The sequence below is a fragment of the Podarcis pityusensis genome (assembly GCF_964106645.2).
Source record: "Podarcis pityusensis genome assembly, chromosome: 2".
NCBI classification, from domain to species: domain Eukaryota; kingdom Metazoa; phylum Chordata; class Lepidosauria; order Squamata; family Lacertidae; genus Podarcis; species Podarcis pityusensis.
Genome location: NC_138029.1, coordinates 45810132 through 45951632, shown reverse-complemented (window position 1 = coordinate 45951632; position 141501 = coordinate 45810132). Strand labels below are relative to the sequence as shown.

At 42.1% G+C, this 141501-nt stretch overlaps 1 protein-coding gene and 1 long non-coding RNA gene across 3 annotated transcripts; both read right to left on the bottom strand.

Annotated features, from left to right (window-relative positions):
• Positions 1 to 10747: 10747 nt before the first annotated feature.
• Positions 10748 to 20202, bottom strand: LOC308470758. The gene is made up of 3 exons (XR_013982633.1): positions 19924 to 20202; positions 13456 to 13582; positions 10748 to 12213 (listed from the first exon to the last, which is right to left on the bottom strand). It is a non-coding gene; the product is annotated as an uncharacterized lncRNA (long non-coding RNA).
• A 35252-nt stretch (positions 20203 to 55454) lies between these two features.
• On the bottom strand, positions 55455 to 119411 carry GABRG2 (gamma-aminobutyric acid type A receptor subunit gamma2). 2 transcript variants are annotated; one of them, XM_080995266.1, is made up of 10 exons: positions 119037 to 119411; positions 95057 to 95205; positions 93384 to 93451; positions 91992 to 92212; positions 89422 to 89504; positions 88074 to 88211; positions 62015 to 62167; positions 60841 to 61046; positions 59164 to 59187; positions 55455 to 57715 (listed from the first exon to the last, which is right to left on the bottom strand). In XM_080995266.1, the coding sequence occupies exons 1-10, from the start codon at positions 119141 to 119143 to the stop codon at positions 57440 to 57442; spliced, it is 1425 nt and encodes a 474-aa protein (XP_080851392.1). In that variant the 5' UTR covers positions 119144 to 119411; the 3' UTR covers positions 55455 to 57439. The 2 variants fall into 2 exon arrangements, with proteins under 2 accessions (XP_080851392.1, XP_080851393.1); XM_080995267.1 differs by lacking the exon at positions 59164 to 59187.
• Between the last annotated feature and the right edge of the window lie 22090 nt (positions 119412 to 141501).

Below are 141501 nucleotides of genomic sequence, written 5' to 3'. Positions count from 1 at the left end.
CGTCATTCCTTTGGCAAAAGTAGTGTCAAGTATAAAGAATAGTGTCGCACCCTTTGAAAGTCTGCAAGCCTATATCCATTTTCCTGGGAATAAGTCCCACTGAATATAGTGGGGCTTACTTCTGAGTTGACATGCACAGAATTGTGCTATAAATTGCACAAAATGCCTCCATGCAGGAGGCATTAAAAATAACCAAGGCCATGGTACCAAAATTAAGGGGAATAGTCATTAATTATAGAGAAATTTGAAGCCTTCTATTTAGTTAGAGAGATTGTTTTTTCTTCAGGGCATTATGCTATCATTGTTTTTGAGCCGAAGTCTCCAAAGCCGAAGTCTGTGACTGCTGCTAGGGAGAGTAGCAGTCATAGTCATCAATATTCTACAGACTAGTATTCTACAGAACATCAATATTCTACAGACTAGTATTTTCACATGAAAGCACTTTTGTGCCATTCTGATGATTGGACTTTGATGCAAGAAGCTACTACCATAATAAATTTGTTAGTCCTTAAGGTGCTGCAAAACTGTTTCTGCCATGAAAGCTGGGGACACTCTACAGCAATCTGCAATGTGTTGAGTAAACAAACACATGGGGAGAAGCAGCAGTGAACATGCTAGGTCTGTCCCCCATTGTTGTTGCTTCCAACTTGTGAAGTGGGAGACTTCTGGCCCCATAGACGCTCCCCATGTGTTTTAAAACCCTGATTGTTGCCAACTTCTAAAATTTGTGGAGACCATACACAATTCAGAAGGCTCCCTATTTCAGAAGTTCACCTTCCATAATTTGGAGGGTGATGGGAACTGCAATGGGTAGCCAAGGAGATCCTACTGTCTTCTACTATTTGAACTTCTGACCAAAACCATTCTCTGCTGGTTGAGCTTAGTGTTGTAAGCAGTCTCCCGACTTGGGTCTCCAGGTCTTAAAGCTCCAGCTGGTTGATATTGTGGAAGCTGCTCCTCTCAGTACTTGGATTCTGAGCCATTGATATCCATCACACAAGTACCAAACTCTCACCTGGGCCCAGTAGCAGATGGGCAGCCAGTGGACAATGGATATGGCAAGGATACACCTGTGTTACGATTGGATTGTTGTTGCAAATGGCCAAGCTGTTCTGCTTTAACTGGAACAGCCATTATTTCTTCCCTCAATAGCCTGGTTTAATCCCAGCAGATGAAAGAAAAGCCTGGTTTTGTTCATAGTGAAGGTCAAACAGAGACTGAAGAGCTGGTGATAGATTTCTAGATTCTAGTCTAGTTTGATTTTGAAAATAAAAAATGGCTCATTTTACTCTCAGGGCCAAATTAGACCAGAAGCTAGTAATTCATGGTCAGAACTCCCAAGTCTCATCCCACTGGACTTTCATTCTGAAGCAGACTCTGTATTTATCCTCATTACCACATTAGAGCCATTTAGTGTGCTTGCGTGAGAAGCTCAATAGATCTATAGGGGAATTCCCCCGCCACACATACACATGTGGTAACATCCTTGGCATAAAACAGAGCCAATGAAAAACTGCTACCTTCCTCCATTGCTTCCACAGCAAAAATGGCCCCCTATTTACCATATCCCCCTCAACTCTCAAACTCAGTGGGTGGAGGCAGATAAAGATCCGACTCACTGATTAGATTCATTTCCCCACCTTTATTTCATTTGGAGGGCTGGTTCAAATACAATTAAAATATAAAAGCTGAGAGCACAAGCAGGCTGAGCAGGTCATTGTCTCTTCCCCCACTATATCATAGAATCATAGAATTGGAAGGGGCCATGTGGGCCATGTAGTCCAACCCCCTGCAATGCAGGAAGAAGAAGAAGAGTTTGGATTTGATATCGCGCTTTAGCACTGCCCGAAGGAGTCTCAAAGTGGCTAACATTCTCCTTTCCCTTCCTCCCCCACAACAAACACTCTGTGAGGTGAGTGGGGCTGAGAGACTTCAAAGAAGTGTGACTGGCCCAAGGTCACCCAGCAGCTGCATGTGGAGGAGCGGGGAAGCGAACCTGGTTCACCAGATTACGAGTCCACTGCTCTTAACCACTACACCACACTGGCTCTCAGGAATCTTTTGATAAACATGGGGCTCGAACCCATGACCCTGATATTAAGAGTCTCATGCTCCACCAACTGAGTTATCTTGGGAGTATGTGTTAGTGTATGCAAATCAGTGCCCTCTTTCTTGGGTGATGTGTTTCCTCTATCTCGGTAATGCCTAAGTAGCCACCCTGAGCACCTGAGGAGAAACTAAATAAATAAACATCAAACAAACTAACTAACAAATAAAACCCTCCCTCCTCCTGTGATCCCAAATGTATGGAAGTTGGTTGTAGTCAGCCAGAGATGAATGTGAAGGGGAAGCACTCTCTACATATTCAGACACTAGAGCAACAAATCGCAGAACCAACTGGCACCTGAGAATTTCATATGTCATTTTTTCAAGAAATCAGCTCTTTCTGGTGATAAGGGAATCAGCCCCTCCCAATGGTTCAGTTTAGTTATTCTGACAGCTCTCAGCAGAAATCACCTCTTCCAGCAGACACTTAAGGAGGTTCCCTGCAGAAAATGGCAATGTTGCTGGCACCCTGTATTTGCTGCTAGTTTTTCTTTTGTTTTTGAGGCATACACTGCTCAACTCACTGCTTTAATTCCCCCACATTTCTTTTTTTGAAAAAATATTTTTCTTTTCTTTTCTTTTTGATATTCTTGCCTCTCCTGGGCTGGTGTCTCTTTTCTTGTCTTGCTAACAGTATAAAGTGTGCTTTGTTTTTGCAGATCAATATGTTTTTGCTTTGGATGATAAAAGCGCCATCTCATTTGATTACATTTCCTTTGTAAAATCTTCCTCCAGTCTGGGAATAATGCCCATATGCTATTTGCAAAGCAGAGCTGTGCCACAATGCTCATTTTAGGGAAAAGGCAGCAGAAATGGTGCCAGAAGAAAGCCACACTGATATGCTCAGAGTAGCCAAATGGTTGCCCATTCATCCTTGGTCTACTGTGCCTTTTCCCATGACACACAAATGGAGGACCACTCATTGTAGTCACAATTTGTTCAGCACTTTGAGACAAGGGATGCTGAAGCTATCCAGTGCCAGATGTGGAAAAGAGCTTCAGGAACTCATAACAGCCTGCCTTAAAGGAAAAGTGAGCATTTAATCCCCCATATTCTTCTACTCCATGGATTGAGGTTCACGTGGGAGAGAAATTGCTGGTTTCCCTGGCTGACAAATGGTTTCCATGGCCTGAGCAAAACTTTTGTCAGCCCAGGATCATGGGGCTTTGACAGCTAAAGCCACATCATTTGGGCTGCCAAAGTCCCCCAAAGCCTCTCAAAATTGGCCCTGTGGAATAGAATAGGCCTAGGTAACTCCATTACATTATACACGGCCTATTTCAAAGGATGCACGGGTGAAATTCCTTTCGATCTACTTGATAATGAAGAATCCCATCCTACCTATGTTCCTACTGTTCTCTTGCTTTTCCCCTGAGGACTATTTTCTCCATAGGAAAAAGATACTGTAGATGTTCAGTTGGAGGATAAGGCCAAAGGCTGACCCCTTGGGTTCATCCATGTCAGGGGTGGCCTTTGACATCTACCTCCTGATTTGGTCCCTGCAGCATATTTTTCTCACATCTGTGGACACTAATGACTCAATCAGTTGCTATCTGGGATAGCATTATTTTTCTGAAACCTCTTACTAGCTTAGAAATATTCCCTAAATTCTTTCAGTTTTTCAAAGAAGAGCTTAGGTAATTGCAAAGTAAGTCCAAGGAGAACTTTTGGATGCTGACCCATCTCTGTTTAAGGTTATTCATAATGATGACTCCTGCCAATATTTATCTCTCATCTACTGATGCTTTCATACTCACAGTGTCACAGTGAACACCTTTCTTTGTGTGATTCTGTTACTTATTAATGCTCTAACCTCTCGCTTTTTGTTTGCATGAAAACGATAAAAAAGAAGAAGAACCACACTCTATTGTATGTTCACATCTAGGGTGGGTGTCAAGTTCCACCCCTACCAGAATCAGCTTCAGTTTTCGGATAGCATGTTTTGTGGGGCTTAGCAGAAGCTGCAGCAGCGTCTTGAGCATGTCTTGGAATGTGCAACAGTTCTGGTTGGGACCAAATTATAAGGTGAATTTGCATGATTTTACACCTCCCTGATTTGAACCACACTGCCAGCAGAGCCCAACTAGTTAGATCAGGACCCTCAGAAAAATCTCAGATCACCCTTTTTCTGTACTCTTACTTTTCCATACACTATAGATCGATACATTTTTAGTGTTTCTCAAAGGCTGTTCACACATTACACTGGACATGGGTACAACTTGTGTGAACGAGTGCACACTTGTTCATCTGTGTACACAGGTACACTGACTGTACACTTCTTGACTATTACATGTGAATTTCAGGATGGATATACAGCTTGTCTATTTGTGTACACAAGTACAGGGAATGTACACCCACTGAATGTAATGTATGGATACCCCTTTCTAGTCCATGGTATCTGCAAGAAGGACTACGCACATTGGTTTTGCTGTTGCTGTTCAAATGCAGCATGCCTTCAGAGCGGTGGAGAATAGCACCCAGGTGATCCAATCCTTGCTATATGAGCCATATTCTTAGCCAAGATCCACACACTGAATGAAGAAGCCTTTTCCAGAGCAGAGTTGCTGAGTTTCACCAATTTCTAAATGATGCAGTTTGCACCATAATTCTGTATCAGAGAGACTGGACTTAATTATACGTTATGCTCTCAGCAGGCAAGCAAGTTCCATGGGATCAGTGCCACCACTTTATGAGCTGGGGTTCACATTCTTGGATGACGCTTCACACAGCTGAGCCTAGCAAATGGTGTGTTTTCAACAAATAACTCTTTCACAAGGAATGACACACTGCTGTTTTTCTCTGCACATCAAGCCTTCACAACTTATGACCCACCCAGATCAACACAACACATCGGGCTATTGTTTTGAAGAAGAAAACGTTTTGCAAATGGCTTCTCTTCACTCTCACATGCTACTAACCAAGGTTTCTTGGCCTAGAAAATTTATGCTATGGTGGCAAATGGTGGGAGAAGATCAAGGATTCTAGGAATTCAGTTATTGACAGCACTTACTTACCTAGCAACCACAGCATATGTTAGCCTCTAAATCCAGATCCTGTTTTCCTCTGTGATCTTTGTGTGCATATCCTGTCATTTGACAGTTGTAAATCTACTCGATTCCAAGGACATATATCTGTGTAACCTCTGACAGCTTGTCACCTAGAACAATCATGCCACTTTTTATCACAGGGCTTCAGACAAGCGACTTTGCCTGGCTGACCTTGACTTCTGTTTGCACTTAGGAAAGGTTTAGAGAAAGTGCAGTGTTTGGTTATTATATATAAAGTAGCATGAAATGGAAGAAAAACAAGCTTGGTATGAATTTTATGGCAGCATTGTCAAAGCTGTTTAAGCAAGTTATATGGTTGGCCTGTCCTGGAGCATTTTTCCTCCTCAGTTATCATCAGGCTTCTCCCAATAAATATATATTCATAGTATAAGTGTTATTAGTTCCACCAGTTTGAAAAGTAGAAAATATGAAGCTTGTAGGTTATGACAGAAAATAATTCCCTAGTACCGTGATTAGGGTAATAAGAGGAAAATGGCAGAGAGGACATGAGAGAAATACTACCCAATAACCCTCAGTTCAGGGGAATTTGATATCTATATATATATATATATATTCATAAAACTAGGATACCCATTGTGGTCTAACTGGAGTGGGGGAATGGAGTGGGGAGTGAAGCCCAGAAAAAGAAAGGGAAGGGGAAATAGGCTGTAAATTTAAATATGAACACTGCTTATTAAAGTCAGAGAGAGATTATTCATTCATCTCCCCGTTAAATGAGAACTGTAAAATTCTCATTGGCTTTAGTATACTGTACTAGGACTTTTTTTATTTAAAAAAATGGATAGATATTTGTTCTGGAAGAAATACTGACATGCAGTAATTAGGTTCTGTGCCAGGTTGTAATTTGACATCCAAATATTGTGGCATTTCATAGAAAGGAAAAAATCTGAAACTTTGAATTGGCAGAGAAAAACACAATCCCACACTTCCCATTGAAGCAGTTCACTTTTTAAATTAAATTGGATGACTGAGCTGAAAACAATAAGGTGCATTCCAGTGCAAACCATAGCAGCCAACTCCTAGTGGCTGATGTCCCTCCAGCCCCCCCAATAAAATACTTAGGGAGATGCCCTCCCCCCAGGTTGATGGGCATTGCCATTCAAATGGTGTGTGTGTGTTGTGTCTTGGGCTTACCAATATTTTATTCAAGTTGGCACCCCTGATACAAACAAATGTCAAGCATTACACACATAGCAAAGAGAAATGAAATGCACAAGTATAAGAGGAGTGATAACTGGCAAGGCAAAAGGATGAAACTCAACGAGTATGCCTGAGACTTTTTTCTTTCTTTCAAAAGCCCTTAATGCAAAGCTGAATTTGAGCCAGGCTTCAGAAGAGCTTAGCTCCAGGCCCCATTTTCAGTGCTAGTACTCAGCCCCCAAAGACATGGCCTGGGATGTTAAGGCATGTATATTTTCTGATAAGCGGAATAATCTCACAACTCCTTCTAGCATCTTTTCCTTCCAGGCTTCTATTTTTAAAATGTACAAATGCCAGCAAAATTCTCCAGAGCCTGGCTTGGATGCGAACTTTGGGGGCTTGTGAAAGCCCAGCTCAAATGAGAAGTAAGCTTTTAAAGCCTCCTAAATTCTTAGTCAATGAAGATCAAAGCAATTCCTCCCCATCATCATTCATCCCTCCTAGGCTTCATTGTCCCCATCCCAGCTATTCCGACACAACGTATTTGCTCTCTTCCCTTCAGGTAGCTCGCAAGGGAGGTAAGTGGAAGCACAATCAGCATTTGCGTGGGAAAGGGGGAGGATTTCCCCCTATTTCTCTCCATTTCTGGGTAGCAACATGGCACGATAAGGGACCATAGTTATATAATTCTTTTGACGGTTTCTTCACAGTGCAATTTGCACGTGAGGAAAAGGGGGGAAATATATTGGGGCATGGGCTAGGAAGGCTTTGGGGGATGGGAAGGGCTGGTAGAATGCGTTTTTCTCCCAGCCCTAGACTAGCTCAGAAAAACAATACTGGACTTTTCTGATTTTATCAGGGACATATCTGTGCTGATCTGAACACAGCTGTGGAAAACTCACCCATATCTCTCTCTCTCTCTCTCTCTCTCTCTCTCTCTCTCTGGTCTAACCAGTGCTTTTTTTCTAAAAAAATGTTTAGGGGTACTCTCATTTTGACTCAAGAATATCACCATTTTGTAGTTCAAATTGGGAAAAAGAAATACAGTAAATGGACAAAAGTACAAAGATTCACAGAATGTTTTGGAGTATGCGTATCCCTGCATACCCCCAGAAAAAAGCACTGGGTCTAATCTTGTTACAGCTTGTGGTTTGTGAGAAGAGAACTTAATCACAGGCCTTGGCTCAGACAACATGCTAAACCAAACCTTGGCTTAGGTCAACGCAGGTCAACTGGGAAGAAGCAAAGTGGTTAGGAAATCCTCTCTGGCTGCTTGCACATTCTCAGAGTTTTATGAACCAAGCCTGAATGTGGCTTCTAAAAGGCTTCAGCTCCAATACGTTTTTCTTGCCCGCTTTTCCAAAACTGCATACTACATTCAAATATATTTAAGATAGCAACATTCATTTCACATGCTTTCATCTAGCTGCTAACATACCTGTAACTTCCCTACTTCAGTGCCTACTTGTCAGCAGCTTTTATACACAAAATCCAACACTAAATGTCAGTGAGCACACTGAAGATAACTGTTGGGAACAGTCTGGTAAAAGGCTATTGCCCTCCTTGTTTCTGAATCAATTGACCGTAGCAATTCAGCAGCAGTCAAGGACAGTTAGAGGTCACAATGACATAAGGCAGGCAGTTCTTCAATACTCCTAACAAAAGTTTAATTTTAACTTCTTTGAACTCTGATTGCAAAGGTGAAATTGTATTGGCATTTCACACTAAATAAAGAAGTATGACTAATCTCTCAACTACTACCAGTGTGTCTTCCTTAATTTATACTTACTGAAACAGAAAACAGCCTTTTAAACTACAGAAAATTTGGTGACTAGAAACATGAGGTCTGCATCATTGAAAATGGACCTACTTCTTCATCAAAAATAAATCCCATGCCTCTGCTGATGACCCAAATGGGCTCCACAAACAGGTCATTATCCTTACAAAAACAGGTTATGATTACCTTGTATTCTGAAAGCATGCATTCTTTTTCCTGTCAAATAGAGATCCTTTTCAGATCAATTTGCAGAATCATTTAGGTACTAGATATAAATCCATACCAATAAGTAATGTTAGCAAATGTAGTCAACAGTAGATTTCATCCCCCCTTCCCCACCCTTTGTTCCTCTAATGCATTAACACCATATTTTAAAGGAAATGTATAACAATTAAAATGTAATTATCCAATGAAAAGAACAGCATCAACAAATTATCTGAATAAACAAAGCTTGTAACCAACTATGTTCTGCTCAGAGTTGACTCATTGAGGAAGAAGAAGAGGAGGAGGAGGAGGAGGAGGAGGAGGAGTTTGGATTTGATATCCCGCTTTATCACTACCCTGAGGAGTCTCAAAGCAGCTCGCAATCTCCTTTCCCTTCCTCCCCCACAACAAATACTCTGTGAGGTGAGTGCGGCTGAGAGACTTCAGAGAAGTGTGACTAGCCCAAGGTCACCCAGCAGCTGCATGTGGAGGAGCGGGGACGTGAACCTGGTTCACCAGATTACGAGTCTACCGCTCTTAACCACTACACCACGCTGGCTCACTATTGAAGTGAATGGTGCTAAATTAGTCGTGTCCATTCAATACGATGGGTTTGCTCTAACATTGGATACAACCAAAATGCTGGATATAGCCCCAAATCCCCAGAATGGCTACCATCTTGGACATCATAGGTGAAAGAAAAATGTGAAAGAGGAGAGAAAAAGAAAAGGAAGAAAGAAAAGGAGGAGTGGTGGTGGTGGTGGTGGTGAGGAATACGTTGCATATGAGTGAACTGGATGTGGAAATAACATGGTTGCCAAACAGATTTCCACCCTGTATATCCCTTTCTATTACAGCATTTTTTATATTAAAAAAGATGCAACTAGAACAGTTTAAAATTTGCAAAACATCACAATTTGTGTATAAGGGTGACATAGTGAAATGTATCATCACATTTTATCCTTGGTAATGTTATAAAGCACAACCTCCTTTCCCCTTTTCTCTCTCTTCTTTCCTGTGCTCCTTTCCTCCTAATTACATTTCAGCTTATGCCCTTCTAAACTGTCCATAACATTAGATTTATCATTTAAATAAAAACAGTAAAAAAAATGGCAAACAAATACCATCCAATGCATTTCTGTCTTCCAGTAATAAATGGCTGCCATCTTTACACAAAGTGCCATGCAGCATTAACTTTTGCGGAATGAATATCTGCCCAAAGCAGCAATATTGCTCTTCAACATTACCTTCCAAAATTGGAAAGTTATTCCTTTATAGTTGTTATGTTTTTAATTTTTCAATTCCCAACAATAAGCATCTTGCACAGTACCCAATATTTGCTTAGTATCTGTGTATTATTTTTTTTATGCATCTTTTTCTAAGTCAAGTCCATGCTCGTTCTGAGCCACTGTCTATAAAATGAGAGTCTGTGTTCCCCATTCTCTAAAATAGGGAATTTTTCAAAAAGAAACATTCCTCAAATCACCCTGATTCACCTCTTTATTTGCGCTCCATGCAGAGCTAATCCACACCCCTATTAAATGTTTCTACTGGTTCTGTATTATTATTTTCAGCACAGCTCTGAGTTCCATTTAATAATACAAATAGCATTATAAAAGTAAACCCCCCACCCCATGGACAACGGCATCAGCCCTTCATACATTAATTTGAAACTAATAAATGATATCCATCTGAGCCCATCCACTAGCAGAATGGACTTCCACTCATGCAATAGGACTTCTTCCTTACCTCACTCTGTAGCCTCCTACTTGCCCACCAAATCTGTTTTGTTAAGGTTGGGGGACTCTCTGAAAGAGATCTGGAGGGTGGGATAGTGGTCTGCTGGTGGAGGAGAGGAAGTGAAAATTCACTTGCAAAACATTGGCTATCATCCACTGTGTCTATCTAGGTACTCAGAGGTTGCTGGTATCTATCACAAGGATATAAGTATAATTCTCTAGAGCAATAGCTTTTGGGAACTTGCAATCCTCTTCCAACAACAAGAGCTAATGAGCTTAGCACCAAGAACAGGTATATTTTGTCCCAAATATTCTAGCACCAAATTCACTGGCTGAAACTGGGTGTTAATGGTGAGGGTAGTTTCCTGAGGAAAGGTGCTGAAGGCTTTAGAACTTCTCTTTCTTTCATATATTATTTGTTACAAGAGCACAGTTTTCGTCTTTTTTCCCCCCTGAGAGTGAGGCAAAATACAGCTAAGCATATTTGGAGGATAAAGGAGGATGGGCAATTTTATGAGATAAAAGGAAGGCAGAGAGAGAAAGATAGTTAATAAGAGAGGGTGAAGGAGATAAAATACAGAAAGTCACCTTACAGATAAAAGATTTGAATATATTACTCTTCTTGCTCTGAATTCAGCTATGTTTACAAGAAAGGCATCAATCCCCTGCTCCCTATATTATTCATCGCAATTCTTGAATTATATTAGAGACTGTAGGTTTCTCATTACTTTATTTTAGAGGCATACTTATAGCATTAGACGGTAGATGAACACATTAGAATGGAGTCTAATGAAATGAATGAACTCAAACAGGGCAAAGGATAGACCATAGATTTAGGAACTATAATGTGATATAGTAAGGATTGGATCCATATCATAAGGATGGTGTGGTTTACATATGCCATGTTCACATCCCACCCCTCTTTGGTAGCATTAAAACTGCGCTGATCACATGTGGCAGAATGAGGTGAGATGCAAGTGATAAAATTATGGGGTGCCAAATGTACTATACTACTTTAGACTAAAGAAGTGTGGGGTGTCACATTTTAGATGATCTTTGGCATTGACCCAATAACCCACCAGCTAGGTAGATTTTTACACAGGGATAATTAAAAATGGCATTCCTTCCACAAGAAGCGGTACAATGCCTTTTCTGTTCTCAGAATTCTGCAGCCTTATTCTGCAGACCAGGCCACCCTGAGATGACCTAGGAGGCACATGCTTTGTTGTTCTAATGATGAGCAAGAGCTGAATAACAATCTCTAAAAGTGATCTGGTGGGTTCATGGAAGGTTCTGGAGGGGTTGTTGTGGGAGTTAGTGGTACACTAGTTCTCAGTTGCTTGGCAAGAGGAACAGGAGTCGTGGAAGAGTGTCACATCTGAAGGAATGGTCTTGTGAAGGAGGAATTCAACATTTTTCTGTCTCTGCTGTTGAGTGTCCAACCTTTCTCAATCAATGGATTTAATCTGCCTTGTGACTTTAAGTTGTCATTGGTAGGATACCTGTTGTTTTCTAATTATATTTTGAGAAAATCATTATTGATATTCGCAGAGCCTGTGAACTCTGCTCATAGTGCACCGTTATAACTCCTATTCGTGGGGAGCTAATCCTATGAGGCTTGATTAACTCTCACATAGCTTTCCTCATGGAAAGTGTTTTTGCAGCATGCAAGGGCTTAGGTGTAGAAAGCAGATTCACAATATGAAAAAGGAAGGGATTTAAAAAGAAGGGTCTCTGACTTCTTTGGTTTGCTTCGCTTGTACTACTCTGTTACTCAGCATAAATGGGGAAGGGCCATAGCTCAATGGTAGAGCAGTTGCTTTGCATGCAGACTGTCCCAGGCTTAATGCCTGGCATCTTCAGGGAGGTATGGAAGACTTGTCTGAAATCCTGGAGATTCAGTGTCAGTCAGTGTGGACAATATTGAATTAGGTGGACAAGTGATGGGACACAGTCTGAGGCAGCTTCTTATGTTCCCATGTACATGGATGGTAGTGGTAATAAAGCCAAACTATTTGTGTTGTTGTATTTGATCTCTTTCTGAGCCTAGTCTTACAAATTGGGCCTGAGGGTATATTTGTTCTTTCAGCAGCTCTTGTGGAAAACATCATCAAAGTGGTTTTGTGTTTGAAGAACTTTGAAAAGCACCGTAGGGATCTTGGGCAAGGTCTTGGACTCTCTAGGGAAAGCAAAACAAAAGAAGTCGGTTAGTGTCAAGGAGCTGTTAGGCAAGCACAGGTCATCCATGGGGCAGGAAAGACCATGAGGCAATTCGCTTTTATTCACAGAAAGTAACAACACAGCAAGAGGTCCTCTAGGTTGTCCCATCTAGCTGGAGACATTGCTGAAGCTGACCACTGGCTCTGCCTTTCCCCTCTAGCCTCTCACTCCCTTCCAAGCCTATCTGGGCCTGTCTGGCCCATTGCTCAGCAACGTGTAGGATTCACCTGAAGTGGGGTGTCGGGGAAGAGAAGAGCCAGCAGGACTGGGACTGTCCTGCTGCTGGGTAGAGGGGCCACCTCTGACTCCTCTCTATCTTAGTCTGGGCTCACACTGAGACTCTAAGCCTCAAGGCCTGTCATGGGCGGGTCTCCTTCTTCTGACCCCCCCACTGATCACTCAAACCTCCTGCTTCTAGCACCTCCCAGCTCATCCTTTCCTCAGACTGCTGCCCAGTGTCACAGTGCCATCATCCGGGGTCTAAGTCTTCTTCTTCTGTGTCCTCCCTGGAGGACTCTTGGGCAGGTGGTGCCCACCACTCTTCCTCATCTAGCCAGTTCCTGACAGGTGGTGACTTGACTGCTGCCAAAAATAATCCTGCAGCTCTGACTCGTTGCAGCCATAGCATGTGAAAGCAACCACAAGGAACAGCCTATTGATGTGTGGCGCTAGTATGTGAACTAACCATGCAATCCCATGGGTCTACTTGGTTGTGACTTAGGTGCATTATGGTTGTGACGCAAAACCCAGACCAAATGGAATTGGGGTTTGGTGGCAGACATATTGCCAAACTACCATAAACTGAACCTTTGCTGCATCCTCCTTAACACTGATTATGCCAGTTTCCTGCCACTATTCCTTGATTTGTGCCATGAAATCAAGGCTAATAACTCCAGGGGTACTGTTTCACTAAATGCATTCATTCGGGGTGATTTCAGAATCTACACACCCAAAGCAAATCTGTTGAAACGTCCCATATTCTAATCTGTTAAAATCTCAATTAATGGCACCACTGAGGCATGTCTCTGATCCAGAAAGCAAGTGTATAAGCCCCCGCCCCCACCATGGTATCATACTCTGTGCCTCTGTGCAGCAGTGGTTGTTGTTGTTGTTTTTAACCTTATCAGCAAAGGAGCTCAATTGAAGCAGAATGTTTCATTTGGAAGAAAATAAATAAATAAATAAATAAACGTGCGCCTACCTTCTTTACAGTCTAAGCAACACCTCCGTTCAATTTTCAGACTCGTTTTCAAGGTGACTATTCCCTGTATCTTTCTTTCATAGGCTGCTGCTCTTTTTTTACGTCGATGCCAAAGAATTTATTTTGTCTAGAAGACAACACTGGAATTTTAAAGCCGTAATGAGACTGCAGAGGTTTTTCTAATCGGACTCATTAACTACATTTCAAATTGAAAGGAAATTCTTTTGCTTTGGGGGAAGGTCACTTGTACATTTATTTCACACACACACATCAGATATCCAGTGGAAAGTCTTGTGGTGAAATGCAACTGCAATCTACAACTGGGCTATTTGCACTAGGACAGTTAAAGCAGTGTTAATGTTTCATTAACTAGCTCTTACATTCCAGACTGAGGTGGGTTGTAATTTAGCTTAAGCAACATGGGAAGTAGAAACTGGTGCTCAGAGCACCATTTCCAAGGCATGAGTTTTCAGTCATTTCTTCCTTTCTTCCTTGGCTGAAATGCGGTGACTTTCTACAACAGGGGTGGAACTTTATCAAACACATTGTGTATCAGGGATAACTAACGTGGTGCCCTCTAAATGTCAGTGGGACTGCAGTTCCCTTCAGGCCCAGTCAGCATCGCCAGTGGTCCAGGATGATGGCAGTTGTAGTTTGAAAACATCTGAAGGGCACTGTATTGGCTTCTGCTGCTCTACAGCATGATTACACCATGTTTTCTCACATAGGTTCCCTGCTAGACATTTTAGCAGAGCAGCTAAACCTAAAATTGTGTACTTTGGGCTAGAAGTATGATGTATGGCACACATATTGGGCCAAACACACAGATGGAGAACCCAACAAGCAGTGTCTCCTTAGAGCAGGAGAGTGAAAACCGTGTACACCTGTCTTTAAGTTTTGTGCCCATTCCATGGTTCATTGGTTCAAGGGGCCTGCAACGAGCCTCCCAGCCTGCAGAGACCCTGCTATCTTCACACTACAGCCTCCAAGTCACCAAGAGTCATCCCTTTACAGAGCTGGACTGGGGGGTTGGCAGGGACCAGCTGTTTTTTTGTTTGAATCTATAACTTTATTCAAACCACTGCCCCAGGTCTCTGTCTGGGCCTGCCCCCTTGCTTCTTTCAAGATCTTGTGTTCTCCTCAAGTAAAGCTTCTTATTTCACTTCATTACTGATTTCTACTTTTTACATTTTATTTTTATAAGTAGAAAGAAAAGCAATGAGAACAAACACAGCATTAAAAAGCCTCTCTCCCACACACAAAGAGGCATATGAATTCACATTCCCTGTCAAAATGCAGAGTTGGGAACTGGGATTTACTCTAACTGGGCCACTGCATCTTGTTTTCCCTGAAGGAGGCATTTATTGAGCTAATGCATGTTTCCAAACATGCCTTTCCTTGGTTGCTTTCTGTTGGGACTCTTCCCCCCTCCCCCCACTCACTTTTGCATCTTGGCCACCAGTCGAAGTTGCCGAAACAAAATGCATGAAGCTTTGTTTTCCCTTTTGCCTCAGTTAAAGGCGTAGCTGCTTCATAGAGACCTCAGTTATCCATTTTGGGTAAGACATTGCTTGTTCTTGGGCAGAGGGAAGAATCTCAGAAGCAAAGCTAGATACTGCTCGAGCCAATGAGGATTCCAGGTACTTTCTGTATGAGTCTTTTCAGAAGTCAGCTCCACTTCACCATGGGGAGGAGTTGAGGTGGACCGCGTGGCCACCACTCTCCCCTGGGGGGTGGGGGACAAAGTCCCATGTTGCCCGGGGGATTCCAGCCACATCAGTGACCGGCCAGCCAATCCGCTGGCTGGTGGGGTCGTGGCCGGGACCATTTAAGCAGAGGCACGAGCCAGAGGGCTTCCTCTTGGCTTGCTTCCTCAATCTCCTGCCCTCCCTACCTATTTTGCCGGTTTTAGTCATTGGTCTTGCTATGGACCATGGTTGGTCCCCGTTGAGGGGCCTGGTAGGAATTTTTCCACTTGGCAAAATTGGCACAGGCCATTTGGTTTTCGCCTACCTCATAGCAATTGTCACAACTTTGTTAGGTTGGCGGTTAGGCATTGTTTGACCTTATGAGGGAGGAGAGGAGGTGTGGCCATCACCTGCCCCTCTAAGCTTAAGGGTATTCCGTTAAAGGAATCCAGGGGTGTGGATCTTGTCCGAAGCCCGGGGAGGGGCTGGGGCCATGACACGACCCTGAGGGGAACACCTGGGGGAGCTCGAGTTGGTATGCATCGACGGGGCTCCCCCTTCTGGTGGTTTACCCTTACCGGACTCTCTGCACAACGGGCAGGAGTCAGATATAGTCGGGTCCATTCAATGCTTAAGCCAATACCGCTCACATATTGTAATCAATAAAGCTGTGGCCAAAATTTGCCCAATAACATTAATCAAATATCTGTGTCCTTGTGTGTGTTATTTCTTAACGAGGAGCTGGTTTCGGGGTCTCAACAAAAAACTGGTTTTCGCCAGGCTCTTCAAAGAGGCTCCAAGGAAAGAATGAAGTAAAGGTGCACTGGACCTTCCCATTTATTTTTTAGACCTGAGCCAAATGCCAGCAGAAAGCCCATTGCATGATGGAGTGGGGTGGGGTGAGGAGGGGAGGGAGAGGTGCCTTTCACTTCCTGCAACCTATATTGCATAATTTGTGTAATGCTCATTACCATGAGTACCCTAGAAAACATTTCCCATTTGATGGGAACAGTAGGAAGCTTGCTGAAAGCTAGCAATTAATTAGTGAAACACCATATGCTAATAGACATACAGCAGATGTGTGTACATGGGAGACTTCAATATAAAATTCCGCAATTGCAATTCAGGCAAGCAGAGAAACAAATTGTTGTGTCCAGAGAGTCTTTAGAAGGTAACGTGACTGCTTTTGCTCTCAGTACTCAGGTGCGTTAAATCTTGGCGCTACATGCCAAAGTCAAACTAGATACCATGATGGCAGATTGGCAGCTGAGGGTTATATATTTGTATGTTATGACTTGCAGTTCATCCATTAATAAATTGCACTTGTTTTTTTTATCAGTTACACTCACATCCCACAACTCTTTCCTAAGAAGTAACGAAAAGGAAGACGTGAAACTGAAATGGGTCAAAGTACACCTGTGATGGCCTGGGATTCCGATTCTGAGAGTGAACCGGAGGAATCCCAGCCGGCACAGGAGTCCCCGCCTCCAGGGCCGGCTGAACTGGGGCAAGGCCTAGATTCTGAGGAGCCTGCACCTGTGCCAGATCCTCAGGAGCAGGCACCAGGTGAAACCATTCTGGCCCCAGAGGTGCTTGAGGACTCAGTGTCTACAGGTGAGCCTTCCCCGGGGCCCAGTAACCCTTCGGCCTCTCCTGAACTGCAGAGGCTTAGGGCAGAGAGGCGAAGGGAACTGGTTTCTCCCAGGAGGAGTGCTCGCCTTAAGGCCAGGAGAGGCGGGGCTCCTGGGGGCCGGGACCGCCCCTGGCCTTAGAGAAGATAAAGGGCAGTCAGCCCGGTCCCAGGTTGCGGGAGCAACGTCGTCATTGAAGAGCTGTTTTGGCCAGCATCCAGTCCTGTTCCTCCAGTGTTCCTGTTCCCCGCCCGGCTACCTGCTTCTGATCTTCGAGTGTTCCTGTCCCCGCCCGGCTCCCTGTTTCGGACCTCACCTCGCACTTTGTGGACTATCTCCAGGCTAGTGACTTAGGACTGAACTTTGACTACGGTAACAGTAACCTTCCCCCCGGGACCAGCACAACACCAAAGGAGAAGGCCTTTCTCCCCCTCCTTCTGAAGAGAAATAGGAGGGGAGAGCCCAGAGACTATAGGGTCAAGGCAACCCATGGAATGACTCCTCTGCTATGTCAAACTGTTTATGATGAATGCAAACTTACCACATTCACACTTTCCAAAACAATATGGCAGCCTTCAAAAACTGCACTACTTTCAATTTTGCGGTGTAGTTTTTCAGCCATGTGGTGCTTTTCCTTTTCATAGTGGGCCAAGGGGAAGCCCCCCCCCCTTTTTTTTTTTACACAAGAGTTTCCTTACCAGGATGTGGCCAATTGAGTTTCTCTCCTATTAGGTTCATTGGATCTTAAATCCGGGGAAGCTAACACTTTTGTGGACTACAACTTCCATCACCAATGTCTGTGGAATATGGGCAGGGAGCTGGAGCCCACAACATTTGGAAAACAGTATGCTCACAAGGTCCGTATAGTAAAAGCTATGGTTTTCCCAGTAGTGATGTATGGAAGTGAAAGCTGGACCATAAAGAAGGCTGACCGCCGAAGAATTGATGCTTTTGAATTATGGTGCTGGAGGAGACTCTTGAGAGTCCCATGGACTGTAAGAAGATCAAACGTATCCATTCTTAAGGAAATCAGCCCTGAGTGCTCACTGGAAGGACAGATCCTGAAGCTGAGACTCCAATACTTTGGCCACCTCATGAGAAGAGAAGACTCCCTGGAAAAGACCCTGATGTTGGGAAAGATGGAGGGCACAAGGAGAAGGGGACGACAGAGGACAAGATGGTTGGATAGTGTTCTTGAAGCTACCAGCATGAGTTTGACCAAACTGCAGGAGGCAGTGGAAGACAGGAGTGCCTGGCGTGCTCTGGTCCATGGGGTCACAAAGAGTCGGACACGACTAAATGACTAAACAACAACAAATGCTCACTACCTATGCCTTGCACTGATAAGAAATGAAAACCTCTAATCACATTGGATCTTTAAAGCTGTAAATTAACCCAAGAGTTGTATATATTATAATTAGCTGCATGTACATAAGGGGAAAAGAAGTGGAAATGTTATGAAAATGTTCATAATTCTGGATTTGATAGTGTAGTTCTTCAAAATATAATCTGTCTGTCTGTCTGTCTCTCTCTCTCTAGCTCTCTGTTAATCCATAGCACATTTTGCTATAGATTTCGCCGTTGCAAACAGTATTATGCCAGAAATTGCTGGGCAACCCATGTGAATTTTGGTGAATTTCCTTAAAAATAGCTTAACAACTTTTGGCAAAAAAGCTCAACCACTGGATTTTCACTTTTTGAAATATGGCAACCATAATACATTGTGCTGTGTGTTGATGACAAAATTTCCTTACCTGTGCTTTGTCAAGGCATGAATTTCATTCTTCATTTAACACATGAACATTGACTTTATAAAGCTATGTGGGGAGTAGTGGATTTGGCACAGTAATGTAGGACTGAAATTATTTATTTCTAAAATTAATACGCCATCAGTAAAGTCAATAGTATCTTCTTTTAGCAGCTTGCAAATACAGTAGAAAATAAAAAGCACACATGCAACACAAAACAAATCAAGACAACAATAAGAAAACACTAAAAAATTCAAATACTAATAATAGCCTTTTCACCAAGCTGCCTATAAAAAAGTACAAACAGAACTATTTATTAAAACTATGTTTGCTGCATACCTCCTTAATAAATTACCCACATAGATTTTTAATGCACAAATTGACTGAGCATAAACTTTTGCAATTTTAAAACTGTTTATAATCTATAAAAAGAACCAGCCCTCCTGCTGGAGCAATCTGTCATAGAAAGCAATGAGAATGAACCTGTAACTGCTTGTGATATAAGATTCAGAGAAGTGCATAGTAAGTAGTGTAATACCAAGAACAAACCAGCAGAGGTCATCAAATCAGGAATAAATGAATGTAGGCAATGGGAGGAAAGAGAAAGTGGCAGACAGACAGACAGACAGACCAACAGACAGACAGAGGGGGTTAGACAGGGAGACAGAATTAAAAAAAAAATTAGTTGGGCATTCATAAAGATGCTACTGTGGAGTCAGAGTCAAGAGAGCACCAAAGCCAATCAACAATTTGCACGCGGCCAACTCAAGTCTAGCTAAATGGGACTGCAAGTCTCCGAGAGGTCAAAAATAAAAGGCAAACAATACAAAATTACATCAGCTGCAGTGGCCAAAATCATCCATTAATAAGATCTGATTAATTGATTTGCCAGACTGGAGAACAATTCTGCTAGAACCTCCTGAAAATCAAACAACCATACAACATCAAAGCGAGTTTTACAAATAGAGTAATGATATGGGTCAAATAAGCCCTTTGTTTGCATTAAGGAAAAGAATTGCTTACGCCTTCATTATTTAATTGAGCATCTACTGGAAACTGTTCAATTAACTCTGGCTTTTATCCTAAACGGAAACATTAATGAACAAGAGGGTTTGTTTTTGCTTTTGTCTGGTAGCCGATGAAGGTTGTTCTAGGAAGACCCGATCACCCACCATTAGGCAGAGGGAGGTAGCTGCCTCAGGCAGGACATGCTGTGAGGGCAGTGGCAGCTTCCAGTGACACACCCACTCCACGAAAAGTATTTTAATGTTAAGAGGGGGATTCACCTAATGAAGCCTTTCAGCGGAATCCCTGTGTCTTCCACTCTAAATGTTGTTCAAAGAAATTTAGCACTTTCTAAAACAGAAAGATATCCAAGTGAGCAATTAGTACCGCTTTTACCTTACTGGAGCCCTAACATTTCCACTGGCATTCACAGTTCCCATCTGGGCCTTCAGCTGGGTCATAAGGTCGCCTTGTTTTCGGGGGGCATGCTTGCCATTTGCTTTAGTCTCTTTGGTGCACCGAACAATACATTTTGGAGAGGGCAATGTGAGTGGCACTCGGGTAGCTTACTGGTAGAAGCAGAGGAGCAAAGGGACCCATGTCCTCATACTGAAGAAACGAGCTAAGTGAAGTGAAAATGGTACCTTTAGTGGTCAGGAAGTTTGGGGTTTAACTAGTGAGGGTTTTGCCATTACTTTAGATTTGTGTTTTTTAAGTGCCCTGGCATTGCCTATTTTGAACTAAGATTCCACAGGCAGTACACTGAGCCTCCAAACCAGGAAGACAGGGGCAGACAGGAGTGCCATGTTGGCCTTTGCCACAGGCAACAAAATGTCTTGAGCTGGCCCGGTGCCAGGTTTATGTATAAGCTAAACAAGCTATGGGACGTGGATGGTGCTGTGGGTTAAACCACAGAACCTAGGACTTGCCGATCAGAAGGTCGGCGGTTCGAATCCCCGCGACGGGGTGAGCTCCCACTGCTCGGTCCCAGCTCCTGCCAACCTAGCAGTTTGAAAGCACATCAAAGTTCAAGTAGATAAATAGGTACCGCTCCGGCGGGAAGGTAAACGGCGTTTCCGTGCGCTGCTCTGGTTTGCCAGAAGCGGCTTAGTCATGCTGGCCACATGACCCGGAAGCTGTACGCCAGCTCCCTCGGCCAATAAAGCGAGTGAGTGCCGCAACCCCAGAGTCGGTCACGACTGGACCTAATAGTCAGGGGTTCCTTTACCTTTTAAACAAGCTATAGCTTAGGGCCCCACTCTCTTGGCGCCCCCCCCCCATTGAAGGGGGGAAAACTGGATGTACATTTCCAAAATGTAAGATAAAAAACAAATAAAATAAAACCTACATACAGCAACAGTGTTTGTGTAGGCTCCTATGATGTAAATAATGGGCCCCGTCTGCTATCCTGCTTCCTAAAATATCACTGGTTTGCTCATTTGTATATCTAGGGTGCCTACATTCTGCATGGACTGGTTGCATGGCAACATGTGCAAATGGCTTTAAATATCTGTTAGGTCCATATATTACCATATAGCATATATTCAACACAAAAAACAGCGACAATTTGTTGTTGACAAAGGACAGCTGGACATATAAAGGGCTCCATTACCTTCAGTAGCTTAGGGCCTCATCAAACCTAAATCCGGCCCTGAGCTGGCCCTATAAACACCTCTTACTGCCACATGTATGACAAGCAATAGTAAAATACAAAGCAGTTCCTTAGTCCTGAAAGGATGTGCTGTACCATCATGCACCAAAGAGGTCTGTTATTCAGTCATGCTTGGTGGGGCAGTGAAGGCAGGGTGTTTTGGGCTCCCGGCTACCAAAGGGGTAAGCACTGCTGCTACTTACTGGGGGGTGGGAGCACGACACAGGGAGCTCCGTGCAAGCATAGGTGGTGGCATCAGATCAGTGCTCCTGATGTTGTAATGGCGATGCACTGCTTTGTGCTCTCCCGTGCCACCACCCAGGAAGTGGTGCTGCCTGTTCAGAAGCCAGGTGTACAACACCATCCCTCCTTTGCTGACCCCACAACCACTGCTGCTATTAATAATCACCAAAGTGATAATGTTATATTGGAGCTACAGCCACAGCTATTGTTGTGAAACTATCATGAGGTGGCACCCTGTTCTCTGTCAGAGAAGGAGATCTAAAAGAGGCCTTTGATTTGTATATTGGAAGTGCAGCCATGTTAACAAGAACACAAGCTTAAGCTCTTTGTTTGGTGTTGCTCATAAAAGTTTTGACAGTGTTTTACATAAATGTTTTGTCCTACTTTGCCAGAAGGCTGATGACTGAATGAGGCACTTGCCAATTAGAGAGAACCACAAGGCAGGCAGATTTTCTTGTGAAGACTTGTGCTATTCCCTTTCATTAAGGGGGGGGGGGGAACCCCTGACAAGATGTACAAGTGAAACCTTTTTTTAAAAATACCAACAGGCGGATGTGGGAGAAAGTGGTTTACTTATAAGGTTATATGTGGGATGTTTTCATACATGATACAAAGGCTTGATTTTACACATTATTATTTCCCTGAAGAAACAGGAATTACTTCCTCTTTAGCACTTCTGTCGAACCTTGGCCCAGCACTTGGAGCCTAAAAAACCAAACAAACATAATAATAGGAGAAGTCAGGATACTCCTTGTGGAAGAGATGTGGATTCTGCTTTCCTAAGGTCTAGGAAATACAGCCACTCCTGTAAGGTCTGTAAAATTTAAAAGTGATTATATGTAGCTTGTCAAATCTGTTTGATGCTGCATCTCTTTTTCCTTCTATTAAAGGTTATGCTATATTAATCTAATATATTAATAACCTTCTGTTAAAGGTTATTAATATATTAAAAACAACAACACCACCAACTTTGAGTTTGGCTGTGCTGGAGTAAGGATGGAACAAGGTGGTTGTTGTTGTTTTTTGACATTTCTCATTCCCCCCTTTAATCTTCTGTGTTTGTTCCCTGAAAAGCAGTTCCTGGGGATTGAGATGTCACAGAAAAACACACCCACATGTCCACAAATGGAAAAGCCATTGGGGGGGCAGGACAAAGGTCCAAAATGCATCTAATCCTAAATATAACGCATAACACAAGCTGACAGGGAGTTTAAAGATGGAAACGTGGAAACTGTATCATGTCGGTGCAAATACTGGTTTATATGGTCCTCCTTAAGCCATAACCAGTCTGCTCCAGTCTTGATTGAATATGGTGGTTGTAGATGTACCCAGTGCTATTCTTCTAGAGAAAGAGGTGCCAGAACTGAGTTCAGGTGAGTTCTGGCTAAAAAAAGGCCCTGGACTTACCTGTTTGCTTTTCAGGTTCCTTTTTTAATAGAGGGACCTCTTGCTCTGAAGTGGTGCTTAAATTTTGTTTACTTGTTCCCAACAGTGTATTTAACTTTGTGACTATGCTGCTGGTTATGTTCTGCTTATTTAAATTGTGTTTTTAACTAATTATCAGAGATGCCTATAGGGCCAGTTTATCACCCCTTGTGGTTTTATAATTCCAAACAAATAAATAAGAAGAAGCCCTGCTGCTTCCCAGGCTGCACAGCACACATTTCAGTGGGTTGTCCCACAACAGATGCAGCACTGCTTCAGGCCCACGGCTAAGTGCACAATAGCAAACTACTTGGTTAATAGCAAGAAGTGGGAAGGGTACTGCACCTCCTCCCTGTTCTTTCCCTTACTGTTTAATTTCATGCCAGCACTGGTCTCCAAACTAGTGGCAAACTGGTGTGCTGGTTTTGTGCTGTTTTTTGTCGCAAACCCCACTTAATCCAAAAGCACTTCTCTACCTTACTAACCCCTATGCTGAGCATTTATGGACCAGAACTGGCACTGAAAACCAGCCACATTGTAGGTACATGTGCTCTTTAATATTACCCCTTCACTCTTGATGAAACTCTTGATTGCTGTGAACTTTGTGATCAACCCACCTGATCTGTGAGCCTTTGTCTATTTGGCCATTCAATTCTCTTGACTGTTTCTTGCATATACAGTCGTACCTCTGCTTACGTATCCCTCTGGATACATAAACTTCAGGTTGCGAACATGGCAAACCCAGAAGTGTATACTTCTGGGTTTCACTGCGCGCACATGCACAGAAGCGCGCAATCGCGCCGCGTGCGTGTGCAGAAGGGCCCCTCCAGTTATGAAGTTTTCAGGATGCGGCTGGGTCTCCAGAACGGATTCCATTCGTAACTGGATGTACCACTGTATTTTACATGAATATTGTTACCTCTCCAGAACTAAAATATTCTCTTACATATTTATGGAGATTTGAAGTTACAGATAGCTCTGTGCTATACCTAGTGTTTGGGGTTGGTGCAAGGCAATTGGAATACATCCACAGTTCCCAGGGAGCAGTGAATAATGTGCAGGGGTGTGAATCTCTGTGCTTGTGCCAACATTACAAATCTGGGGAGAACTCTCAGAAAGGTGACACAAGTGCTGGTGTTTGTGTGAAAGCTTGATGGGAAAGCTTTCCATCAAATCACTTCCAAACTGAGTCAAGAAAGGTTGGTTCATTACGAGTCTAGACAGGTGGCCTGACATCAAGATGTTATACCATGCTCTCTCTGCATGACTTCATAGACAGCTCCCTCCTGTCTATTAACTGTTGACTGTAGGTTTCGACTCCCCCTGGTGGCAAGCATTCTCCATGATAGCATGATTATTTCTGCAATTTTCATTGCCAACTTGAATCCCTAGAAACATGGGCTAAAGGTTTGTTTGTTTTTAAGAACATTTGAATGGTTTTCACAATTTTAGATTTCGTTCTGAGGTGCATAATGTTGTTTTAAAAAGGGGAAATATGTTTTTCCTTCCTAAGTTGTGTTTCCTTTTTCCAAGTGGAACAGATTTGTTGGATACAGTTTGTTAGGCTAGGCTACTGTCATATTTGCTGGGCAGCGATGTACCCAGTTAATAGGAAGAATCAGCTGTACTAGAGAGTATAGTGAGGTAAATGAGGACCCAGGGAAAGTCATATTCCCCTTGGTGTGTGAAGCAGCATTGATGCAGTCTGTTTGTGCAGCTGGCAAAGGAGATGACTGGATGTAGACAAACATTATGTAGGCTGAGGTTGACATGGTTCAAGATGACAAGTGCAACAATGAACTTGGTCCTTGGGTTGAAAAAATTATCCACCACCCCTGGCTTAAATGGAGCTTCCAGAGCAGCATGCCAGGGAATTCTAGTTGACAGGGAACAGCAACAGAACACGGGCTATTGCCTTTGAGCATGGCTTGTGGGCTTCCCTGAGGCATCTGGATGGCTACTGGATATCTTTGTGGAAGCTTGATGATGAAGCAGATGAAGCTTGCATCTATACTTCTGCTGACCCAAGTCACTGCAGGCCACAGAAGACGATACTCACATATCACATAGGTTTCTTATCAAACGATAGATTAATAAAACCTATTGGCTCCTGCTGTACTTTAGTGTTTCCAGGTGGATCTGTGGTTGGCCTGACACAATGTGGGCCAGCCATAACTGTCATGCCAGATGTGTGCCTTCAGGCATTTTAAAGAGATGTCTAAAAATATCTAACATAAGCTGCACAGTGATTATACAGGTTCAGTGTCATCGTTTGTCCACCGGAATGAATATTAATAGCTAGATTCTTGTAACCTGGTTTCACGTAAGCATGGAAACAACTCACAGTGTCCCTGATATCTGCCAATTGAGCAATAACTGTTGTTAGAGCATTGCTGCAAAACCATGAGATACTTAACTTGGAAAAGTGCAAGGAACATCTGTCTCTGAGATTGCAGCTTTAGGAAGGAGGGATTTATGAGTCCATTGACGTCCAGTCCATCCCAGTTCTGCAGGGGGCCAGGGCTAAGTCAGTCTTGGCCCATTTCCATGCTAATTTTAAAGGAAAGGTAGTTAAAAATCTGCATGGAAACATGAAGGTAAAAAAAAAAGACTTGAGAGGTAGTCTGAGGGCAGCAGTGCCTCTTCTGTTCGTCTAAAGATACTTCATTTTGTTAAATTGTTAAAATTGGTAAAACAGCCACCAAGGCCTGCATGGGGCTCCTTGAGTACTTGTTGTTCTATGACTCTTGGGGGGAAATGGTACCCAGAAAACGTCACTGTCCTCATATAAAACCTTTGAATCAGGGACCATTTTTGTCATATGCTTTATGCTTTATGTACATCAGCAATGACCACCACCACAAATCACTACTGTACCAGCTATTCCCACTAGATGCAGAAGAATTACAGTGGTACCTCGGGTTACATACGCTTCAGGTTACATACACTTCAGGTTACAGACTCTGCTAACCCAGAAATAGTGCTTCAGGTTAAGAACTTTGCTTCAGGATGAGAACAGAAATCGTGCTCCGGCGGCACGGCGGCAGCGGGAGGCCCCATTAGCTAAAGTGGTGCTTCAGGTTAAGAACAGTTTCAGGTTAAGTATGGACCTCCAGAACGAATTAAGTACTTAACCTGAGGTACCACTGAATGTGCCCACGCACTCAAAAAGTTCAGCAATGAGTAAATTCAAGCTGCCCAGCATATGAATTTATTGAATCTCAATAGATAGGTGATAGATAGATAGATAGATAGATGATAGATAGATAGATAGATAGATAGATAGATGATAGATAGATAGATGATGATAGATGATAGATAGATAGATAGATAGATAGATGATAGATAGATAGATAGATAGATAGATAGATAGATAGAGATAGATAGATGATAGATAGATAGATCACGTGCTATTCATATAAAGAATATGTACAAGATAAAGTTTGTGTTCCTTTATACAGGACAGCTTAACGGTGTATATTTACATGGAAAAGAAAAGAACAACATTCAGAAGCAGAACAACCACGAAGCAAAATGAGTCAGCATTAGCGAAAGGGAGAAAGATGTAGCTCTGTTGATGAGAATAAAATTATTGATGACTCAGAAATGCCTGAGAAAAGTAAATTCTTGCTGAAAATGTTCTTTCAATAGGAAAAGGGGGCAATTAAAATAACAGTATTAATGAATAGGGGTTTGAATGCAGATCTAGATAAAGCTTAATATAATTTCATTTAGCTCAGAAGACTACAGTTTCTAAATGAATTAAAAGACTTCATTTAAAAATGAAGTCTAATAATAGCTCTAATAATTAGGCTGTGAAATTCTCACTGATCAAAAATGAATGCAGGGAGGGCAGCCTATTTATATACGGAACCTTTGCAAATAGTTTGAATGTTTATCTGTATTTAGTAAATGCAGTTTGAGCATCATTTGCATGAGCATGTTAGCTGTGCTGCTTCCACAGCAATTGTATATCTCAATATATTATTTATTATTCTCAACAAAGCATATTGGATTCCTACATTGCAGGCAGTTACTTCCAGTGGTTTAAATGAGAGATTTGATTTAACAGTGGTTCTGTAATAATAAGGTTAATTCTTTAACATTTATTTCCACTTTGAATATGATAGTTTGATGGCCATTGGTGTTATTCAAAACTTATGTGGCACAAATGTATCACTGCCCCTTTAAGGAAGTGGGTGAAGGTTGACCCAGCTGATATAAATAGTGACCTAGGTTGAGTTTTTTCCCTTCCTCTGGTCAAGGAAGATAGAATTTTGGGCCTTTTGTGAGTACACTGCAGCTCAGTTGGAAACCAGTAAGTGTAAGTAACTTTGTTTTGATATTTTAATGTCATGTAGTATGCGATAAAGCTGGGATTATGTGTATTTTATAGGAAGTAATTTTCCTAAAAAAGATTAATCAAGTTGGAAAATTTGCAACGTCCTTAAGGCTAGTAAATGTTACAATTCAAGGTGGAATCTGTTCAGAATAACACCCCACTATACACATACTCTTGAGAGTCCCATGGACTGCAAGAAGATCAAACCTATCCATTCTGAAGGAAATCAGCCCTGAGTGCTCACTGGAAGGACAGATCCTGAAGCTGAGGCTCCAATACTTTGGCCACCTGATGAGAAGAGAAGACTCCCTGGAAAAGACCCTGATGCTGGGAAAGATGGAGGGCACAAGGAGAAGAGGACAACAGAGGACAAGATGGTTGGATAGTGTTCTCGAAGCTACTAGCATGAGTTTGACTAAACTGTGGGAGGCAGTGGAAGACAGGAGTGCCTGGCGTGCTCTGGTCCTTGGGGTCATGAAGAGTCGGACACGACTAAACAACAACAACAACACCACATACCAAGGAATTAGAAGTTATCAGTTATCCTGGGAACTTGAGAAAATGCCCTTTGTAGAAACAGGTGTTTTACTGGTAATCTGTAATGTTTATTTATTTTTGTATGTGGGTGACATTTGAATATAATTTGGGTCTTCTATTTGTTGTGCTGACTGTATTTGTCTAGTGTACCAGATTTGAAATAGCTTGTAGTCAGGAAGTCTTGGATATAAAATTTGCTCCACTTCTTGCCTCTGTTTGGATTTTGAATCTCAGGTTTTCAGGTTTAACGCTACCATCATGAGGGCTGGAAGCCTACTTTTGTGAGGGAGAAATACCTGTGGTTTTTAATAAGAGAAAATGGGCTAGATCCAGAAGTGCATTATATTTGGAAAAACTGCTCTGCAAAAATGTGGTGTATTAGGAGAATGAGGAGTTCCTTTGTTAAAAAAAACACATTTCAAACTGATGTTAAAATGTGGAGAACTGGAAAAATGAGGAACTAAATTTTACATATTATTTGGTAGCTTAACAGGCACTGGATTAATCTGTTTTTGCTACATACCTGGTAGGCCAAAATACAAATATGGGTGACAGCATTTTATTTGCATTGGTGAACCACAAGTGAGGAATGTCTGGCTCTGGGAATGTGTGAAACTATAACGGATGAAAAATTAAAATGGAATAGTGTTGTGATAATGATAACACCGTTTGGAGACTACAGTTTTTTAAAAATCAGAATGCACTGACAGAATTAGCATTGCTCTACTTAGCACTGAGTAAATAATATATATGTTACAATAAGAATACTGACGTGATGGCTGTTACCCATTTGTCCAGAATGTACTAGTCTCAATTTGTAAGGAAAAGATCCTGAATTTTGACTTTATATTTTTGAAGTTTCATCTGTAAAGTATGAGAAGAGCAAGAACGGATAACAGTGCTACATTTAATACTGTTCAATAGAGCACTGCAGTCGCTTTACAGAGACACTTAACGATAATCTCAGTATTGCACAGTGCACTGTAGGAAGAGTTTAAGGTACATTGTGGCACTTTATCCTCCAAATGGTAGATTTCTGATGAAGGTCTGTCCTCGTTAATCACAGAGGACTTCAAAGAGGCAATGACTAGGCAGAAAAAACTCTTCCAAATGAAATGGGTTAGATGGGGAGGAAAACTCAGATATGTTGACTGGGAAACTTTATCTACAAAGAGTTTTCTAATGAATATTAAAATGGCCCTAACAGTCAGTGGAGTGACTTTTTACAGTCTCCTGATGGAGTGAAACTGGGCAAGGGATCAACCAGGAATTGGAACTGCAAGCTAGCAGAGCTTTTTAGCAAAAACCAGTAGGTCAGATTTGATTGATCTGCATTGTCGCGTCTCCACTCCTCCACATGCAGCTGCTGGGTGACCTTGGGCTAGTCACACTTCTTTGAAGTCTCTCAGCCCCACTCACCTCACAGAGTGTTTGTTGTGGGGGAGGAAGGGAAAGGAGAATGTTAGCCGCTTTGAGACTCCTGAAGGGGAGTGAAAGGCGGGATATCAAATCCAAATTCCTCTTCTTCTTCTTCTTGTCTACCTTCAGCCTCACAACATGCTGAACCTTTCTGCAACCTAATTCCACAAAACAGCACTGCCAACCCCCCTCCCCTCTCCGTCCCTGATCAGCTGCTGGGCTCAAAGCGATCTGGCGGCAATGGGTCTTCATGGTCATGGCTTCAACCATGCAGGGTACTGATGCACACTGTGCCAATGTATACCGCACCAGTGCAGAGGGACGGGGCTAAGCAATGGCTATTTAAGCTCACTTCACCTCCCAGGCTGACCTCTTTAGCTCTTCTCGGTGCCTGCCCACTCTACCTTGCAAGCAGTGCAGGGTCATCTGACCACCTCTGGGAGCCCAGAATGACCTCTGGCCTAAAAGAATTACCCCATTCTTTTTGGGTGGTTGGCTTTGCCCCCCCCCCCCGGTGCCTTGTCCTCCTCTGCACTGTTTCACTCACAGTGTTGATTTGACTATTTGGTATTGTTAATTTGGTTTCTAGTCTGTTAGGTTGGCTTTGCTTCCCAGGTTAATTTGGCCATGCTTTAAAGTGACACCCGAGGCGTACCTTTTGGGTTTGTGGGACCTGTTGTCAGAGTAAGGCTCACCTTTGGGGCTGACTTTTGGCTCAGTTGTGGAACCCCAACAGGGGGTGAGTCAGGAAGGTGGTGTGACTGACAGAAGAGTGTGGAGATTGAGCCATGCCCTTTTATGTGGCAAGGTGGGTCTCGTCCGATTTGTTAACAGGTTCCCACACAGTCACACTGCAGTTAATTTACATGAATTTAAATAAACATGGCCCTATGTGTTACCTCAACATCTGTGTCACACCTCTTTATTTCATGGCTGTGGTTACAGAAATGCTTTCTCTCCTCTGCAAAATAAAAGAGAAGCTACAGTTCTGAAAAAATGCTTCTGGATGTATGGCGATAGTCAAGAACTTTAAAAGGAAAAAAGCCAGTGATTTTTGAATTGGTATCTCTCCACAATTACTACTTCTCCTTCAAGTTGTTTTGTTCCACACAGTTGTACTTTCTATTGCCTCTGACAATAATTAATGCTTCTCAAATGTGGTGGCATTTATTAGCCCTATGTTATACCAAATCCATTCTCGCTACCCGGGATTGGAGATGCCTGGCTGCCTGGCACTCTGACAAATATCAATGTTCATGGATGGTTAAATAGCCAATGAACTATTCGTACACTCCATGTGGAACATACTGTATTTGTGAGTGCTTATCTAAATAAATGTATTTGCCTTTCCTGTAAAACAGATTGTAGGCTGGCTCAGCAACAGGGAAAGAAGAGTCTGTAGCTGTTCTCTTTGTATCCAAATTCACAAAGTCCTAATTTCTTGTGCATCCCTAAATCAGATCTCTGGAAAGAAGCAACTGTCTTCTCCCGCTTTATGATAATATGTGGAAAGGGGTCAGCATTTAGCATCTCTAAGGTTGCAGGTGGCACTGTGGGTTAAACCACAGAGCCTAGGACTTGCTAATCAGAAGGTCAGCGGTTCGAATCCCCGCGACGGGGTGAGCTCCCGTTGCTCGGTCCCTGCTCCTGCCAACCTAGTTTGAAAGCACGTCAAAGTGCAAGTAGATAAATAGGTACCGCTTCCGGCAGGAAGATAAACGGCGTTTCCGTGCGCTGCTCTGGTTTGCCAGAAATGGCTTAGTCATGCTGGCCACATGACCTGGAAGCTGTACGCCGGCTCCCTCGGCCAATAAAGTGAGATGAACGCCGCAACCAGAGAGTCGGTCATGACTGGACCTAATGGTCAGGGGTCCCTTTACCTTTACCTTTACCTTTACCTTTAAGGTTGCAGGGGCACCAGCAATAGTTAAATCTGTGTTAGCACCACACTTGTCGATTCTTACTCCAGTACTGTTTTCCAAGTCAATGCAGTGGCAGTTCGAAAGCATACCTGTGAGAGTAGATAAATAGGTACCGCTGTGGCGGGAAGGCAAACAGTGTTTCCCTGTGCTCTGGCACTTATAACTGTGTCCAGTTGCACCAGAAGCGGTTTAGTGATGCTGGCCACACGACCTGGAAAGCTGTCTGCAGACAAATGCCAGATCCCTTGGCCTGAAGCGAGATGAGCTCCGCACCCCATAGTTCTCTTTGACTGGACTTAACCATCCAGGGCTCCTTTACCTTTACCTAGTAGTTAATTACTCCTGCTTGCCAACGAAGAAGGACTTCTTGCTTTCACTCTTCCCTCCTCACAGCTGCCTGTGCTGGCCTTTGGGGAAAGGCAAGCATGACATGCTTACACACTGTGGAAAGAGAAGGGTAGGATGCCAGGGTTGTCATCCAGGATAGGCAGCTCTGGGGATTAGCCTTGGTATTCTTCTCTCGTGTGTGATTTAACTGGAGCACAGAAGCGCCTCCCAGGAGAATGCAGGGAGTGATCACAGTGGTAACCTGTCTTAGCAGCTGGAAGCCGAAGATAGCCTGCTGCCTTCCACCAGCAAAGCTCGATTCCCTTTCAATACACAGCGCTGGTCCCAGCCAGCAATACGTTATCTGAGCCAGCGATTTGCCTCTCTTTTCATCCTTGAATGTAGCATTCAAGAGGGAGGCCATTCTCCTGTTTTTGCTAAAAGATACCATTATGATTTTGCTACAAGGGCAGACAACTACAAGTGATCTGTCAGGGCACACGCTTCCCTCCGCCTGTAGAGGAGGTTCATGCCTCTCATTCACAGCATCACTTTATATCATTTTCTTCATATGTACACAGATGTCTATGTACACGTGGATCCAACGCGTTTTGGGGTCTGGAGCCCAGAGTCACAGTGCACAAGTTGCACTTGTACCAAGGAGAATTAGGCAGCAAACCAAAGCTAAGAATAAAATGTCTTACAAAACCAGAAAATATTATCAATGGACAAGTTGCTGTAAAAGCAAACTATTAACAATATAAGCAGTATTTAAATCGGACCAGGAGCAATGAATTAATGTCAGGAGGCCATAGACAAAAGAAGAGGCTGATTCCAAATAGGTTTGAGAGGGGAGATAGAATACAAAGAGCTCTGGCAAGGAATGACACACCTACCTTGCTTGAGAATTAGAGAGACAGAAAGATAAATGGAGTAGAAAAGAGGGAAACAAGAGTATGGGTATTATACTTCCTAGAGCAATGAGGATCCATCTGATTTGGTTCAAACTGATTTGAAGTTTCTTTGATCCGATTCAGTTCAGGCCTTTGTCAAATTGCTTGCACAGCCCTAGTATATATCCATTAGGAATGAGCTGACACCCTGCTCCCAATTGGATTTGGGGGCCGAATCTGACCCAGATCTGTGGCCCAAACTGTATGCAGGGACTTGCACAGTGTTCAATGAGGATTTTAAATCTTAGTTAAATATATGTTTGGAAAGGGAGAAAGGAGGAGATGTAGCCAGGTTGCCTGTGTCTCCCCCTCCCCCACTCCTTGCTAATGGACAGTCACCATCACCCCTACTGCTTGACAGTTCTGGATAGTGCTGGGTGGACTTGATCCAACTCGGAGCTGCCTGAACTTGCTCCAGCCGAATCCTGGGTCAACCCAATGATGTTTGAGATTTGGTCTCAGCCTGTGATTGGCCTCAGAGCTCCATACCCTGAGATTCTGCAGTTCTGTTTCTCTTTGTATGCTACTTTATAAGGGGTTTAGCTCTGAAAATCAACTACTAAACAATTGGACAGGTATATTCCCGGCTCTCAGCTGAAGGCCCTGCAATGAAGGATTGTGAGCATGTTTTTAGCAGATTTGTGCTTGGTGCAGAGCTTGTAAGTGAATAAAGCTTTTCCCCATTTATAGCATGCTCTCAGCAGTGGAAGAAGGCCCTGGTCTGCCTTGTGATGCTATCCAGAACCTGAGGTATGAGATCTGTTCTGGATGGCATTGTACAGTGATCAGCACAATAGCATCCGAACTGATTTGTAGCTAGGAGAGATTGCTGCCAAATAGTCACTGCTAGTTTTGCTGTGGGAAGTGCTTTGGCTTGTGTTTCACAGTAAATTGATCTGTACAGAACCATGAACTGCTGCAGCAGCAGTTTAAAATGCACCTGGGGATTATTTACTTGTGAACGCAGCCAAAAACTGGGGTGCTCCCTGCCTTAAATCTGGCATTAGTTGCCAGTGTCAACTCTTCTTCCTAACTGTTCCCCATGATTCTGGTATCATTGTGATAATTAAATAGAATATTTCTTATTTAAATAATTTATATACCTCTTCACTGCAATAGTCTCTAAGCGGTTTATAAAGATACAGTTCAAAAACTAAAAAAAAAGTTAAAACTATAAAATCAAACTTCAATTAAAATGCCAGCTGGAATTTTAAAAAAGTCTATAATAAGTGCTGGATGGGGTTGGAATGGGACTTCACAAAATTAGGTTCACCATACTAAATGCATGGCGCCTGGTGGACACAAGTCATGGGAGACCACTAATAGCGACTCCCCTAAAGTCGCAGGGCAGGGCTTTAAAGGACCATAGGAGCCAACTCCTAGGGGCTGAAGGGTCTTCATTCCCCAAATAAAATATTTGAGGGGGCCACCCCAGATAATGGGCATTGCTATTCAAATGGTGTGCATGAACCACGTAATGTGATTGATTATGCGGGAGGGGCTTTTCTGTCCTCCCCCTCCAACAATTGTTCATGTTGGCACCCCTGCAAAGGATTTGGCAGTCCTTGAGGTACCCTTGATCCAAATTGTGAAGGGCATTGTAAAGTAATGTAAGAACCTTGGATGTGGCCCAGTAGCATTATGAGTACCTTGTGCAAGTTTTTGAGCACCAGCTGGTGATAGGCTGTCCCCACCAACCACCTAGCTACAGCATTTTGAACCACCTGGAGCCTCCAGACCAGGCCCAAGTGTAGCCCCAAATGGAGCTCATTGCAATAATTTACTGCTGATGTTCCCAATGCATGGATCATTGTGGGAAAGCATTTGTGTGTGTGTTAGAGGGGAGGAACTGATTAACTCATGGGTCATTAACCATGGGTGCATTTTTCAAGAGATAGCCACCCTCACCAACTGATGACCAAGGAGGCACTGAGTGGAGGGAATCACAGGTGGGCCAGGGAAAGACCTCTGTGGCGCTTTGGCAATCGCAGGTGTCACATTGGAAAGCCCTGGGCCAACCCGTTCTCCTGCTCTGCTCCACACATTAGGGGCAAACACAGAACTTTGAACCCCGTGTTTGCCGATGAACATCAAATTCCTGCCTTATATGTTAAGAAACTCTTCCTAAGATTAGGCCAGCTACAGTACTATTATTTTTAAATATCCCCACTTGTTGAATTATTTGCTAGTAGACAGATATACTGATGCTGCATTCCTTACCAGAGGGTAAGTCCTGCTGAACTTGGCAGACTGAACAAACATGCTTAGCCTTACATCAGCTTCCTCCTCAGGCTGCAGGATCCAGTACTTGCGCCGCTGGCAGAAGCAGGCAACAGTTTGTGGAAGCTAATGTTGTTCTAAATTAATTTTTAATGTTTCTGAGATGCTGATGTAGAGACTGTTTATGTTATTGTGTATTTTTGTACAGTTTGACGGATAGGACTGAAGCTAGTTATGTTTTATGTATATATTTTTATCTACTATAATTTTGCATTGTTTAATTTTCTTTTTGACATCGGAGATGGATTTGTAATGGTGTATGGCTAAAGTCTATTATTAACTGTCCAAGGATTCAACAACTCTGGCAAAGTCACATTTACAATAGTAGGAACAGATTATATGGCAGTATATATTAACATATAAATTAGTATATCTTCATAATTGACTGTATCATGGCTGCATTATATATGAAAGAACCCTCTTTCTGCCAAGTGAGGGTATGTGTTGCACAGGAATCGCCCACTCTGTACAACATTTGCAAAATGTTTTAACCTAAAATTTCCTGTTGGGTTGTGTTCTGAGCTGCCTATGTACAAACAAAAGGAGGAAGCCAATTTTTTTGCCTTTTTTGCCCCCCTTCCACACTCTGCTCACAATTATCCAGAGCAGATATTCATTTGGCACAGGTAGGAGGAATCAGGAAAACAATGAGCACTTTTTTCAGTGAGGGCATCCTGAGTAATGGGAACACTGGATCTAATCCAATAACATATGGGAAAGTGCCTGTTATAAGGACCACTGGAGTTTAAGACTGTCTCCTTTAATTGGGCTGGCAACTAATGTGAAGCCAGTGTGGTTTTCACAGCAATGGCAGAGTATGATTCAATCTCTGTGCCCCAACCAGGAAGTAGCAATCAGGAACCAGGCCCAGCTAAATTTCACAAGCCGTATTGAAAAGTATCAAAGACTGACCACATCAATCAATCCCATTGGTTTAGCTGAGTTGGAAGAGCTCAAGATTCTCAATCTCAGGGTTGTGGGTTTGAGCACATTGGGCAAAAGATTCCTGCATCACAGGGAGTTGGACTAGATGACCCTTGTGGTCTCTTCCAGCTCTATGATTTTATTATGGGCTCTGCTTTTATGATGGTTTATAAATTTAGTCTTACTTATTGCACACCTAACCTGCATTTCTTTTTATTTGTGCAAGGAACTCAAAGTAGAATAACTATGCTCTCCATTCTTGACCTCTCAACAACCCAGGTGTCTATGTTAGGCTGAAAGATCATGACAGGCCCAAGGTCATTTATTTCAATAACAGTGGTTTCCCTGATCCTAATCTGGTAGTCTCCTACATCACACTGACTCAGCACAAACTGGGGAAACCCAGCTAGATGGGCGGGGTATAAATAAATTATTATTATTATTATTATTATTATTATTATTATTATTAAACTGCTTAGCTGGTCAATGGCAACATTGACCCCACCCCAAACACCTTTTTTCTCAAGCAGCATAATCAGATCAAGAAGCATGTCCAGATTGCACACCTAATCCAATAGGGTCACATTTACTCCATAAATCACTTGTCCCAAAACAGTTGGATTCCCCACAAAACTCATTTCTGTCTTGTCTGGATTCAGCTTCAGCCTAATGATTCTCATCTATTTTAAATGAAATAATTACCTTCCATTGGCTGGACATGAATGTATTAGAAGTGCATCCTTAGCTGTTACATTTATTGTACAGTGTGGAAGTTGTGCCAAAGAGGACTTAGTCGCTGTTGAAATGTTGCTAGTGGAAACTAGAGTCCAACAGCAACTTAGGCTGGTAAATGAACTGGGCATCCATTCGGTTAGCTCTTTGTAAGGTGAAGGTAACATGAGAACATAGGAAGCCATCTTATACAGTGGGGGTGTTCCAGGGACCAAATGTATCTCCTCAAGCTCCTCTCTCTCTCTCTGGTACTTGAGACTCTGTCTGGTTCACATCCCCTCTCCTGGTCACAGCTCTCTACCCAGACCACATGTCTCACTGACCCCACTCCATGCCCTCAAAGGCTTATGTCTGGCTGGAACGTGTCTTTGAATTGTGATAATCTCTCTTGCTTGTTTGGAAGGCTGTAGGATAGGGAAATGTTTGTGCATGTAAAAACCTCTGGTTTTTGCAAAGCTGGAATGTAGTCTACTATACAAACGTAAAGGCCACATCCATTTCTCTGCCCACTTTCACTTCTGGTCCCACCTATCATTGGCATATGACCCTTGGAAGATTTCCAAGTGTTTAATCCCTAGTCCAAAGTGTTAAGAGTTGCTGCAAGCAGAATCCCTTTTCCAGACCTTGCGCAGAGTAGATATGAATTTGCTCTCCATCATAAGAATGAGTTTCAAAGCTTTGCAGGAAACGGTTTTAAATTAGTTACAAATAAACTGCAAAAATACGAAGTTAACACATTGCTCTTAAACAAGAAAGCAATGCAGTCCTGTCTTATTTAAGTCCTTAAAATGGTTCAGTGTCTTTCCTCTCTCTGATCCCAGAGAGAGATCCTATGAAAGCATCTTGCTTGATACTCAACATGGAGCCTAGTCTCTCCTCCAGTGTGCTGGGAGTTCTTTCTGCCAACACTCTGAGCTAGGTCTGTTCCCTGCCTAATGCAAACTTCTCTCCCTTTGTAAATGCTACCCTTTACAAAGTTTTTTTCCCCCAAACTTCAGTGTGTACAAACATTACATTTTATGCATATTAAACTTATATCTTTAACACAAGGCAGTAGGTTTGGGTTAGGAATCAAGTTATTCTCTCTGTCTGCCAGACAGAAGATGTATGGGAATTTAGGGAACATAGCTTTTTGTTAACTCTAAATGAAGACATTAAATACAAGCGTGGGCCATACACTTTCTTTGGATTTCTGGATATAGAACAGAGGTGAAGCTAATGGCAACCAATGGATGCAATGTGAACCTTTGCTCCTCGGGGCGGGGGGGGGGGGAGGGCAGACAGAAGGAATGGGTAAAACAAAGAGACAAACATGCAAGTGTTGAGAATCCATAACTTTTTCATGTTTTCCTGTGGGTTGCTTTTTTCACATTTGTTTTCTACCAATCATCAATTCTACAATTCTGTGACCACTGTAATGGTGGCAGTGATGCTGAAAAGATGAAGGAAGTAAATCTCCAGGTGTACTTATGGAGATCCAAGTTGAAGAAAGCTCTTAAGCTTGAACATGCAGAGACAGTTCCAGAGACTATTCAAAAGCCTGGAAACATTAAATCCACAACTCTTGCTGAGGTACAGAGTTGTTAACTGAATGAATCTGATTTTAATTCAATAGCAAACACTGCTTCATTTGCATAATCTAGTCACAGTAAGCATGAGAGAGGTATGGGATTTGGTGCCAACAGGCCCTGACCTGGCAGGTGGGCTCACACGCTGAATAAGTTTTCATTTTACAGCTTGCTGCTCAGAAAAAATAGGTATTTCACAAACATTAATAAAGGGCTGAGATTGGTCAATGGCTCTTCATTTGTAATCCAATTTTGAGCTGTATAACGAGAAAGATAAAAAATGCTTTGTGATCCTGAAAAGAACCCATCCTGAAAAGAACAAAACACTGGAATGCCTGAATGAGCATGAATAAATTACATTGAATGTAATGTCTCATATTGTTATGCACCTGGTTGAATAGGAATCAACACCCCCTCCAAAAAAACCTAAACTAAACTAAGTTGGTAGAAATTAGAAAAGGTTCTCTAAAATAAGGGTAGAACCATATGTCTGTAGCTTTTCTATGATGCCTTTTGATGCCAGGATAGCAGAAGCTCAGTGTCAATGACAATTCGTAAACAGCTGTTCTGGAGTGGGCTGGTAATATACAATTGATAACCCTGGCCATCCACAGTACATCTGTATGGAAAACATATTACAGTGGTACCTCGGATTAAGTATTTAATTCGTTCCGGAGGTCCGTTCTTAACCTGAAACTGTTCTTAACCTGAAGCACCACTTTAGCTAATGGGGCCTCCTGCTGCCACCGTGCCGCCGGAGCCCGATTTCTGTTCTCATCCTGAAGCAAAGTTCTTAACCCGAGGTACTATTTCTGGGTTAGCGGAGTCTGTAACCTGCAGTGTATGTAACCTGAAGCGCATGTAACCCAAGGTACCACTGTATGGCTTTATTTCCCTGTGTGATAGAAGTATTTGAGGACCAATTAGACCCACAATCTCTACTGTTCACTTGAAACATTTTCATTTCATAGGGAGCAAGCTCTCAGGATGACTGTGAATACGCTACTGCCATCCTCATGGGTCATAGGTCTCCTTCAGAGGCTGGATAAAGGGGATCTGAAGAATCTTTCAGCTTTTCCATGTTGGTTAGGAGTAAGGGATGGTGGCGGCCAGCGCTGTGGATTATTAATTGGAGAATTTTTGTTCTAGAACATTCTATGGGCAGTTGCCGAAATCAAGGCCATTTTGGCCACAGCCAGATGACCAAATGTGCAGTGATGTAGTGCATGCAAAAAGGTGCAGGGAACAAAAAGGGGTCATGTGCATCTTTTGAGTGCGGTTTCCTAACCTTAATGTGCAATTCCCAAACTAACAGAGCCTGGATACCTAGGATGTGTGAAGAGCAGCTATATGGGGAATGCCAGTAAGCTTTCTTAAAAAGATCCTCAGTATATGTTCCCCAAAGGAACATGTGAAAGTCTTAATGATGTGCAGCCCTAGCTTGTTTCTAGCATTAGGAGAGCTGGAGCGTCCCCCGCCTCCACCCCCCCCAAACACCCAAAAGGCTTTTTCCACACAGCTACACACTGACAAGAGGATACACAGGCAAACTGAAACCCCAAGCGTGTATCTCTAGCTCCACACTTTCTGAAGGAATAACTGACAGGCTGGCATCACCTGCCTGAATTTCTCCTTGCTCTCTGAATGGCAATAGTCAAGGAGCATTAATTTATATTTCATTTGACACATTCTGAGATTTAGCCTGGCAGACTGTCAGAATCTGCTGAGGGGGTACGAAGAGAAAATATGACAAATATTTGATGATGGGTTTTGTTTGGTTTCGAGACGGTGTCACTTGAAGTTGCAGTCCATATGAGATTCTTCCAAGCCATTCTTCCCAAAAGCTTTGGTGAATGGCATCAAGAACACAGCGTATAGAGGGAGGTGTGAAGTTGAATTGAAAGGTGAGAAGATTCATCCCTGACCAAGAAAAGCATTCTTTACAGACGTGACTTTAGATTACTGAACATGCTGTAGGAGAGCATGACACTGAATTTTTGTGAGAATCAGACTAGGCATGTCTGTACTCCGTAGGCTGGATTTAATTTTCAAAATAGGAGGTTCCAGAATGTGAGCTGACCAAAAAGGAAGCAGGAAGTGCAAGCCATTGATGTCAAATCCATGGGCTCAATGACATTCCAGCCATGGGGAAGGTCAAATCCCAAAGTGGGTGTGGGCAGACCCATACACAATCTTATATCTCAACCTCTATTTTCTTCAAACTCTGTTTTATCTGTTCTGACTGTGGGGGGGAAAGGCAAAAAGAGCTCAGTAGTCCCAGCAGAAGCACCCAGACTTAAGTCAATGCACAGCTGAAATGCAGAGCCTGCCTTACGGCTATTTAATTCTCAGACTTCAAAATGCAATTTCACCCTGAAACTTGCATGCATTTAATTGCAAAATGCATGAACTAGTTTTTGCAAGGAACGCAAGCCTGCCGAGACAATTACCTTTCTGCTTTTAGCTGATTGTCTTACACAGGAAGTAGATGCAATGGATGTTTAACAAGATCAAAGCCCCTTTTCTTTCCCACGGAATAGTTGGGAAAGAATCCAGAGGGTTGCATGAAATTTGGATGTGCATCTGACCGGAAAACTGAGGTTTCCCCACCTCAGAGTTAAACCAACTATTATCTAAGATACAAGACATACGGTATTTATTCCTCTCTCACTCCAATGGCCTTTGGGGTGATATGAGTTGGGCAACATGCCTCGTTTTGCTATTTTGAATTGTGACCCAATTTTTTGTGCATGGTCGCCTACTATTTACCAGTGCTTTCTTTTTTCCTAGAAAAAATAGGTGATGGTACACACCGAGAAGTTGTTACAGTAAGTGTCACATTTCCCCCTCCCCCCAAAGGTGCTGGTACTGTGTACCCTTGGGTACCCCCTGAAAAAAGCACTACTATTTACAGACCTGTTTAATTGAATATTGCTATGGTAAGAGAGAGCTATGTTTTCTCACCTACTTCACCAGAAACTTCCTTTGTGGCTATGACTACAAAGTACAAATGGAAAGAGACAGAGGCATTTTTAAAAGGTAAGGGTAAAGGGACCCCTGACCATTAGGTCCAGTCGTGACTCTGGGGTTGCGGCGCTCATCTCGCTTTACTGGCCGAGGGAGCCGGTGTACAGCTTCCGGGTCATGTGGCCAGCATGACTAAGCTGCTTCTGGTGAACCAGAGCAGCGCACGGAAACGCGTTTACTTTCCCGCTGGAGCGCTACCTACTTATCTACTTGCACTTTGACGTGCTTTCGAACTGCTAGGTTGGCTGGAGCTGGGACAGAGCAACGGGAGCTCACCCCGTTTTGGGGATTCGAACCGCCAACCTTCTGACTGGCAAGCCCTAGGCTCAGTGGTTTAGACCACAGCGCCACCCGCGTCCCGAGGCATTTTTAGTGGAGCGCAACTGGTTCACCCACACTGGGCACCATGCCAAGAGGGTGCCAAAACAACGATGTAGAGCAGAAGGCGAAAGGTAGGGGAGTGTCAAATCTTGGCTGGCACAGGGTGCCACTGAAATTTTAGAGCACTAAGTCTGCTACTGGAAGAGGCAGAGGCAGCTGTGAGCTACACTGGTGGTGTCCCAAAGAACCTTGCTTAGGGTTAAGGAAACTAGAGGACAACAGGTTTTGTTTTTTTACTTGAGCAGCTCAGACTTTTCCATCACACTCCTTTGCAGGCTGTGTAACACTTGACAATAACAAGTGACATCATAGCTACTGTTCCATTTTTTGCCGTTGAAGGGCCCTTCTACTCAGCAGATATACCTTGTGCTCGATAAGCCAGGCTTGGCATGCATGGTTTAGCTGCAGTGACATAATATAAAGCAAGCATCCCCAAACTCGGCCCTCCAGATGTTTTGGGACTACAATTCCCATCATCCCTGACCACTGGTCCTGTTAGCTAGGGATGATGGGAGTTGTAGTCCCGAAACATGTGGAGGGCCGAGTTTGCCTATGCCTGATATAAAGGAATCTGGCATAGAGATGGAAAGGTGGCTGTCTCCTACCCATTGAAAAGGGGAGATTGCATTGCCATTTTCATACAATAACCATTGTACAAAACTGAACCTATTCCTTCCAGACTGCTTCTCCCTCCCCTCCCCACACACTTCATTTTGGTCTTAATAGGATCATCTTCTTTTCTGAGGGTAGCAGAGTTCATTCATGGGCATCCGACAAGCTGCTTTAAATCATCCTGACACTATGAAAAAGGGCATTCTTTCAACTGAAGCCAGTCATTTGATTTATTAAGAATGTGAGGTATCTAGTGACTGTCCTTTCTCTCAGAAAGAATAGGTTCCACGTTGATATAGAAACAAAGGTCTGGTAGCAATAAAATAATGAGGCTATGTGGTAGATGCCATTACATTGAGCAAATGAACCCTCTGCTCAGCAGAGATAGATGACTAATGAGAACAAACATATTTGTGTGAAATATTTCTGGCGACTTTGCAATCTACAAGGACTGCATTTCACAACACAATTGGACATTAGCAGAGTCACAGAGTCTGCTTCAAATCGTGTATTAGATGAACCTTGGTGGCAACCTTAGGAGATGAGGAACTTCAGGCCCTGACCAGAGGCCAAATATGGTACTCAATGTCTCTCTATCTGGCCCTTGGAACTCTCCACAGATTGCCACATGCCCTCTGCCCAGGGGCACATCCTTCACTGGCCATGCTTTGCATCCAGAGTGTTTTTGCCTGACTGGAATATGGCCTTGACATCTGACAATGCTTCTTGGTTGTGTGGATGGAAAAGAGGGTTTTGTGTCAAAACTAGCCTGCTGTACAAAGATGAAATATATGTTTAATGTTCTGCCTGCTTTTGCCTCTACCTCCCCCCACCCCCAAAATGGCATGTGGCTCTCAGAAAGTTGCTCAGATGGGAATAAAGACCTCAAACTGTAAAAGGTTTCTAGGTGGAGCTCTTCATATTCCCAGCTTAAAAAACTTTCCAGTGGTCCCTCACTCTCCTTTTAACTTTTAGTATTGGTTCCCAGGGACACAAGCCTGTACCAATGAGCTAGGTTGGATCCACCGGAAACCCTCATTACCCCAACCCTTCTTCCTAGGCTCCATCTGTACACCTAAAGCAGTGTCATGCCTCATGAAACAGTCATGGCTTCCCCTAAAGAATTGTGGGGACTGTAGAGTGTTTAGGAGGCTGAGAGTTAAGAGACCCCTGCCCACACCACTGATCTACAATTTCCAGAGTTCCCTCACAGAGGGAATGATTTTTAAAGCACTCTGGGAATTGTAGCTCTGAAGGGGAATAGGGGCCTCCTAATGACTCTCAGCACCCTCAACAAACGACAGGCCCCAAGATTCTTTTATGGAAGCCATGTTGGAAATGCTCTGAAAGTATAGTTCAGAAGGGGTTCTAGAATACTCTGACACAGCTAGAATTTTTACCAAGGCCAGGCTTTCTTGGGCCTCACACTGAAATATTCAGTACTTGCCACTTATGAGTCTACTCCTATTTAGCCTTGGTATGAAGCATGGACCATAAAGCTGGACCATAAAGAAGGCTGATTGCCAAAGAATTGATGGTTTTGAATTATGGTGCTGGAGGAGACTCTTGATAGTCCCATGGACTGCAAGAAGATCAAACCTCTCCATTCTTAAGGAAATCAGCCCTGAGTGCTCACTGGAAGGACAGATCCTAAAGCTGAGACTCCAATACTTTGGCCACCTCATGAGAAGAGAAGACTCCCTGGAAAAGACCCTGATGTTGGGAAAGATGGAGGGCACAAGGAGAAGGGGACGACAGAGGACGAGATGGTTGGACAGTGTTCTCAAAGGTACCAGCACGACTAAATGACAACAACATGAAGCATGAGGAGGCTTCACTTGGAATTCAGTACTCATCTGTACAAAGGATAGTTCAGTTGGTAGAACTCAGAGTCATGGGTTCGAGCCCCACATTGGGCAAAACCATTCCTGCATTGCAGCGGGTTGGACTAGATAACCTTTGTGGTCCCTTCCAGCTCTGTGATTCTGTGGTCTCAGAGAGATTGCCTGATGCTTATGGTAACATGGTGTTTGTGGATAATTCATTGGTTTTAAATGGACAGAAGCCATTCCACACCTTGCTGTCTGCTGTGGTCTTAATATCTATTGTTTGATTTGTAAGGGTAGCATTATATGGTAGCTCTAATTGAAGACGCTGCTCCTGCTGCTTTTGTTGCTTTGTAGTGATAACTTTACTGATGTTTTCTGAGTGTTTCTTCAGCAGATGTATTAATAAAAAAACAAACTTTAAACCATAGTTAAGACTAATTCATTTAATTAGGGCATAAGAGCCAACTGAAAGGATTTGAAGATCCAGTCGTGGAAGGAAATGAGCCTTGAGGACATTACATTATTTTTTTAAAAAATTAAGTCCCTGTCTATATTGCCATAATGCCTGTTCTTTATTCTCCATTAAAGAACACATCTTTGGGTCTGCACATTGAGCTGTTTTCATTAAGAAATCAAATTATGTCATTTCTGTCAAGAATGGAGATTGAACAAAAATGACTCAGCTTCAGCTTATTAAATTGTTGTAGAAGTTTGATCAAAATGTACAAAGCAACCCACAATCAAGGGTATCATATGGTGCGAGGGAGCAATGCATGCAACGTGAAATAAACAAACATGTCAAATAGACCCTGGTTATTCTGGAAAGTCAAGTAATGAATGGCACATTCCTGATGCATCAGTGGGCAACGTGGAACCTATATTCTTTATTTTGTACTTGTGCTGGGTGTTTGTTTAGTTGTTTATTGCATTTATATCTTAGCATTCTTCCAAGGAGCTCAAGGTGGTGTGCATAGTTCTCTTTCTCACCATTTTATCCTCACAAAACCCCTGCGAAGTAGGTTAGGCTGAGAGTGATTGGCTGTCCCAGCGGCGTAGCGTGGGTTGTCAGCACCCGGGGCAAGGCAAGTAATTTGCGCCCCCTAACCCCTAACCTGCCGCCGCTGCCAGCTTCTTCTTGCTGCTGCCTGGGCTGGGCTGGTGTGGTTCTCTCCCGCGCTCAGCGCTGCGCTGGGCGGCCGCTGCACTGTCCCTCCCCCAGATAGTCCCTCGCTCTCTCTCCGCACCGCACGCCTGGCACCCACCCCCTCCACAGTGGGCGGCGACCCAGCGGCTCGGATCGGATTCGCACAGCCAGCACTGCAGTGAGAGAGAGTGAGTGAGTGAGCCAGGTAGGGGCAGAGAGCTGCGAGTGCGAGCGCGCCCCCCCCCAGATGTTGCGCCCAGTGCGGCCGGCACCCCCTGCACCCCCCACACTACACCACTGGGCTGTCCCAAGGTCACCTAGTGAGTTGCATTGCTGAGCAGGGATTGGAACCCTGGTCTCCCAGGTCCTAGTCAAACACTGTAACCATTACACCACAAAGGTTCTATGCAGATGGTTCAAGAAAGGCTCTCAAGTGGCAGGACTGGAGACCCTTGACAGCTGTTGTCAGCGTAAGTGGACGGTATGGAACTAGTTTGGTTGTGCTATGTCTTGGCATAATTGCAAAGCTTTTCTCACGATAAATACTCTCAAAGCTCTTAATCAACTGATAAGCATGGACACAAGTATGCATGCACACAAACATGTTTGTGTGTGTATTTGTTTGTACTTGCGCATGCACACACACAAAAAAACCTGCAACAAACAACATTTTTATAGTGCATGTCCACCCCGTATGAATAATTCTTCTAGCTAGCTGGAAGCCTTGTTCAGGCCGTGTGTGCGTGTGTGTGTGTTTGTGTGTGTCAAAAAAAAGAAAAGAAAGTGTGGGCCAGGCCACTTTCAGACCCTCCAAGTGTCCCTATTTTTCAGGGACATCCCTGATTTAGAGAAGCCGTCCCAGTTTCTGATTTGATGCTGGAATGTCCCGCTTTTCCTTAGGATGTTCCTATTTTCATTGAAGAAAGGTAGGAGGTTATGGAGTTATCTGACCCCCCCCCCCCAGCTGTCTGAAGGCAATCCTGTATACGGAAGTTTTTCAAATGTTTAATATTTTATTATGTTTTTATATACGTTGGAGGCTGCCCAGAGTGCTGGGGCAACCCAATAAAATGTGTGGGCTATAAATAGTAAAACTATCATTATGAAATGGAAAGTCCCCATTTTCATTGGAGAAATCTTGGAGGGTATGCACTATTTTGTTCTTTCCACCCATGAGGCATTTCTCTGTTGTGAGGTCTGGCTCTACCATTAGGCAGCGTGCCTCAGGTAGCTGACTTTGGTTGTATAATCTATCCAAGGTGTAAACTATTTCTTACCTCAACTGCCTTCAAGTTTTTTTAAATCCTGGCTTTTCGTCAAGGTCCTTCTTGTGAGTGACTAGTGGGGTGCCACAGGGTTCTGTCTTGGGCCCGGTCTTATTCAACATCTTTATCAACGACTTGGATGATGGACTCAAGGGCATCCTGATCAAATTTGCAGATGACACCAAACTGGGAGGGGTGGCTAACACCCCAGAGGACAGGATCACACTTCAAAATGACCTTGACAGATTAGAGAACTGGGCAAAAACAAACAAGATGAATTTTAACAGGGAGAAATGTAAAGTATTGCACTTGGGCAAAAAAAATGAGAGGCACAAATACAAGATGGGTGACACCTGGCTTGAGAGCAGTACATGTGAAAAGGATCTAGGAGTCTTGGTTGACCACAAACTTGACATGAGCCAACAGTGTGACGCGGCAGCTAAAAAAGCCAATGCAATTCTGGGCTGCATCAATAGGAGTATAGCATCTAGATCAAGGGAAGTAATAGTGCCACTGTATTCTGCTCTGGTCAGACCTCACCTGGAGTACTGTGTCCAGTTCTGGGCACCACAGTTCAAGAAGGACACTGACAAACTGGAACGTGTCCAGAGGAGGGCAACCAAAATGGTCAAAGGCCTGGAAACGATGCCTTATGAGGAACGGCTAAGGGAGCTGGGCATGTTTAGCCTGGAGAAGAGGAGGTTAAGGGGTGATATGATAGCCATGTTCAAATATATAAAAGGATGTCACATAGAGGAGGGAGAAAGGTTGTTTTCTGCTGCTCCAGAGAAGCGGACACGGAGCAATGGATCCAAACTACAAGAAAGAAGATTCCACCTAAACATTAGGAAGAACTTCCTGACAGTAAGAGCTGTTCGACAGTGGAATTTGCTGCCAAGGAGTGTGGTGGAGTCTCCTTCTTTGGAGGTCTTTAAGCAGAGGCTTGACAACCATATGTCAGGTGTGCTCTGATAGTGTTTCCTGCTTGGCAGGGCGTTGGACTCGATGGCCCTTGTGGTCTCTTCCAACTCTATGATTCTATGATTCTATGAGGTTTTTGATTTTTTTTGTTATTAAAACAACCTAGCAATTCTTTTCCTTCTAATTTACAAATTTCTATATTTCTGCATTTGTGGGGAGATGCCTATTTTCTAAATAGTAGATGGAAGGGGGGTGGAATAGAGACTATCTTATTTTGGGATGGTTCCATTTCAATACTAAAATGGTAGGCAGCAGACCCACCTACGTTTGCTATAAGAAGAAATGACCCGACATCTATACAGAAAAGAGGTGCCTTCTGTAACGTATTAAAAGAAGGGTTCTATAAGGAGCCTTCATAGTCTGCCTTGCAAATAAGGTTTAACTAAATAGAGCAAGCTAGTTGCTCCCTTCAGCAATCCACCCTCTATTTTTAGACTTTTCTCATCATCTTCTCCAGAATAAGAATGCTGCAGTGGACTGAAGAAACCTCACTGATGAGAATAACACTGGATTGTGTTGATATTTGTTCATGTCCTAGTCAATTTAGAAATACCAGTGTGTATGTGTGTGTGTATAAATGTACAACAGAGCATCCCAACATTCTTCACCTCTGTCTGTCACAAAAGATTCCTTTCTCTTTATTTAACAAGACATTGCAACAGTAGAGGTCAGGTAGGCAGATAACCAAGAAAATGAAATCAAAATAACCTGAAGGAAGAGGACAGGAGGGAGAAAACTGGGATTGCAGGAGAATTCACCTGAATTCACAATCTATTTCATTTTATGCCCTCCTTTATTTTCAACTTAATGGAGGGAAGTAAGTGTCTCCCAAGGATGATTTATTAATAAGTGATTTGGAGTGAGGGATGAGCACTAAGTTAGCCAACTTTGTGGAGGAACGCTATGTTTTTCAGAATGGTAAAAACCCAAGCAGACCATAAAGAGGACCCCTCTCAACTAGCTGAATGAGAAACACAATAGCAAATGAGATTCAATCTATATCGTGCATTTTGTTTATATAGCACAGTTATTTATGGCATTCTTGTGTTAATGTTGCCTCATAACTCAAGCATAATTCAGCTGCCCATGAATTCTGATTTATCATTATGAACAGAATAGCTGCTATATACTAGCAGTATTGTCTCATAAACTAGTAAATAGCCCTATAAATGTTTATAGTACTTTTTTTATTTGACATAACTGAAAAATAGTAAGAATCTGAATGGGTTCTGCAAAGTGTTATGGAATAACATATATTTTCTAAGCCATACAACTATAAGCTGCCATTCTATGTGAACAAGCTTGATAAATCATACATAATATTGCTATCGGAGTGGAGATAATACTGTAGTGGGGTTTCCTACAATCATTTATGCTAAGAGGTTTTTCAAGACCCCAAGCACCGCAGTGTTGCCAAATGACTTTGAACTGTCCTGCTCCTTTGCCTTTTAGAGCACATTGAACTTCAAGAATCAACTGGGGAAATTTTTTTGTGCCATGTTACATATAGATGACAATCATTAACCACTAGTGTAGACTTCCCCAACCTGTGACCTCCAGAGGTTTAGGATGACAAATTGCATCAGTTGCAGCCAGAATGGCCAACTGTTAGTTTTCATTCAAAATGTATGGATGGCACCAAGATGGTGAGGGTTGTGTTAATGTGTGTCAAAGAAGCTGTTGTCAAAGGCACATGAACAGCAGTTTGTAAGAAGTTGGCAACTCTTAGTAAGAATCTAAAGCTTTTGTGTTCAGATGCAAATGCCTCTGAACCAAAGTAAATACACGTAAGAATGCAGCCTTATTAAACTGGAAATATTCTTAAAGTACTTGAGCTATTAATTTTTACCACTCTGACAGTTGTTGTTCTTGTTTTGCCCTTTTATACAATTGCTCTTTTGATGTGTGGAGTTCATTCCTACTTGATGCAATTTTTAAAATAAAGGCATATAAAATAATAATAAGAAGAAATTTATTTATACTCAGTCCATCTGGCTAGGTTTCCTCAGCCACTCTGGGCTGCTCCCAACAGAATTAAAAGCATAATAAAGCATCAAACATTAAAAACCTCCCTAAACAGGGCTGCCTTCAGATGTCTTCTAAAAGTCAGATAGTTGTTTATTTCCTTGACATCTGACGGGAGGGCGTGTCACAGGGCAGGTGCCACTACTGAGAAGGCCCTCTGCCTGGTTCCCTGCAACCTCACTTCTCACAAAGAGGGAACGGCCAGAAGGCCCTCGGCACTGGACCTCAGTGTCCGGGCTGAATGATGCGGGTGGAGACACTCCTTCAGGTATACTGGGCCAAGGCCATTTAGGGCTTTAAAAGTCAGCACCAACACTTTGAATTGTGCTCGGAAACATACTGGGAGCTAATGTAGGTCTTTCAGGACCGGTGTTATATGGTCTCAGCGGCCACTCCCCGTCACCAGTCTAGCTGCTGAATTCTGTATTAGTTGCATTTTCTGGGTCACCTTCAAAGGTAGCCCCACGTAGAGCAGTAGTCCAAGCGGGAGATAACTAGAGCATGCATCACTCTGGTGAGACAGTCTGTGGGCAGGTGGGGTCTTAGCCTGCGTACCAAATGGAGCTGGTAGACAGCTGCCCTGGACACAGAAATGACATGCACCTCCATGGACCGCTGTGAGTCCAAAATGACTCCCAGGCTGCACACCTGGTCCTTCAGGGGCACAGTTGCCCCATTCAGGACCAGGGAGTATAAACTAGGGATGCATGTTGTATTTGGATGCATCCTGAGGTAAAACAAGGTTCTTCAGAGGGAATTTGGGTATGTCTGAGGCAAAGCAGGATCTGTGTACACAAGACTCTTGAAGTGTTCTGCTGCTCCTTGGCAATCCAGACATTTCAAAAAATGCTGCAGTCAAGTAATGTCTCTAAGATCACTTTTATAAGGAATAATGCCAGGTAGGGATGCTAAAGAAGGCAGAGCAAACACCAGAGTGGGAGAGCGCAGAGGGAGAGCTCCATTATAGCCTTATAGGGAATGGTTTCAACTGGAAAGCAAAGCCCATTTAGTTCTTCCTCCCCAAACAATTTTAAAGCTGTCTAGCCCATCAGCTCTGGACTTTTTGCCTGTAATTTGGCAGGTTTCTTACCCAGGGACCCCCATCTAATGTCTGCAGTCTTAAGGCCAATTGTCCACAAAACACTGCAGGAGATTAAGTGATTCATTTTCTTATCCATCTTAAAATTCCAATAGCTACTCTTGTGCGCAAAACTACAGCAGCTGTCCTTCTGGAATTTGACATGATTCATGTCCTAAGAAGGAGAGATGCCTGCAAATTTCATTCAATCACGCCCTCAAATAAAATAAAGCCATGAACTTTTACTATTAAAATAAAAAAGCCTACATTTTAAATGTCACCAGCAAAGAAAATCCTGTAATTTGGCAGGCTTCATCAATGTATTTTGCCTAAACATTTCATTCACATCTGTCAAAAGGTGGGGGGAATTGTTGACTTTTTAAAAATTTCCAATAGTGAATGGAGGGATGAAGTAGACTAGGATGGTCTGAAGTTGAAATGGGCTGCACCACAGACTGAGACAGCCTTTTTCCAAAGCCCAAATTCTGGTCCAAACTAAACCTTGTTTGTGTGCACCTCTAATACAAACTTGGTAAAAAAGTGGGGGAAAGTACCACTTTGCTGAGCAATGTATGATTGTGTGCCCATTAATAAGATTCATTTTATATCCTGAGGGTTTTGTCACGAATCTACATTTTAAGCAAACCCTCATTACCTTAGGCTTAGTGGAAGGCCAGTTTAGCAAAGGTTTTGTTACTTACATTGCTTTCTATTACCTGTCAGATGACTGAACTTCTACCATTTAACAATATGCTAACAAACTCAAGTCCCTAGAGAGTCTTGGAAGCACAGTCTGTTCTAATGAATGCCTACCAAAGAACCCCTGCCGCCTCCTAAGAGACTGTGTGGTGTGAACAGCCTACTTAAATGAGAGAAGATGACAAAATGTTGTTGACAGTGGGTTTCCTACATTGGAAGACAAATATTACCTTAGAGGCCACTTCCAGCTCATGATTCTAATCCTATTTCAAGATGAGTTTACTGCATGCTGACCTGGGCATCATGTGTGCTTTATTAACGAAACAATAAATATTGTAGAAAGTTGTCTTCAACAGAGTTGGAACATGTCTCCATCTAGCTCTCTATTGTTACTGACACTGGTGCTCCGGGGTTTAGGATAGGGAGTCTCTCCCAGCCCCATAACAAGAAATGAGTTTAGGATTTTTGGCATATAAACACGTGCTGTTCCTCTGTAGAAAGAAACACATTCTCACAAGACCAAGCTAGAGGGGCACATCTGAAGCCATGTTATGGCATTTGCAAACCTAGGAGGAAGAGCAGATTTCACATCGATCTGTGCCAGACATTGTAGCATCTGAGCCTAGTATGGCTTTATAGCTGTACATGCTCCTCCAAAGGTATAGAGACCTGCAACTCTGAAAACCCACTTGTTTCTTTAAGTTTCTCCACAATATTTTCTTTCCCCCTCAGAATGGGAACAAGAAAGAGATTCTGAATTCTAGTCAGGGTAGTGATTTTCAAAAGAGCTGGTTTTGCTAGCTGACAATGGGCAGATATGAAAAAGGACAGATAAGGATCTAGATAACAAGCTGAACAATGGGCTTCCCTGAGTGAGAGGGGAAAGGAAAAGAATGGGAAAACGGTACAATGAAAATTCCATTGCCATAGAAAAGGTTGTTCCAGTAACAAATGAGGCTACATGTGGTAGGTAGTTGAGCCTTAGGGCCAGTACATACTGTCAGATGCAACAGGAATTTATATTGTCATAACCCAGCCTCAACTAGGGTGGATAGCTGAGAATATTTCTGTTTCATTTCAGTTTTATGTGTGTCTAATCATGTCTCTTCTGGCCCATTTTCTGCAGATGTTTATTTTTAAAAATACACACAAAAAGCAAATTCATTTAAATGATATGCATTCTTTTCTTTAAAATGCACATTTTGTATATTCTTCTATCAATCCCCCCCTAAAACACAATTTTGTATGCATTTTGCACTCATTTTCCCTGTACAATATGCACACTTGCATTCACTTTTTAACCAAAACTGCACTGCAATTTCAACAGTCCCATTGTTAACTGTGTTCTAATCCACACTTGGAAAATTAGTCTGGACCACTTTATAATGTGGATTAAATGAAATTCTCCATCAAAGCATAGGGTTATAGAATTCGAGAGTTGGAAGGGATCATGAGGGTCATCACCGTGCAATGCAGGAATCTTTTGCCCAATGTGGGTCTCAAACCCATGGTTTTGAGATTAGAAGTCCCTTTGCTCTACCAACTGAGCTATGTATGACAATGAAAATCCAGAAGCCCCTATATAATCTAGCAACAAACATAGACGGATTGTCATGCTGCCCATTTGCCCTGTGCCACACATTTATTCAAACCTCTGCACGTAGCCTACATCTATATAGGTGGAACTCATATCAGCACTCTCTATGCAGTCTCTTGAAATAATGGAGGGTGGAGGGACTAGAACATGCATGCATTTGTAGAAGTACCCTCTGTACAGAAGGTCAGATCAGTGTGCAAAGACCATACGCAAGGCCAGAAAGTCCATGTTCTCCTAGATAGTTCATCCTCCCTAGATTATTTTCTGCACAGAGTTAGAGAGCAGGCTGTGTGCAACAGCAGGAACAAAAGAACAGCAGGAGCTCTGCAAAAGTGTGGGATCATAACCATACCTTGTACTTTGTCTACAGATTAAAATAACAAATAACCTACTTTCAGCCCGAGTGGAGCTGTACTAGAGGCAAGAAAGAAAATTGAATCTGGAGTGGTAGGGAGCATGCTTTGCATGTAGGAAGACCCATATTCAGTCATATTATGAAGGGCCAGTGGGTGTGCTGGGAAGTCTTAGAAACAGCTGCCTACAAGTTTTGATAGAATGAGCTATAGGGATAATTGATCTGACACATAATAGATCATACTTGTCAGCAGGAAAAAGCACATTAAAGTTCCAGATTTGAGCACTGGGGTTTCCAAAAACAGGGGCTGTCTCAGAGGAAAGATGTCTGAAAGATGTCTGAGAGCCAGTGTGGTGTAGTGGTTAAGAGCGGTAGTCTCGTAATCTGGGGAACCGGGTTCGCATCTCCGCTCCTCCACATGCAGCTGCTAGGTGACCTTGGGCCAGTCACACTTCTTTGAAGTCTCTCAGCCCCACTCACCTCACAGAGTGTTTGTTGTGGGGGAGGAAGGGAAAGGAGAATGTTAGCCACTTTGAGACTCCTTAAAGGGAGTGAAAGACGGGATATCAAATCCAAACTCCTCCTCCTCCTCCTCCTCTTCTTCTTCTTCTTCTTCTTCTTCTGAAATCCAGGTGAACCACTGGAGAAGTGGAATATTTAATGCTGGGTGCCTCTACAGATTATGTTCAATTCTGCTGGGTGTCTTGAAGGAACAGAAGGTTCAGCCTTCTGTCACATAACATCCACTGGAATCTCCTCTGAGTGGCAGTTTCTGTTGGGCTAGGCACATTCAAAAGGCTCTAGAACTCAAGATGCCAAAAAAGTATCTGTCTCCAAACGCTGTGGACTCTGTTCTTCCATAATCCATGGACTGTTCTACAGACACATCACTTCTCTTTCACTCACTTGCCCTTCTTTGACCTTGCCTTGGATTTTCTAAAACTTGCAGCATTTTCTGATTATACAGCTACGTTTTCCAGATCTCCCTGATAGTTCTTGGTTCCTTGATGGTTCCATGTTCCAAATTTTGCTGTTGTAGAGAACATGTAAGTGTTGCAACTTGTTGACACCACAGACATGGTGACACCTTGAGAGCATCTTTCTCTCTTTCTAAATGTGAAGATTGTTGTTGTGTTACATCCCATTCAACAAATTGGTGTGAACCCATTTGTGGCTAATCATAGTTCTAACACATACATTTTTTAAAATAACAAAATGGTCATGGCTGTTAAGTTAGTCTAAGGATCTTGCAGATTTTAGAAATTCAGTGGAAGGGGACTGGTTTTTTCCCTTCCTATAATTGTATATGTAGGCTGCCATCAATATATTACATAAATGCAACAGGAGGGGATTCAATGGTGAATGTGTGTTGGCCGGCAATGAGATGTATCACAGTCAGATTCTTTCCAGGAGGGAGTTATCAAAGAAAGTACTGCACCATACTCACAAATGCACCTGGATTATGTAGTTAAAGGGAAATGTTGTTAGGAAGGCAAGTGTTGCAGATTCCTTTTTAAATGGACTGAATTGTGATTTGTTGTGCTTCTGGTGTTTGATTGAAAGTATGAGAATGCATTTGGGAAGTCGCTGTTTGCAACTTGCTGCTATGGCTAGTTCCAAACATTTCCTTCCCTCCAATGGAGGAGCGGAATTGTCAGGTGGAATTGTCATGGTGGAAATTCACCTTTCCAAGTTTCCCATTGGTTTGCTGCCCATCAAACTTCTGATCTTCAGTGAGCTCTCCCTCTTGATATGCCTGCACCAATGTGAGTTGGCCATTAAGCTTCTGTGCATTGCATAGAAGACTCTGAGGGAGCACTCTTTGGTACCTTGAGGAAATGGCAAAATCTGTTGGGCTCTGCTGTTGCCTTTCACAAACTGAGAATGCAGTCTAGGATATGACATTGCCATTTCCTGTGCACACTGCAGAGGAAGATTTGGCAATTTCCCTTAGGGAAGCTGTCCAGTATTAATGATCTTGTTAAGAATCACTGTTAGGTTTCCAAGAAGCACTGTTGCTTTGGGGGAAAAGTCTGAAAATCATTCTTCTGAGGCAGGGAGAGCACAAGAGATTCAACGAAACATAGGAAAGAGAGGAATGACAGTGCATTTGTATGCCATACATGATATTAGAACACTAGCTAAGGTGTCCATTTATCTTTAGTGGCTATGATGCTCCGAATGAAACCATCAACCATATGTAAATAGTGGCGTGTGATGGAGATAATGTAAAACCACATACTGAAGTCACTTCACACTCATTCCCTTTAGAACTTGGCTGGGTTCTTCCATACTTCCTTTACAGACACTACCTGTTATGACAAGCACTCTGTTTTCACTATGACCCTCCAGTGGGGAATGGGATTTGCAGGACATTTAGTCTCACAAACACTCCTGCACCTAAAGAGCTCTGCTGTGAATTAAATGGCAATTTGTGCATGCATAAGTTTTGGTATGCGCTGAACAAAAGTGGATATACATAATCTCATTGGGGAGTTGCCTAACTAAAAAATGTAGATTTTTACAAGTACTTTGAATTCAGAAACACCATTGCACGCTCTCTCACACACTAAAACACTTTTAATAAAGTCAGGAACTAAAAACTACTGTAAGGTTGAGTGCAGCCATTTTATTGGAAAAAAAAACTATGGGTATGTGCATTTCCTTTTTTAAAACACATTAGACAAGGAGCAATTGATGATCAGGAGTTAGTTATAGCTTTCTATACATGTTTATTTCCAAAACTATACAGACATTGGAAAATTGTCCTTAGGTCTCTGTATTGGTTATTGTTAATTCTGCGGTGATTTTATATATATATATATATATATATATATATATATATATATATATATATAATTCCTCATTCCCAGTTGCAAACCTATTTGATATGAACTGGTGTTTTCAGTTTGTGACAATAAAAAAAAGTTGGTTATATTTACATGTGCTTAACGTTGCATAATTGACCATTGTACAGGTGTTTTAAAACCATTAGCTACTGCTAAATGAATTTCAAGATTGACCCAAGTGGGTTTGGTTGTTATTTGAATACACATGTGCTACACAGATATGGTTTATTAAAGACACCCTCTCTCTCACTCCCCCCATCACCACTTTTGTGTTTTTGGTGTTCATTTACCTCTAAATCATGTTTTAGCTGTGGATATACTCTATATCATCATCAACCAACTGGGGTAGAGGAATACCACTGACCCCACACAAATCCATGGTGAACAGTGGGACTATATACTGGCAAAAATGAAAATGTCCCAACATCTGCTTGGAAAACAAATGTTTGCTGCATTTGTGAAAAAGCAAATATAGCAAGAGCTATATTTGGCTCTGATTTATTCAGATGGATCATGCATCTCAGCAAAATATTCTAGGTGCAAATGATCAGCATTCAGAGTAGGGAATGATCAGTTGACTGCAAACAAATGCTTCAGAATACCGCAGCCAATCTTGTAGTACATAATAATTGTAGTTTCAGTTGCTATGGAGAAATGAGGAATAAAACAGCAGCAAACACCTGGAGCTAATCTATAGACTAAGGTATTATTTATATTGGTCTTACTGATGTGCTCTGTCTATGGATCATGTTCTGTTCAACGTCTTAAGGCTTGTCTAACTTCTTACAGAAAGTGCTGTCTGTTCAAATCTTCCATGCATGAGGGAGAAGGCATTTCTGCCAGGAAAGAAAAGGATGGTTTTAATCCATGTTTTTTTTCTGCTATAACAGCAAAGCCAGGGATATGAAATAAAATACAATATTGTATATGGTATCTTCGCTCCATTTATTCCCCACCCCAAAAAAAAATATAATTCTCCATGCACTAGACCCAAGTACTACAAGGTAGTGAAATATTTACAACATTTGTACATGTGCTTTTAGGGAGGTCGCCCAAAAGTTCTATTTTTATTTGGATGTAAAGAAAAGCTATTTTCCCCTAGACTAGTTACATCGATCTGAAGTGAGAGATGACTCTTCCAAAAGGAAAAGCCCACAGAGGACAAAGATATCACATATTTATAGTGAATGCTCACAAACTGAATGGTATTTTTACCTTTTAACTGCTGCCACTGCATAATGCCCAAAATCTAATGGTCTGTGGGTCCTCTCCCTACGGTGCCTCTCAGATTCATTGGTATCGTATGTAATACTTGTTTGTTTTTTGCTTATCGAATTTCTTAAAACGTTGACTGATAGCATTCAAACTACAACAATTTCATGGTAGCCTTAGACAATATATATGATATGATATTTACTGGGCTATGGCACTAAAGAATTCAGACCACATTAGAAGTTCAGAGTTCCATGATGCACAATGGATTCCTAAGTGACGCAGGGCTGATCCACCTCCTGCACATGTCAGGGAATGCTCTGTGTGCATAAAGGAGCGTGCGTAGAGTATTCCCAGGCACTGAAGAGAATGGGATGCTTCTACTTGCAGGAAAGCCCACGAGTATGTTAAAAATTCCCCTCAAGTGCACTACAGCCATTGGAGCGGGGCGTCAGCTTGGATTTAAACAGGTTACCCATCTGTCTAATAAATTCCAGGAGTAAGGCTCTTATCACCAAATTTCTTTTCTACTTGTTTAAAGGTAAAGGTAGGACACCCAGTAGACCAGATTAAACAAACAGAATGCAGTTGGGAAAAATATACGGGCGTATGAGTCCATTTTGGCAATGCGGATGTGTATCCTTCCATGCCGCCAGGCTCCCGTTCGGCAATCCTCAAAGCAGCAGAAGAAACTTGCGCAGTCCTTGCCATCGAGACATTCATATCCATATTCTTCGTCCCGTTCTTGGAGGTGTGTGGCATTGTTCATTTGGATGGTAGCTGACCTGGGGCGGATATCGATTGTAGGTGCCTAGGACAAACGAGCAGCAAGAAGGAGCAGAGGGAGAATGAGTGATTTGCTCGTTGCTACAGTGTTCTGTTTCAACTAACATTTGATCCATCAAAATCGGTTGCTCTACATAATGTCAGAATGAGGGAGCCATGATGCTTAGATATGTTACAATGATGAACCTTTAATCTGGAACTTTCTCAAAGCAACAATTCAACACTTCGTCTTTAAATTCCCATTTTACTTAACAGCATCGGTTTGGTAGGGTTTAATTCCAAATAGGAATGCAGAATAAAAAGTGCTGAGATTTGTTTAAGTGACTGCTTCATATAAGAAGGCAATCACAATTTTCCATCCCCCGCCCCAGATCACTATTAAATTGGGGGGGGGGGGAGATAATTTAAATGCAGAATTCTTGAAAAATAATGCTTTATGTTCCTGCATGGCAAGGTAACTTAAATTGGTTAAGGGGAAGAGGATGCCACATAAGAATTATTTGAATATAGGTTAGGTGGGGCTCTATAATGATCTCTGCTATGAAGCACTCCTGACAACATGCAGCTCTTGATTAATAATGGTCCATTGACTAAAAGCTTCATAATGTCAACACAGTATACAGCAGCTGTACATGTAGAATCACTTGAATCATGTTTTACTGACAAACTCTTTTGATCCTTTGGTGAACATACTGCACAAAAAACAGCAGCTGGCACACAAATGATCAAAAAGAGAGAATTGTTAAAATTAAGGCTGGAGTCAGAAAATTGTTTGAAACAAAGTAAAATTATAATTTTAATAAAGCTCTGATTTTGGCTCCCACCTGCCTTTTTTTTTTTTTTTGGAAAAAAAAATCACCCAGAAGAACTAAATATCTGCATTTCAGAATGAGGGATGTTTGAAGTTGTTATACAGCTACCTGTATTTGCCATTTTGGATAGCAAATGATCTGAAGAGCTGGGGACAGCATCGAATGTAAGCAATTTATACCCTTTCAAAACTCTGAGAGTTTGTGTAAGAGCAATATTGGCACCATTCCAATGGCATCTGATTGTTCATTGCAGATCTTTGAGAGATTTGAAGCTTGCATATCTTTAAATGAGATCATTAAGAGTCAGAACTGAGTTCTAAAAGGGTTTTTGTGGATTCTTGGTGTAGCTAGTGGATTGGATCCCATGAATAACTAAAAAAGAGAGCAGCACAAATGCTTTGGATATACTACTAGGCTCTCTTCATGCATGCGATCCAAACATGTTAAAATCCATTGAACTTATCATAAGTTCAAAACAGTAGTGAATTAGTGTTTGGGCTGCTGAATCAACTTCATGTTAATATCTACATATTAGCCATTCTACTTCACTGCAAGGTTGCTTCAAGTAGAATGCATAAATATCTAACAAGCCTTTATTGAAGCTATAGTTGTTCAATTCAGCAGTCACATGCAGTGGATTTCTATACCAAAAATATTATACCTTGAATGAAAACATCCGAAGAAGCTTTGGTTTTGTAGACAGAAAAAGAAAGAATCAGAGGTTTTAAATTAAAGAAAGGTAGAGAGGGGGGAAAGGAGACAAAAAGTAGCATAAATTAAAGTTACTTTTCTAAACTATAGCAAGTCAAAAGAAATAGAAATAGAAAAAGGATTTAAGATAGAATTTTCTATAAGAACTTTAAAAGCGATTAACATGTAAAGAAGGATCTGAGTTAACAAAACTTGGAAATCCAATTTAAAATAGATTGACAGTTCAGGGTTCTGTGGTTTGTTCTGAGTTATTTCCATGGATAGGCAAACATACTGTGAGTAAGACAGTCAAATACTACCATTTTCTTTTCTGCTCCTCTAACTAAGGGGAAAGACCCACTAGTCTTGAGTAGATAATGTTCTTCCTCAAGGCCTATAGGCATTAGTTTCTACCCTTTTACCTTACTAGTTCACAATATGGTGAACAAGGATTGCAGATTGTAGAAGTATCTCTTGGTTCTTAAACTATTTGTTTAAGAGATTTCTATATTGCCTTTTAGCAATGATTTCAATGCAGATTACACAAATTAAGACAACAGCATCAAAAGGGAGGAGGGACAGCACTGTGCTAATAGAACACCCTATAAAATAAATAACTTATAATAGTAAGTGGTAGAAAAGAGAGAAGGGAGAAAATACAGGCAGTAAAAAGAAAAGAGATGGGAATAAAGTGGCGGGGGGAAGAGATACAAGAAGAAATTCATATTTTGAAATTCAGATTAGTAATGTCCATACTCTCGACCTTCCTTCTGTCCTTAATACAATGCTTCTAAGATTCAACAGGATTATAGAATCAGTGAGGTATGGGTACAGGTAGATCATCTTGAGGTAACTTTCCTGCTGCCATCTTTCAATATTAGCAAGGAGTCCAAGGACACCCATAAAGGCAGTGGGTCACATTCCTCAGATGACCCACGTTACAGGCCTGCCTTCTAACCACCACCACCCATGTATCTGTAGACACAATTCCAAAAGATGTGGAACACACATCTACAGTCTTGATTTGCCCTGTTATTTTCAATCAATCAGAACTATTCTCTGTGACTGGGCTACAAAGCAGTTTGACCACAGCCTCAGAGTTCACAAGCCATCACCAAATGAGCTAGTTGTTGAAAATACATGCTCCAAAAGAGAGGGACCATAATTCCAGGCAGATTAATTTTAAATGTTACATGCAGCCCAATCCTGTGCTGGAATTCAATGCAGCTTGCTCCCACAAAGTGTACCTAGGATTTAGTTTGTTCCCGTGGTTACAGCAATTAAACACAATAGAAGATATGCATATGAGCAGAAAATGGACCAAATAAAAGTGGTCGATTCTCTTGTCACTAACAGTTAAGTTTCCTTTAACTGTGAGATTTGAAGTGGACCAATGTATAGCTATTTGTCAGATTTTGTCTTGATATATTTGATACTCTTCTGGAATCTGGCTATCAAAGTCAACCCCGATATAAAAAAGGATCATGTGAACCTGATCAGCCATTTCCTTCCTTTCCCTTCCCTGGTCATCAAGCAAACCTTCTATGGTTTCCACTTCTAATACAGCTACAGGACAACAAAATGCTCATTTCTGGGAAACATAATTAAAATATGGGTTATCAGTTGGTGTAGTAATAAAAATACATACAGGGTTTTTCTTCTTTTTGTCTTTATCCTTGCTTGGTTTTCTGTTACTGACAAAATAGTGAAGAGTCCCGTACTCCACCAGGGCAGAAAAAACAAAAATAAAGCAAACTGATACAAAAAGATCCATTGCTGTCACATAAGAGACCTTGGGGAGGGATTTGCGAGCAATCGTGCTGAGGGTGGTCATTGTCAGGACAGTTGTGATACCTAGGAAGGGAACAGAAAATACATTATTACTTCAGGGTTCTCCCTTGCGTGAATATATGCTGGCATGAGCAGAAGGCACAACACCACAATCCTCTCCCATATGCTTCAACACATGAGGCATTCCTTGTACTGTTTAATTCCACATTAATATTCAGCTCCCTCATTGTGCGTCCCTGTGGAATGCTCCTGGTTTCTGTGGGATTAGAACAATCAGCTTGCCTCAATATGGCCAGAAATGTGCTTATATAAACCAATAAACTGTGAGGTTCCCCTGAGAAATGCAAGCAAAGGTCTTGGTGCTTCAGGATGAGGTGAGCAATGCATCATAATAATACCCTTGGGTTGCATGCTGCCTCTCTCCTCAGGCATCTCCAAAGTGTTTACAGATATTGATTAACTGAGCTTACAAATAGGCCTCTTTCACTTAAGATCTATGTAGGACCACTGGTCCATGTAAACATCTCACTCGAGTGTGCTTCAAGGGATAAGGAGTGTCACAATATTGTAAATGGCAATGTTTATCACACTGGGCAGCATTTGCGCATAGCAGTGATTGAACTAAAAGTGCTGGATTTTCCATTTCAGTTGCACAGAAGGATGTAGTTACATCAGCTTCAACTGTTCCATTACTCCTGCTAAGTATCAAATGTTGGCTGTGATTTCATGACACGGAGCTACTGTATCCATAGACAAAGCAGAGGGCCCAATTTCATGAATTGGAAAAACTAGGCCTAGAAACACTCTGGGATTCTCTAAAGGTCATTTTAATTCTACTGAAACACCATGGGAATAATTTTGTTCACTACAATAACATGAAATAAAGGAGGCATTCCAGTCACACAGTGTGATGCCCAGTTTATGTATGAATTGGCCCCAGATCCTGACAGTTTGGATCCATGTGCACAGGGAATGGTCATAATTCAGAAAAGGAACACAATCAATCAGAATAAAGAGAAGCCATGACCTACCCAAAGATGTTCTGGCTGGGACGGCATCCTTATTAATCCAGAAAGAGACCCAAGATAGCACTACGATGAGTGTGCAAGGGATGTAAGTCTGAATGGTGAAGTAGCCCATCCTTCTGCTTAGATCAAAGTAGACTGCCATGACCACATAATCTCCTGTAAAATATATGTTATGCAAGGTGAAAGGGCTTGAGGTGTAATAGTCATTCCTCAGCCATTATTTTTCTGTAATTTTCACTGGATGGTATCCAATTAAGTTTTATTCAGAATAAACATATCAAAATTGATGAACCTAATTAATCATGTTCATTAAATCCAATGGAGTATAGCCTGGTTTAATGTCACCCACTGTGTTCAGTGAGGGTTATTCCCAGTTAAATTTGCGAAGGTGTTCAACCTTAATCTGCCGTCTAAAGGTCAGTAAATAAGGCACTAGACTGTTCCTTTGCTCACCTCAGGAAAGGCCCTACTGTTGAACACCACAGAAAAGTTTCACAACGAATGCTTTCTTCGAGGCAAAGAATTGAACAGGTGTCTCTTTAAAACTAAAGGTAGTGCTTTATTGACTGGAAGGAATGCAGTGAAACTTCTTTGAGGTTACTGTGCTGTGCTTGTTGTGCCAAGGATTATGGGCTCCCCAAAATAGCAGTCTATGGACGTGGCCATCCTCAGGCTGCCACTGGAAGCTCTATGGCCCATCTACCCCACATTTGGCTTCTGGACAGGGATTTGCATCAAGACTCCTCTAATGGGGTACACTGAATACGCCACTGGATAAAGTCTGGGTGATGCACCACTTCACCCAAAAGCTTGATGACTAGGATTCCACCCAATGCCTTAACCACCAAAAGTTGTGACATTTTGCTTTGGAGAAGGCAAAACCTCCAGATAGGCCAATCTCTCTGCAGGCAAATTCCTTCCTGGCTCCAGATATGGCAACCATTAGCAACCAGAGCAAGGTCAGATGGTACAAGGAGGCAAAAACATGGTTAAACAAGAAACCTAGGAAACAAATATGGTTAAACCAGAAACCTGAGAAGCAAGTTATAGTGAATATACATGATAAAACAAATGACCTAGAATGTAACAAAAAGGGTAAAAGGGTAAAATTACAGGAGCATGGGAGGGATTGCTCTTCTGATGATTGTGCTGAAGGAGTCAGTGTCACTGGTGGACCAGAGCAGGAGAAACCAACTCACAAGGCTCTGCCCACTAGTGGGATGATCCTGACTGGCTCATTTAAATACAGAATTTTGGCAGGCAGTCCTGCCCTGCAGTTCAGCCAGCTGAGGAAATTCCCAACGGCTGGTTGAGATTGTGTGTGACAGCTGCCAGGGACAGTGGCCAATCCACGAGGGGCTGCAACAGTCGCGCCCCCGGGAGAAGGCGGAAGTGGACATTCTCTCCCAGTGATTCCTTGAAGGGCCCTGAGAGAGAAACAGTCCCAGGAGCTCCTACCAGAAGCTCCCACTATCTAAAGGGGGCTTTGTGGTGGAAGGCTGAGTGTAGTACGGATGTAGCCCTGAGAGGCTGCTGCACAGCAATGCCCATATATCTGCAACCCTGGAAGAAAAATACACATCAAAAATTTCTGGGCATCAAACCACCACCTCCACTGTTAAAAGAAAATAACCAATTAGAGTTAACCAATGAATTTTGCTTCTAATAGCAAGACTAGCATCTTAAATGTTAATTTAGCTAATGTGTACAAACATGAATAAAAATCTGGAATCAAGCTATTTAGATGGGCTCTGTTCAAAGGCAACAGGAGTTTGCGCAGCACAAACTGCTTTTCATGGGTTAGGAGTTTCCCTTGTTTGCTTCAGGAATAAATGGTGCCAGGACAACAGATGGATGGGGAAAGGAATGAAGAGAAATCTGTGATGCATGACCTAAATTGGTTCAAAGTTTCCCGTGTGGTTTATCAACTGTTCCTTAAGGACTGATCAAATGTTTAACAGCTGGAGTAAACATGGGTCACTGTTTAGATGATAACTAGTAGACACAATGTTATTGGCACAGTTGACAATGGCCACATGGCATGTAGAAACCCAGATATACACCAGCTGTCCTAACAAACCATGCTCTTTACAGGGAGGAAAAGGGAATGATTTAGAGTGGACATTCTGCTTAAATTCAGGATTGGCTGAATTAAATGTGTTGTGGCAAAATATTCTTATTTAGGGGGGTGCGGGATTAGTATCCTTTCCTCTTTCATTACTGTATCTTGCAGTATCTGCTAAGAATTTGAGCAAGTCTATATTTCAAATGATGCATCTTCAGCATTTGAACCTGCTGTGGTGCTTTATATAAACACTTGATAATAGTACGGCACCCAGCGCCTCTGAAATTGTACAACTGGCAAGTGATGGCACATCTTGTCAGCTGTATAAGTAAGAAATCTGCCCACAATTAGCACAGGCCCCATGTATAGCATCATGAATTAGCTCTATCTACTCTGTCCTTTCCAAACATTCATTTCCATGCCACAATTAGAGTTTCACTACATAATGAAGTCAAGCACAATTGCATCTTTAACAACGCTTGCTCCAGAGTTCATTTATGTCAGATTCTCTTTGGGATGAAGCTACCTGCTAGGAACCCAGAAATCCCAACTATATTTTATGACTAATTCTGTATGTGTATCATGCTAGTGAATGAGTCAGAGATGATCAAACATGTTCAATTCATGAGTGGGAAGCGCATGTATGTCCCAATCCTATGGTTCATCCTATGGTCACAGAATCACAAATCAAATTGCTGTGGAATCCAATGGGGGCAGTGCAATGCTTTGTACATAAGACTTGGTGGGCAAGGGTTCTTCCAGAGAATCACTCTGATATGAAATGACATTTCATTTTTTAAAATTAGTGTGACTTTTACTGCTTAAGTGCAATTAAGCATTTGGCATTTCACCATTGTTTGTAGCTCCATCCTATTGAAATTAAGGAGCAATGTATGTCTGTGCATTTTATTCCAAAAGTAAATGCTATCTGTTCTGACATTATGCTGGTACCATTCTTTAGCAAGTTATAACTCACCTCTAGTTACCATTTAGACGTAAGCTGACAGCTAGAGACCTACAGTTAAAATGCAACCTTACATCTATTACCAAAGGGTACAATACAGTCAGCAGCTCTTTACATGCTCACAAGGTCTAGGACATCTCAGCATATCTTCTAAATCCACTTCAATGAGTGAATTAATGTTTTCTCTTTGCACATGATCCTTGGAAGGGAATATATGGAAGTCTACTGGGAGACTTGCTCACTTTAGCTTTCTATATATGCCTATGTAAGACACCACTTGTGAATCTTTGGAATGTAAATGTGAACAGTAAACATACATACACACAATTCCCAAGAGTAGGTGTAGGGGTGTAAGGGGGTGTGGGTGTGGGTGTGGGTGTGGGTGTGGGTGCACGCACTCTTTAAATGTTTTTGTCATTTTAGTTCTGAAAGGCTTATAAAATGGCTGCTATGCAAAATACAGCTTTTATATTTTACCAAAACTTTTAGCATATAATGTAGTTAACTGGGACATAATTAAAATAAGTAAGCCGTTGTCATTTAGAAAAGTAGCACAGTGCCTATCTGGGGATTAGCAGAGACTTGTCAGGAAGATGTTTGGTATTTGGGATTAGCATCTATGTGAAGAAAAAGCACTGATGGAGTAGACTGAAGTACCTCAGGAGGTACCATTACACACCAAAGTGTAAATAATCTGCAAATGAAGATGCATCTGCTTCCTTTTCCTTTTATTTCCTCCTCAGTAAGCTACCACTGTGGAGGAGAGCAATATGTTTTTTCATTTGAGCTGTTCAGACTGGTTGAAAGATTGGCTTTCCAATTAACCTGCAGAGTTCACTATTATACCAATAATATTCAAGGAAATTGCTCTGCGGTTGTGAATAAATGAGATTTTAGAACAGAAGCATTTCCTCTGCATGCAACCTAGGATGCAAAAGCGTCTTCCAAAACTGGAGCCAAAGTTCTGACAGTTCAAACTCTCAGTTCTTGTATCTTGTAAATGCTCTGGAAAAAAATGTACTCCATCTCACTCCCACACCCTCCTTATCCTCTCATGGGACTTTCACTTCTGTGGTCCATTAGGATTAGTACCATGGGATGCATCTTGGAAAGAGTAATCCAAAATCAGATTCCACCTCTCCACCACTGTAGAAAATTTATGGCCCTTGTCCTACTGATGCTGGAGCATAAACACTGGTAAGGCTGAAAATGGATCATTCTGGCAAATGAACCTGAAAGATCCAATGCCTTAAAAACACACACACACAGAGAGAGAGAGAGAGAGAGAGAGAGAGAGAACTACAAGAGCTGCTGTAGCTTATTCCCTTTGTGCCCAGTGGGAGGCAGATTTGTTACTGCTTGAGAAAGAAAGAAAGTAAGAAAGAAAGAGCGAGCAAAGGGGTAAAGGGAGGGAAATATCCAGTGTGTTTTTGGCCTCTCAGATCCTCCATCAGAGAATTTCAAATACAGAAGTTAAGTCTCTTGTACTCAGTGGAGGGAAAGAGGAAACAGTAGAATAAGAGGTTGAACATTCTGTATTGAAACTCCCTGATGGAAGACCTGAGAGGTCCCAAGTGCCTTGGATGTTAAGCTCTTACTCTGTCATGTTGCTCCTTGCTCCCACTCCTACCCCCATTGCCTGGGGTTTTCCCCTTTTTGTTACATTCCTCCACCTTTTCCTCTTTTCTTAATAGTGTAAGAGCTCCCCTCCACCTGCTGTTCCACCCTGGCAGCTGTGAATGAGGTGGAAGAACTGCCTTTGGTTTTTCAGCTCTCCTTCAATCCTAAGAGTACCATGCCTGCTTATCAGGGAGGCAGTGTAAGTTTGTCCCCATTTCTTTTTCGTTCTTCATGTCAATTTGCTAATTGTGGGATACACAGAGTACAGAAGACCTATTTGACCAAACACACTTTTGAACTCCCTGGCAAAATGGAGTGTCAAATCAAATGTACTAAAGATATTTGATGAAGATTTTATTGGCAAGACTGGTGGGAAAAACCCATGAGGTCCAGCTTCTGCCCAACTCACAGCTTGTGGCAGCAAAGATCCCTAGAATTAATGTCACCACAGAGTGAGAAGAGCCATGTAAAAGGCCAATGGCACAGACACAAATTACACAAGCAGGTTAATGCTTAGGATTCTACTTTGTCAACTCTCTTTCAAGTCTCTTTAAATTGCCAGAGGTAGGATAAAAGCCAGCTCAACACTCCTCTAAAAGCCTTCCATTCCCAGGGAGTTGGGAAAGGCAAGGCTCCTATGCATTTAATCTTTGATGCTTATATTTCCAGCTACTTTCAAAGTCAAGGGACAGTACTGCATAATAAAACTGGAACAAAACCCTTCTAGCTCAGGGCACTGATCCTCGGAGAGGCTACAGATGTTAACAGATTCATTCTGCCTGAACCCACACCAGGAGAAATACTTCTACAAGGAAGTGCCATTAGAAAGTACACTGCCATCAAGCTGGTAAGAAGGTCTCATAAGGAAAAAGCCAGAGGGATTCTGGGATGCAGACAAGATGAAAAGCTGTTTTATTGCTCAAGTTCTTCCCCCTCCCAAACACACACACACACACACACACACACACACACAATTCCATGTTTTTTCAACTTCCATCCTTTAAATATTTCAGAGGACTGCATCACCATTTTTGCTGGAACATTTAGTTTTAAATTCCCCTTAGGAAAGTAATCTAAGCAAGTAAGCAACGAGAAAAACTTATCTCACTACAAGATTCTGGAGGGCAAAACAAAAGCAGTGCAGATCAAAAGCAGACTCTCTTGGAAGCTCAGTGTGATCAGTCAGGCTAATGGCATATGTATTTCAGGGCAGTTCACCTTCAAATGAAGTGGACTTTCAGACCAACTATAGAGAGCTGGGGTGTTTGGGTGGGTAGAGGCTGGAAAGGCGGTGACTATGCACAATGTCCCTTTAAGGGAAAAGCACAAATGCAGCAAGATACAGCTTTGCTGAACTGGAGTAATTCCAGGCAAGCCATTTGCAGCCCCTTTAAGGTCTAGCAGATGCTTGCTGGTGTGCAGCTGGAGGAAAGCAGCTATAATTGGGTACCACAGCCTTACATTGGCTGGTGCATGTTATACTAATAAAAGAAAATACACGAACTTTCGGAACCTAAACTAGACCCAATCTAACCGCAGAATGAAAGGCTATAAATGGAAAGCAGGCAAACCCAATGACTGTGCAAAAATAAGCCTCCCTATGGTCTCCCAGTCCCATTCTGGTGTTCAGGATACAGAGACATGTCTTGATTATTTTACTAATTATATACACAGATAGGTAGGGGAAGCACCCCATATACATGATAAAAATTATTGGAGAACATTTTCCCTCTTGCTTATTTCAGGTACGGCTAACATTTGGGCCACCAAATAAACTTGCATCTTGCTTCATGCACAAATAAGCAACTATCCTGTACTGCCTGATGTGGCTGAGCCCCTGGGCAGCAGTCCAAGCAAACAACAAGGGCTGGCAGTGACTGTTTAGCAACTTAACAAGTCAGAGAATGAGAGCAGTCAGCGATAGATATTTCAGGACCCTGGACAGGTCTTAGAGAAATACAAGTGCTCTGCAACAAAAAGCTTAAAAAACGAACAAACATGTTTTGGAGACTTAATACATTTCTTCTTGTGAATTTTAAAAACCCATGAAATGTATCTTTACTGTATCGTGTTTCTTATCACATTAGAAGAAGCAATCTCTTTTGTAATCTGTAGACTTTATCTGTGCTCCTCCATTAAAGTCCAAGGCTCTTGGGGGAGAAAGGAGAGAGAAACATCTGAATTTGACTGCTCAGTTTTCACCATCCACCCCCTGAATATTTGCTTTAAAAGTTTTGCCCCATTCCCAGCCAAATCTTCACATTTGAAACACGCATTTGCTTGAGTATTATGTTTCAGTAGACACATACAGATGTCTATTTTTTTGTATGAAATATGCATTTATGAAATAAAATGTTACAATAAAAAGAACTTATATGTGGTTAAGTAGCATTACAGCTGAGTGAAGGAGCAAGCAATACAATCCAGGAAACAAAGAGCAAAGTATCTTCAGGGTCCTAAATTGTCCCACCCTGATGCCTAAGGCAGGATGACAAGTTTATACTAAACTGTGAAATCAAGCTTGGCTGCAAGTCTAACATCACTTACATGGGACTTACTTCTGAGTAGGTATGGTTAGAATTGCAGCCATAGATGGCTTTGAGTTGGGCTGTTTTGCCATTTAATTGCCACAATATTCTTTGTTGCTTTTACTGCAAAAGACTACCAAGGCTACCTGTCTGGAAAAGCATTAACTTTAATTATAAAAAAGTTTGTTTGTTTAAAAATGAAAAATGCAGAGAAGTCACCACAGCTGACTCCATTACTCTCCCACTTCCCACAGTTAAAACCATTACTCTCCCACCCCACAAAGTGCCCCTGAAAGTCCTATGAATTTCTTCCTCCTGCACCAGATTGTATAGAAAGTGGATGCTAGTAAGCTAACTTTTATTCAGAGTTGACCCATTGAAATGAATGAACCTTGACTAAGCTAGGTCCATTAATTTCAGTAGTTATACACCAGGTAAAACAAAGCTGACTATTGCCCACTGTCTTCTCATCATCACAGGAATGGGCTTGTGAGATTGGGAAGGTACTTTCTAACTATCCCTAGATAACGTAATTTGCTGTGCAAATCGCTGCAACAGAAACACAACTTTCAGGGCAGCTCCCTGGATTCTCTGCAGTAAGTAAGTAAGTAAGTAAGTAAGTAAGTAAGTAAAGCTGCATATTTCTCCTCTACAAACTGCCTGCATTGATTACACTGGTCAACAACAAATTTGTTGTCTGCGTTTTTTCAGCTGATTTAGGATGAATCTGATGCGCTGAATCCCAAAATCACATTGGTTTTGCTCAACCAGGTCAGGTTTTTGAGCTATGGCCACATGTCTTTTTTTACGTTTTTGTTCACATGTACGCTTGTGTGGAGCATTTTAGAAGAAGTTGGTGGGGGTAAAATGCCTTGTCAAATAATTGTTTTGATTGGAAATGATTATTTTAATGACAAGAAGTATTCAGGTCCGATAGTTCTGAGTGATTATGTCGAAAAGGGATCAGTTTGAAGTCATAAAACCTCGAAATCTTCCATAAATTGGTCCAGCAAAGCATAAAGTTGGGGGATCAAAACTAAGTTAATGGGGCAGCCGCCCCACGAAGTATCCTGATCTTCAATCAGCACGTCGTCCTGTAGCTCATTTTGATGAAATTCCAGTGCCTATCTTCGGAGAACTTCCTGACATTAGTGACGAAGATGCCTCCAGTGTTGAAGGACATGAAGAAGAAGAAGTGGTTCTTGAAGATGATGCTCCACATCCATTTTCCCAAAAGGAGTTGAATGATCTAGTTCACGACCTCAGCTTGTCAAAGGACTCTGCCGAACTGTTGGCATCCAGATTGAAGGAAAAAAACCTCCTCTCTGACAGTGCTCGCATCAGCTTCTTGCGCAACAGGCATCAAGAGTACCTCCATTTTTTCTCGGAAGAGAAGGACTTGGTGTACTGTGCAGATATTGTGCAGCTTCTGCTCAAGCTTGGAGTGCCACAGTATGAACCCAAAGATTGGAGACTGTTCATTGACAGCAGCAAGCGATCACTGAAATGTGTTCTGCTACACAACGGCAACCAGTTTGCCTCTATACCCCTGGCTCACTCGAGTACACTGAAGGAGAACTATGAAGCGGTGAAGTATGTGCTGGAGAAAATTGGTTATGGTCAGCATAAGTGGTTTATTTGTGTTGACCTGAAGATGGTGAACTTTTTGTTGGGACAACAGTCTGGCTTCACCAAGTACCCATGTTTTCTGTGCATGTGGGATAGTAGGGACCGTGCTCAGCATTACACGAAGAAGGACTGGCCTGTGTGGGAGGAACTGGTGCCTTGCAAAGAAAGGAACGTCATCAACGACCCTCTGGTGGACAGAGACAGAATACTCTTCCCACCGCTGCACATCAAGCTTGGCTTAATCAAGCAGTTCACCAAGGCTCTGGACAAGGATGGTGACTGCTTCATTTACTTGTGCCAGGCTTTTCAAGGACTGACCATGGAGAAGTTGAAAGCTGGCATCTTTGACGGTCCTCAGATCCATCAGCTCATCAGAGATCCAGAGTTCGGAAACTCAATGAACGAAGTGGAACTGGAAGCGTGGAAGGCATTTGTTCTGGTAGTGAAGAACTTTCTTGGCAACAATAAGGCCAGAAACTACGCAGAACTTGTCAACAACATGCTGACTGCTTTCAGAAACCTGGGCTGCAACATGAGCGTCAAGATGCACTACCTATTTTCCCATATGGACTGGTTTCCTGAGAACCTGGGTTCAATGAGTGACGAGCCGGGGGAGAGATTCCATCAGGACATGAAAGAGATGGAGACCAGATATCAGGGTCGCTGGGATGCAGTCATGATGGCTGACTACTGTTGGACTCTGAAGAGAGACCTCCGTGCTGCTGAGTTCCAAGAAACAGAAGTTCAAGCCCTGAAGTTTGAAAAATGGTGACACAACATGCAATTTACGTGTACTTACCTTTATCAATGCCCACCATTCAGTTTACAGTAAACCTGACCTGATGGAGAGAAATGGATGCCATTTCCTGATTCAGCAGTGCAAAAATACCCTAAATCAGTTGTAGAAATCTAGACAACATTCAAAAAGTAAAAAATTGTTGCCCAGTGTTATGGGTTCCATTTGGGGTATGATGTACCAAACTGGATACTTAGCCTATATGTTCATTCTGTTTTGAAGCCGCATTCCCTAACCATCTCCATTCTCATAATAACTCTGCCAATAACCAGCCTAATAATAGTTTTCACATAATAGCTTACAAATATAGGGCACAGCCCATAGAGATTTTCTGGGATGCATCTGGTGAACTAGTTAGTTAATCTCACAGAGCTCTAATGAAGCTAGAAAACATCTTGCATTTTACAAAAGCGTAATCCCAGCTCATTCCAAAATACCATTTCAGACAGTAAATGATTACATATTGTCTGTACTCTCAGCTGCAAATCATGGTTAATGCTTACATTTTACATTATTTTGTTCATTTTGTCAAACTAGCAAATGGCCTTATGAATGCAGAGCACCATTTTTCATTCTCTATTACAGAAGATAGAGCTGCACAAAACAGCCAACTATTTTGTGGAATTCCAAATATCCAGAATATTCTGTTAACTAGAAGGTAATGGAACAACATTTTGACTCGAAGACGAGCTTTGAGGAGAAGACACCTGATTTAGAGTAGTTTAACAGGAGGGATGTCCTACCAAGAGATGAGCAGATTTTCCCAGTTCTATCCCTTTATTATGTGTGGTCTCTGCCATGTGCTCCACTGCTCTTGAATTCTTATTCCATTAAGATAATATATATAACTAATTTCAGAATGGAAGCATGAACAATTCATCTAAGTTATTTCAGGCATTTGCATTCCCCACTGTTACTAATATGCACGTAGACGTTCATTTTTTAGAAAGCTACCCTGCAATGCTCATGTGGTCATACACACAACTATGAAGTTTGTGTTTTGTTTTAGGAATGCACACAAGTGCTCAAACAAAATCCATATTGACTCAACTATACATACAAACACATCAGGACTGGATTTGGCGTTGTTTTATCAATGAAAACCTGCACATATATCTTAAAGATGTGTACTGGGGAAAATGATTGTTTTCCTTTTGTGATTTTGGCTTTAAAATTATTATTTTTTAATTTGTTCCTTTTGTAAAACTTTCACTTGTATTTAGCTAATTTGGAATTCATTTTTTGGACATCATTATTTTCAAGGGAACACACACACAGCATTTTTTTTATTCATGGCATTTCAAAGCTGACTAGAACTACATTTGAAGGATTTAGATTACTTCAGGGTATCACACCTGCAATTTTTTAAAGAGAGATTAGATAAAGAGTCTCCATTTGAGATGCAATTTAAAATGGGGAGACTTCCAATAAGCTTTCTATTACATTCAATGGAGTCTAAACCAGATTAATGCTGCCTGTAACTTTGGAGTTCTGTGCTCAACTACCATGAAAATTGAACACATTATATTACTCCATAGGGGCATAACACTTGCCATGTTTCAAGAAGATCAGACAAGAGTCATCCATGTCAAAGACTAGGAAAAAATAACACCTTTAAAATTCTCCGAACTAGGATTCTGGGGTCCAAAGATCATTAATTAGTCTGCTTATAATCCTTTGAAATGTTCTTTGAGCTTACAACGTGTGTAACTTTGGAGTTTTGCATTCAAATGCATGACAATTTTAGGGATTCTAGTACTTCCTTTGGGTATCTGACCTGCCATGTTTTGAAAAGACTGGAAATAGGGAACCAATCTTAGGTCTCTTGTTAAATATAGTGCTTTTTTGCTTTTAAAAAGAAAACTCTTCTTCATTGTGTTCCTTTGCTCATAACATTGGTACCCTATTTCCAAGAAAGTTGATATAGGGGCAAGGAACAGGGAGAAAGGTTCTGAGGTGGGGGATGTAGAAGAGCACTAATCAGATGATGGGAGACTTATGGGTATAAATGAGACAAATGCATTGCTGGTGCAAAGTGGAGGACAACTTCCCTGTCAGTTTTAGAGCTGGCCAAATGTCTTCCCCATTCCCACGCGAACTTTGATGCAGTGTTTCAGCTTTCAAAAACTGCCAAGAAATACCGTGCAGTGCAAATCTTAAAACAGAAACAAAATAATTCCGAAAGAAATAATTTTATAATTTCAGTAATATTAATACTATGTTATCTGAATTAATAGAAATAGAAATTACTTTTAATTAATTTTATTTGTATTTCTTACGTCTGAATTAAATACAAACGAGGCTCTTTTATATCCTCTACCCGTAATAAGCAAATACAGCCCTGGTGTACACCAGTAAAACATTGCACAAAGAGAATATTGATGGAAATCATGTGTACAATCACATCAAGCCTTTTACATAGTTTATCAGTAGATATTTAATGTAGATGTGATAAAGACACAAATGAAAAGAAGAAACGGAATGCTTCAACCAAATGTGTAGAGGTACCAAGTTGCCCCCAAAACTGAGGGGGCCCAAGCACGTGTCACATGTGTATGATGTCAAGCATGCAAGACATCATGTGATCTGGAGGGAGTCGAGCATTCTGGAGGAGCTGGCCACTGAAACTGTGACACGCATTGCACCATGGGTTTCCCCTACCTGTCTTGTCAATATCACCACTATCTTCTTCATCATTGAGGGGGGCAGGCCCCTTCCAACAAATATTGAGGAGGCCAAAAATACCTGCTGTGAAGTAGCGTAGCAGTTCTATCCTCCATCCCATCCAACTAATTTCTCTAGACTAGACAGCATAAGACAGCTTCTTATGCTCCCTTTGTGACACAAGCTGTAGCATTTCAGCTTAACTCAAACAGGTAAAATGTTATTAATATGTAAAACCCCTCAAGGACTTTATAACAATCCTATATAGCTGCCATTTGACTCTAACTGTGATGCTCTTTGCCTGGAATGATAAGAAAACACATTATCTAATGGTTCACATCTTATATAGCAGATTTAAAGATATCAAAATATGAAAAAGCCTTTTTACGATCACTTTAGGGAAAGTGCCATGTGCTGCAAATAATTCATTTAACCAAAGCAAGAAGAACCATCTCTTAAATGTAAATTGAGAATAGAGCACGCAAAAATCTTATTGCAAGGGGTGTCTACTGCATGGCATTCTTTTTTTTAAGTCTGGAAATTAAAATGTTCCAAAAGCAAAGCCAGCTGCTGTGCGGAATTTTGCAACACATCTCCCAAGAATGGAAGGTAACAACATGAGCAGGGGCAGACCTAAAGGGAAAGCAAGCACCTGGGGATATAGTCTGTCTGCACACTACATACCTATTTGGGTTTCAATTAACCCTTCTGCAGCTCCCCCCCTTATGAAGCCCATTTAACATTCAGTAATTTATAGTCTAGGTCTTTCAACAGCCCTAGTTCACCTGACAACAGATTTTTCACAGCATTCTGTTTCATCCAGTCATATACGTGACCTGAACTAGTAATAATGATGATAATATTAATAGTGACAGCTCAACCTGCAACCTAGTTATGCCAGTGTAAAGGTACTGAAAACGTTTTGGTTCTAGTCCCTTAAATAAACTGAATCTCGGATAGCTCAGTTGGTAGAGCATAATCCTCTTAATCTCTGAGTTATGGGTTCAAGTACTATGTTGGGCAAAAGATTACAATGGTACCTCTGGTTACATACACTTCAAGTTACATACGCATCAGGTTACAGACTCCACTAACCCAGAAATAGTACCTCGGGTTAAGAACTTTGCTTCAGGATGAGAACAGAAATTGTTCTCCGGCGGCACAGCGGCAGCAGGAGGCCCCATTAGCTAAAGTGGTGCTTCAGGTTAAGAACAGTTTGAGGTTAAGAACAGACCTCCAGAATGAATTAAGTACTTAACCCGAGGGACCACTGTACTGCATTGCAGGGTCTTGGACTAGATCACCCTTGCGCGCGCGCACACACACACACACACACACACACCATTGATTTAACTAGATTGTAGACTGTTGGGAAAAAGCACCAAGGCAAAAGCCAGCTCCAGATGGCTGGAATGCAAAACAGGATGTTATGGTTTGCAGATGTACTGTTGGAGAAAAGGTGGAGCCTATTCTCTGTACTGAGCACCGGATGTTAGCTCAGTGTGTCATCTGACCTGTGCTGGAAGTACAGGGGAGGAGTTGTGACTCTTCTAATGGAGACTGAAGGGTGCAGTCACATTTCTATGTACTGTTGAGTGACAGGAATAAAACATGTAGAAAGGACTCCTGTCTGTCTCATTTCTCCTCCCTGGGAGAATGCAGGGAGGGAGAGAGAAGCAGAGAAGCAGAGGGTGTGTTCTATCTCACGACTAATGAGAAGAATCGCCGGGTTTGTTTACCTAGCCTGCTGGAGGTCGCAGACGGACGGTAAACACAGTATCTCGCTCAATTGCCTCGGGGGAGGCCAGGTACCTCTGACTGTGAGCCGAAGATACTAACATATGGCAGCCTTCGGATGGTTGCGATTCATCGGACATCTGCATGAGAGGCTGGTGGATTGTCCTCCTCTGCTCCAAGGAGGAAGAGAAGCGTCTGCAAGAGGCCAGAGGCTCAACAGACAGCTGGTGGAAAGAAGAGGTGTTTTCCAGAGCAACAAAGTTCAAGGTATGCTGCATTTCGGGCTAAAAGTGTGAACGCAGTTTGATTAATTCACTGGTTCACGGAGCTGCGTTTCAACGGAAACAAAAGCTCCGGGAGGAAGAGTCCTGCAGCTTAAAGGCTGAAGCCTGCATTCCACAAATTCTTGTGGTTGATAAACTGTCCTATTGGAATGCATTGTTGCTAAGTAACGGAAAGTTAAAAAGTTACTGGCAAAGGGGCTGGACTGTGAGTGTGAGCCTGGGAAAGCGAAACAAAACCAGAGAGTGTTTTGGCTACAAGTTTACGTGCCCTTGGAAGGGACTTTCCATAGCAGCCAGAGTTTAGCTGCCAGGTGCAAAAGAGCGTAAACAACTTGCAGCTTGCCTGCCTGAGAAAAGGAAAAAAACAACTGTTGGATTTTACAGTTTGCTTGAGAGTGTGAGCGAGAGGCTTGGATTCAAAATGGATGCCAAGAAGGGGGGAGACTTGCCTAACTCATCTCCCCTGACCAGAGACAGTTATTCATCAGGGTCTGGATGGATAACTACCCCAGAAGGGGTGAGCCAAGATGATGCTGGCCAAGTTCCTAAGAGCTCAACGAAAGCTGAGGAGAGCTTTGACCCCAGAGGGGAGAGTGCAGGAACTGTGGCTGTTGGAACTGTTGGTGTTCCTGAACAAGGTGCAATGGGTGTTGCTGACAGGGGGAGGGAAGAACAGAGTTCAAATCTCCCCACTGATGATGCTACTGGGAAGCATGGAGTAGCATTGAGTGCTGTCCGATGCTGCAATTGTGGACAGACTGGGCATCTACAGCGAAACTGTAAGAAGCCGCGCCAGTCAAGAAGAGCAAAGAGCAGCTCTACGAAGCCTGAGGCGTCAGGCAAAACCCGTTCCAAGTGCCAGGTGAAACCTGCAAAGGCTATGATGGCGAAAGGAACCACGCCAGATGTTGGGAACTCGTTCATAATTGACACGGGCGCAACGGTTCATATGTGCCCGCACAGACAACTGTTTACGACGTTGAAGAAGCAAAGCTTCGCTGTGAAACAGGCCAACGGTCAAGAGTTGGAAGCGACTGGAATTGGGACTGTGTATCTTGAGAGTCTGAACTTGACTATAAGTGATGTTTACCTGGTTCCAGAACTGAGATTTAATCTGCTGAGTGTGTCGCAGATTGCAAAGAAAGGACTGAAACTGACCTATGATGCTAAAAGCTGCAAGATCTACAAAGATGGAGAACTGTTTCTTACTGCCAAAGAGAAAGATGGACTGTATTTGTTGACTTTTGAAATGTAATTCTTCTGTTTCTAACGAAATCTCTCTTGCAGGTGTGACCAGTGTGAGCACCAGGAAGCTGACCAAGGTCGACAGAGCATTTCAGCGGGTGTATGCTGATGTGATTGGTCCTCTAGAACCATCTAGAGGCAGTGCAAAGTATTACCTTTTGTGTGTGGATTGTTTCACTAATTATTCTTGGGTTTATATGATGGAGAAACCGCAAGAAACTTTAGAAAAGTTTCAGGAGTTTTGTGACAAGGTTAAAAATATGCATGATGCTAACATTGATTGTCTTTTCACAGATGACAAGCAAGTTTTTCTGTTACAGAAGTTTCAGAAGTTCCTGGATGGAAAAGGGATAGACCACAAAATTGCTGTTTCGCCAGAAGCGTGGAACAGGGGGGTCTGTGTAAGGGTGAACAAAGAATTGCAAAAGGGGATGAATGCGCAATTGCTGAGTTCACATTCGCCACATGAATATTGGGCCGAATCGCTAGCGTCCTATCTTCATGTGTGGTTGAGAAAAGTCTCAACAGAGTTGGGATGTTCTCCTTTTGAGAAGCTGTTCAATGGAAAACCTTCTGTTGCCTATTTTAAGGTTTTCGGGTCTCATGTGAGAACAGAAGCTCCAGGTGGAGTAAAGAATGCCAGAGGCATTTTTGTGGGATATGAAAAGGGTCTCTACAGAGTAATTTTGTCTGAATCTGGTCAGGTGATTCTCACAAAGTTTCTAGAGAGTGCTCCAGAGCAAGAGCGGGTTGTAGAACAAACATTTCCCACAGGTGGCAATTCAGATGATGTTGATGATTTTTCTGATGTCACAGATTACAGTGGTACTGATGATGACAGTGATAGCTCAGAGAGTTCAGTTGTAACGGTCATTAAGAGAAAATCTCACACAATGGATAGACCTTCACAGGTGAAGGAAGAACCACTGATAGCTACTGGTTCTCAACAGAGTCCAAAGGTTGAACCAGTGAGCACAGAGGATCAGGTCTGGGAGAGTCACAAAGGGTGTACCATCAAAGAGGTACTCAAAAGAGTTTGCTAACTTAGCTGTTGCATGTGTTGCTATTGTTAACAACTCAAAGCAGGTTAAAGCAGTGTCTAAGTCAGAGACTAGGTTGTTCATGTAACTGAGGATCCTATTCCTCTGCTTCCCATTCAGCCTTGTTCTCAATTAAAGCTCCTCATTACAGTTGATGGGCAGCAAGAAGGGCCTTGGCGTATTAGCTAAGTAGGTTACCAAAATGCTATGTAACAACATGAAGTTGAGAAGCCGGCAACTGCAGTTACATTGTGAAAGGATTTAATTGGGCAAGAACAGCCTTGGAGGCATCTGTGTTTATTATTGAGGACATATATATGCCAGAAGCCAATCTCTCTCTCTTTCTGTCCCCCCCCCCACCTTCATTCCAGCAGTATCTCTTCACCCTGAACTGCCTAGAAGTATTCCAGCTGATTTTCTGTTCCAAATCAAAATGTGACATTTTGGTTACGACCTGAGCCCTGTCCAGCTGTTCAAAGCATATTCAATTAATGCACACAGGAAAACCCAATTCTGCTCAGAAACTTTTAATGTCTGGACAGATTCCCTGTGTTCAGATGTACAAATGGTGGAGGGGGTGCTCCATCCAGGCTGTCAAGTAATGGGGTAGGGGTGCCCTGTGGCTTGCCCCCACCTCTCACATGAGTTGGTTACACACTGTGTTATCCAAAAGAAGGAAAGATTTGAAAAGGAAGAAAAACAGAAGACTTATTTAGATGCTCTCTTTCTTGGGGCAATCAAAATCACATGGGGGAGCTGGTAAAGCCTGTCCCATCTGCTGCATAATCTTCAGTTCCCTTTTTTTAATCCCTCCATGAGTTCGAGTGAAGTCCTCTAAAATAGAGAATCTGCTCACTGAAGCTCCCTCTGCAATAGAGAACCCGCATGGTCAAAGTTTTAGATCATGTAGGGACTCTCCATAAATACACCCTTCAGTCCTACACTTCTGTGATTCTAGGTAAAGGTAAAGGGACCCCTGACCATTAGGTCCAGTCATGACCAACTCTGGGGTTGCGGCACTCACTCACTTTATTGGCCGAGGGAGCCAGCGTACAGCTTCCAGGTCATGTAGCCAGCATGACTAGGCCGCTTCTGGTGAACCAGAGCAGCGCACGGAAATGCCATTTACCTTCCCACCGGAGCGGTACCTAGTTATCTACTTGCACTATGACATGCTTTCGAACTGCAACAGGAGAGTTGACATACCAAGGGCAGAAGAGCTTGCCAGCCCTACTCTCCCTCACATGATCAGCAGTGGGGAACCTCTGGTCCATTAAAATAAAGTATGCACGCTGGTCCTCCCCATTTGGCCTGTGGGGCCATTTTGGCCAAGCTGTGTCCACCTGCCCTATATGAGATCCAATGAGGGACAGGCCAAGACCTGTCTCAGCTGAAAGGAGGTTTGCAGGCACCATCAATCAGCTGATCGGTGGTGCCAGCAACGCCCTGAGCATTGGGCTACATGAGACCAAATGGTCAGCTGATTGGTGGGGCTTGCAGAGGCTGTGCAAACCCTTACCTGGGAATAAGTCTCACTGATCTCCATCAGTGGATTGTAGCATTATTGTTGTAGATGTGCATGTTTTAACTTTCTAGTCTTTTTAGGACAAATATTTTTTATAAAAATTTGTTTTTATTACATCTATCTCCGGTTGCAGACTTTGGTAATGAAATTACAATGTATTTCTTTCCTGATATCACAACAGTTTAATGAAAATAGATCATTAGATTCAGTGATTTCAATAAAAACAGGAGTGTGGGCCATGAGAAATGCAATTTGCACAACATGTAATTTGATGAATGTGTCACATAGTGTCATTAGTACTTACAGCAGTTGCTTGCTTTAGGGTAAGATATTCTTAATGCATACTCAGCTTGAAAATTTGCTTTAAAAATACAAATTAAAGGATAAAGCAGTCAATACAGAAATGCTTATTTTGTTATAGCTCAAATGTCTTCTTTGTTTGTGTGACACTAAATTATATTTTGACTCTTTAAATGTTTTTTGTAAATTTTCCCACTCCAGCCATGAAGTCCTTTTCTGTACTGCAGAAAAGTGCATTAACTAGGGAGAAACATTGGTGGTCTTCACTAACTGTATTTCATAAATATACTTGCACTGGAAAGAAAAGAAATGCTTACAAAATCTGACAGCTTCATCATCATGACTGTGTATCTGACTGTATTATATTCTCACTTGACCTTAGTAGAGCCCATGTTAAACTATGGCCACCAAAGCTTTCTGAGCAATTCCCCAAGTAGTAGAGATGGACAAATATGTCAATTTCAGCTTCTCATTCTCCCTGTCCTAAGTACAGTTGGCTATATTTCAGCATTCATTTTAAATAAAATTAATACATTTTAATACTTCCCTAAAAAATCCATCAGTATTTTAGTGAACCTTTCTCCCAATATGCACATATTTGCAGGCAATTTTGCATCATTGCATAATATAATGCAGCTTTGTATGTTATTTTTATTATTTATGCATTTTCATGAACACTATGCCTAATACGTGCATTTTGTACAGTTTTTCGGTGGAAAACCGACAACACAAAATTAAGAGAAGTTGGGTTTCAATTTGCATACATATTTTGCAGGAAGTTCAGTTGCCAAACCAAATTTCTCCCGTATCCCTACTGAGTGAACTTTACCACTGTCTGTACCAGCCTGCCAGGGAAATGGTACTATGTGAGGGTGTTTCAGCCTTAGGAGAAGCCCTCACTTCATTTGGAGGCAGGTATTAGGCATTATTACAATCTGGTAATTGAACTACTAATCTTGTAATTTAATTGTCAAGGTAGCTAGCATGAATATAGCTTGGCCATGGAGTCTTAGTACATAAATAATCCAGCTGCAGGATACTTTATTTTCATGGATTTTGGAACTGTTATTATATACTAGAGATATTGGATCCCCTCTCCACCCCTACGCCACACTCTACTGAAGTTGCTGGTTGATTAGGAGGGGATTTATAGTTATGCAGAGGGAAGAAAGAAAGAAAGAAAGAAAGAAAGAAAGAAAGAAAGAAAGAAAGAAAGAAAGAAGTTACTGAGGAGTAATCCCCCCCCCCCAAAACGCAGCAAGACCTGCTGTGCATTAGTTTGCACTTTCAATTTATCATTGTGATATATGTGAATAAGATATGTTTAACAGTGTTTGGATTTAAAATAGGGACTGTAGGAAGAGAACTTGCAATGGCAGGACCAATCCCTGACCTTGGTGTGTTCTGCAGAAGGTCAAAACAGATCAGAGTCCCTGATCATGTGAAAAGAAAAGAAGGCTGTGCACATTCAAGTTGTTAATGTGGAGACTTTCTTTGGACCTTCCACCAAGGACATGGAGGTCAGCAGGACAGGGATGGGGATTTGTCACCACAAACTTCTCCCTTCCACTCATTCACTGTACCCTGTTCATTCCCTGAAAGGAACTAAAAGAGAAATAAGAGCAAGAAGTGGAAGTGGAACCCATTCAGAATAGTTAGCTGAACACAGGGGAGTTAATTTTTATTTTATGACTGGAAGCACAGCCCACTGATTTGCGGATACCTGGTTTGATGGCTGTTCCACTTATAGCTACATATATTACTTTCAATAATGCATTCCTTCATGCCTCACCTTCCTATATGACAAATGCAGATAATAATAGTTACCCAGACACGTTTCTGTTGCTGTGACATTAACTTCATTAAGAACATTTGTAGAGTCACCTTCTCTATTTTGTTAGCAAAATATAGAAAGATGTTGACTCATTTGGTAGAATACGTGCAGTGGACTACAGTGGATAGGTAAAATTAACTGCTCTTCTGGATATAACTATTCCCATAATTCAAGGGAGATGGTTCTTCCGATTTATTTCTCTCATGACGGCTCACAGAGTAAGAATCACGTTAAACCAAATTCAAAATGCAAATTCACAAAAGCAGTAGTATCAAACAATTCAGTCTGTTGCTATCACTCAGTAGTATTAAAATGCAATATGTCATATTTCTTTGGATGTCATGATTTGGCACCCATCCTTCCTCTGTTCTGAATGGAGGAGAGGTACAAAGAGCTTATTTCTGTGAGTTGGCTTAGTGGTGGCTGACGTAGATCCTTTTTTCTTCATTGGTGGGAGTGACTGATACAGGGGGGCATGCCACACCATTTTGTGGTCCTATCTCTCTTCTGCTCTTTCAATTGTGTCAGCCACTTTGCATTATGCCCATATAGCAGCCATTTCATGAGAAATACTCTCATTCCGCTAATAAATGCTTCATCTCAGTGGAAGAATACCTATTGGGTCCTACCCAGGATTTACTGGATTTTATTCCATTATTCCATTTCAATATTATGTGTGGAATTCAACAAAGTTTCACTCAGAGCAGATCCACTGAAATTAATGAACATGACTAAGTCATTCATTTCAAGGTTAAAACCTAGTTGACTAACACCCTATATTTTGACTACATGGATACACATACTGGTATGTGATCAATTATCAGAATACTCCCGACAAAAGACCACAAGATGCAAAGAATCCACATACTCTCCAGGAAATAAATATATCTTACTGTTCATAATGTGACATTGGTGAACATTTTATTGCAAGAAATGAAAATGACCAAACTAAAGCAACATTTGTGACAGAAAGCTTCAAATGATGTTTTTTCTCCTGTCAAAGGTTTCCTACTCTAATACATTAACCTTCTTACCACACTATATTTGCATGCAGCTTTAAATATGGGATTGAATGCCTGGACCCTCTAAGTATGTCAGGAGCATCCAAAATGAGGACATGGTCATGCTTTTTTCAGCATGCGCTATAAATATCTTTACAATTTTCTAGAGAAGTGACCCACAAACTCACGTAGCAATCCTCTGCATATTTATTCAGAAGTTCAGTCTCATTATGTTCAGTGGAGTTTACCTCCCGGTCAAGCATGCATAGGATTGCAGCCTTGTGTGTGTTTTTGGGTTTTTTTAAAAACTGCAGCCTGTTACCTTTTCAGCTATAATGCTCTCCCTGGTCAATGCAGTCATTTATCAATTCAGCTAACTGGAGGGAGGACGCAAAGTTGGGTCAAATAACCCATCATTGCAGACTCATTAACTACTGAAACGATCAGGTGAAACTCTAGTCGATTGTTGGGCTATACGAATTAGGAAAATAATGTGTACTATCACACAAACATCTTGAGGATCTCAGCAGTAGGAGCTTGGCCACAAAATGGAAGCTAAATATACATTCAAAGGAGAACCATGTGCAGATTTGATACACTCTACATACATGAAAACAGAAGATGAGGCAGAATGAAAGCAATCATAGAACTGTAGAGTTGGAAGGGACCAGGAGGGTTATCTAGTCCAACCCCCTGCAATGCAGGAATATTTTGCCCAACGTGGGGCTCAAACCCACAATCCTGCTGACCCTGTGGCTCTTGCCACTTGAGGCAGTTGCCTCAACTGAGTTTGCTTTTTTCTCCCCTCCTCCCTCCAAAGACTTTTTCCTTTTATTTCAGGCATAGGCAAACTCTGCCCTCCAGATTTTTGGGGACTACAGCTCCCATCATTCATAGCTAACAGGACCAGTGGTCAGTGATGATGGGAGTTGTAGTTCCAAAACATCTGGAGGGCCGAGTTTGCCTATGCCTGTTTTATTTCATGTCTTCCCACTGTAAGCCTGAAGGCAACATTATTGGCATTAGTGAGCCACTCAGGGAGCATTTTTTGGCAGGATAAAAATGTATATAATTAATGCTTTTCAAGCACATAGCTATATTTCACACATACCAAATATTCTGATACAGTTCTCTGCTTAAAAACAACAACCAAACACATTCAAATACATTGAAAATGCATATTCAGTTTAAGCTATGGAATAAATATGGAAACAGGATTGGCTGGACTTACGGGTGAAAACATACAAATGCTATATGGACCAGAAACCGACCAGTCTGTGCAGATCCCTAGGAAAATTGAATGAGGGATGAAATATCTCCCGTTAGCTATTTTATAAAAGTTGCAGTATTAGGGAGTGACACAGACCAGTTCAGTCCATAAAGCAATGCAGTCGGAGTCCTTGTATTTGTCAGTTCAGTGCTCATACTGCAGTCTGCAGAACTACTCATTTCAGGGCATAGTTACAGCACCAAACTGAGCCAATTCCAGACCCTCTGGCTCCTCAGATTTGTAAAGTGCCACCTGAAACAGTTCCAAATTATGACAACAGAACACTTGTTCCCTGTGTGTTCTCTTTGACCACAGACAGTACTTGAGTTGCACAGAGAACTAAGAAGTGACTACCCTTTGCACTTGGTGATATCCATTTCAAGTTTATATGCAGGGTCCTTTGAGCCTGCGCTAAGCTGAAGTGTCCATTTTCTCTCTCTCACACACACACACACACAGAGAGAGAGAGAGAGAGAAAGGAAAGATGTGCACTCTGTACAGTTCTTCTGAGGCTTCAAGTACATCCCTAGCAGGCTAAATTTGTCAGGACTAAATTGTCTTTGGAAAGCATATTTTATATATATATATAAATATATATTCTAGGCTAAAGCGAGCTTTTACTGTGTACGAAGGCACAATTAATATTGATCAATTTATTTGTTTAAGTAATGGACAGGGACAGTGTGCATGAGTGCATTAATAGCAAATATGATCTTTCAATTAGATGGCACTGCTTAGACCACTACTGAGGGTTCTGAAATGAGATTAATGGTCCCTTAGGAGGATGGTGTTAGCTTAATGTGAATGGATTGTTTCCTTCAAGGAACACTCTCTTTTAATATTGCACAGAACTTCATAAAATTGATTCACTAAATATAACAGTGGAACTGAAGCTCATAGCACTGATTTTGTTCCTATCTGACTTAAAAACAAAAACAAAAAACTGTTAGCAAAGAGACAGAAAGGAAGCCAATAACTACAAGAAATACAAATTGTGTTCCAGGTGGAATACAGCTCTTACTGATGTGAGATTTCCCACTAACCTTCCTGGAATGGAAGCAAAACCAAGAAGGCCTTTTCATGCACAGATGTATATTTGTCCACGTTAGAAACTAGGCTGAAAGCTTGAATTTGTTTCTTTTGTTGAGGAGTCACTGGCACCCTGATGCATTACTGGGTTAAGGGGCACTCTTGAGTCACCACCTGCAGTCTGAGGCTTAGAGGTATTTGTGGATATCTGTAGAGCCTGGTATCTGCACATTACTAAGGCTCACTTAGTATGGAGGGAGCATACTATATTTAAATAAATACAAACTTTTTGCTTCAATATTGTATGCTGGCAATGCATATATATATATTATAGACTCAGGTGGATAGCCGTGTTGATCAGTCATAGTCATAATCAATAACAAGAGGAAAGATGAAAACATCTTTATAAATAATCCCAGTGGCACCTTTAAGATCAACTAAATATAAGCTTTCAAGGTATGAGCTTTCGTGTGTAATGCACACTTCGTCAGATACTTTTTTTTCATCTTTCATCTTGTTATTTATTGAGATTATTATATTATGTGATGCTGGTGGCACTGTGGTCTAAACTGAGCCTCTTGGGCTTGCTGATCAGAAGGTCAGCAGTTTAAATCTGTGCCACAGGGCGAGCTCCCGTTGCTCTGTCCCAGTTTCTGCCAACCTAGCAGTTTGAAAGCCCACCAGAACAAGTAGATAAATAAATACCGCTGCAGCGGGAAGGTAAATGGCTTTTCAGTGCGCTCTGGTTTCTGTCTTGGTGTTCCATCGCACCAGAAGCAGTTTAGTCATCCTGGCAACATGACCCTGAAAGCTATCTGTGGACAAACGCCAGCTCCCTCGGCCTGAAAGCGAGATGTGAGCTGCAACCCCACAGTCGCCTTTGACTGGACTTAACTATCCAGGCGTCCTTTACCTTTACTTTTTACCATTTTACAGGGATGTGGGGAACCACAAGAAGTGCCCAATCAGAGGATCTGAGGTAGTTCACAAGGGATCAAAAGGTCCTTAATGTGCTTTGAACTCAGGTTGTTTAGGGCTTTCTGAATTAGCAGAAGGACCTTGAAGCTAGACCAGTAGCAAACTGGTAGTGAGAGCAAAAAAATGGCTTTTTGCTGCATTGGCCCATTTCCCTAGTCATTGTCCTATCCCTACATGTGCTTCAGATAAAGACAGTAGAATTTAAAGGAAAGTTTTGTCAACAATGCCCTTTTTTATACAGTAAGACACTACAACATCAGAAGTGTGAATCCATTTCAAGACAATTAATCTACAAAATTCAAATCGAATTAATTATGCAATGTATTTATCTACACTAAGCTCCACTCAGGATCCAATCCGTCTGTGTGACCCACAATTGTGTGCTTCATCCCAAACTCAGTAATGAGGTAACGCTCATTGCTCTGAGTCACTAATCTTTTGTCGTTATTACAGATCCTGTTACATGTGTGCTCTGAGGGTGACACAAACAGGCAAAAGGAAAGAGATTTAGCTCCCTGACATGCAGTCCGTCCAGCACAAAGAAGCAACCCCAATTTAGGACTAGATTGTTCCATTTACTGCTGACCCTGAGGCAAAGGCAAAATGAAGCACTGCATCTCCAGAAGCCTATTAGAAAAGTTGTGATACTGAGTTACCAAACATTCTCTGTGAAACCCCTTTTATATTGCAGTTCTGATGACAGAGCAGGCACAGCCAAGAATTTACCTCACATTAATCCTGCTCATCCATCCTCCAGCTAGCTGTATTCAAGAGACTAGAAGAGTTACACAGGTTATATTTGGTTTGATTTTGGTGTTTTGCAGTGAGAATCTAAAGCTATAATTCCACACATGCTTACTTGGGGAGTAAGCCCCATAGAATTCACCAAGACTTGTTTCTGAGCAGACGTGCATAGGATTCTGCTGTAAGCAATTATATAGAGTTCTCTCTTGCCAGATGGTTTCCTTCCAAAATGAAGGTGGAATAATAAATGTTTAAATGTTCTCTAATATAAAACATTCACCATTTATACAAAATTACAATGTCAAAGGGTCAGGGGGGCAATAGTTCCACCTAGCAAGTAGAAATGTTTGCTCCCTATTTAATTAACATTTTGCTGCCCTTTCATGTCCCCTCACATCTGCTACCCACGTTGGCCACCTTGCCTAATGGCAGGACTGGCCCTGCAGAGCTAAGGCAGAGCCTTCCACCTAACATGCTATTTTTGTTGATTATATATATGGCAGCATCTAAGCCACAGAAGGGTAACCTTCCAGATGTTGTGGGACAACACCTCCCATCATCACTGACCACTGGCCTTCCTGGCCAGGGCTAATGGGGACTGGAGTCCAACATCTAGAAGGCCACCACTTTCCCACGCCTGATTTCATGCTTTGATCCCACACTGGTAGTCTAAAATGGTACAGCTTGTCAACATAAATATCCCATGAAACCGATAATTTCAGCTACACAGTAAGCATAGTATTGCCCTTTCCCCACTTCAGCGTCAAGTAGGAGCAAATGATCAATTAAAGTAGAGTAGCTTCGCCTACCTGAAGTTGTCGGCACGACTTCAGTTGTATTTCTGAGCCCAATAAATGAAAACTGATAAAGCCTCCAGGATCTAGTGTCTCCTACTTCTACTGAGCTGCGCTTCCACATGTAGATAATCTCTTCCTTTGGGTAGCCATCTTCAAAACAATGAAGATCATCATTCCATCACAATTTTCATTTATGTGTTGCTTTCCTTTAGTCACATGACCATGAATGGCACTTGCCACAAATGCATTCACATCATTTTCCCTCTCACCGCCACACACACACACACACACACACACACACACACACACAAAACAAAGTGGTCATGATTCTTATATTCAGAAAGGGACCTTGCAGTTCCAAACAAATACAGAAAGGCATGCTTACGTTATGTCTCCTTTTGCTCCCCCAAATAATGAATTGTCACAATTATTTTGTTTCTATTTATGACAGCCTCTAAACTGCCATGAATAAATTCTGTCATGCTTCTCTGCACTTATAATGACTTAAATGTGATGGGTTATATGTAGATCACTTAAAACGGTAAGGTCTTTACTGACGCCCCATTTCTCCACCTACCAGCATTAAATTCCGCATTGTTGTATACAGTACATTCGGTACATAGGAAAACACATAGGTTGCTTTCAGGCAATCTGTTTCTTGAATATTCATCCTGATTTGTTTGTGGGGACGTTAAGACAACATTACATCAAGCAAATGTTATCCAACATTTTCCAGTGCATTTTGCCGTCTCTTTTCTTACCGCCTTGTGCAAGAGTTCCAAATCAATCTTAATTTTGGAACCTGAATAAGCCAACATGTGATTTAATCCCACCTGAAAATAATGGTTGCCTGGAAGCTTATGTTTGTATTACTTTGGGGGGGGGGGGAGCTAATGTGGTGTAGTGGATGTAATATTGACTTTTGGACCTTCTCATGTTTAAGGAGCAGGCATGAAACACAGGACAACAGAAGTCTTGTCTGACCTGTATGCTAAAAATGCCCATGTAACATAAGGATTATTTACAATCACCCTCTCAAAATATGTAAGATGGCAACTTTGGGCTAGTTCTTCAGCTACTGTAAATAGTTACAAGTGATCCATATTAAGTATCTGTCCATAAATGTGTTGTCTCCAGCACCAACACACTTAGGATGCAATTCTGTACACACTGATTCAGCAGCAAGCCTATTGAGTTCCATGAGACTTCATCCCAGGTAAATGTGTTTTAGACTGCAACCTTCTTTGGACTAAGTACAGTACATTTACTGAGCAGTGCATTTTTAAAAATTTAGATTTCTCTTTACTTTCCAAATGAATCAATTTTTTAAAAAAATATTATTTTTTAGATTACTACTTACAGCTTGAAAATGCCAGTGGACAAGAATGTTCATCCATTGGAAAGTTGTGCAGCTGTAACTGACACTCAGCATCTATCGTCAATCTAAGAAGAAGCATATATTAATATTAATCAGTTGTTCATAACTGTAGAAGTTCAAGGTCTACAGCAGTGAACAGGTTGAGAGAAGACACAATCCACTCTTTCTTTTAATGTATTATTGATTAGGATGTAAAGTAAAATGCTTTCTTATGTCACAGTGTTGCATGGCAAGGTCCTGAACCCTCCCCCATTGTAGAATAAAGACATTTGACACCAGAATTTAGGTTAATGGGCTGAAAAAGGCAACAACGTTATCGATTACAGAATGTGAGTGGTATTGGCTTAGGCATTGGAACCAATGACTATATCTGACTCCTGCCCCCCAGCCAGGAGTCTAGTAAGGGTTAACCACCGAAAGGGGGAGACCTATTGATGCACATCAACTAGGAATTTCCCCAGGGTCACCGATAGGGGTCGTGCTATGGCCCTGGCCCCTGTCTGGGCTTCAGACAGAGGATACACACCCCGGATTCCTTTAATAGAATACCCTTGAAATAGGAGGGGTAGGTGATGAACGCCCTGTGACGCAGAGCTACCTAAGCCCCGTGTGCACAGGTTGGGCTCATGACCTGCCCTCAACGTTGACTCCCTGTAAGTCGAATCGGCTTTAAGGATCAACAATAACTTTTCCTACCCATTTCTGAGGTCTTCCCAATGGAGGGAGGTTTCTAAAGCAGGCTGTGTTTTGAATGATCTTGCCCCCTTTCATAAAGCCTTCAAGAGTGGTCATACCAGCTAAACTGACTTGATTATCTCCTGGAGCCATCTTGGAAAATGTAGTTCTCAGAGCAGGCTTCAACAGAACTGTAAACTCTCTCAGTGGAAGCCATTATAGTTAAACTGGTTCAAAACTATTCTCATTTGGGGTGCAAGGCCCCAGTTCAAAACTGTGCTGTGCAGGGAGTTATGTGTAGGCACTTCCACAGCCACTGCAAGCACATTCTGGGATTGAGAGATTATGGTCTCAATCCTAAACCCCAAACTGCACATGTGGGGGGAAAGGGGCAGAGCTGTTCACTTGGTTCTTCCATGCTCTATAATAGAAGTTTAGCTGCTGTTGAAGCCCCCACCAACCCACGAATATACATTATACACACTGAAGGTACAGCCTGTTTGAGAACGACTTGTGATAACAGGCGCAAAATCCTTCAATGGGGCATTTCGGGGGCAAAGGTGTAGCATATCTGGGCAAGGATTTGCTGGATCCTAACCCAGGCCATTTCCTTTTTTTTTTTTTAATTTTTTATTGATTTTACAAAAAAAAAAAATTTAAACAATACAAACAAATAAAAAGACATACAAACATGTACAATTTCATAACCTTTTTTTCATATCCCTCACTTCTCGGACTCCCCCAAACCTTCCCTTCCTACATCCCAATTTCCAAAATTATTTCAGCAAATTCTAATTAATTTTCTCAAATATATTTTTTCTTATTCTTTTCTTCAGCTTAATCTTATGTCGCTGTAATCTCCTTTTCTTTCTCGAAACCTCGACATTTTAACATTCATCAATTTTATAATAGTTCTTAAGATAAATTTTAAATTTCTTCCAATCTTCTTCCGCCGTCTCTTTCCCCTGCTCACGGATTCTGCCAGTCATCTCAGCCAGTGTCATATAGTCCATCACCTTCATCTGCCACTCTTATGGGTGGGTAGATCTTGTGTCTTCCAATACTTTGCGATGAGTATTCTTGCTGCTGTCGTAGCATACATAAAAAAAGTTCTATCTTTCTTTAACACCAATTGGCCGGCAATGCCCAAGAGGAAGGTCTCTGGTTTCTTAGGAAAGGTACATTTAAGTACCTTTTTCATTTCATTATATATCATCTCCCAAAAAGCCTTAATCTTTGGGCACGTCCACCAAAGGTGATAAAAAGTACCTTCAGTTTCTTTACATTTCCAACACTTATTATCAGGCAAATGATAGATTTTTGCTAGCTTGACTGGGGTCATGTACCACCTATAGATCATAACCCAGGCCATTTCCAGGTTGGTGGGTGTCTTAATTTGGGTCCCACTCCTATGCTTAAACTGAAGAAGAAGAAGAGTTTGGATTTGATATCCCACCTTTCACTCCCTTTAAGGAGTCTCAAAGCGGCTAACATTCTCCTTTCCCTTCCTCCCCCACAACAAACACTCTGTGAGGTGAGTGGGGCTGAGAGACTTCAAAGAAGTGTGACTGGCCCAAGGTCAACCAGCAGCTGCATGTGGAGGAGCGGAGACACGAACCCGGTTCCCCAGATTACAAGACTACCACTCTTAACCACTATACCACACTAAGAGGTAGTGACTGGCCCAAGGTCATTCCCTAACCGCTAACCAAGACACCACATGAGCTCTATGTGGCATTTAGCTTTATTATTGTTTCATCTTGTCTAAAATATTCAAGGCATCGTACTTCTTTTCATTAAGTGGAGATACCATTTTCACTCATATTGGAAACATGTAACAGGTATATTGGATAAAATTAAAAAATCGGTAAGATTACCTCAGTGTATATAGTACTCTGCCATCATTCCAGATCCGGAGCATCCGATTGGGAGTTGTTATCCAATGAGCATCAGCCTTTTTTGAGTTTCGGAAGAATGTGTCAGGGATCCAGATCTTCCCCACCATGTTGCTGTTCAACCTCAGCACTTTAATGGTGCTGTTGAATCTTAGCCGTCTGTCGTACCAGGTTTGAGCAAAAAAAATGTCTATTGTATATTCCTGCAATGTTGAAACACATCAAACAAAATAAGTTTCCACGTCCGTTCAGTCCTGCTTTTCAAAGCTTTCATGGCCAGTTCACAGAGAACACACACATCACATCAGTAGCCTGACCCACAATAGAACAGAGCTTCTGCTTTTAATGTGATGTTGCCCCATTGACACAATTCCAATATATGCCCACTCAGATGTAAAACCCACTGAGCTCATTACGACTCCCAGGTAAGTGTTCATTAAAACTGCAGTCCTAATGAACTGTTGCTTTAGCTATTTCCCCACCATTTCCCCAAATCTATGGTTTCATACAGCAAAACATAAACCTCAATTTTGGGTTGTTGTAAATGAAAATAATTTATTATTAATTAATTAAATTTGTACACCATTCTTTATCCATAGATCTCAGAGTTGTTCACAGCATCAAGTTACAATATAAAAAATTATGTTAGTTGCTGGTGTGGTGTTTCCATAATTCTTATTTGGCCCACTCAAACTTAAATAGAGAGAGATATTGTGTATAATATCTACTAAAAAGAATATTACTGAAGGAAGATTTCAGTATGAAATGCAGAATTAAGAATTTAGTATGAACAGCTCTTACGTATTTATTTAGCAACCATAATTCTTTGGACACAAATATTCATGTTAGCTACAGAAATTAGTTGATCTTGGATGGAATTAAAGAACCACAGCTCTACTAACAGCACAATCCTGAACAAGTTTACTCAGAACTAGGTAAGGTCCCCTGACTCCGAAAGGGATTATTCCCATGTAAATGTGCATAGGATTGCAGCCTTATGGAAAGCCTATGTGCAACAATTCAGAAGTCCAATTGAATCATGTGACCCAGTTCTATATACATGTGTATAGTCTTCATCATCCGAGTATTGTGCCCTTGCTCTGTCTGATACATGGGGTAGAATACAGGGGTGTTGATTGGTGTGTACAGCAATGTGTATTGGCATTCAGAAATAACATAATTTGCAATACAAACATGGCAAAATGCAGGGCATTATTTAAGCCAGAACTCACCGGAACTCATGTGAGTTCCGGCACCTCTCATGTGGGTGCCATTGCCATTATAAGAGAACAAGGGTGGCATTCATGGTGAGTTCCAGCACCTCTTTTTCTAGAAAAATAACACTGGCAAAATGTATTAATATATGCTACTTACCATATTGATGGCATTCACTGGGCCAATGCTATTGATATACATATCAGTATGAATTACCGTTGGCTGCACTGTAACAAAAACAGTAACAACTGCTAATATCACATCAGGTAAAACATCCAGAACATAAAGAAAAATCTTAGATACAAAATACAGTATTTAAAGAAAGAATCTGATTGTGTTCTAGAAAGAAAGAACGTAAAAGGACTTGGGTATGTGAGATTTTCCATATCAATAAATGCAGGATGAATAAAACTGCATTCTTACTTGATGACCGTAGTGAAGAAGGGGGTGGGTTTTGACCCCATTTATACTATTGTGTTATTAATGTGATTGTAATCAGTATTTTTGCAAGGGGTGGGGATAGTTATAACGCTTATTTCCTTTTTTAATAGGAAACTGTATTGTATTTCTGAAGTCTCTTAATGATACATCACATCAGACATTTCACATTGTACGAATGAACACAAAATGACTGATTTAGCCAGAAGAGGGTTCTGCAAATATAGAAAAAGTCCAAGAAACAAAACAGCAGCAGCAGCAGCAGCAGCAACAGTAACCATCAACATCATGAAAAAGAAATCAACATCAACTATAACAATAATAATGCTTGGAGGATTGCAATGCATAAATCAGACTGTGATCAGCATAGCTGCTTTCGAATTATATTTTCTCTCCTCCTTATGAGCCATCATAATGCAGTCATAGATAAAAAAACCCCATGGAAGAAGTCCTCATTATCTTTCATTTTTATGCCTATCAATTTTGCTGCCTCAGCCCTTGTCCATCCTGGCCCAGCCCCACTCTGAGTTTCCCAGTTCCTCCAAATCTGAATATCATTGGATGGGTTGGTGGTTGCAGCCCCAGGCCACTCATTGACCACTTTATGACTTCTTTTGATGCCTGTTATTTGGACTGGGTTAAAATAGTACCTAGCTATCCGTTATCATGCTCTTGCTGGCATTTCCAGTGATGATTTATTTGGAACAACATGGCTTGTTATGACCACACTAGCTCTCCAGGACTTGTATCTGACATGATTGTATTAGTTTACTGACAATACCTGAAAGCTTGTCTACTAAAGTACAAATAATTTCATTAATGCACATTGATTAAGGATCAAAAAAATTACCTTTGCCATATTCTCTTCTATCCATGCCACTATATATTACTGTAGCTTAATACCTTTGTGATCATGCTGTTAAATGACTTAAAATATTTACTGACCATGTTAATCTTTTACACACAACGACAGCATGACCCTATGCCTTGAACCACTTAATCTTAATTGAAATTGTTCAATGAATGTTATAGTAGAGTGGTGCAATACAAATTCTGAAACAGTCTTTGCCATTGACTTCAGGCACCACTTCGCTCATATATTCCTGAACATTTCATCAAATTAATTTTAACAGCAATATTTTTTTAATGAGATGTCATTACTATTCTTTAAATAACTACGAGCTTTGACATTTGTGTGTGTGTGTGTAATACCAGTTAGAGGTCTAAACACTTGTTTCAGAAAGCTTTGGTTACAGATTCTTTAATGGAAACACTAATTGTCAGCAGCTAAGTATATTATATTTTCTTTATTATCATTTCCACTTTGTTAAGTGATCATCATCACTTCCCCTTCCAACTCACTGCTATTAACAAATGAAGGAAAATACCCTCACCTCCTATATCTGGCCTTAGTTTGTTATCATATCCCTCCAGCAGGCCATTTAAAATAAGGGTAACATCACTTTCATGAACTTTGGGAGTCAAAACCCAGGTTTTGTTGGTTGTATAATCTTCATAATCGTCATCACTCTTTTGGCTAGAACTGTTTGAAAAAGAAAGGGAAGAAAGCACTGGAGTCATATAACAGCTGAACACAGCAATTACATTCATAGACAGCTCCATTAGAAACCATCAAGACTAGATTTAGGCCCCTTTTAAATGATGACAGTTCTGCACAAAACACTGAAATGGCTTTACAGAAAGAAATGAAAGAGGGAACACCATTTACAGACTGATGTTTACAGCTCAATTTACTGAGAATTCCAAGATAGCTGAGTAGACATTTTCTCTCTTCTAACTTAATGCATCTTTCAAAGGTATCCATTACTTCTATTGGTTCAGATTTAAAGGAAAAAAAAGTTTTTAAAGGCAGTGTATCACCTAAACATTAGTGTGCATGAACAGAAAGATGTATGGCACAGTCTTTGTCTTAGAATTATCTTACTATAAGTTATATTTACACCCAAATCATGTTGACCTTAGCTGGTTGTACTATTCTACATTAAGCCTGCTGGGAAGTTCAGTATTAAATATGATTATTTGCCCAAAGTGGAACATAGGAAGCAGCCGTGCACCAAGTCAGACCATTGGTCCAGCTCAGGGGTCAGCAAACTTTTTCAGCAGGGGGCCGGTCCACTGTCCCTCAGACCTTGTGGGAGGGCTGGACTATATTTTGGAAAAAAATAATAATGAATGAATTCCTATGCCCCACAAATAACCCAGAGATGCATTTTAAATAAAAGCACACATTCTACTCATGTAAAAACACCAGGCAGGCCCTACAAATAACCCAGAGATGCATGTTAAATAAAAGGACACATTCTACTTATGTAAAAACACACTGGTTCCCGGACCGTCCATGGGCCGGATTTAGAAGGTGATTGGGCCAGATCCGGCCCCCAGGCCTTAGTTTGCCTAGCCATGGTCCAGCTATTCCTTCACTGGTAGCAGCTCTCTGGGGCTTGATCACGAGTCTTTTCCAGCCCTGCCTAGATATACTAGGGATTGAACCCGACACCTTTTAAGTGTAACATGTATGCTTCACCACTGAGCTATGGCCCTTCCCTAGCCTCCTTTATAATGCTCATTCATCTTCACAATGGCCAATAATATTACCATTTGACAGATGGAGAACCAAAAGAGATATAGTAATTTGCCTGTGACTGGAAGACTAATTCCTCTACATTTCTTAATATATTACTTTACCAATGACTTCTCACTATCTCTACTTGCAGTTAGGGTTACTACTTCCAAATCACAAAAACAGAGTGCAAAAAGAGGACATATTTGTGTGAAATATATGCAGATCCCCACTTGAAAATCAGAAGGCAAGTCACCAAATATGGGCTTTATCTGGAAGCAATTGGCCTGTAGTAATGCTATCTTTAAAAAAACAACAACCCTAAATCATTACAAAATGTACATTTCTGGGTGGTGTATGAAAAACTAAAAAGGGTGTCCTTTCTTTTTCAGGATTCTGTATTGATGCAGCCAGAAGCGTACAGAATGTAGGGCAAAGTGCTGCTATAAATCTGCTTTTGCTGGCGCAGCGGAAACAGCATTTGTACAGCCACCGTTTAAAAAGCGCCATAGGCTTGGCAATGGGAAACTCCATTAAGCTACGCCTGATTTGTGGGTGAAGCTCACTCTTCAGATAAAGTTATTACAATTTTTTTAAAAAAATTTTTAATGCATGGGTCTGCGCTTATAGCCCTTTGGGTGCCGTATGAAGGTTTGCCCATGATGATAGTGCTGGAAACCTGCTTCCCAGCCCTATAAAATTGGTATCTTCAGATGTTAGGCTGGCTACTAGATAGAGGAAGTCCTCTGTCTGAAGAAGTATACTGAACAGCTGCCCACTTGCCAAGCCTGGTTTGAATATAAAGAACTCTAAGGAGGAAGAGCACAGAGCAGAAGTCTTGGAACTGCCAATCAACAGTTAGTACCTGAATAGCAGGCTGCTCACCTGGACACAGTCTCCCCTACTATGGTAAAATGGATTTTATTTCTATTTACATTAAACAAGTTATGTCTACAACTGAATCTAGATACATATCCAAATTTTCTTCAAAATCGTCCCTCTTTGGGGATGGTGGATTTCCACTTTTTTGGTGATAGATAAGAGGGCCACCCTGCCAGAAGTGGGGCAAGGGATTAAGGCCAAATTCATAAGATAATTGAAGAGTGTGGAAGCTGCTTCCTTGGAGTTTGGCTTTATCTGTGCCATTCCAATAACGTCCGTAAGCAGCAACTGACATGAATGACAAGACAAATCTGATCAGAACAAAGTGACCAGCAACATATGAAGTTTCTGTTGACTTCCAATATTCTCTCTTCCATATTTATTTGTGGGGTGGAGTTGAAACCCAAATCAGTCTGGGTCAGCAAATGAATGGAAGAGAGGCCGAGATGCTGCTGATCTCTTTCCCCAGGTGTCGTTTTCCAAAATCACCCTCTCCCTTGCTGCTTTTTCTCACATCATAGAATCATGGAAGGGAACCCAAGGGTTATCTACTCCATCCCCTGCAATCTTTTGCCCAACATGTGGCTCAAACCTATGACCCTGAGATTAAGAGTCTCATGCTCTACTGACTGAGCTGTTGTATGAGTCAACATCACCTACTTATACCTCGGGTTACAGACGCTTCAGGTTACAGACTCCGCTAACCCAGAAATAGTACCTCGGGTTAAGAAGTTTGCTTCAGGATGAGAACAGAAATCGCACGGCGGCGGCGGGAGGCGCCATTAGCTAAAGTAGTATCTCAGGTTAAGAACAGTTTCAGGTTAAGAACGGACCTCCAGAATGAATTAAGTTCTTAACCCAAGGTACCACTGTACACAGCTTTCTCCTCAGAAGCCTGTGCCCAAAGTGGCTCACAAGGTATCAGATGAACAAGAAGCATCACCATTCAAAACACATTAAAAACAATTATGTATAAACCATTCAGTCAAAACAATCAATCTATGCAGCATGGTATAAAAAATACCAAATAAGCTAAGCTAATTTAACAGCTGAAATGAAACTCTGTTGCATAAAACAATATTAATAAGCAAACATAACTAAAATAACTGTAACTAAGTGGAAAAAGTAGGGAAGTGGCAGAAAGATACGGTGACCCTGTATCTTTTCTCCCACAGGTGAAAATGCAGCTTGGGGATGAGGGTGATTTTGAGCTGGAATAAGTTATTAGAGAGGAACATTTTTAAGCAACATCTTCCCTTCTGCCCTTCTTCCATTTAGAAATAGGCTGTCCCAAACTGCTTTGTGGAAAGGGGAAAAAACATGCAAGGAAAACATACTGGGACTCTAAATAGCATGTAGTTGATGCCTAAAGCAAGGCCACCATCAGTCATTTTCACGAGGAGTCCAAAGGAATCTCTGTGCAGAGAGATATAAAAAGAGGGGGATGTCCAATGATGTCACATTACTAGCGCGGAAGCCATTCCAATAACAGAAGCCTTATGTTGAATCTTGTGCCCTGCTTAAATCTAGTGGGTCACTTACACCAGTAGAATATAGTGCACAACAGCTAGTGCAACCATCACCACTATTTCTATATTGAGTGACAGTTATACTAATACTTCAATGTACACTACCACTTCAAAAACTGCAAATCAAATGCCACACTAATATTGTGTTGGATATTCCTCAGAGTGCCTCTGTACGACCCTCCATTTTGCACAATAACAAATCCCGAGAATCTCGCACTAAAACTGTGTATCTTTAAAAATTGGTTAGCAAGCAACGTATGTTGAGCTCCATCTCTGAGATATCCCTTGGTTGACACTTTGTCATTAACTGCCATGTTTCCCCAGCACCATTGCTTAGGCCCTTTGCAGCCAAAGCACAGCTTGTAATGAGCCCTCCTTGTTTTATTGACTCTCAAAAATGAGGATTTTTAATTGCCATTGCGTTACACAGCATTCCTCTATGTACAGAAAAACAGGGCATGGACAATTAAACTGGTGATGTAAGCAGGTTTATGAAGCTGCCTGCAATTCTAACAAACTAATTGCATTTCAGGGAGACAAATCTCACACAGTCTCTGAAGCTCGAGCCCACATATCATTTGAATGTGGTTCGGCAGAATGCTATATTTGCGCTCCAGAGAAAATGTACAGGAAATCACTTCAGTTTGTCAGCCTCCTTACATTTTCCCAGAAATTATTTATTAGCCTTCTTTCTGCAAAAACTGCCCAAGGCAATGTAGGGTCTCAAACCAAGGTTACCACAGAAATAAAACATTAATAGAAAGTATACACAGGCGTCTCCAACAATGTACACTAGTGCTTGTACCCGTCGGCCCCTGGAGTGGATTTTTTCCCTATGCAATTTGCAATCAAATCTGGAAATAACACCCTGCTCTCATGCTTATGAATTAAAAGCCCTATTCAGGTTTTATACCTGCACCACAAGAAGGGACCATGCATACCAGCCCTGTTCCCCACATTGCAATCCACATGGAGGGTGATGAGAATGGTGACAGGGGAGAGCATTAGCTTGTCCCTTTCACAGGCTTACTTAACACTGAATGTGAATGCTTGAAGGGTGCCTATGTCTCAATATAATGCTGTCTTTGATGGCTGTGGCTGGTGAGAGGTGTCATCCAAAACATCTGGAAGATACCAGGTTGGCAAGGGCCAAATGTGTAACTGGAAATGTGTAAACCTTGCTTGGAATGCTCTTCTGCTGTGGTCATGCTAGCTCTGTCAATTGTCCCTACAGCCTGTGTGCATACAAATGAACTGAATATTCCGGCTTGTATAACCTACAAGCACCAAAGGCAGGCATCCCCAAACTCAGCCCTCCAAGGTGTTTTGGGACTACAGCTCCCATCATCCCTAGCTAACAGGACCAGTGGTCAGAGATGATGGGAGTTGTAGACCCAAAACATCTGGAGGGCCAAGTTTGGGGATGCCTGACCAAAGGTATAGCACAGATGCTTCTCACATCCAAAGCAAGCATTGTAACAGCACTTTAACAAATGGTGAAAGTATTTAAAGATCCCGTCTCCTAATGGGAGATTCCCTTCTGGTATTCTGGGAAGCCCAAATTCACACATAAACTAATCCAGGTGGGGGGTGGCCTGGGAAGAGTGATTGAAGAAAGCAAGTTCACTGTCATCCATGTACAGGGCAATAAATTACAGAAGGAAGAAGCTATGCATTCCTTTGGGTATGTCAACCCAAAAGCTAGCAATTATATTTTATAAACCGATGTGTAAATAAGAGATGAGCAATAGTCCAGTATTTAGAGAATGTATTATACTTCCATGTGCAAGTGCAGGGCATTATCTGGGCAAAAGTCTCATTTATGCCAATAAGAGTTATGTGACTACAGCCCACACATATCCTTAAGACTCTTTAAGCTCATATTATTAGTAACAGGGTGTTCTGCCTTCAGAATGTTTTTTCCAAGTTATGAAACAAATCTAACGAAACCCACAGTCAAAATTATAGTGGGCAGACTATGGATCTTATGAGAATGCCAGACAACCTCAGATAGACAAGGAATGGAAAGCATAAGAGCTTTAAACTATGCAAGTACAATTGCCCACTGTTTCATTGATTACTATATCAGTTGGCCCATAGTCACATTTTTTCCTCCAGTTATACATGTTTAAACCCATTGATTTCAATGAGGGAAACTATGCATTGAACACTGGATGCATTAGTGAAGCCTAACATTCTTCTCTGCTTAGCAGCACAGAGATTTGTGTGCAGATCATCCTGTCCTCACTGGACCTGAAGGAAGGGAGACTTTTCTAACCTAAAGCCCTAGGCAATTCCTACTTAGAATATTATCAGCATCAGTCATCCTCATCCTCATCCTCATCCTCATCACCACATCATCATCAAAAGCAACAACATCACCAGTCCAATAAGCACCTCCTTTACTAAAGCTTCATGCTTTAGCAAAAGCCTCAATGCAACAATGCCTAATCTTTTTTTAGAAGGAAGCTGGCATCCGTCTGTCTCGAGAGACAATGGAAGGCGTGTCTTTTTTAAGAAGGCATGCAGCGCCACATGAATGTTAACATATGGCTTATAGTAAATTGTATGTATCTGTTTAATCTAGAGCTGACACCATTAAAGTTGCAGCTACAACTTGTACTCTCTGCTTAAGAGAACAGAATGTGCATGGGTGGAGCCCTTCTCCTCCTCCACTTGCAAGGTTCAGCTGACACTAAAAAGGGAATGAATGGCACGTTAAGTGGCTTTGTGCCATCTGAGTGAGAAATGTGCTTTACTAGGCAAGAGCTGACATGGGTGCTATTACATTACCATATCATAATACAGTGGTACCTCGGGTTACAAACACTTTGGATTAAAGATTCCGCTAACCCAGAAGTAGTACCTCGGGTTAAGAACTTTACCTCAGGATGAGAACAGAAATCACGTGGCAGCGGTGCAGCAGCAGGAGGAGGCCCCATTACCTAAAGTGGTACCTCAGGTTAAGAATGGTTTCAGGTTAAGAACAGACCTCCGGAACGAATTAAGTTCATAACCAGAGGTACAACTGTGCAGTAGTTGCTTGACTTTCAGCTAGTATTAGCAATGTATATAACTGACCAGGAAAAATGCCAATTAAGGTGGAATCATGTCTGGACATTTGGGAAGGATAAGTTCAACATCCATTTTCTTTGCAGTGATGCAGACTTGGGTTCTTAGAAATGTTTGCAATGCTCTTTATCCTGACTGATAAAGAATTATGTTAATCTTGACGAAAGGTACAATTCTTTTTTTAAAAAATGGAACCTGTTCACACATAAAGCTTACTGATCGGCTTGCTTTTATTTTGCTGGACTGCGTCAAACAGAATTTCAATTTGTTTACTCAAGGCACAGCAAGAGACCTAATCCAATTTTTATTTGAACTTTTCCTCTAAAGGCTCCTATCAGCTACATGTTCCCTTCACCTCTGCTGCCTCTGCATATTATTTCGCTACCGCCTGTGCAATTTTGTGTCTCCTTTTCTTTGCTATGCAGAGTTTGTGTACTTCCAGCCTCTTCTAGTTCTGATCCTGCATTAAATCAGAGTTTAGCTCCACAAATGGAGGAATTGTCACACAGTTTAATCAGATATTTTCCCCTCCTTTTTGTTTCTTCTCAATATTTATTTAATTGAAGCAAATAACAGTTCCATGCTTCATTAGTTCTCAGAAAAAGGTTAGAAAAATATAGTCAATGTATTCCAATCCTTCCCAGTTCTAAATGCAGAACAGCCTCATATCTCATTAGATATGAAAGGTTGGCAGAACTATAAAATGCAGGAGAAATATCAATTATTTGATATAAGCTACTGAAACATCAACAGTAGCCCTGGGAGACCAAGGCCACAATCCAACAAATTAGTAGGTCTGGTTGATAAAGTTCTTCACTTTTCTATGATTTTTTATACTCCTCACCGGGGTGGGGGGAGCTTTTAAAACCTTAAAAATGTTGTTATGGGTACTTTACCCCAAACTACATTCCAATGTTAGAAGAAGGGAATTTTTAAAAAATTATTATTTTGCTTCCCTGGGTCAGATTTTGTTGGGGGGGGGGGTAAAGTCTAGTAACATGAGTGAGACAAAAAACAAACAAAAAATTCTGTTGGTAGAACAAAATCTATAGATTTCTTGGGGTATTTTTTTGCCCCAGTCCTTGGCACTGAAACCTACAGCGCTACATGCATCCCATCATGTTACCATGCAAACAGCCTATGTACAACAGTCAGTTGATTTTCTTGAGACATATTTAGAGTTTTTGTGTACAGAAATAAACCTGTAAATTGTAAGTAACTGAAACTTGGGGGCATTTTTAACCATGGTGACGTGGCAATGGCCTAGAAGGACTACGTTACCTCTATGTAAATTCAGCAGTGAAAAGTGTACTGGGGTTGTAATTTAAGTCTTGAAGGTCTGGGTTAGTGTTCAGAATAGGAAATAGTGATCCTGCACCACAGCCACCATCTGGCGTGGGGAAGTTGGGAAAAACCAGGGGCTGCTGGTTCCTTTTCATCAGTAAATGAGGGCTCATGCAAGATGCCTTTGCAAACCTTCGTTCAAGGTCAAGAAAGGGCATGTGCTTTTTAGTTCTGCTGGTACCCAGGGAATTATCTGTTGAAGCTTGGCAGATGAAGTGTCTTCCACCACAACACTTCCAGGGAAGGGAGCAAGAATGTCTCGGCATGTCCACAGCAGATCCTGCTTTGAGTGGTGTGACAAGACTGGACCCACCATTAAGCAGAGTGAGGAACCCAGCTCAGGAAACCACTTTAGGGTGTCACCAAGAGCAAAAAAACTGTTAGATGTATCATTGTTATATTTTTACTCTCAGGGACAGGTGCTTGTGGGATTTTCTGCCTCAGGTGCCAAAATAACTTGGCCAGCTTTGACTAAGAGTGGGGAGTACTATTTGTTGTTCCACTTTGGGCAGAAAAATAGAGTGGATGTGTCCGGTCCAAGGTCCAGTTTAAAGTTATAGAACCATAAGAAAAAGCATGAGGAGACTTGAAGTTGCCCAACAACAGTTTGCAGCACTTGGCCAACACAGGTCACCTGGTAACTATGGTGAGATGCATTTTTACTTAATTCTGCATCTATACATATAAATTAGTCATTTATTTTTTGGTGATGCACCTCTTTTCTGGTTATGTATAAGTAGCCACCCTACAGAAGAATGTATTGATGCCTCAAAGCACTGCATAAGTCACTGGTGAGGAAAAAGTAAGGAAAAAATGTATGCATTCTGAGAGGTAAGAGCAATTAATCTGTTGCTCTATTGATTATTAGAGGACAACAACAGAAGCTATCAGAGCAAATTTGTATGCCATACTTAGCAGGGAGTAAGTATTATGTACATACTGCAAGTACTAGACTGTGATTTATGTTTAGTATAATATGGTGGAAAAACATACATTCAGTTTACAAACTCCAATATAAGCTAGAGGGAGTTTCGTTATGTAGCAAAATAAAATTGCAAGAAGATGCTTGAACCAACAATGAAAACAACCGCCGACACACACCAGTTAATCTAGATATTGTATTTTTGCAACATACATTCATGCAAGAGAGATGCAATGGTAGCATGCAATCTAAAATTCAGGCTATGAACATTGGATTTAAAATAAAAAGCAGTGCATAAATCTCCATCACATGCAGGATACTAAAAGGTGACCTTAGAGCCAGTCTAAGATAACAACAGCAGCAACAACAAACTTTATTACGGTCGCAGGCCAGCATAAGATACAAACATGCGAATAAAAGAGGAGACGGATAAAAGCAAATAGTTAAAAGTGGTTATAGCTCACATAAACTTAATGCAGATAGAAACAAAAGACAAGTGGTTAAAAGAGACTACAGTCGTACCTTGGTTCTCAAATGCCTTGTGACTCGAATGTTTTGGCTCCCGAACGCCGTGAACCCAGAAGTAAGTGCTCTGGTTTGTGAACTTTTTTTGGAAGCCAAACATCTGACGTGGCTTCCGATTGAGTGCAGGAAGCTCCTGCAGCCAACCGGAAACCACTCCTGAGTTTTCAAACATTTTTGGAAATCGAACGGACTTCCAGAACGGATTCTGTTCGAGAACCAAGGTAAGACTGTATAAGGGAGGGAGGGTGAAACAGCACAGGTCTTGCATTACAGGCCTTCAGTTTAGGCCTGGTTTGTGACACAAACCATCCTTCTCCGTGTAAGATCAAGTAGCTAGCATTTCTGTACTTCTTTTAGTGTGCTAAGTACCTTACAATCCTTATCTCATGTGACCTCATTGCTCCACCAGACTCCTCCCTCAACTGTAATCTGTCAGCAAACATTCCATCAGCCTACTGAAGAGAACTGAATTCCAAGTCCTCTCCATCAAGGCCAGCAACTGTTGGCTGCTCCCTCCCTTGAATTGTTTCCATTCCAGCTGCTCATTACAAGCACACTTTAACAAAGAAACAGCGCTTGAGCTTTTGTTTTAACTCCTCCCTTCCAATTTCATTTCCCTTCATACCATATGTTTTAGCTCATAAGCCCGAGGGCAGGCCTTGTCTTATTCAAGGGAACAGCATGTGGGGGAACTGCCGGGGTTATGGCCCCAGGCACATTTTTCTGTGGGGCTCTGCTCACACCACCCTGCCAGCCCTGTGAGGCTGGGATCTGATCTGAAGGATTTGTTGGGCTGGAACTATTCCTAACATTGCAAAGGAGCTCGGGCTGGCAGGACGCCTTGAGAAGGATGCAACAGCCATGTGCCCTTCGATCCCAGCTGAGGAAAAAGGAAAAGAAAAATATGCCTTCTAAGAGGAAAGAGCAATCATTAGGGGACAACTAGAGAAACCATGAAGAAATGTGTGAGGGGGTGTGTGTGGATCCTTAGGCTAGCCCAGCCAGTGCTGCAAGTAGAACCAGCAGCCTCAGCATCCATGCATTGGGAGATTTGGAGTGGGTCAGAAGAAGCGTTTGGATTTGATATCCCGCTTTATCCCCTAAGGAGTCTCAAAGTGGCTCACAAAGCCACTTCCGGCCTGCCCAGGAGGTGGGGTTGCGGGCTTCACGCCCACCACCCACGTGAGCGGGGGCTGGTTTCAGCCCCCGCGAGAGCAGGGGGTCTGCCCTATATAGGGAAATGATATTTGGCTTGATGGCGTGCATTTTTCAGATGCGGGAAATGACATGTGGCTGACTGATATAGCAAAGGGTGCAAGGGACTGGTTTCAGGCATGAGAGTATTGGCGGCGAGCGATTGCTCGTGTGGCGGTAGGCATTGGTAAGAAGGGGTTAAGAGGATGTGTGTGGGGGGAGGAACGCCATCACCTCCCCCCAGTGAGCGAAGGGTGGTCCGTTAAAGGACTCCGGGGGGCGTGGCCCTGTCCGAAGCCTATGGAGGTGTGGGCCAAAGGCACGCCCCCGAGCGGTGACCTGGGGGAGCTCCTAGTCAACGTGCCTCGGCAGGAGACTCCCCCGATATAGTGTTAACCCTTCCCCGTGTCTCCAGCAAATGGGCTGGAGCCGGATAGTCGTTAGGACCAATGCCTAAGCCAATGCCTCTCATTCCTGAATTCAATAAAGTTGTGGCCTAATTCGCCCATTTAACCTTAAACTATGGTGTCTCATGTCTTTATTTATCCTGGTGGGGGGCGGGAACTCGCCACGCAATCTCCTTTCCCTTCCTCCCCCACAACAGACACCCTGTGAGGTGGGTGGGGCTGAGAGGCTTCAAAGAAGTGTGACTAGCCCAAGGTCACCCAGCAGCTGCATGTGGAGGAGCGGGAACGCTAACCTGGTTCACCAGATTACGAGTCTACCGCTCCTAACCACTACACCACACTGGCTCTCAATGTGTACTGATGTAAGCATGTACAGTTCTTCCATGCTAAAGGGGCAAATTAGAACATTCTATGAGGAGTCTTACACAGGAATGCTACTATGCACATAAAAGTCTTCTAGACACATGGATAGTGAGGGTATGGCTGCCAAGCATTTGGCAGTGAGGGCAGGGTTAGCCCCAGGCATAGGCAAACTTGGCCCTCCAGCTGTTTTGGGACTACAACTCCCATCATCTCTGACCACTGGTCCTGTTACCTAGGGATTATGGGAATTGTAGTCCCGAAACATCTGGAGGGCCAAGTTTGCCTGTGCCTATGCCTATGCACCCATGTAATCTACACACACACACACACCACAGATACATATTCTTTTACAATGTGGATTAAGTCACCTGAACCCCCTTATTGCCACCAGGCAAAGCATATAATGGCTTTCTCTTCAAGCAGCAGAAATGTGTTTCCTATTTTACATCTGAATTATGCACACTCCCATTCCAGGAGCTACTACTAATGCTCCCAGCTTTTGTCCACGCTCCGTTTCTGTATTAGAAAATGTGTGGAGGTGACTGCATGCAAAATTATTTAATGACTTCCAAGAAAAGAAATGGAGAATTGTGTTTATTGTATTTTCATTAACTGTGCAGCCATTCTAATGTCTTTTACATTTTGAAGTGGGAACTTGCATCTAGTGCTAAAAAGAGAGAGAAAACTCTTAATTCCAAATGTCTAAGAAAGTGAATGAGTTTTAATAATTTTAATATCAACTGAAAAGAAACCAATGACAAAAATAATAATCAATACTGGCCATGCATTCATGAGGATGATTTTTTTAAAAAATAGTTTTTATCACAGATTTTCTTTGGTTTGTCTCTTTTTTCAGGTCATAGTCTCTTTGCTACAGATCAGTTACATTCAATGTGAGACATTAATATTGTATACAGTACATGGTTGGGAGAGAAGAGAGGGGGGTCATAAAACTTACATTATTTTACTTAGCATATGTGGGGGGTTTTGGTGTCAGCATCACTTGAGTAGGTTCTCTTTTTATTCATTTATTATATGATTTATTATATGATTTTTAAATATATATAATTTCATTTTTCCTTTCTTTAAAAACAAACATTTGTTCCACCGAACAATTTCTTTTTTTAAAAAGCAGTATTGTGTTTTTGAATGCTATGAATTTTTTTGCAACATTTCTTATAATCTGCTTCCCAAGGGTAATCAGTCTGAATAAACAGGATTCAATTCAGAGAAACCCTAAAAGCATTTGTTTCTCTCTACTTTTCCCAAAATGTCCTCATCCTGCACCTGGAGGGTACTTTTGAAAGTTACTTCTGGGAAACTTGCTGATTGTTGGGAGAACAAGCTGCTTTTGAAACGGGAGCACTTAGAAGCTTCGCTGTACATTTGAAGTATGTCTCCATCTGGATTGATACATCAGAGAAGGAAAAAACTTCATTTGAACCAAAATATGCTTACTTTATAGATCTAACTCTTCACTTCTTCCTCTCAGCAATGGCTGAAAACCAAAGTTTTCTCCCAGATGAATGTGCATATGGTGTGGGTGATTTGGTGCTGGTGGGGGTGTGTTATGCGAGAGAACTATCTATAGCAAAGATGAAAGAAGGAATGAGTAAATATGATCAAACATTGTGATATTGTATGATGGTGAGGGCAAAGAGTGAAAACTAAATGCAGAAAGAAGGTGAAATATCAAAAGAATGAAGTGAAAATGGGAAAAGGGGGGCTAGGAAAAGGGGAACAATAATAGTGCGGTGTCCCCTGTTTTTTTACCAGGATCCTACAGGAAATTGCTCTTTTCTGGAAGCAAGCAAATGCAAATTTTTATCATCCATGGTTTATTAGCATTTTCACAGTACAACAATAGAACAGTACAATCCCTTATTCCCCCTCCCTCCAACCTCATGCTCTCTCTCGCGCTCTCTCTTTCTCTCTCTCTCTCTAGCTACAGTATTGTCATCTCTGTTGCTCAGTTTTTTAAGGATGCTACACAATGTTCAGGTTTGCATGCCCAATAAGGTTGAGGATAAATGAGTGCCACTGTTCTGCACTAGTCTTAGATCAGGCATAGGCAAACTCGCCCTCCAGATGTTTTGGGACTACAACTCCCATCATCCCTGACCACTGGTCCTGTTAGCTAGGGATGATGGGAGTTGTAGTCCCAAAACATCTGGAGTTTGCCTATGCCTGTCTTGGATTAACATCCATTAAGTTGGGGAAGTTTCCATTTCTGCATTGTGCCTCCCACTGCTTCCAGTTGTGGGTACTACTTGGTGAAGGATTCCTAAAATGCCCTCCAAATCTTTTGGAAGACTGACTTTTCATGTACTTTGTAGAGTAGAATGTTATCATTGGCTACTAGTTGCAAGAGGTCTTGTATCCAGTGTTCTGTACATGCCGTGGTTCAGGCTTTCCAGGGTTGAAGGATTATTCATTTAGCTGCTAGTGTGGTTAAGTGGAGCCATCCTTCCTGTCCTTTTGATAACCTCCACTTGGCAGGCATGTAGCCAATTATTGTGTTGACCCATCCACTCATAGCTTAGCTACCAACTCCTGAAAAAAGACTGGTTGCTTCCACACTAGCAATTGAGCCTGCAATTGCCATCCATTCGTCACTCACTTTTTAGTTAGAAATCAGATGAAGTCATTGTCAACTAGTTGCAGTTCAGTTTTTTCTGTTGCCCTGTGTTTCATAGCCCTGATTTTGGAAGGGTGTGTGAATGTTTAAAATGCACATGCAGTGGTACCCTGCCCAAAGAAAACTGGAAACATTGAATGGAGGCTTTTCAGGTCTACAATGACTTTAAATCGAAGCTTCCTCCTTTGGAAGGAATATCTTCCTCTGCTCCTAACTGCTTCTTGTTCTGTGTAGGCCAGCATTACTGATTACGCGGGTGGCACTGTGGTCTAAACCACTGAGCCTCTTGGGTTTGCCGATCAGAAGGTTGGCGGTTCGAATCCCCTGATGGGGTGAACTCCTGTTGCTCTGTCCCAGCTTCTGCCAACCTAGTAGTTCGAAAGCACGCCAGTGCAGGTAGATAAACAGGTACCACTGCGGCAGAAAGGTGATGAGTGCCGCACCCCATAGTCACCTTTGATGAGACTTAACCATCCAGGGATCCTTTACATTTACCTTTTACTAATGAATTACTGATAATTAGGGGGCAATTAAGGAGCAAGTTCCTGTTCTTCATCAGGATGGGAGCTTTCAATTACAGGTACTGGTTTCCTTTCATTAATAGTGAATAGCTCTAAAATACTTTACTAGTTTAGCCTATTTTCTCTTCACTACAGCCTCCTTATCCTATATACTTTTGGTTGAGAATTCAAAAGTCTTTTGCAGGATAGATTGAATGAAAATTCTGTACCAATAAAATATATATCAGTAGCATGAAGCTACAAATTTAGATATATAATAAGAATCTGCTGTACTGATTGGCCATTAGGTTAAGACATTAAATTACCCTTGGGGTATACTGTATTGTAAGTGTCAGAAATTCTTGTGTTAGAAGTTTTATTGATATGTATCCATAAATGGCAAGGCACAAGGTTGAAGGTGGTCAATATGCTTGATTGTTCTTGGAATGTAAATATCAGAATGTTCTAATATTTTCTATTGGCCTTCTGCAATCTAAGAATTACAAGTGAATTGCAAGCTGGCATGCACTATAACAAATACTCTTCATAGATAATTTCAGATATTCAGGTGTTTATTAATAAAGGATTAGGATTAATGATAATGTTGGATATTTTTCATCTTGGGGGAAGGGATCTAGCAACATCTTTCAAAGGGATGCTTCAAACATGCACAGTACAAGGGACTGCAAATGCCATTGAAGCTTTAAAGTTAGTCACTCCTCTCTCCAGCTGCCATTGTCCTCACCCTTGTCCAGTCTCTCTGCTCTCACTCTCTTGGTGCCATTGTCTCATCTGCCTCAACATCACAGTCGGCAAGAGCCCTGCCCATGGTGACATCCATTTTGATGGTGTCACTGAGGAAATGCCCAGCTTTGCCAATGCAGCTAATGCTAAGGAAGGCTGTGGAGACAGTGGAATGTAATAGAAACATTACAATAAATGATACATATATATCATGGCTATCTGAGTACTTTAAAAATGACAAGAGATGAAAGGAATGCAGGGGGTGTGGGAACAGACATATATTCTTTTGCCTGGGTATCTCTCCATTTTATTTTCAGACACTGTCAAACAAGACCATTCTGTACAAGGATGAATGTGTCATTCTCATTAATTCACCTACCAGACACTTTTATATTTAGCAAGACTTGTCAAGTTCACATTATGCTAAAAGACTGGGCAACTGGAACAGCAATTTAGTTGTTAATCCTCAATCTGCCAGAGAGTACAGACTTTTGCTTATATCTGAAGATATTCTGATGCAGCTTAGTGAAAGCCTCATATGACCAGAATACACTATTTATATTGTAAAAACTATGGCGTGCATACATGTGCCTATACACTACAAAAACAAAGTCTCATCTGCTGCCTGCCTCTTAAAATGCTCCCTGAAAATAGTAGCTAGTGGGCCCTGTTTCGTTCTCTTACACCCTCTTTCTCTCACTGAATTGTTTGGGAGGGAGGAGAGAACAAAAATAAGGAAGACCAAGATATACACAGCAGAGGCTTTGGTGCAGGCAAAAGGCCCCAGATTCAATCCCTACCATCTCTGGGTAGGGCTGGGAAAGTCTCCTGTCTGAAACCTTAGAGAGCCACTGCCAGTCAGTTCGCTATATCCAGTGTTGTGTGAGTGGCTTTCACACTGGGACAATGGGACTTCCCTTCTCTTCTTCCCCCTATCCCCAAAGCTGCTCTGTAGGACCCCCAACCCTCTGGAGCAGATTTTGAGGATGCCTGAGGGGGTATAATGAAGAGAAAGGGGAAGTTCCGCTGCAGGAGTGGAACAGCAGTGTTGCATACAACACTCTCTCTCTCTCTCTCTCTCTCTCTGTGTATATATAGATATAGATATATAGATATATAGATAGACCGTAGATGTAGATATAGATATAGATATAGATATAGATATAGATATAGATAGATATAGATATAGATATAGATATAGATATAGATATAGATATAGATATAGATATGAAGCACTGATATCCTACCCTACACAATGTCTATCCCAGAGCAGTTTTCAGTACTACTCAAACAGAACCAAGCAACCAAATATGTGCTAGCTCAATTAAAATTAATAGCACAATTTATCATCATCATCACCACTGAAAGGTAAAAATTAAGGCAAAGCCCATCCATTGTTCTCCAAACACAATGAACAAAGAACAGGATGAGGAAGGAGTGGGGCAATAAGTAACTGAATAGATAAAATTAAATGCTGCCTTACACCTTACTAGTAAATGGCAGGTACATTGAAAGGAACGTAGAAAGCTGCCTTATACAAGCCAGACCATTGGTCCATCTGTTGACAGGAGTATTTGCTATCCCTACGTGGAGATGCCAGAGAGAGAAAGTGAGACCTTCATTTAAAGCAGATGCTCTTCATGACTGTTTAATTATCTCAGTGAAAGTCCCCTCTCACTGAAACTGTGGCAACTGGGATGTCATCCATGAGCTTGCCCCTGTCTGTTACCCAACACTGCTTTTTAATTTAGAATGGGCAGGAGGTGAGGTTGAGCAACCACACAGAGTAAGAATTTGAAAATATACATTTAAAAGTAGATATGGTTAGAAAGCATTATATTCTTGTGGCCAGGTGTACCTGTATATTTCTTCAAAACAAATAACACTGAATATAGATTCCAGGCATGTAGAAAATACTGAGCTAGCTGAGTCAATGGCCAACTCAGCTTAAGGCTGTTTTTGCTGTTACAGGAGTGTCTTCCCTACTGCAGGTGTGCACAGTCATTCTCACATCCATTAGGCACAGAATATAGGCCTGCACCAAGCTGTCTTCTTGCTTAAGAAACACACATCTTTACATTAAAAGTCCTAAACTGCCTGAGACCTTGTTACTTTCTTCTGTATGTAACCTTCAGTGCACAGAGATCAGCCCAAGAGAACCTGGACCATAACTAACATTTGGCAGATGAATGCAAGAGGCAAGGCCTTTTCTATCCTGGCACTATACAATTCCCTCCATGGAGAAACCCACCTGACTCAACCATAGCTCACTTTTTTGCATGCTGAAGAACTGGACCTTTTGGAGATGTTGGTTTGCTTTTGTGACTGCTGCTATAAAGAAAGACAATGTATCCTTAAAAAAGAACTTCTGTGCATAAATCCTTTCAATCTTCTCTTTAAAACACCCAGGGAGGAGTGAGATGGAGTCAATGTTACCTGTGTTCCCATTCAGAAATAGACACAGGAAAAGGAAAATATCTAGAAATGGAGGATGTCTTAGACCTACCCATAGATGTAGCATTTGTGTAAACCATAGTTCCTCCAATGAGCTTACATCTTATCATGTCGCCTCAGAAATAAATTCCATCCCAGCCAGCCCCATGGACATAGCCAAGATTTATTTATGGGGGGGGGGGGCGGACAGGCTTTAATGCAAAAAGTGGTCATTAAAAAGGTAGAAAACAAATGAAAGCAGGGCACTTTAATTCATCACCTCAGATAATCACATTCCAAAGAAACCCTTCAGAAATATTTCTTAACAATAGGATCATTTATGTGAACAATTGTAAGAAGTACAATTGGTATAATTTTCTCAAATCCTATTTGGTTCTTTGTTAATATGACACATGAATCTGATCTTCAGTGAGCAGTTTCTAAATTTCAAACCCCAAAAGCTTGAATGTCAGATTCCTCATAGCTCTGACAAGTTTGGTCAAGTGGTGAGGTGCTGTCAAGTGATGCTAATGCTTGAACTGGGAGGCTTTGTGGTGAGCCACCGAACTGGATGTTGAAACCTCTGCATTGACAGTTTAGCATTCCTGGGCTGAGACTGCCCACCCATATTGCCTCTTGGATGGGAACAAGTATAAGAGGACTTCCTTGCCTGAACAACAATGGTGTTTTGTTTTGTTTTCAAACTCTGGCACATCCCTGTATTCTTTGGTTGTCCTGGTCCTGACTTCTGGCTTCCTTCTCAATCCTGGCTCATTTGTCCTTCGGTTCTAACTACTGGCTTGTTCCATGGCTGCAGGTTCCCATTTTCTGGACACCCCAGGCTGCTTCCCATAGGCCAACCCTGACAGGTGCCAAAGTGAGACATAGTGTCATCTACACATAGCACATATGAAGAAGATTTTAAAGCCTATGCATACATATTATTTATGCAAGTACGGCTTGCTCCAGTGATCCATTCATTTCTGTTTCTGATTAAGATTGTGGTGTAACTGACCAACTATCATTTTCATGATATTGCTTCAATTCTGATTATATGAGACTATTTTAGTTATATGCAAATTGGTGTATGCTATTATAATAATGGCTTGTATCAGAGCCAGACCCTTTCTTTAAATCTCACCACATTGACACTGAAGAATATTCCTCATGTTGCGTACAGTTTAGTTCAACTTACAGAACTGCCACAGAAATTTAACCAATGTAAAAAAAGGCAGTTGCACCGAGTATAGGATCACAGTCTCACATTCTGTTCTACGACCTGTGCATTAGGAGCAAATTTTGGTTGCTATCCTCCACACATTTAGATCTGATTCATAGGTTGCCATTGTGGCATGCAAACTACTTGCAAGAAGATTGTACCCATGCTGCAGCATCACACACATACACATAAATCACATGGAACAGGTGTAAAGGGCAGGCTGGTGACTTTGGCATAGGAAGTAATCACATCATATGTCAGTCCCATGTGATTCTCATATAATTCACACTCGTGTGGCATGAGTAAGACAAAGGACCCACAACTGTGGTTGCTAGGTGGACAGCAGTGACTACAATCCCTTTTTGCCAACTATCTGCCCCTGTTAGCCCAGTGCAAACCTTCCTTACATCCTTTGTGCATCTCAGAGAAATTGGGGGTGAGGAAAAGCACCAAGCATCATGATGGAAGCAACACAGTGGCTCTCCCATCCTTTCTGGTACTAGTAGAGAACTTTGGGTTGAGAAGGGGCTCAACCTTCTTGCCACGATTTGGAGACACTTTGAAGCAAAGCAACAAATGCCCCTGTTTCCCAGTGCCTACAGCACACGGTGTGAAGTGAGACAATGACTCCTCTACACATGTGAGAGGGATCCGGAGGTGGCCATGGAGCAGGAGGACCATGGCTTCAGGGGAGGAATAGCCTTGCCAGTGTATGCCACCTTTTGCTTTGTCTAAACAGTTGGATGAATGCTCCTTCAGATGAGTGGCACAGCAGGTGAGTGGCTCGGCTTTCAAAAAGAAATTTAGAAATTAAACATTTAAAAGGTACTTGAAGCAGTACTGACATCAATGGAAGAGTCATGTCGCTTATAGTTACCAATGTCACATGCAGTTTTAGTGGTGCCCATGGCACTAATCCAGTCCATTACAATAGAGGTTTTCAACAAGGTGGGCAGAAATCAAATTTTCCTAGGCACAAAACATTACCATTTTGAGTTTAAGAGGTAAGCTCTGCAACTGAAAGACTAACTTAAGGAAAGGCAATTATAACTCTACCTCAGAAATAACACACACACACACACACACACACACACACACACCATGCCCCCACAAAACTAAAAAAAAAAATTTGCATTACTTTCACAAAAGATACATAGAACTTTTGAGTACTAAAGCTGCAATTCAAGTGGCGCTGGCTGGATATCTTTAGGATTTGGTGCAAGTTCCCTACACTAGTGGATTGTAGCAATATGCCACCACCTGGGGATCTGACACCATAGCAAAGTCAAGGGTATTCTGCTGTAATGTTATGTTGAAGTATCCCCATCACTGGAGGGGCTGAAGATGGAGTGCACAGGGACATGTCGAGAGAGGAGCAGGCTTAGCTTGAATGCTAAAGGCCAGAATCTGTTCCCAGACTCTGTGCAAGTCTAAAATTATGTAGACAAAAGCACAGTATAATATGAATGAAAAAACTTCCATTGAACTCAGTGGAGAGTCGAAACACATAGCCCCCAACACCAGTTCCCCACACCCTAATACCAACAGAGGCTATGATCCTTCCTGGCTAACTGCACTCAATCACAGCACCCCCACAGCAATAGTCAACCCCTGGTAGGGAGCCGATCACTCAGACGAGAGGGTGCATGACCTAAGCCTCATATTCTGCACTCTTAAAGTACACAGGGGAAACTTTGAAGAGGATGGGCAGTTTGCATAAACATCCTGACCTCAAAACAAAGGTAGAAAGAGCAAATTACTAACACTTCTTTTCTCATGGTCCCTTTACTTCACAAGGTTTATTGGAAGACTGCTTCTGACCTCTACACACAAACATCCAATAGAATCCTGAGTGCTATCCCTGGAATTGAGGACAAGGTAAACACAGACTGAATCCATGCTTTGAATTATGACTGTTGCAACTGTTTGCCATGACTTTCCCCATCACAACCACCGATTTAAAATAATAAAAATCTGTGTTGGCTAACCATTGCTTCCTTCCTTAACAGTAGCTTCCTTCGTGGCAATAGCTTAAAGAGTTGCCAGGCTCCCAATCCATTTCTGAGTGTTGGTGTGTTGCCCTCTAAAATTTGAAACTTGGATACCTGAAGTTATGCCTATTCTCATATCAACTTTCCAGTTTACTGAGATAATCATCTGAGGGCCATTATGTAGGTGCCTTGACTGGGTGAGGTGGGGCAGATGGAGACTGGGGAGGAGAGGAACCCTTCTCAAGTGCAGGGGACAACTCCCTCCCCAAAAAGGCTCGCCTGGCACCTACATTCATGTATTTTAGACCTTTAACAATGAAAAGCAAATCTAGAATGGTAATATGACAAAACTACAGTTTTCTGCTCATTATGTTTGTGTTTTAACACCTTTTTTTTTTTTAAAAAAAGTACCTAACACTGTCCAGACATGCTGTGAAGTTTCAAAGGGAAATTGCAAATGGCTACCTCATTTGCCAAGGTGACAGGACCAGGGAGAACAATTTTCATACACATTTGTGCTGTTTTGTTTTGCTAAAGCATATTTCAAAACCCCATGGGGAAGGAATGCTAGCAACCCTTAAGATTTGTACAGCTTCATTTCCCCCATGAATGAAATTGATGGTGGCCTCAGTGTGAGGCCTAGTTCTCAGATATGGCGGATTTCAGATTTGTATGGGTCAAAAACAGGGTTCCTTCCCGATGTGGTTGACCTCCCATGATACCTGGCCAGCATGGGCAATGGTAAGGTTGGCAGGAATTGTAGCTTACAAACATCTGGCCATTACATTGACTACCTCTGTCAGGAGGACAGATGGAATAAGTTTGAAATGTCTGCAGAAACAGCCATCACACCTTCATTTCATTAATATGTTTCAGTAACAGGCAAGATGGAACTCTTGAGCTCACCCCCCTGCATTTTCAAACATAGAAAAGGGGAGAGAAAAAGAGAGGAAGGAGGGGGAAATAGCACTAGGCACCCTAAAGCAGGATTAGGCAACCTAAGGCCCAGAGGATGGATGTGGCCCAATCACCTTCTCAATCCGGCCCGCAGACAGTCCAGGAATCAGTGTTACATGAGTAGAATGTGTCCTTTTATTTAAAATGAATCTCTGGGTTATTTGTAGGGCCTGCCTGGTGTTTTTACATGTGTTTTTACATGAGTAGAACGTGTGCTTTTATTTAAAATGCATCTCTGGGTTATTGGTGGGGCATAGGAATTCGTTCATTTTTTACCCTAAAATATAGTCCGGCCCACCATATGGTCTGAGGGACGGTGGACCAGCCCCCTGCTGAAAAAGGTTGCTGACCCCTGCCCTAAAGGAAACAAACACAGGCCTCCAAACCAAAAGATAGACCACAGCTAGGGTGCCAACTTGAATAAAATACTGTGGGGGCCCAGGTAAGCCCTGCCCCACATAATTGATCACATGATGATCACACACGTAATTTGACTGGGAATACCCATCAACTGTGTGGGGACCTGGCCCCCTCTAATATTTTATTGTGGTGGGCAAAGCTTTCATGACCCCTAGGAGTTGGCTCCTATGGACCACAATGTTGGTTTAAGGCCCTGATACCTGAATATCCCTGCTTGAAATATAATACTTTAGGAAACCAAACACAAGATTATAAACACTTCTTGTTTTTACAAAAACATAAGTTCCCCTCCACCAAATCTGTCCCATTGTTGAATTTATTACTAATGTTCCCATTTCTATTTCAGGTTTTCCCACGTTTTAAGAGGATGCAAATGAGCAAAGTAAAACAAGACTTGTTAAGCATGTTATTTTTAAGACTGCACTCTCCACCTTCCCCTATCTAGAAGTTGAAATGAAAAATTTTTTAGTTCTGGAGCAGCACGTTGTGAGCTTGGCCATTTCCATTTCTCCAAGCATCACGCTGGTTCTGTTCTTCAATATGGCAGGTAAAGGGGAAGGGAAGCCAGCCAGAGAAGAACGTAAAGCATTGCCTCTGCTCTCCTGTTGCCAAATATTATAACAAAGGGGAGGAGGCGCCTCTTTGCCTTCATGCACCCACGGAAATCGAGCTTGTGTCACTACCACGGAAAGCAGTCGGGGGCATGAATGGCTGAGCAGTTGGCAATGCTTTGCTACTTTGGGATGCAAACCTGCTATAAAACGCACGGTACACAAAATCTCAAAACGCCTCGTTCAGCAGCCCAGTGCTTATGCACCACAGGAACCATCGTTTCCTATTCCATCCCCCACAGCATCCTTTCTCTACAACCTATTTTCTTACGTACCATGACGTTCAGTGCACAGAAAACACACACATGCATATGTAATCACACAGCTCGCATGTATAGCGCAGCTGACGGCGCCCCTGCGAAAGCGATACACCCATTGCAACGTCAGTGTAAATATTTGCCGAAGAGAGCGATAAACTGTCACTGGGCGAGAGGAAGATGCTGGCTTCTGCATGCCATCACTCCCGGCTCCGGGGAACGGGGAGCCTTGCCAGGCAGGGACAGCATTTTTTGGCGAGTGTGGGGGTCTGTGAGCCGCCCTTCGGCCCAGCAGGGGGATAGGGAACCACGCCAGCGCAGAGCACTACCCAGAATAATGCCAAAAACCCGAACCACCCAGCCCCGCCGCTATGGCTGCCCATTCGAGAAGCTGCCCGTGCTGTCCTCCCCATTAGGCTCTCCCGTGCCATTCCTTGCGCGGAAGCAGCCGATAAACTGCAGGGAGGGAGGGGGAACCTTCATGGGAATGACGCCTCTCTCCCCACCCCAGATCTCACCGAACCCCCCCCCCCCCCGCGCCCGCTTAAATCCACGCTGAGGGCCCTGGATTCCCAGCGCAGCAAAGCCGAAAAGAATATGTTCATTGTGATGGTTGGGAATAGATCTAGGAAGGGGGGGGGGGGCAAGGGAAAACGCAAGGGTTCCTCTGCAGCCCTGTGCATTTATAATCGGCATCTTCTTCCCCCCTCCCCCTCCATCACCCCCACCCCCCACCCCAACAGCCTACCCCCAGCCCGCGGTAGCAAACAGAAAGCACAGCTTACCCCTGGATGAGCGAAAAGAGGAGCAGCGCCCGCACCATCATTTTGAGAGGAGACGCTGCATCCAGCACTGAAAGGCTGCCTTGGCTGGGCGGATTTCGAGGACTCATCCTCTCCCTCTTTCTCTCTCTCCCCTTCTCTCTCTCTCTCTCTCTCCCTCTCCCCCCCTCAACCCCAAACACTTTCCCGCCCCCTTTTTCCTCTCGGTTGCCGACGGATCCGTCCCCTTCTTTATTTAGTGATCTGTAGGGGTGGGGGTGATGGCGAGGCCCCCCTCCCTCCTGTTACCAGGTCCCGCCAGTAGGATGATACATTGCGCTCGCTCGCGCTCGCTCTTTCCCAGCTGCTGAATTAATATTCGGTGATTTGCTATCGGGGGGGGGGGGGGGGAGAGAGATATAAAAATCAGATCCTCGCGAACCCCTTGGCGGATCCAAGCATCTGCTACGGCTAGCGCAACAGCAGCAGCTTCCAAATTTAGAGAATTGGGAGAAAGGGGTCGAGGTGAGGGGGGGGGGAGGAGGAGAGGATCACACGTACACACACTACTGGAACAGGCAAAGGGGGAGGAAGGAGAAGAATCCCACACAATCCATCACAGAGAGGGGGCTGGGGAGATGCGCGCGGGGGGCGGGCAGAGGAAGGATTGCGCGCAATGGGAGGGAGCGCGAGAGCGCAAGAAAAGCTTCTGCCTCGATGCAGATTAAGTCGGAGGTCAAAGTGGAAACGACGCATACGGGGCTGGTGCGGATACTGCTGCTCCCTCCGCCGCTGCTGCAGCGGAGATCAACACATGCGTGGTGCCAAGCGAGCTTTCTTTCTTTCTCCTCCTAAACCCCTTTGGTTGCACGTGCGCGAGGCTGCATCTGGGAGCCGCGAGAGAGTTGCAACCGCGATTCCCAAAGCGAGCACCTTTACCCGCTTCTGCTGACCGCCTTCGGTTGGAAGAGGAGAGAGGGCCGATTTGCCAAGCAAAGACACGCACAGCGTGCTACTAAGCATTCTATTGCAAGAAGGAAGGATGGATGGTGCTGATGGTGGCGGTTGCTAAGCAACCCGGGCACTTGGGGAGAGGAGGGAAGCATTGGGAAGGGGATCAGGCAATAAGGGGGTGGGGTGGGGTTTTTGGGTGCAGGGCCGCGCCAGCGAGAAACGGTTGACCCAGGGATCTCATCTTCCCCATCCTTCTAATCGTCAGCATCTTAAAAATCACTGGAACGACGTGTTCTGAAATAATGACACGGAACAGGAGCTTTGCGAAGTTGAGAGAACAGGGTCACCTGCCCCAGGTACCACAAAGACAGCACTCCGGGAAAGAAGAAGAAGAAGAAGAAGAAGAAGAAGAAGAAGAAGAAGAAGAAGAAGAAGAAGAAGAAGAAGAAGAAGAAGAAGAAGCGTTTTGTGATCTAGTCACATGGTTTTAGACAGAGTCAAACTATGGGATGTTTTCTTTGCAGTTTAGATGAAAAGGGAAGGTGGGAAAATGGGAGCCTGATGCCAACTTGCTGATAGGCTTGGTAAGAGCAGTTGGCCAAGTAGGGTGGCATTTGTTGGTCCTTGCAGCCTGACACAGTGAAGCACATTCAGATATTGGATGCTGGTGGTGGTCCAGAAGAAAATAAGAAACTGAATGCTGGCCAGCCACCCCTGATTGGGCAGGAACGTGTTGTTGTTGTTGTTGTTGTTGTTGTTGTTGTTGTTGTTGTTGTACTACAGCTTCAGAGCTAACTCCTCCTTGTAAAATAGGAAGAATATAAAGAACTTGGAATGTTAATAGTAATATGCTTAAGTGCTGATTAACTCTAGAAAGCTTCACCTCAAAAAGGCTATGGAAGAGTTGGGCAAGGTTCAGAAAAATGCAACCCAAATGATCCAGGGAATGGAGGAAAGGTGGCAGCATTTGGGACTTTTTAGTTAAGATAAAAGTTGAGTAAGGGGCGACATGGTAGAAATTTATAAAATTATGCAAGGCATGAAGAAAGTGGGTGAGAAAAGCTTTCCTCTCTTTCCTCCTCTTAGCACTAGAACATGTGGAATGTTGGAAGATTCAGGACAGATAAGAGAAAGCACTTTGAGAGGGTATAGTTGAACTATGGAACTCCCACAGAAGGCAATGATAGCCACCAACTTTGAAAGAGGATGAGACAAATTCATGGAGAATAAGCCTATCAATGGCTACTCTCCATGAGGACTCTGCTTTCCTCCATGGCTGGAGGCAGTAAGCTTTTGAATATCAGTTCTGGAAATTGCAGGAGGAAAAACATTTCCCACAACCATCTGGCTGGCCACTGTGAGAACAGGATGTTGCACTAGATGGGTCATCAGCCTGACCCAGTAGGCTCTTCTTACATCTGTATGTTCCCAAAGCTGCAAATTTACCTTCGTGCAGCAAGTAAGAATTTTCCAGGGTACCTCTGCAATGACTGCTTAGTAGTTACCAAACCAGTAACATGCTAGGTGTTCTGTAGAACACACAAGTGATATTCTTCATTCCTAAGTAGCATTCCAATGTTATATTCTGTAGATGTGAACTAAGGAATAAATCCTTTGACTCACAAACAAACAAAACAGGAAGAGGGAAAACAAAATGAGAAGACGGTGCAGAAAAAGGAATAGGGAAGCAAAGATGGCCAGTCAGTGGTATACAAGCTGCATTTGGTCAGTATAGGCTGCCTCACTCTAGACAGTCAGTTTTTCATGGAAATGATTCAAGTATGTGCCAGAAAATTTAGGTTTACACATTTAGAACCCTAGTGCAACAAATTCAGTTTTAAAGAGCAAAAGCCTTCCTGCAGTTAAGAAAGTAATGGGGAAATTGCAGTGAAAAGTGTGGGGTGACTGAATAAATAATGGAATATGCTTAGAAAAAAGGTCATCTGAAAGAGATCATTGGGAACAGCCTTTGTCAACTCTCTGGGGAGCAACAGGGTCCAGCCACCCTGGAAAACCAACCTGCTCAACAACTTGCCTGAAGGTGAACCAAAAGGATTTCACTTTGCACTGCTCTAAGGGTGTGTTCCCCTTTCACAAGGGGCATCAGCAAGCTCAGGTGGCAATTAAAAAAAGAGTCCTTTCACCAATTCATTTGACTTCAGAGTGGGGAAAGGAGAGGTCCCAGAGGATGTATATTAGAGCTTTTAGTGCTACTGAGGCATTGTTTTTCCTCAATTATCTGGAAGTAGAATTAAAACAGTGGCCCCCTGATCACTCTTAATGTAATGCTATATTAACTAGCAATACCCTTCCCCATGGCCAAGATCTTTCTACAATGTCTACTACCAAGTAAGTTTCATTTAGCAAAGGTTCTTCCAAAGGCTAATTGAAATCTTCCAGTTTGCAAGTTTAGCCAGTTTTATTGCTTCCCCAGTCAGAGAGGCTGGGAGATTAGTACCAAATTGCACTATTTCACTATAACAGAAGGGAAGGGGGGGCGGGATTAATAGACAGCAACAAGTAATTTAATACCACCCCATGAGGGCCCAAACCTGACTAAATCAGGAACCATTTAGGAGCAATTCAGCACCGATTTCCTACCTGTGCAGACCAGGAAAGCAATGAATGAATCGATTTATTTCAGAAACTGACCAGAGTGAGAAAAGCAATGAAATGGACTGAACCTGCAAAGAAGAACTAGCTTCTCTTAAAGGCCTTAATAGTGTGTTACCAGTTAACACTGGACGGACATTTGCTACAATTCTGTTATATTACAAAGCAGGATGGGGGTCCTAGCAAAACAAAGAACACAGAAAACACTGGCATCAAGCAGTTTGACATGGCATTGGTCACTTCCAGATTTCAGCTTTTTTGCGTAGATCTCTCCCCCATTCAGGTACATGCTTGTTTATGTACCTGATGCAATAAAGTGCACCTCCATAACCTCCTCTCCCCCTTCAAAGAAAGTGGATAAATTGCAATAAATAGCAGCAGCAGCAGCACTACAACACTCTTGCACAAAAATACACTTTAAAAAAACTCAGCTTTCTGTAGCATGAGAAATTATGGAGAAGTGCACCAGAAAGTGTGGGGTGACAGACCCTTAATTGCTATAACATGCAATCTCTATGCAAATTTTGTACAAACAAGTGAGGGCAAATGTTCCAGAAGTAGGCATCTGCAAATAGACATTGTGTGGATTCTCGGTGAAATGTAAGTGAACATGGGTTGGCAGTTCCAGAGAACAAGGCAAGCAAGGAAACAACCTAGACTGGCAAGCAAGGAAACTACTAAGGAAGATGTACTTTTGCTCTGGACTGCAAGCTATTTCCTTCTCAGACTACCCCCTATTTCCATAAGAGGCCATGAACTAGCATCGTAATGAAGGAAGGCAAAAGATCTCTCTTTTATTACTCAGCAAATCTCTGACAAGATTAGTGGTCCTCAGTAACTATCCTATGTGTAGCACATTAGTGGTTAGAGCATCTGCTCTGCATGCAAAAAGTTCCAGTTCCTGTCCCTGGCATCTCCAGGTAGGACTGGGAATGTACCTTGTCTGAAACCCTGGAGAGCCAATGTCAAGCAGTGAGGACAGTACTGAGCTAAATAGACCAATGAACTAACTCCGTATGAGTCAGCTTCCTGTGTTCTTATATTCTTGCCAGTTCCTCAAGGTCCAAAACTTCACCCTCAGGATACAGGCAGCATTATGGGGCAAGATAGCCAGGTTTTCATGGATGCCTTCATAACATACCATCCAGCTAGCAAAGCATCATGAGAAGTAATGACAGTGCAGGTGTCCATAGGTGGAAGTGCAGTTACTGAACAAGCAAATAGAAATCTGGATTTTTCACCCTAGAGCTGCATGACAGATCCCTTTTTCCAGAGCAAGTGCTACCTAATATTAGCCCACTTCCAAACCCTTTCCCCCCTGTTGCTTTTACTATCTCTTGACTCACAGGGGCTATTAGCTCCACCGAAGGCATGATGGAGAACAGCAACAAGTGGGAAAAGATAGCCATAATATTGTACAAGGACAGGAAGAAACATCACGGACAGAATTATTGCCACACACAGGAAGAACAAGGCTATAGCTTGAATGCTTCACCTGTAGATTTATAAATCATTTAATGTGTCGATACGAATGGAAGTCGTAAATATTGCAATTGTTGTATAAGGGATTGTTATTTTGACTGGAGTGTAATTGAAATTAATAAGATTTTGAAACGCAGAAATAAAGTAAATCATCAAACCATAAATTCTAGCATGTGGGGGGGCACATAAAGGATATAATTTGGCATCTAAATGATTGGTATTAGTAATTGTAATTTGCTATTGTTATAATGAGGCTATTGTTGGATTATTGTAATGAAAACTAATAAAAATTATTATTGACAGACAGGGGTTGCGTTTTCCCACTGAAATGTGTTTTGGGATTTGTTGTTCTCCTCTGTACTCTACTGTCTGTAGTCATCATATGCCCCAGCGACTAAACCAAAAAGTCATTTAGCTTGGTAGGTCTCCCTGCCCCAGCGTTTCACCCACACTGTAGCCTCATTGTGTCACTTCCCAAGTCCAGACAATCCCAGGTACTCCTTTTTCCCCCTGCTTAAAAAAAAACAAACAGTATATCAATGTGTCCCAGAAACCAAACACAATGTCCTGAGGAATATGCAGATTCTGTTTTAAAACTCTCTACAATCAAGTAATCAAAACTCCTTGAACAGTCTTCTTTGCTTCATTGTTTCCTTGAAGAAAATGTTTAAATGCTTTTAAAAACCATGCAGTTAGGATATTCTTTGAACTACCTGACAAGGATTTCTCACTGCATTTATTTTTTTAAAAAATAACCTAAAGAATTAAATCCACATAGATTTGTAGTTATGTTGAATGTTCCTATTATCTGAGGAATTATATTTTTTTAAAAAAAATGAAGAGAAGCAAATGTATAGTTCTCAAAGGCTAGCTATGATCAAGAGACTCTTTTTTCCATCTCTTTATGGGAGATGATTCTATATCTGACCTTTGTTAAGTAGTTCCTGGATTATACTGTATCTGTTAGCACTACAACATCTGGACACCCCAGTGATGGTGCCATGTGGTGGTGGATTACCGGTAATTCTTCTTCAGAGTGGAAAGCTGCAGTTTCTTCCTATGGCTACATATTTAGTTCCGCAGGACCTGAATGGCATAATATACTGCAAACTGAGGATGTGGTCCTGTTGTAATTCCAAGTTTAAATGTAAACTTCACATTATACAACAGTGGATGCTAATATTTGTGATCTGATTAGTAATTTAGTAAACAATGATTAATATGTTTGTTCTAATGCTGACCTTTAGAAAAGTTTGCAAAAAAAAGTCTATCCTTTGCAGAAAGAAATGGGCTTATACCTGTATTTGACTTTTAAAAATCTGGTAATTTTTATGTGCAGACATTAATGAAGTATTGCTTATCCTGTCTGCTTGTATTTTTGTAGTGCAGATTATTGGCTCTTTAAAGGACTGCTGTAGTCTCTGCAGCTGTCTTTGCTTTTTCACCCCCTTTCTTTTCCTAGATGCTTAATCTTGCACTGGACAGCTATCATTTCAAGCTCTCGTGCTGTTCACAGGCCAGCAATCTGCTCCCTGAGCCTCCTCGTACACTGATGTTGTGCAGCAGAAATGGCATCCTTTAATTTTCTGCTTTCAGACTCCAGGTACATTTGCAGTTTTGAATCTTTACTTTCCCAGTGATTTAGCTAGCTCCGAGGACCAGTTCATGCAATCATTTATGGTCATAAAAGTCATCACAAAGTTGCGTGGTAAAGGGGCCTTATTTTTTATGCCTGAGTATTTTTTATTTTATTTTTTAAAAAAACACACTGAGTAGTTGGAGGTTAGAGGTAGCTCTGCTCAAGCAATCTGAACCATTTTAGCAGATTAGTCTGTCCCAATCGTAAAGTGGTTTTGCAATGATCTGGACGGAAGATCCTGTACATTATGACTTTAATGTCTATTTGCGAGCAACCTCCAGAGCAATTTGAAGCGATGCTCTTTGGAATCTACTCAATTATTAATAGAAAAGTGAAACATCTCCATGTGGGACCTGTCAAAGTTTTGAGCTAACATTTAAATAAAAGGTTCTGGTGGGAACTCTCAAAGCCATTTTGTCCTGATTGGATTGATCTCTCCAAGCCTTCCTTCCCAGACACAATGGTGCCTTTTGAAGCAAGGTATTTATGAGGGGACACACTAAATGGAGGTGGCATAAGCCCCAGCTCAAGACATTTTGCTGCCCAAGGTTCAGCAAGATGGTCTCCACTCTCATAGGTAGAAGCTGACTGGCCTGGCAGCAGCTGAATATTATTTCAATAGCAACAAGAGCCCAGTGTTCTTCACTGTACCCGAGAACAGGAGGCTAGCTTAGAGATTACTGTGCAATCTGTGGGGCATGTACAACTCTCCTCTCCAGCACTTCACCATCACTCCCCACACCCTCCCTAATGGTTGTGGGTGGAAGAGTACTCACTTGCAACCAGGAGTGCCAACTTGAATAAAATGGGGGGGGGGGGGGACAGGTAAGCACCACCCTGCATAATTGATCACAAGACATCATGCACACACACCATTTGAATGGCAATGCCCATTTGGGGGGGGTGGCCCCCTCAAATATTTTATTGAGGCTGAAGGGACATCAGCCCCTAGGACTTGGCTCCTATGCTTGCAACACAGGCCAACAGATTTCTTGACAGGGTTTTTTTTTTAGACAGGAGGTATGATAATCCAGTGAAGGAATGAAAGCAAGGGTGGGAGGGAGACTCCCCCTTAAAATAATAATGCCCACTAATTCCACAGATTAATGTGCTTCGCCTAATTTAGGAATGTAAGGAGAGCCTGGTGGGTCAGGCTGATGGCCTGAGTAAATCTGAGCATGGTACATACCAGATTTGATGTGGATGAGATTGGTTGCCAGCTGGGTACTTGTAACATGGGATAGTACCTTCAGCTGCATGGTGAATTCAACTACACAGACACAAGGTATCTATTCCAGTGACCTGATAAACCTGGGACTTGGGTCCACCCCTTTGCCAGTGACAGCCACCCAACAATAAGGTAGTGGTGAAGCTTGAATGAACCACAACATAGGATACCATACCATATCTCTAGTGCCTAAACAATGTTTCTGTTAAGGCCATTTGTTGCTGAAATTTCCTGGCATTTTGGAGTGTGACTGAACATGGAAAGTCCTTAGCGCAACATGCTACACTAAAAGGTCTTTTCATTCATTAAATACTGTATCACTATATAACAGTTCCAGAACCTAAAATACTCTGATGCTTCAAGCAATTCATAGTGGACATAACATGCAAAACAAAGCATATTGCAGCTTATTGTTTAAGACATCAGAAGGCAGCCCTGTATTGGGAGGTTTTTAATGTTTGATGTTTTTATTATATTTTAGATATGCTGTAAGCTGCCCAGAGTCACTGAGGTGGGCAAACCCAGCCTGATGTGTGGGGTATAAAAAATAAAATTATTGTTAGTATTAATAGTATTTAAAATGTATGCAATAACTAGGACTTTTGAAACTACATTTGGCATTTATTTATTTACTACCCCTCCTTTCTGCCCCCCCAATCCACATGTTAGAAACAAACATAAACAATATAACTCACACCAAAATAGTGACCATGAGTTTTTTTTTGTTTAAAAAAGCTTTGATTTATGCAAATTAAAAAAACAACAACAGTAAGGCAAGTGCATGAAGCTGGGTCAATTAAAATAAAACAGATAAAAGCATGAAAATCCAATGAAAAGCTTGGCAAACATTTAAATAGTTTTACCATTCTTCTACTTATCCTACAACAATCTGCAATCCACTTAAATGCCCATGTAATGCCAGGACAGAATAGGAGGAAGCCAATTTAATAAGAGAACCAGCAAATAAACTTTATTCACTAGAACTTCTGAAACCACAGGAAAAATCCATCCTAGGGAAACTCTGCCCCCACAACCTACTCTCTTAGTCACCCCTCTGGCAAGCCTGCCCCCACAAGACACTTTGCTTGCTGAACCATGTGCCCAACCAAGAAAACATCCCAGCTTTTCTCTTCTGCTCTTCAACCTCACTCTGCATGCCTACTATCTTCACGCCCATATCCATGCATCCTCCCCTCCCCCTTTTCTAGAATCCACCCCCCCCCCCTTGCACACAGACCACTCCCTTGGTAACTCCCTGCATCGTCCTCCTCCATCACATTGCAACTACTAAGCACCCTTCTACCTTCTGCCCAATTATGGAGCCACCTTCCCCCTGTGTCGTAGTCTCCTGGCTGAGCAGCAACATGCAGAGCTCAGTGGAGTGGGAGACCAACCAACCAGAAGGGTCTCTGTGGTGCAAACAGCAATCCATGTGGTCAGACAGTCCAGGGGTCAGGGAATCTGATGGTCAGGATGAGCAGGAGGCAGCAAGGCAGGGCCAGGAATGGCAAGCATTGTTTCCAGAATCTGACTGCTGCTGGAAGCTCTGCTTAAGAAAGCTGAAGCCCGCTGGTTCTCGTCAGTGCCTTTTCCTCTGTGTCCTTGAAGCCACTCCCCCTTCTCACCGCTGTTCAGCAGGTGAAGCTGAGTCCTGGCCCATGACCCTCTCTATCCTGCAGCCCCACGTGTAACCCCGTTTTAATCTTTATCCCCATTCCTGTGCCTCTTACTCCTTCATTTTTTGTATATATATATATAAAAAACCAACCAAACCAAAAACCCTTTGCACCCCACTTTCATCCTTACTCACTTTTCCTCCTGCATTTCACTAACCTTGTTGTTATAAGAATTTAAGGTCTCAAATATATAAATGAAATGTTCATAAATTTACAAGGCAAACACATACATAAGTATGTAAGCCACATGTCTGAAATAGTACAGGAGAACAATCCTGAAACCATTTTGACCCTCCCAAATTGACTTCAAATGTTTCTCTGCAAGGAGAAAGGAAATGGAAAAGCCTCTCCATTGTCTTTTGCTTATCTGTCTTTAGGGCATCTTTGTGTATGAATAGGGTGAGCCTGTGACCTAGATTCAGGAATTAAAGTATTTACCACCACAAAAGAATGGCCTGGCTGCCCAAGTAAGCAATCACTGGCCATTGTCAGGTATCCTGGCGGACAGGATTTCTGCTGTAGACCGCCTCCTTCTGTGATGTATGTATGATGTTTTTGGGGGTGGTCTTGGACTACAGGGTGGGCAATTTCAAAAGTCTATATAAGGGCTTGCGGACCATTGTTCTGGGTTCCCCTCCTACCTCCTGCATGTGAGGAGTGAGGACCCTGTTGCAACAGTTTAATAAAGGTCAGGCTTACTAGCTACTTTGCTTCTCAAGATATTCTCTGGCTGGCCTCTGTTATTTTCTCCTACCGATAGGGAATCCACTTAAGGACTCTATATGGGCTCTTGGATACCCCATAAGGGAAAAGGAGCAGATTTTGTTTACATCATTGTTGAAACTTTTTAAAAATAAAAAACACCCCTCGGTGTTTCTCCCTTCCCAGTCTTATTCAGACCCCTTCCACCATCACTCTTTCTCTCTCAGTTTGCCTCCCTTCTTCCTTCTATGCCACATCTACTGCTGTTGTGCAGCTTACCTTCTCTTTTGCTTGCCTATGTCACCCTGGTGCTTTAAATATATGGTGAGGATGTGATCCAGAGCTTCAAAGGAGATACATTCCTGGTCCTATCTAGGGGCTGAAATTCAGACCTTCTGCATGCAAAGCATATACTGGAGCTAAGGCCCTTCATGTCTTCCTTAATCCTACTTCAAGGCATTATAGCCTTGGCTTCCAGGTCTGGCCCTTACTAATTCCTTTTCTCTATGTATTTACATAGTACTCATTGTTAGTACTCATTAGCACCCATTGTTAGTACTCAGGAAAACACTTTCCATATATAAATAAGAATAACAGAAGATCATCTGTAAATTATTATAATATATATATATATATATAAATTTCGGTGAGTTGGATCAAAAGGTGGTTTTTCCAGCTTCCTTCAACAGAAGGAGCTTTCTTGGAGAAACACCCCTCCTGCCACACTGAAGGGTATCCTTGGCTCCAACTCTTTATTTTTGTTAATTTTCTCCAAATACATTTCTATTGGTTGCTCTTTTTGAGTTTAGAAATGTCTTTGCCCCGCTTTTCTTCTCTCTACCTCCCTTTTCCAAATGCTGCCAAATGCCTGCTAGCACTTTTTAAAAGCTGAAGTGGTTTCTGAAAGATTTGTTGTTGTCGCTGCTGCAAATATTATCCCTAATTTTAGTACTGCTATCATTGTCGAATTAAAATGAGAGAACATGCCTCATTATCCGTAAATAAAGGCAGTGTGATCTGTGGAGGGCACTTCCTCCCCCAGCCTTTCTAATTCAAACCTTGGGTGCACAAAGGAAGGACACAGAAGTTATTCTAAAGGTCCTCCTCACCTACAGCATGTGTCAGAGTAAATTGTTGGAAAGTACTTTAAGAAAAAAAAATCCAATCTAAGCAAGGTGAGAGGAGACAGAAATCGTTATTCTAGTTGTTGAAGTGAAATCTGTGAGCTATTCAGGCTTGATGAGTCAATTGGGAGGGGAGGGGGAAGCACTGCCAATTTCCAATCCACTTTCTTCTATCTTTTCAAAGTGTTTGCGTGAACAAGTTATTGCATTGCCAAAATGCCAGATATTCAGAGATGCTTCCAGAGTCTTAAGACCACTTACTGCAAAATAACCATATTTTCAGACGAGTTCTACATGTGTCTACTGAGAAGCAAACCCCATCGTGTTCAGTGGGACTTACTCCCAGGTAAATTTATATAGGATTGCAACCATTATCCTCCTTCTCCTCTGAAATCTTATAGGACAATTTCTCACAATGATTGCACCCTACTCCCCAGCAAAAAAATGGATAGCATTGAGTTGCCAGGGACGTCAAAGGTGATTTAGTCCAACCCCTGCTACTGCAGCATCCCATCTGTCCTCTGCTTAAAAGGTAAAGGACAAAGGGACCCCTGACCATTAGGTCCAGTCGTGACCAACTCTGGGGTTGCGGCGCTCATCTCGCTTTATTGGCTGAGGGAGCCGGCGTACAGCTTCCGGGTCATGTGGCCAGCATGACTAAACCGCTTCTGGCGAACCAGAACTCTCCTGAGGAACTTCTAAATGAAGGAGAGTCCACCGCCTTCTAAAGGCAGTCTTTCCCACTTCGAAGAAGACACATTGTCAGGAGGTTCTTTGCAACATTTAGTCCAAGTCCCTTTTGTTGTGATTTGAACTCCCTGGTTTGGGTGCTACTCTCCTCCAGAGGAACAGAAAACAAAATCCACCCATTATTTCTATGTCAGTCCTTCAAATATTTGAAGATGGGTATCAGTCTCTACATTGTTCTTGTCTAGCACTCCATCGCCATAGAACTGATGTGCATGTTATAGCTGACACATGACTCCTCCCACACACTTTTAAAACACTCTCTGATTTTTTAAAATCAGAGCATGCTACGTATTTTAAGGCCCTTTTAAATTGTTGTATCTTGCAACACTCACCATGTGGTAAACCACTGAGAGTGATCATAAAAATAAAATCATGTTTAGACACCTCCATGCTGTGTTTTTTTTTGGGGGGGCACATGTTTAGACACCTCCAGCTGTGTTGTGGGGGGCGCACATGCAATGGCATGGGGAAATTCCTCTGATCCTAATAATATTAGCTGCCATATGATTCAAAATGGATCAATATGATGCCCTAGTTTACACGTGTCCCAAGTAGATACCACCAAGCATCCCAATCGTATTTTATTCTCTTAAATTGATTCTTACAATCAGGTTAAACAGATTTAAGAAAAAACACATGGCTCCCTTCTATTTGTTAAGCAATTGTCTAATGCAATGAAATAGAATGATCTGTGAAACCTGTTCCATTAAAGGTTCCATATCATCTAATGAAGTGATCAGCTGTGGGGGGGGGGGGTGCATGCGTGTAATCATTCATCTAGAATATTTGATTTTGTCAGAGGCAAGCTATCATTCTGGTTAATGCATGAGCAAGATACATCTTTGCATAATGACCGTGTTTCAGATGTGGTCTGCTTAGTTTCCAAGGCTGGATACTTAAATCCTAATTTTCAGTGGTTACAGATTAATATCAAGACTTATTAAGAATTGGGGAAATAGGCAGCAAGCATATGGCCTGCTTGAGGTTTTTAAAAATGCTTTTCATTATATGTATCACCACAGACTCCCAAGAAAACATGCTAGTCGTGAGATGAGAGATGGATGGTATTGTTATGAGGGGTCTTTTTTTGGGGGGGGGGGTGACTGAATGCCTTGGGCCCCTTCTAATTATTGGAATAGCCAAGCTAGCTTCTTGATGAGGTGATGGGCCATTAAGGGGAACAAAGGAAGTGGATCTGTGTGGGATGGCACTTCTGACTTAAGGTCAGTATTGTGTCCCTAGTTGACCTAATGATAGCACCAGCCTGAACCTTCCATTAAAACAGAGTGTGCTTGTGTATGCATTTAGAAGGAGAAAACTAAAAAATAAAATAAAATTGTGATGTTTCTGAGAACAGACTTCTTCTGTACAGTATTCCTTTGATAATACAGTGGTATCTTGGTACTCAGACAACTTGGAACCCAAACACTGCAAACCTGGAAGTAAGTGTTCCTGTTTGTGAACTTTTTTCGGAAGCTGAACATGCTCCGTTTTGAGTGCCACACTTCCGTTTTGAGTGTTACGCTGAGGTCTGTCTGTTTTTGCTATTTATTTTGTGTTTGTGGCTCTTTTTTGTTTTTGTGACTGTGTGGAACCCAGTTCAGCTACTGAATGATTGATTGATTGATTGATTGATTGAGTGCGTGACTGCTGTACATTGTATATTGCTTTCATTTTAGGGATCAGTGGTCTCTTTAGATAGTAAAATTCATGTTAAATTGCTGTTTTAGGGGTTGTTTTTAAAAGTCTGGAATGGATTAATCCATTCTGCATTACTTTTTATGGGAAAGCGCACCTTGGTTTTGGAACGCTTTGGTTTTGGAATGGAATTCTGGAACGGATTAAGTTTGAGAACCAAGGTACCACTGTACAAGTATTTATGACTTAGTGGTACAATTCCCATGATGCTGTTTGAATAAAAGACTGACATACCGAAGACGAACCTATTCCTTCATTAAAACAACAATAAAAAAGAAGAAACATGCAGAAAGTTCCGCAGCTATTGCATTTGCCTTTTTGTTTTTCTAAGCCCTTCGTCTCAAAAGAAAAGAAAGAATTTGCACAGCGCTGAAATCCTGACACAAAGAACAGTCTTGATAAAAATCCAATTAAACACCTACATTTTAAAGTCAGTGATTACTGTGTATTAAAATACCAATCAAGCCCACATGTTTGCTGAATGTCATCCCCTTTAGTGAGGCGTTTGATCAAGACTCCCTGCTCCACTCAAATGTTATTCCACCAGTTGGAAGGACTGTGGTCCAATTCTGATGTTAACTGACACTGCAATACCTTACATGAAAGAGTTAAGAGATGCATTGCTTGTTGTGGGGTGCATATTCATGGCATGACACTTTTGTTTTTAAAAACTACAAAAATCTGTTTGACCAGTGGAGGCACTGGTACAAATGAAATATATGTGTGTATGTACCATAGGACACAGGTGGTGCTGTGATCTAAACCACAGAGCCTAGGACTTTCCGATCGGAAGTTTGGTGGTTCGAATCCCAGCGATGGGGTGAGCTCCCATTGCTGTGTCCATCCTCCTGCCAACCTAACAGTTCAAAAGCACGTCAAAGTGCAAGTAGATAAATAGGTACCACTCGGGCAGGAAGGTAAACGGCATTTCCGTACGCTGCTCTGGTTCGCCAGAAGCGGCTTAGTCATGCTGGCCGGCTCCCTTGGCCTATAGAGTGAGATGAGCGCTGCAACCCCAGAGTCGTCCGCGACTGGACCTAACGGTCAGGGGTCCCTTTACCTTTACCATAGGAAAAGGTGACTCAAAGCACTTTCAGTTAGGGCAAAGGTGAAAGGACCTCATTCCCCCCCCCCCCCCATATTCAACAGTCCACCATTCCAGGAAGTGAAAATGGGACTCATTTTAGTGATTTTGGAGGCTGGGGTGAATTACAGCACCCAAAGCCTCCCACAGGTGATGGCAGCTATCTTTCCCCACCCCACCCCCACAAAGCCTCCTCTGCATGACACTGTGTCATGTATGTCAGATCAGGCATGAAGGGCTTTCTTGGGGGGAAATGGTGGACCATCAAAAGTAGCAGTGCTTCAACTCCTACTGGTGTGAAACAAAGAAGGGCAAAAGGATGTAAATAGTTTAAGCCTCCATTCCCCTTAAAAATGCCCCCAGATCAGGATTACAATCTTTCCCCTCAGAAAGAACTTTTGACCCATGTTTACTTGTTAGCTTTCCAAGCTATTTTCTGTCTCCAGCATTAATTACTTATCACTCAGGGTGTAAAACCAGAGAGTTTGCCAGACTTACAGTTGTTCCCGAGGAATAATTTATATGGTCTGACTCACAATGGAGGGGAAATAATCTGCCCAAAATGGTGGCCTGGTAACCAAATATTTGTAGAGAAATACTCCAAAGTAATAATTGTGAAAGAGAGTCTGCAGAGTCTTGGAGGAGGTCAAATGCCTTGCCAATTTTTTTGCCAATAAAAAACAAACACTTTTGCTATTAAGTGATCTAGTGAGCTGAAAAATGGGAGGAAAGGGGGTGGGAGGGAAATACGAAATCCAGCTAAACCCACAATCTGTGGGCTCCTTAAATCACTATAAAGGGAAGCAATGTATGTGGATGGAAATTACTTTTCTTTTCCCCCTTCCTTTTTTTTTAGTTTGTCCAGGTTAAAAGTATAATGACATTAAGCAGGTATATTATGAATTGGTTCTGTCCTGCAGAACATGTTAAAGAAATAAATGGGATGGGAATTGAAATTAACTGAACCCATTTAAGGGCCTCTTCTAACAAGAACATGTCATAGATATAGATAAATAGATGATTGATAGATAGATAGATAGATGATAGATAGATAGATAGATGATAGATAGATATATATGAAGTTGCCTTGTACTGAGTCAGATTATTAGCCCTGTGCTTATCCACTTAGGTATCTCTCAGGCAGAGGTCATTCCTAGCTCAGCTACTTGAGATTCCTTAGCTCAGGAACAGGGAAGCTGTGGCCCTTCAGATGCTGTTGGACTAAAAGTGCTTGTAGCATCTGGTTATCCACTAGTGAGAGCAGGATGCTGGATTAGATGCACCAGTGGCCTGATCCAACAGGGCTCCTCATCCTTCCCTATCCTCTCTGAGTACTGCCCATGCTGGCTGGGGCTGAGGGAGTTTTTCAAGTCCAACAATATCAAGAGGGGGCAGAGATTACCCCTTCCATCTTAACTGGAAATGCCAAGGACCAAATGGGGGGGGGGGGTTTGCAAGCAAAGCATGGGCTCTGTCTCTGACCGTTTCCTGTGTTAGGAATATAAAAGAGTAACCCCCCCCCCCACACACATTTGGTTTTTTGGTTTTATAGTTATGTTGCATTTTTACAGTTTGGTCAACATAAACTGATGAAATCCATATTTGTGAGACTAAAATATCCCATACTTGAACAGCCTATTTGTTTGTATGTGTGTTTAATTTACTTTGTAGATGAGTCCTATAGCAGAAGTCTCAAATCCCTGCTTCCTCCTTCCTTCATTCTGGGAGTTCAGTGCAGATAACTCGGTTTGGAATGCCCTGTAAATGCTTCAGAAGGATGTCCCCATTTCTCTTGGACAACCCTGTGTGTGTGAAGTGTCCCTATGTCTTCTGCCAGTCTAAATTAAACGCTCAACCCTTCAGAGTGCTAGACTCCTTTTGCTCTTCTTATACATGAGGAGCAGAGACTTTATCATCTTGTCTGCTTCTCTGAGTGGATGTTACAAGCTAACCTTTATAGTTATGTCAGCTATGGATTGGTTTAATTCCAGAAGGGATTTGGCTATCTATGTGCCCCAAGGATGTCCCAAGACTCTTTGCAGTCTGATGTCAAGAGGCAGATTCAGGGCAGAGCGACTGGTTCCCTTGCACAGGGCGCAGGGGCCAAGAGCCTCACTCTCCCTGGACTCACAAACTGCAGTTTCCTTTAAAATAAATTCAGGTTTAATTTGTTATTAGAAGTCTGTTCCCCAACCCCAATGCCACAGCTACTCAAAGCACCACTATGGTCTACATGAAGCAGACCTGATCTCCAGGTTTATTTTATAAGAAGGTTTATGTGCAAACAAGTTGTTAAGTTGGGGGGGAACATATCAGACGACACAGCGATTCTCCAAACAGCTCTTGTTTATTCACAGGTCAGAACAGAACTGAACTGAAGGGTTCAGTCAGCCTGCTTATATAGAGCTCCAGTACAATGTAACTGTAACAACTTTCTGTAACTATCCAATCACTGAATGTCACTTTCAATCCCTTATTTGCATATGTGGACCTGAACTATCTACAGTATCCCCCTGCTGGCCCAGGGTGAGAACTTCAGTACATAACACAAGTGGAACAGCTAGCTAGGGATGGCATATTTAGGTTTTTATATGTTTGGGGTCCTCTGGCTTATGGAAGGGGTACAAGGCACAAGGTTAAAGGGAGCACTCTGTGTGCCTCCCCATGCCATGCTGGCATGCTGGCAGCCCTTGATGAAGACCACAGTGGGTGATGAAAGCAACATCACTGGGTTTACCACACCCGCAGCCCAATTGCAATTGCCAGGTAATGTCAGACATATAGTGAATGAGACACATCTGCATGGTGGCATTGTCTACAATGTGGGGGGTGGAGGTGGGAGGGCCTTACACGTGTTATTATGAGCAAACAAACACACCTGCCACTGTTTGCAAAGCAAATAAGATTCTAAATTCTCCTGCCAGGTTTTGTTTTGACTTTGCTGTAGTACAGTGCATGAATTGCTGGATGTTCGGCAGAGATTTAATTTTAAAATGTGATTGACTTTGGGAGACGCAACGGGGATTTAGCATCCTTTATTACTTTTTCCAAAGATATTTCTTGACTTCAGGTTTAATTTGGGTTCTCCTCCAAGAAAGATAAGCAACACTTTTGTGACCTTGATGCAGCAGCATATGATTTAACACTATTAAAAAAGAAGAGATATTCAGAAGATTATTTTGATGTCTGTCCATTTGTAAATTTCTTCTGCAAATCTGCTCTGACTGGATTAGTGTCATAATACATGGTCATACAATTTCTTTGAATTGTAATCTGCACGTGTGCGTGTATGTGTGCACATGCGCACACTCAGACGCACACCGACAGATGGATAGATTTGTTTCTCTTTGGATATTGCAAAAGAAATTTGTTTTGGAATTCAAAATTAATCTCTCATGAATTTTGGCTACACCTCCTGCCACTTGATGATTTTCAGGGATAAGAACCACAAGGTTCTCTTCAAACAAGCTGTGGCAGTGAAGCACCCTTTTTCCGGCTTGGCTGCTGACAGGGTGAAGGACATTTGACCAGAGACCACATAGTATATTAGACAAGTAAGGTGTGGTGTAGGCCTGCAAGGAATCCTGTCTGATCTGGATAAAGGTGTCACTGAAGTCAGCACTCAGAAAAGCTCCCAGGCCTGCTCTGAATATGCTTCTCTCCCAACTGGAAGCCTTGATTCTTTGTGGGAAACAGCTGCACCCATCCCTAACAAAAAAAAGTAGGCCCATTTAGAAGCTACTGAAACTTTAATTAAAGTGATAATGCACATTAATGGTTATATTATGAATTTTCCAGCACCACTGATTTCAGTGGGAGGGGAAAGTGCATGGTTAGTTATTTCCCACTGAAATCAAGGGGATTTAGAAATGTATTACTTTGGCTGCATTGTGTAAATGTGCTGTATCTAACACGGCAGATAAGGTAATGTTACCTGGCCCATATGATTGATTTGGATGTAGGGATGGACAGCTTTATTTCTGATTCCATTTTTCAATACACATTTCAGAATGGTTTTAAAGTGAATATCTCTTTTGCAAGAACTGCCAGTTCCAAAGGAAAACAATGTTCTGATTACTGTATTAGTCAGGAAGGTATGAATTACGGTAGTTAAGTTTTCTTTAAAATTACTCCCCATTCCTAGTGAGATAACTAGTCTGGACAGCTGATACAGAATTTAACATTTTATGAATTTCAGCTGTGATTTTCTAAAAACCAGTGAACTGACCCAGATGTGGATAGCTGTAACAGCAAAATTATGCCTATTAAGAAAAACCTGCAAGCAACTGCTTTTTAGGGTATAATTTATTCTATTTCTTCTTGTCATGGGTAGGCACAGAGGAGAAACTTGATCACTTGGCATTTTAACGCACATCTACCTAATGTTCACTTTCTGAACCGATATGTGAACCAAAACATACCTATCCCCTTGGAATGGCCATTTCTCCAGATATTGTTATGTAGTTCTCCATCAGCTGACCCATGAAGCTTCAGCCACACTGCCCTCTTTAAACAGCAGTAATCCAGGCTGCTTTCTTCCCCCATCAAAGAGCTGACAGGCTTCACTCCTGCTGAGAAGAACTAAATACACAGAATGCATTTGCACATACAAACTTCCTCATGTAGGGGAAAACACAGGCACACATTTGTTCCTTTGCTGGATCAGGGCAGAGTTTTCTAGGTCTTATGGTTATGAAGATATAAGCTGAAAATTGCATGGCACAAGACCCCTGAAATTTCAGAAGGAGAAGCAATACTCATACAGAAATGCCTGTGGTCCACAGGTGAGGCTTTTCTGTTCTCTGCATCTGTTCCTACCCACCTCCTCATGGCTTCCAAATCCTGGCTTCTTTGCAAGCAATTAACTTTTTGGTCTGTCTGCATAATTCCTAGAAGATATGGCTTCCTGGCCCCCACTCACATGGAGTGAATAAAAACAAAGGGGTTATATGTGTGGATGCATAAACTCATGCATATCTTGGCTTATTAAGTCTGGATTTGATTGAATATTCACCGTCACAGCATGCCAATTTCAAAGCGTCTCAAAATGAATCTGCTTGTGGGATCTTTTGAAAATACAGTTTTTAGAATGACTTTTTATTTTATCTTTGTTAGCTTAGTTCACTATAGTCTACTAAATGAACTGGATCATAATCTTCAAAACTGATGTGTGTGTGTATCCTTGAGGATATTTGAAATTTATGGCTATATAATATTAAGCCACATACCAGTTTCTTATGCAAAATGTGAGACACCTGACCACCTTTCCAGGATTTTTTTTATAGCTAGAGTATTAACAAACAGTTGGTGTTCTGAAGACGTGTGTGTGTGTGTGTGTGTGTGTGTGTGTGTGTGTGACAGAGAAAAAGAGAGAGAGAGAGAGAGAAGGAAGGAAGGAAAGAAGGAAGGAAGGAAGGAAGGAAGGAAGGAAGGAAGGAAGGAAGGAAGCATTTTTGATAGGAAATAGAGTGAGGGGTGGTCAATCTAACCGTGGCTAGAAAAAGACTAAACCAGTCAATTGCCTTAAAAATGCAACCCTTGCTGGACTGCAGCTATGTCTGAGGAACAGGCTCTGATTTAAAACCTAGACTTCCTTATCTGGGTGACTTCTGCCACCTTACTCCTCTTTCCATATTTGTAAATAAACATACATGGCACATCTGCACTATTCTCTCCTCAGAAGAAAACTGAATACATAATGACTGCTGCTGGAACTTTCTGTGAGCGTGAACCAGTAGTGCTATGCTCAGTGCTGTTTTTCCTAGAAAAAGAGATGCCGGAACTCACCATGAACATCTCTCCTGTTCTCTTAGAATGGCAATGGCACCCACCTGAGAGGTGCTGGAACTGAGTTCCAGCAATTTCTGGCTGAAAAAGCCCTGGCTATGCTAAATGTCCATGCATTTCAAATTTCAGGTTAAAAGTAGTGCTTTTGGAGAGGCAGAACTCCTTCCGGAAGTATCCTTTAAATGTGTGGTGCATATTTGTTTTTCGAAGCAGTTGCCACCTGCTTCTTTCTCCCATCTGCTGTTGCTTGGTTGCCATTTTTTCCTCAGTCCAGGCTTCTTTTGAGAGTAATTGAAGGTTTTCAGGGGTCGTGTAGTGGATGTGATGTTGTTCCATAATGCTTCATAGACAGTACTGTCAAGGACATGGTGATGTCACCACACATTTAAAGGATGAAACCAGTTTAAAGTGGGTCATGCTTTCTAGATGGATCACATGGGTGATCCTGGACAATTAGAGATCACATGCTGTCTATGATGGGAAGTGGAACCTGTTCAAAGGAAGGTGATGCTTCCTCAATGGGTAAACACTTTCATCCCCATTCTTAGTGGTTCCTGAACAAGAAGGCATGCCTTTCAATGCTGAGCAAGCATTCTTGGAAATTCCTTCCTCCTTTGGTTCTAGTCCTAGAAACAATACATTGGAATTTCTCATCATTATCGCAGGATAACTGGCAAAACCCCAAGGGTTAAACCATTACACATTGGTTTTCTAAAGTAGGTTAAGGACTGAAGCCATTAGTGATAACTTCATCAGATAGGATCGATACAAAGGGTAATACCTTGCTCAAATGATTTCTAAGCGCTCTTTGCAGTGCACACTTGAAGGAACAGACTCTGCTAATTTTATTACTGTAGCTACTGGAATAGTATTAAAGAAGGATTGGAATGATGGTATTCCAATTATAAACAGCTTTAGGAAGATTTGATTAACTACATTTTAGGCCTTTATGTATTCACATAATTAGAATGGCCTATTTAATAATAACTTTTCAGAATCAACCCCCTGCCAAAAATTGTACTTAGCTAAATCTTGGGAAAAAGAATCCCTAATATCCTTTGTCTCATAATTTTAATAAGCTTTTAAAGAACAAAAAAATAGCTCGAGGGGTAGTAGTGCAATCAGTATTTTGCCCGAAAGAATCTGCATCTCATTCATAATGTCACTGTAATAAAGACAGTACTTGCATTTGTCGATGAGTCTTACAGCTCTTCTCTTTAAGATGGGCCCTTTATGTCTTGAGGGCTATAATACTGTTCCTTATTTTACTACTTACATTTGTGAGTAACAAATTATGTCCAAAATATCCTGGCTGGAGAAGGTTAGGATTTTTTTTTTTTTTTAATATTTTATTAAGGATTTTCTTGTTTTACAGAAGTGTAGTGCCTCGTATTTTTTTCTTTCCATGTAACATTTTTACAAATCCATTTCATTTGTTGAGGCATTAGGGGGAGAAGGAAAAAAAGAAAAAGAAAAAAGAAAGGGGGGGTGGAGAGAGGGAAGATGGATAGGGGTGGGGTCAGGTGGCGGTGTTTCTATTATGTTTAATGTATGTAGAGTTTGGTGTCAGTGTTGCTTGTGTTGTTCACTTGTGTTCCTTTGGTGGTGAGAGAGGTTGGGGTTGGCCTAGGGTGTGATTGTTTGCTTGTGATTGGCTGTGGTGATCTTTGTTTTTGTGTGTGAGTGAGGTGGGTGGGTGTTTTGGATCAGGTTAGCCATATTGATTTGTATGCTGTTGGTGGATTATTGTCA

Bases quoted from the DNA above. Each gene is read 5' to 3' on its own strand.
- GABRG2 (XM_080995266.1), bottom strand. From the start codon at position 119,143: ATGAGTCCTCGAAATCCGCCCAGCCAAGGCAGCCTTTCAGTGCTGGAT. The intron at 93,452-95,056 runs GTGAGGGTATTT...TTTTTGTTACAG, and splicing joins ACTAAGGCCAGATATAGGAG to TGCAGCCAACGGTAATTCAT. The intron at 62,168-88,073 runs GTAGGCGAAGCT...TATATTTTACAG, and splicing joins AGTCGTGCCGACAACTTCAG to GAGATTATGTGGTCATGGCA.